The following is a 101,109-nucleotide window of genomic DNA, read 5'->3' as shown; positions in this document are numbered from 1 at the left end:
CATACCATCGAAGCTAGTAGAGATATAGAGTGGGTTAATATTCGAGAAATAATGCATCTAGCATAATAAATATGGAGAAAAATGATTGAATTAAGTTAAACTTAATTGTTAATGAAGAAAGAACAATTAAATATGCTCACCTGCATAAATCGCATTGATCTATAGTGTGATACGGAACAGAGGCCTTTCTTTCCAAATTATCGAGGAAGTTCCTCATTTTCAGATTCTCTAAAACAAGAGGACAAAATCCTAGTTCTTCTTCTTTTGTATACCTTACGATATTGATAATAGGTTCTACATTAACACAATTCTCTAACAAGGATGATTCTTGATTCCTTGGTAAGTCTTTCCGCTTATTTTTCATACATGTTTTATCATATTCTATTTCTAGCTCATCATGGCAACAATCATGAACGTCCTCGTGGTCCGATTGAATAACAGATGTCAGGTTAATATTATTACTTATGGTCAGTGATGGGCACAAGTTTTCAACCTCGTCGCTAATGTTTATAGTCTCAAAAATTGATTTACAACTTTGCTTGATATACATAAATTTCTCATTTTCTTCTTCCATTTTCGGATCTTCGAAGCTATTGTTGTTTATGTTGTTGAACTGGAAGAAAATAAGTTATAATTAAATACCAGGAACAACTGTATAAGAAAACAGCCTTTTTAAAACATTTACCTCGATTCCAGACAATTTAACTTCACGTGTCAATGGTTAAAGACTAATAAAATGATGATTTGAAATTTTACGAAATTACAGTTTTTGGAGACATACTGTATTTACAGACTTAAAGATAATTATTTATCTTTGACAGCAAAGATAAGACAGAAGAGCTTCACAGGAAGAAAGGACCTTTAAACAATGGATCCGGTTTAGCAATTTTTAGACGCCACTTAAGAGAATGTCAAAGAACACTGAAAGTACGTGTATATCCACAAAAATTCCAGAACTTAGAGTTAGCGACTAGTGTTCGGTAGGAATGGTTTCTGCCTAATCTCACAGGGCTGCGCAGTTTGTTTCGCACGAAAATAATTGTCACTGAGTGAGATTAAATACGGAATGTGAAGTCTTCACAACGTTGTAATTCGCCCCTCCTTTCCCACCCTCAATCAAAATGGTTTGCTTTCTGGCGCGTCAACAACGCGATATATCGTTTCCCCCGCTGTTTGAAGCTAGACCAGCTGGGGGGACAGTTCAGTGCCTAGAATAGATTAACCAATCACGTCACGATGTTAGTGATAAATAAATAAATAAATAAAATAAGTAAATACATAACTAACTAACTAACTCGATGATCTTTGGAACCCGGGGATTCAATGCCGCGTTCACATAAGCTCTCCACTGAATTCTATCCTTAGCCAACTGGATCCAGTTTCTACTTTGTATTCCTGCTTCTGAGAGATCTATCTTATTATTCTCTTCCTATCTACGCCTAGATCTTCCTAATGGTCGTTTTCCGGTTGGTCTTCCAGTCAAGACTCTGAAAGCGTTCCTACTTTCTTCCATTCTAGCTACATGACCTGCCCACTTGAGCTTCCTAGACTTGATGACCCAATGTTTGGTAAATCATATAAATTATGAGTTCCTCGTTATGAAGTTTCCGCCATTCCCCATTCCCGTTCCTCTTCGGTCCGAATATTAGTCTCAGGATCTTGTTCTCAAATACTTTCAGTCTATGTTATTCGCTCAGAGTAAGCGACCATGTTTCGCAACCATACAGAATAACAGGCATGATTATCGTTTTATATATTTAATACATAAAATATATTTTTAAATAGATATTTACATGAGATACCGTTATCACTGAAATCGATAACTGATATTTCAGTGCAGAGAGAGAGCGTTATACAAACGTGAAGTCTTAAGGTAAAATACTTTTTAACATGTACAGGGTTTTCATAAAGTCTGGACGGATTTAATTTGCTTATAATTTTCATAAAAATGCTCATAATGAAATCAAATAAAGTGCAAACGGTAGCGGAAGGATTAAATTTTTAGTTGGCAACACTGTTAGATAAGCGGCAACTCTGAACACATTGAGAGAGGGAGGGCAAGGGTCAGATTCTTTTTTGAAGAGGAGACCGTGAATGGAGATTCGTACCTGGATATGTTGCAGAAATACCTCATTCCGGAACTGGAGGCACGTGGAATCCAGAACGACATTGTGTTCCAACAGGACGGGGCACCCCCTCACTATGCAATCAAGGTGAGACAGTTCCTTGACGAGAAATTCCCTAACCGATGGATTGGCAGCGGTGGCCCGACCGCTTGGCCGCCAAGATCACCCGACCTTACCCCCTGCGACTTCTGGCTATGGGGTCATGTGAAAACGGAAGTTTATGCAAAGAAGCCAAGTGGTTTGGAGAACTTAAAGGACAAAATCAGGGCGTCTATGGCTGGCATTTCGGATCAAACACGGCGGAACGCTGTGAGTGGATTCCAGCGCCGCCTACGCGAATGTGTGGACGTAAATGGCGCCCAGTTGGAGGTGTGGCGGTGAATGAACTGAGCTGGTGCAGATCACAGGTAAAAATTTAATCCTTCCGCTACCGTTTGCACTTTATTTGATTTCAATATGAGCATTTTTATGTAAATTATAAGCGAATTAAATCCGTCCATACTTCATGAAAACCCTGTATATGAATTGTCCAATTCAAAATTGATTATCATGAATCTAATTGTCTGGTTTTGAAATTTTATGCCCTGATGTAATCTCTTTCTTTGTCAAACCTAAGGCAGTAGGGAAGCAAGGGGGGGGGTATCATAATTTGTACGTGAGAGATACAGGCGACCATCATATTTGGATTGACGAGTGCGTCTGACTTTAGTTTTGCGCCCTGCAACTAGCATTCATCCATGAACCATACATTAAAAGCTAACACAGAAACTGATAATATTAATGAACTAGCAAAACAAACAGCACATGAATGAATATGTATTTAGTTTTATGTAAATATATGTTTATTTTTTTTACATTCACCATATTGGAAAATTGACTACCGCCTAGTGACTTAACCATAAATGAATTTCGGTTCGTGGCACATCCAACAGGAACGTTACTGAAACTGTTATACCACTAATTTTACAATCATATAACACAACAATGGTACCGGTAGCTCTGGAAATTTTATTAACAGGTTTTTGTTATGTCAGTGCATTAACTTTAAATTTATATACATTATATGATACATGGTTCAGAAACATTTATATCTATCGGGATAAGTAGACAAATACTACCGTAGTATCGTAAAAAAATATGTTATCCATTGCACAAAATACATTTTATCATTGTTCAAATAAAACGAAAAATGTAAAGACCGTACATAAAAGAGAGAAAGGAAAAAAAGATTAAGTCTTACGACTCTGACGAAAAGTGCCCGAGCAAAGCACTTGAAATAACGGAAAGAAGCACATTAGAAAGAAACATTATTTGGGTGAAAAGTCTGTTATTACAATTTGTTCTATACGCTCAATAAGTAATTACATGTTACCAGCCTAGGAGCGCAATAAATTACTTGGAAAGAGTTGCCATACGGCTGAACTATTTGAAACAAAAAGCACACTACAATGAACGTACCTCACATAGAGGTAACAATAGATTTATTCGTTAAATAGGAGATCCAAATCATGGATTTTGTAATGTTATCAACGAACAGACTTGCGGTTGGATTTTTTATTCGACGTTGCCCCCCCCCCCCTTCACACACACACGCGCGCGCCAAAAAAAAATAAATAAATAAACATGAGAAATGAACTATGAATTCTACTAGATTAGAATATAGCGTCTCGACGCTACATGAAACGTTGATCTACATCTTAATGTAGGATCCGAATCACATGAAGACCCGCCGGGAATTGAACCCGAGTGTTTCAAATGAGGAATTAGAATTTTTATTTAAGATAAATTCTTTATGTTTTAATTAGCAAAAAATAATATGCCTTTATTTCTTGCTACGGTTAGTATTTTTTAATTAATCGTTAAGGATTAATTCTAATTGCGGGGGGCCAAAGTACATAAGAAACAAAAATTTTACAGGAGAAATGAGTTGTTGGTGGTAAAATAATTATTGTTTGAGTAATTCGTGAAGTAAATGGAATAGAGATGCAATGTGTGCAATGAAGAAATAACAGTGAAACAAAATAATACGGTGCATAACTTTTTGAAAGCCACTGCCGATCTATACAAACCATGAAGGTAAGTAGAACGAAATGTAACCTAATCTAACCAAAAATTAAGCTATATTTATAAGAAAGAAAAAAAAAGTGTGAAATTTTATGAAAAAAATGCCACCCCCCCTCCCCCTTCCGTAATTAGAATTTAACCATGGTGTGTTTAGGTTGATTATAATATAGGTCCAGTCTTATCACATCATAGCTAGAATGATTTTCGAAAGATTAGGTTTCAACATTCAAGTTATGAGAACTTGATATTTGATAAACTAAGGAAATGACCGAGTTTATATCAATTTAAATCTCCTATAGGCGTTCATTTAATGGTGCACGCAGATGTGAAAAAAATGCACGACTGGACAAAATTTGAAACGAGACACCCAGATCAAATCTTGGTCCAGTCATGCATATTTTCATTCTGCATATCATCGGGTCTGTTTATTGTTGCTTTCCATCTAAGTTATTCCAAAAAATAGATCTACATTCTGGAGATGTGTTAACAGTTAAATGTCTATTGGATTATTCTCATTGCCTATTCAGATACCGTAATTTATATATATAATTGGTTAGATAATCAGATCGCTTGTAATCGGGGAAGTGAATCACAACACTGAATTATGTTTGCCATATAAGTCCTGCATTCGTTTTAATACAAATCATATCATTATTTCTGTGTCACTGGATCACAGAAAAGGGAAAAAAAAGTTAACAATTTTGACTCTCGCCCAAAATACTAGGTTGTCAACCTGGCTCATTCGGTAGTGATTATTATTATTCGAAATACAGTGTGGACGTATGGCATAAAACACGAACCAACTTGTGCTAGGCGGCCACTAAAAAAAGCACGAATGCTATCTAACAGAGTCAGGCCAGGAGCGCAGCATGGGCCCCGAGCTGCAGTGAGGGAGTGCATTCGTAAGGAGCAGGCACGTTAGCGGCGGTGGATATACGCATAAACTAGGATAGTGGAAAAACACTTCATATGTCATAAAATGCATGGCTTATGTGTGGCATAGCTTTGGGGGGATACTAAATGCCACCCAAAAATATAATTAGATTAAGTTTGGTTAGACGTTCCCCTTCTTTTCTGTAGTTTCAATCCGTTTCTACACTTACAACAAACTGTTCGCCTGTTTAGGCCCTGTCTTTCATAAAATTTCTACAATTGATACTCCTATTTTTTTTTCTACAACGCGATAAAACTCAAACACCCCATACGTGACAATCTCATCACTTTCACACTGCCTTCCCCATAAATCATAAGTGTACCTAGAACACAGTGTACAGCTCACAGATGACGAGAACCCTTGCAGAAGTCGTGTATGGGCTCGCCCACTTTTCGCATGGAGGTTTCAAATATCACCACGGAACACCACAGATAACTACCCGGAGTAGCAGACGACATCTAAGTATAGACCACACCTCAAAAACCGAAAATGGACTTGACCGTCTCGTTGACCTTTCCCCGCTTCCCCTGTTTTAGGGTTTTTCTCGTCATCTGTGAGCTGTACCTCTTCGCCAAGCAATCCCTTCTGCTTTCACATACAGTGCCGCTTACAACACAAACATTAACATGTATTTTTTTTTAACTTCAACTACTTCCCTCACCTGACTTCCACTTACTCTTCCTCACATATCAAAATTAATTCTCCAATTCATCTAGCAAATTTTCTAAAATTGGTCCAGCGATACAGCAGTTAACCCCAGGGGTAAAGGTGGATCTGAAAAGGTAGGGGGACGCATGACGTAACGGCGTCCTCCGTGCCTATCTTTGCCCATTGTATTTTATATATATAAAGTGGGGGGACGCCAAAGATATTTTCAGGAAATAAGGAGATTGGCGTCCCTCCCACTTTTACCCCTGGTTAACCATAAATCATAGTTGTTCCTTAAATTGCAACGCACTTACATTATATTTAAAACCTACTGTTTCTGTAAAATATCAATATCCAACATAATCCGTCCAAAATTCCCTCCACGAAACATTTCAATGAAATTTTGTGCTGCGGAAGTTAAGTCCAGCTTCTCAACTATTGTACCATCGTAAGTTCTAATTTTTCTAGTCTTCTTTAATTTTATTGCTAATTTTATCAGCACTTCACGTATATCATCATTGGGTTCCTCTAAACCAACGTATTCCATGTAACTGAAGCATTCATTTTTATTTAGCCAGTATAAAAGATAATCCGCTATGATTTCTTCTCCTATTAAATGATCCTGAGAACACGCACATAATGCTAACTTAAGTCCAACCTCAATATTTTGTACTTTGGGGGTAAGAATACCCGGAGTATCCATCAAATATATAAGCGGATCATCACACACTTTGATTTTGTTTTGAACACTTCGCGTCACACCAGCCACGGCACCTACTCGGGCAGCTTTAGGTTTCGCTAAGTTTTTATTTCTAAGTGCATTTATTAGCGATGATTTTCCAACATTTGGGACTCCTATTACCATCATACAGAACTCTCTCACTTCACTTCTATTGTATCTTTCTGACTCAATAATAAGTTTTGAAGCAAGGGGTACCACTTGTTTAACACCTGGACACTTCTGATTTCTGCAATTTGTATACAACACATGCGCAATACCTTCACTTTTCAATTTACTTGTAATGTCAGCTTTATGCTTAGTATCAGCTAGATCTTTTTTGTTAAAAATTACAATATGAGGTTTCAATCCTGTGACAGTATATCGAAATTCAGGATTTCTACCTGATAGAGGAACCCTTGCATCATGAACTTCCAGAACACAATCTACATTCTTCAGCTGCTTCTGCATTTCTTTCAGTCCTTTGCCCATATGACCTGGAAACCACCGTAACACATTTTTATCAACAAGTTCAAATTTCTTTCGAAATTTTGGAATACCTTTAACAATGTTCGATGCCATTCTCGTTAATAATCAACATCAGCTGTTCTTACACATCTACACCATGAGCTTCATTGATCCTTGCACTTCATGCAGAGATCCGTAGAGTGAGTATCTATCTATCTATCTATCTATGCATCTCCCTTGCGGGAGATTTTAAAATTAAAGTCACAGCACTAAGGCCAAGTTGACTGTTTCACTAAAATTGTCTTAAATCTTCTTGTTGTGATTATAATTGTAAAAAGATGGCCCGTTCCAAAATGGACGAATTGGCCTGTTTCAGATAGTTCAGTTTCCACACTAGTTTGTTATTGAAAAAGGAAGGCAGAAGCGTAGAACATACAAAAAATTATATAAAACACTATAAAAATTGTAATGCACTATATTATGTCCAGAATGGAAATTGTTGTTAATAATTAAATTGAAATAGTTAAAGAGCATGACGCTCTATGATGTAAAACATTCTACGCCATCTTGCCAACCGTGTAGAGTGAGTATTATACAATAATCACTCTACGCAGAGATCAATGGAAGTTTTCATCTTACTTTCCAGAGGATTTAAGAACTTGGATAATTTCACTACGCATAAGCATACACAATTCAGAATGGCGATTTCCACTACTTTTTATATCAATTTCAAAGAACAGGGCGTGGAATAAATAAATAAACAAATATATCATTATATTTTATATAAGTAATATTAACAAAATAAATTAACTTCACAAGTGAAGGTTTGAGTCCTTTAAATTTCGGCCACTGAAAAGGACCCCGCCGCATATTTCTGTGGAAATGATTTAATCGGTACCCAAGAGTATATCGAAATTATAAGAGGTAATCTGGATATATAGCAAATGGTGAGTGTTTTATATTTTCTTTTAATTTGGGGATATCTTGTAAATCTCCAAGTATAATAATTTGCTTTCTATCTCCTACATTAAAGCAAACTTACTCTTGTCTTAAAAATTTTAATAATAGCACACATGACTGACTTCCGTGAGTTTAATGGGGTCCTAATTTTACGATTACAAAGACAGGATTAAATTGCATTACTATACTAGTTATTGAACCTTGTCATTGTATGAAATATTTAATTATTACAAATAAAAACTGTAAAGATGATCAAATTTATTACGAACGATTTGTTCACAAATTAGTTTGCACTTCCACAGTTAATTTATGTTCCAGTTTAAGCTTTTATATCATGAAATGTAATTTATATCGTAAATACTACAATTAATACTAAAAATATAGATTTATTAGTTTATGCTACACACATGTTTCAAGTTTGAAATATATTACGAATTTTATAATGTAAATTCTCGTGAAATCAACCCAATTCACGAATGAACAGAAATGGATTTGTCCTTACTTATTACTATATTGGAGATTTGAAAAAAATAATCAGATGAAATCTTTCAGTTTTACCTCCCACGTTTATGCCGTGCAATCTAAAAGAGTTAGTGATGATGAGAATGAATAGAATGGTGGAATAAAGGAAGTAGAATGAAAAGGGGAAACCTCAAGAAAAAACTTACAAACATTGTGTTTGTCCACCATAAAGTTCACTTGGCGGAGCTGTAATCAAGTGAGGGACTCCCTTGTACCAGATTCGAAATCTTTATTACTAAGCCACTGCAGAGATTCGATAATAAGATCGATAATCAATTAATAACTAATAACATGTATTCCAGGATGTACTTGAACAAATTCTACCCATACGTAGCTAGTTCACTTACCTCTTCGTAGCAAAAAAAATAATTAATTTAACGTCTCACGTTAATGTCCTTTAATCTAAAGGAGACGGATCACTGAAACTGGATAATGATGAAATTAAATGTTTGTGCTCTCTCATAGGGAATCGAACCCTGGAACACATGCACCAAAGGTACACGCATAAGACACTAGACCTAGGGGAAAGATTTACCTCTTTGCCTTGAGTTCAGTTCATTACCTCTCATTATGAGAGCTTGGTTTGGGTGACGAACCTAATAAACCTAATGGGCCTTATGCAGAGTCTGAGTAAAGCCATACTACGGGTTTGACTAACGGATGGTTATCAAAATTGTATTCAGAGACTCTGATTAGGTCGTAGTATTTGACGAAGCTAATCACATGTGACTAATTAATCTAGAGCATAGACTAATCTTTTACCCACGGAGTAGTAATCGCGTCACTTTGCCGAACTTTTTGGCCCCTGGGTCCCTGCCTCAGGACCCATGGTCCCCGACCCGGGGTCAATGACCTAGGGGTACCTAGGACCACCCCCTAAAATTTGGCAGGGGTACATAGGACCACCACCAGGATCCATGGTCCCTGGCCTGTGTCAATGACCTAGGGGTACTTAGGACCACCCCTCTAGATTTTGGCAGGGGTACATAGGACCACCCCTTAAATTTTGGAAATTGCTAAATCTAAAAATTGGATGTGGTAGCCTAGGACCACAGTATGTACCTCGATCAGTATTGGGTGTCTATGTCGTTCCCTTTTATGAGTAAAAAATTGCCAAAAATTCAAATTTCGGGGTTTTTTGACCTAATTTATCCCCCTTGATGAGGTATTATTACCCTATATGCTTATATGTGCATATACAGGGGTTCATTACCTTTCATAAGACATGGGTATATTGCTGCACCCCTTTAAAATTTTGGGAGGTGTACCTTGGCCCACCCCATCAATTTTGGAAATTGTCCAATTTAAACATTTTGGTACAATAGTATAGAACCCTAGTATGTATTACTGTAAATTTGGGTGGACCACTTCGTTCCCTTTTAGGGGTACAAAATTGGCAAAATTTTAGTACAACCACATGTTTTTTTTTTTTTTGCTTATTTTATTCCCTTGGATGAGGTCCTATTACCTTATATAGTTATATGGGTGTACCTTTACTAATAATAACAGGGCCATTCAATATCAAATCACCCAGGAAGGCGTTAAAATGCTGAGTGGAGTCAGAAAATCAGTTTTATCACCAAAAGTTACGCCCGAAAATTCTGTGAAATAAAAATACTGGGTTTTCGAATGCCTAGAACCCTATAATTAGTTGCGTTGTTAACGGTCTGCTCTAAAATAATTAAAGGCAAAATTTGAACACACAATTAGAGAATTGTCTGAGAAATTGAAATCGAATTGTAAGTATGGATAGGAGAGGTGAAGTGCTAAGTGACAGGGGTGTGTGAATATCATGGCGGCCATCTCGAAATCCGCCATCTTGAGGGTTAAGTCGGAAGGGGGCCTGTGATGTATGATTTTAGGCTGGCTGGTTTCTCCAAAATCCAAATGTGAAATTAGTTTTTACCTGCGATTACTTATTTATGAAAAAAAAAAATACGGCAAACTCAGTACAGCAGAATCAAGATCGCCGCCATTATGGCTACGGCCGTCAGATCTATATTACCCACGTGTGATATTTGATGCCAATCTCTCAAACAGTCAGCAAACCAAAAGAAAGTTTTTATTTATTTATTTATTTTTATATTTAATTTTATTTTTTATTTAATTTTATTTATTTATTTATTTTGCCATATCTGGTATCATGTGAAATGCATATTTACTATGTGAATGTGTTTTATTGTTGTCATACTATAAATTCACTCTTAGATGTATTCATTAATCTAGGTGCGCATCTATCCATCACATATAATGCACACATGTCCGCGAAGTAGGGCCGTTGCGAATCTCCGGTGATACACATGGCAATCAACGAGTCAATCACTCAGCATAGCATATCTCCATTCTTTGTAATTTCCGACATCACACTCATTAGATTCTGGAACAATAATCATACCATCGAAGCTAGTAGAGATATAGAGTGGGTTAATATTCGAGAAATAATGCATCTAGCATAATAAATATGGAGAAAAATGATTGAATTAAGTTAAACTTAATTGTTAATGAAGAAAGAACAATTAAATATGCTCACCTGCATAAATCGCATTGATCTATAGTGTGATACGGAACAGAGGCCTTTCTTTCCAAATTATCGAGGAAGTTCCTCATTTTCAGATTCTCTAAAACAAGAGGACAAAATCCTAGTTCTTCTTCTTTTGTATACCTTACGATATTGATAATAGGTTCTACATTAACACAATTCTCTAACAAGGATGATTCTTGATTCCTTGGTAAGTCTTTCCGCTTATTTTTCATACATGTTTTATCATATTCTATTTCTAGCTCATCATGGCAACAATCATGAACGTCCTCGTGGTCCGATTGAATAACAGATGTCAGGTTAATATTATTACTTATGGTCAGTGATGGGCACAAGTTTTCAACCTCGTCGCTAATGTTTATAGTCTCAAAAATTGATTTACAACTTTGCTTGATATACATAAATTTCTCATTTTCTTCTTCCATTTTCGGATCTTCGAAGCTATTGTTGTTTATGTTGTTGAACTGGAAGAAAATAAGTTATAATTAAATACCAGGAACAACTGTATAAGAAAACAGCCTTTTTAAAACATTTACCTCGATTCCAGACAATTTAACTTCACGTGTCAATGGTTAAAGACTAATAAAATGATGATTTGAAATTTTACGAAATTACAGTTTTTGGAGACATACTGTATTTTATGAATTTTATAATGTAAATTCTCGTGAAATCAACCCAATTCACGAATGAACAGAAATGGATTTGTCCTTACTTATTACTATATTGGAGATTTGAAAAAAATAATCAGATGAAATCTTTCAGTTTTACCTCCCACGTTTATGCCGTGCAATCTAAAAGAGTTAGTGATGATGAGAATGAATAGAATGGTGGAATAAAGGAAGTAGAATGAAAAGGGGAAACCTCAAGAAAAAACTTACAAACATTGTGTTTGTCCACCATAAAGTTCACTTGGCGGAGCTGTAATCAAGTGAGGGACTCCCTTGTACCAGATTCGAAATCTTTATTACTAAGCCACTGCAGAGATTCGATAATAAGATCGATAATCAATTAATAACTAATAACATGTATTCCAGGATGTACTTGTGGCCCCGCGTAGCGTAGTCGCTAACGCTCTCGCCTTCGGTGCGAGCGGTCCCGGGTTCGATTCCCGGTGGGGGCGCTCGGTCGAAAAAGTGTAACAGCTTTTTCAGGCCAGCCACCCTGAATGAGGTTTTCCTGGGTTTTCCTCATTCACACCAGGCAAATGCCGGGGTGGTACCTACCTTATAGGTCCCAGGCCGCTTCCTTCCTACCCCAATCCTTTATTCCTTCCCTTTCCCCGGATTGTGTGCTCGCCGAGGGACGTCATCCCTCAAATCGTGAAGGGCTAAATGGCCTTAGATGCTGAAAGCCCAGAAATCCAAATCCTAAATCCTAAATCCAGGATGTACTTGAACAAATTCTACCCATACGTAGCTAGTTCACTTACCTCTTCGTAGCAAAAAAAATAATTAATTTAACGTCTCACGTTAATGTCCTTTAATCTAAAGGAGACGGATCACTGAAACTGGATAATGATGAAATTAAATGTTTGTGCTCTCTCATAGGGAATCGAACCCTGGAACACATGCACCAAAGGTACACGCATAAGACACTAGACCTAGGGGAAAGATTTACCTCTTTGCCTTGAGTTCAGTTCATTACCTCTCATTATGAGAGCTTGGTTTGGGTGACGAACCTAATAAACCTAATGGGCCTTATGCAGAGTCTGAGTAAAGCCATACTACGGGTTTGACTAACGGATGGTTATCAAAATTGTATTCAGAGACTCTGATTAGGTCGTAGTATTTGACGAAGCTAATCACATGTGACTAATTAATCTAGAGCATAGACTAATCTTTTACCCACGGAGTAGTAATCGCGTCACTTTGCCGAACTTTTTGGCCCCTGGGTCCCTGCCTCAGGACCCATGGTCCCTGGCCCGGGGTCAATGACCTAGGGGTACCTAGGACCACCCCCTAAAATTTGGCAGGGGTACATAGGACCACCCCCAGGACCCATGGTCCCTGGCCTGTGTCAATGACCTAGGGGTACTTAGGACCACCCCTCTAGATTTTGGCAGGGGTACATAGGACCACCCCTTAAATTTTGGAAATTGCCAAATCTAAAAATTGGATGTGGTAGCCTAGGACCACAGTATGTACCTCGATCAGTATTGGGTGTCTATGTCGTTCCCTTTTATGAGTAAAAAATTGCCAAAAATTCAAATTTCGGGGTTTTTTGACCTAATTTATCCCCTTTGATGAGGTATTATTACCCTATATGCTTATATGTGCATATACAGGGGTTCATTACCTTTCATAAGACATGGGTATATTGCTGCACCCCTTTAAAATTTTGGGAGGTGTACCTTGGCCCACCCCATCAATTTTGGAAATTGTCCAATTTAAACATTTTGGTACAATAGTATAGAACCCTAGTATGTATTACTGTAAATTTGGGTGGACCACTTCGTTCCCTTTTAGGGGTACAAAATTGCCAAAATTTTAGTACAACCACATGTTTGTTTTTTTTTGCTTATTTTATTCCCTTGGATGAGGTCCTATTACCTTATATAGTTATATGGGTGTACCTTTACTAATAATAACAGGGCCATTCAATATCAAATCACCCAGGAAGGCGTTAAAATGCTGAGTGGAGTCAGAAAATCAGTTTTATCACCAAAAGTTACGCCCGAAAATTCTGTGAAATAAAAATACTGGTTTTTCGAATGCCTAGAACCCTATAATTAGTTGCGTTGTTAACGGTCTGCTCTAAAATAATTGAAGGCAAAATTTGAACACACAATTAGAGAATTGTCTGAGAAATTGAAATCGAATTGTAAGTATGGATAGGAGAGGTGAAGTGCTAAGTGACAGGGGTGTGTGAATATCATGGCGGCCATCTCGAAATCCGCCATCTTGAGGGTTAAGTCGGAAGGGGGCCTGTGATGTATGATTTTAGGCTGGCTGGTTTCTCCAAAATCCAAATGTGAAATTAGTTTTTACCTGCGATTACTTATTTATGAAAAAAAAATACGGCAAACTCAGTACAGCAGAATCAAGATCGCCGCCATTATGGCTACGGCCGTCAGATCTATATTACCCACGTGTGATATTTGATGCCAATCTCTCAAACAGTCAGCAAACCAAAAGAAAGTTTTTATTTATTTATTTATTTTTATATTTAATTTTATTTTTTATTTAATTTTATTTATTTATTTATTTTGCCATATCTGGTATCATGTGAAATGCATATTTACTATGTGAATGTGTTTTATTGTTGTCATACTATAAATTCACTCTTAGATGTATTCATTAATCTAGGTGCGCATCTATCCATCACATATAATGCACACATGTCCGCGAAGTAGGGCCGTTGCGAATCTCCGGTGATACACATGGCAATCAACGAGTCAATCACTCAGCATAGCATATCTCCATTCTTTGTAATTTCCGACATCACACTCATTAGATTCTGGAACAATAATCATACCATCGAAGCTAGTAGAGATATAGAGTGGGTTAATATTCGAGAAATAATGCATCTAGCATAATAAATATGGAGAAAAATGATTGAATTAAGTTAAACTTAATTGTTAATGAAGAAAGAACAATTAAATATGCTCACCTGCATAAATCGCATTGATCTATAGTGTGATACGGAACAGAGGCCTTTCTTTCCAAATTATCGAGGAAGTTCCTCATTTTCAGATTCTCTAAAACAAGAGGACAAAATCCTAGTTCTTCTTCTTTTGTATACCTTACGATATTGATAATAGGTTCTACATTAACACAATTCTCTAACAAGGATGATTCTTGATTCCTTGGTAAGTCTTTCCGCTTATTTTTCATACATGTTTTATCATATTCTATTTCTAGCTCATCATGGCAACAATCATGAACGTCCTCGTGGTCCGATTGAATAACAGATGTCAGGTTAATATTATTACTTATGGTCAGTGATGGGCACAAGTTTTCAACCTCGTCGCTAATGTTTATAGTCTCAAAAATTGATTTACAACTTTGCTTGATATACATAAATTTCTCATTTTCTTCTTCCATTTTCGGATCTTCGAAGCTATTGTTGTTTATGTTGTTGAACTGGAAGAAAATAAGTTATAATTAAATACCAGGAACAACTGTATAAGAAAACAGCCTTTTTAAAACATTTACCTCGATTCCAGACAATTTAACTTCACGTGTCAATGGTTAAAGACTAATAAAATGATGATTTGAAATTTTACGAAATTACAGTTTTTGGAGACATACTGTATTTTATGAATTTTATAATGTAAATTCTCGTGAAATCAACCCAATTCACGAATGAACAGAAATGGATTTGTCCTTACTTATTACTATATTGGAGATTTGAAAAAAATAATCAGATGAAATCTTTCAGTTTTACCTCCCACGTTTATGCCGTGCAATCTAAAAGAGTTAGTGATGATGAGAATGAATAGAAGGGTGGAATAAAGGAAGTAGAATGAAAAGGGGAAACCTCAAGAAAAAACTTACAAACATTGTGTTTGTCCACCATAAAGTTCACTTGGCGGAGCTGTAATCAAGTGAGGGACTCCCTTGTACCAGATTCGAAATCTTTATTACTAAGCCACTGCAGAGATTCGATAATAAGATCGATAATCAATTAATAACTAATAACATGTATTCCAGGATGTACTTGAACAAATTCTACCCATACGTAGCTAGTTCACTTACCTCTTCGTAGCAAAAAAAATAATTAATTTAACGTCTCACGTTAATGTCCTTTAATCTAAAGGAGACGGATCACTGAAACTGGATAATGATGAAATTAAATGTTTGTGCTCTCTCATAGGGAATCGAACCCTGGAACACATGCACCAAAGGTACACGCATAAGACACTAGACCTAGGGGAAAGATTTACCTCTTTGCCTTGAGTTCAGTTCATTACCTCTCATTATGAGAGCTTGGTTTGGGTGACGAACCTAATAAACCTAATGGGCCTTATGCAGAGTCTGAGTAAAGCCATACTACGGGTTTGACTAACGGATGGTTATCAAAATTGTATTCAGAGACTCTGATTAGGTCGTAGTATTTGACGAAGCTAATCACATGTGACTAATTAATCTAGAGCATAGACTAATCTTTTACCCACGGAGTAGTAATCGCGTCACTTTGCCGAACTTTTTGGCCCCTGGGTCCCTGCCTCAGGACCCATGGTCCCTGGCCCGGGGTCAATGACCTAGGGGTACCTAGGACCACCCCCTAAAATTTGGCAGGGGTACATAGGACCACCCCCAGGACCCATGGTCCCTGGCCTGTGTCAATGACCTAGGGGTACTTAGGACCACCCCTCTAGATTTTGGCAGGGGTACATAGGACCACCCCTTAAATTTTGGAAATTGCCAAATCTAAAAATTGGATGTGGTAGCCTAGGACCACAGTATGTACCTCGATCAGTATTGGGTGTCTATGTCGTTCCCTTTTATGAGTAAAAAATTGCCAAAAATTCAAATTTCGGGGTTTTTTGACCTAATTTATCCCCTTTGATGAGGTATTATTACCCTATATGCTTATATGTGCATATACAGGGGTTCATTACCTTTCATAAGACATGGGTATATTGCTGCACCCCTTTAAAATTTTGGGAGGTGTACCTTGGCCCACCCCATCAATTTTGGAAATTGTCCAATTTAAACATTTTGGTACAATAGTATAGAACCCTAGTATGTATTACTGTAAATTTGGGTGGACCACTTCGTTCCCTTTTAGGGGTACAAAATTGCCAAAATTTTAGTACAACCACATGTTTGTTTTTTTTTTGCTTATTTTATTCCCTTGGATGAGGTCCTATTACCTTATATAGTTATATGGGTGTACCTTTACTAATAATAACAGGGCCATTCAATATCAAATCACCCAGGAAGGCGTTAAAATGCTGAGTGGAGTCAGAAAATCAGTTTTATCACCAAAAGTTACGCCCGAAAATTCTGTGAAATAAAAATACTGGTTTTTCGAATGCCTAGAACCCTATAATTAGTTGCGTTGTTAACGGTCTGCTCTAAAATAATTGAAGGCAAAATTTGAACACACAATTAGAGAATTGTCTGAGAAATTGAAATCGAATTGTAAGTATGGATAGGAGAGGTGAAGTGCTAAGTGACAGGGGTGTGTGAATATCATGGCGGCCATCTCGAAATCCGCCATCTTGAGGGTTAAGTCGGAAGGGGGCCTGTGATGTATGATTTTAGGCTGGCTGGTTTCTCCAAAATCCAAATGTGAAATTAGTTTTTACCTGCGATTACTTATTTATGAAAAAAAAATACGGCAAACTCAGTACAGCAGAATCAAGATCGCCGCCATTATGGCTACGGCCGTCAGATCTATATTACCCACGTGTGATATTTGATGCCAATCTCTCAAACAGTCAGCAAACCAAAAGAAAGTTTTTATTTATTTATTTATTTTTATATTTAATTTTATTTTTTATTTAATTTTATTTATTTATTTATTTTGCCATATCTGGTATCATGTGAAATGCATATTTACTATGTGAATGTGTTTTATTGTTGTCATACTATAAATTCACTCTTAGATGTATTCATTAATCTAGGTGCGCATCTATCCATCACATATAATGCACACATGTCCGCGAAGTAGGGCCGTTGCGAATCTCCGGTGATACACATGGCAATCAACGAGTCAATCACTCAGCATAGCATATCTCCATTCTTTGTAATTTCCGACATCACACTCATTAGATTCTGGAACAATAATCATACCACCGAAGCTAGTAGAGATATAGAGTGGGTTAATATTCGAGAAATAATGCATCTAGCATAATAAATATGGAGAAAAATGATTGAATTAAGTTAAACTTAATTGTTAATGAAGAAAGAACAATTAAATATGCTCACCTGCATAAATCGCATTGATCTATAGTGTGATACGGAACAGAGGCCTTTCTTTCCAAATTATCGAGGAAGTTCCTCATTTTCAGATTCTCTAAAACAAGAGGACAAAATCCTAGTTCTTCTTCTTTTGTATACCTTACGATATTGATAATAGGTTCTACATTAACACAATTCTCTAACAAGGATGATTCTTGATTCCTTGGTAAGTCTTTCCGCTTATTTTTCATACATGTTTTATCATATTCTATTTCTAGCTCATCATGGCAACAATCATGAACGTCCTCGTGGTCCGATTGAATAACAGATGTCAGGTTAATATTATTACTTATGGTCAGTGATGGGCACAAGTTTTCAACCTCGTCGCTAATGTTTATAGTCTCAAAAATTGATTTACAACTTTGCTTGATATACATAAATTTCTCATTTTCTTCTTCCATTTTCGGATCTTCGAAGCTATTGTTGTTTATGTTGTTGAACTGGAAGAAAATAAGTTATAATTAAATACCAGGAACAACTGTATAAGAAAACAGCCTTTTTAAAACATTTACCTCGATTCCAGACAATTTAACTTCACGTGTCAATGGTTAAAGACTAATAAAATGATGATTTGAAATTTTACGAAATTACAGTTTTTGGAGACATACTGTATTTTATGAATTTTATAATGTAAATTCTCGTGAAATCAACCCAATTCACGAATGAACAGAAATGGATTTGTCCTTACTTATTACTATATTGGAGATTTGAAAAAAATAATCAGATGAAATCTTTCAGTTTTACCTCCCACGTTTATGCCGTGCAATCTAAAAGAGTTAGTGATGATGAGAATGAATAGAATGGTGGAATAAAGGAAGTAGAATGAAAAGGGGAAACCTCAAGAAAAAACTTACAAACATTGTGTTTGTCCACCATAAAGTTCACTTGGCGGAGCTGTAATCAAGTGAGGGACTCCCTTGTACCAGATTCGAAATCTTTATTACTAAGCCACTGCAGAGATTCGATAATAAGATCGATAATCAATTAATAACTAATAACATGTATTCCAGGATGTACTTGAACAAATTCTACCCATACGTAGCTAGTTCACTTACCTCTTCGTAGCAAAAAAAATAATTAATTTAACGTCTCACGTTAATGTCCTTTAATCTAAAGGAGACGGATCACTGAAACTGGATAATGATGAAATTAAATGTTTGTGCTCTCTCATAGGGAATCGAACCCTGGAACACATGCACCAAAGGTACACGCATAAGACACTAGACCTAGGGGAAAGATTTACCTCTTTGCCTTGAGTTCAGTTCATTACCTCTCATTATGAGAGCTTGGTTTGGGTGACGAACCTAATAAACCTAATGGGCCTTATGCAGAGTCTGAGTAAAGCCATACTACGGGTTTGACTAACGGATGGTTATCAAAATTGTATTCAGAGACTCTGATTAGGTCGTAGTATTTGACGAAGCTAATCACATGTGACTAATTAATCTAGAGCATAGACTAATCTTTTACCCACGGAGTAGTAATCGCGTCACTTTGCCGAACTTTTTGGCCCCTGGGTCCCTGCCTCAGGACCCATGGTCCCTGGCCCGGGGTCAATGACCTAGGGGTACCTAGGACCACCCCCTAAAATTTGGCAGGGGTACATAGGACCACCCCCAGGACCCATGGTCCCTGGCCTGTGTCAATGACCTAGGGGTACTTAGGACCACCCCTCTAGATTTTGGCAGGGGTACATAGGACCACCCCTTAAATTTTGGAAATTGCCAAATCTAAAAATTGGATGTGGTAGCCTAGGACCACAGTATGTACCTCGATCAGTATTGGGTGTCTATGTCGTTCCCTTTTATGAGTAAAAAATTGCCAAAAATTCAAATTTCGGGGTTTTTTGACCTAATTTATCCCCTTTGATGAGGTATTATTACCCTATATGCTTATATGTGCATATACAGGGGTTCATTACCTTTCATAAGACATGGGTATATTGCTGCACCCCTTTAAAATTTTGGGAGGTGTACCTTGGCCCACCCCATCAATTTTGGAAATTGTCCAATTTAAACATTTTGGTACAATAGTATAGAACCCTAGTATGTATTACTGTAAATTTGGGTGGACCACTTCGTTCCCTTTTAGGGGTACAAAATTGCCAAAATTTTAGTACAACCACATGTTTGTTTTTTTTTTTTTTTTTGCTTATTTTATTCCCTTGGATGAGGTCCTATTACCTTATATAGTTATATGGGTGTACCTTTACTAATAATAACAGGGCCATTCAATATCAAATCACCCAGGAAGGCGTTAAAATGCTGAGTGGAGTCAGAAAATCAGTTTTATCACCAAAAGTTACGCCCGAAAATTCTGTGAAATAAAAATACTGGGTTTTTGAATGCCTAGAACCCTATAATTAGTTGCGTTGTTAACGGTCTGCTCTAAAATAATTGAAGGCAAAATTTGAACACACAATTAGAGAATTGTCTGAGAAATTGAAATCGAATTGTAAGTATGGATAGGAGAGGTGAAGTGCTAAGTGACAGGGGTGTGTGAATATCATGGCGGCCATCTCGAAATCCGCCATCTTGAGGGTTAAGTCGGAAGGGGGCCTGTGATGTATGATTTTAGGCTGGCTGGTTTCTCCAAAATCCAAATGTGAAATTAGTTTTTACCTGCGATTACTTATTTATGAAAAAAAAAAATACGGCAAACTCAGTACAGCAGAATCAAGATCGCCGCCATTATGGCTACGGCCGTCAGATCTATATTATCCACGTGTGATATTTGATGCCAATCTCTCAAACAGTCAGCAAACCAAAAGAAAGTTTTTATTTATTTATTTATTTTTATATTTAATTTTATTTTTTATTTAATTTTATTTATTTATTTATTTTGCCATATCTGGTATCATGTGAAATGCATATTTACTATTTGAATGTGTTTTATTGTTGTCATACTATAAATTCACTCTTAGATGTATTCATTAATCTAGGTGCGCATCTATCCATCACATATAATGCACACATGTCCGCGAAGTAGGGCCGTTGCGAATCTCCGGTGATACACATGGCAATCAACGAGTCAATCACTCAGCATAGCATATCTCCATTCTTTGTAATTTCCGACATCACACTCATTAGATTCTGGAACAATAATCATACCATCGAAGCTAGTAGAGATATAGAGTGGGTTAATATTCGAGAAATAATGCATCTAGCATAATAAATATGGAGAAAAATGATTGAATTAAGTTAAACTTAATTGTTAATGAAGAAAGAACAATTAAATATGCTCACCTGCATAAATCGCATTGATCTATAGTGTGATACGGAACAGAGGCCTTTCTTTCCAAATTATCGAGGAAGTTCCTCATTTTCAGATTCTCTAAAACAAGAGGACAAAATCCTAGTTCTTCTTCTTTTGTATACCTTACGATATTGATAATAGGTTCTACATTAACACAATTCTCTAACAAGGATGATTCTTGATTCCTTGGTAAGTCTTTCCGCTTATTTTTCATACATGTTTTATCATATTCTATTTCTAGCTCATCATGGCAACAATCATGAACGTCCTCGTGGTCCGATTGAATAACAGATGTCAGGTTAATATTATTACTTATGGTCAGTGATGGGCACAAGTTTTCAACCTCGTCGCTAATGTTTATAGTCTCAAAAATTGATTTACAACTTTGCTTGATATACATAAATTTCTCATTTTCTTCTTCCATTTTCGGATCTTCGAAGCTATTGTTGTTTATGTTGTTGAACTGGAAGAAAATAAGTTATAATTAAATACCAGGAACAACTGTATAAGAAAACAGCCTTTTTAAAACATTTACCTCGATTCCAGACAATTTAACTTCACGTGTCAATGGTTAAAGACTAATAAAATGATGATTTGAAATTTTACGAAATTACAGTTTTTGGAGACATACTGTATTTTATGAATTTTATAATGTAAATTCTCGTGAAATCAACCCAATTCACGAATGAACAGAAATGGATTTGTCCTTACTTATTACTATATTGGAGATTTGAAAAAAATAATCAGATGAAATCTTTCAGTTTTACCTCCCACGTTTATGCCGTGCAATCTAAAAGAGTTAGTGATGATGAGAATGAATAGAATGGTGGAATAAAGGAAGTAGAATGAAAAGGGGAAACCTCAAGAAAAAACTTACAAACATTGTGTTTGTCCACCATAAAGTTCACTTGGCGGAGCTGTAATCAAGTGAGGGACTCCCTTGTACCAGATTCGAAATCTTTATTACTAAGCCACTGCAGAGATTCGATAATAAGATCATAATCAATTAATAACTAATAACATGTATTCCAGGATGTACTTGAACAAATTCTACCCATACGTAGCTAGTTCACTTATCTCTTCGTAGCAAAAAAAAAATAATTAATTTAACGTCTCACGTTAATGTCCTTTAATCTAAAGGAGACGGATCACTGAAACTGGATAATGATGAAATTAAATGTTTGTGCTCTCTCATAGGGAATCGAACCCTGGAACACATGCACCAAAGGTACACGCATAAGACACTAGACCTAGGGGAAAGATTTACCTCTTTGCCTTGAGTTCAGTTCATTACCTCTCATTATGAGAGCTTGGTTTGGGTGACGAACCTAATAAACCTAATGGGCCTTATGCAGAGTCTGAGTAAAGCCATACTACGGGTTTGACTAACGGATGGTTATCAAAATTGTATTCAGAGACTCTGATTAGGTCGTAGTATTTGACGAAGCTAATCACATGTGACTAATTAATCTAGAGCATAGACTAATCTTTTACCCACGGAGTAGTAATCGCGTCACTTTGCCGAACTTTTTGGCCCCTGGGTCCCTGCCTCAGGACCCATGGTCCCTGGCCCGGGGTCAATGACCTAGGGGTACCTAGGACCACCCCCTAAAATTTGGCAGGGGTACATAGGACCACCCCCAGGACCCATGGTCCCTGGCCTGTGTCAATGACCTAGGGGTACTTAGGACCACCCCTCTAGATTTTGGCAGGGGTACATAGGACCACCCCTTAAATTTTGGAAATTGCCAAATCTAAAAATTGGATGTGGTAGCCTAGGACCACAGTATGTACCTCGATCAGTATTGGGTGTCTATGTCGTTCCCTTTTATGAGTAAAAAATTGCCAAAAATTCAAATTTCGGGGTTTTTTGACCTAATTTATCCCCTTTGATGAGGTATTATTACCCTATATGCTTATATGTGCATATACAGGGGTTCATTACCTTTCATAAGACATGGGTATATTGCTGCACCCCTTTAAAATTTTGGGAGGTGTACCTTGGCCCACCCCATCAATTTTGGAAATTGTCCAATTTAAACATTTTGGTACAATAGTATAGAACCCTAGTATGTATTACTGTAAATTTGGGTGGACCACTTCGTTCCCTTTTAGGGGTACAAAATTGCCAAAATTTTAGTACAACCACATGTTTGTTTTTTATTTTGCTTATTTTATTCCCTTGGATGAGGTCCTATTACCTTATATAGTTATATGGGTGTATACAGGTGTTTATTTCCTATTGTAAGACATAGGTACATTTGTGCACCCCTTTAAAAATTTGGCAGGAGTGCCTTGGCCCACCCCTTAAATTTTGGAAATTGCCCAATTTAAACATTTGGTATAATAGTATAGAACCCTAATATGGATCACTATAAATTTCGGTGGTCTATCTCGTTCCCTTTTAGGGGTATAAAATTGCCAAAATATACGTCAGCAATACGTTGTACCACGTGTTTGGTTTTGACCTAATTTATTTCCTTGGATGAGGTCCTATTACCTTATATGGTTATATGGCCATGTATAGGAGTCCATTCCCTATTATGAAACATGAGTACATTTGTGCACACCCCGGAAATGGTACCTTGGCCCGCCCCTTAAGTTTTAGAAATTGCCAAATTTAAACATTTGGTATCATAGTACTGGACCCTAATATATATTACTACAAATTTGGGTGGTCCACCTCGTTCCCTTTTAGGGGCCATTTTGTTCAGCTTTAGGGGTGAACATGGATACAGTGGTCCACCTCGTTCCCTTTTAGGGGGCATTTTGTTCCGCTTTGGGAGTGAACATGGATACCTTGGAAGCGTCCCGAGTTTGATTCTTGGAAATGTTGAATTTAACGTCCCCGCGAAAACGGTGAGAAATGATAGGACGAAACATGAACTTACTTGACTGAGGATTGAAGCAGGGACCTCATACAGTAGAGACAAACGCTGAGCCATCGTACACGTGTGTTGATTACTATGCAATGGTCCCGAGTTTGATTCTTGGTGCTAACGTTAGAAAAATTAACGTCCCACTTGAAACGATGATGAGAGATGAGAAAACATCATAAACTTACTTGCTTGCGGATTGAAGCAGAGACCTCACACATCAGAAAAAAAAACGCTGAGCCACCATGCCAACTTCTGTGCGAGCAGTTTTGCGTATGAAAAAGAACATGATCAGATTATGTTACATTACTACACATTTCTGCTCGTTGTTAAGCATAGGAGTTTGTTATTGTGAAATTGCAGAATCTGCTTATACTACATCAGCATTTTTCTCAGCTGACGGACTTTTTAAAGCGCAACTTTAGATTCATGTCAAAGACAGTTTCGTAACATATCGATGAGTGTTACATTTTTCAATCAAGTTTAAGGAAAATGAATCACATTTTAGATGTGGTAATTTGAATGTCGTAAGAAACTAACGAGTCAACGGTATGATGTCATGATCAAAATTGCTATACTAGATGTCGTAACAATTGATGTGTAAGGAGAAAAACGTGAATAATGTCACAACCAATCAGATTGTTTCTTACATCACGTTTCGGCTCATGATACATGATGAAAGCTGTGTTTTCATTGGTTCTCCGTGATGTCATTGATTCATTTCCTCGTTTCTGATTGGCTGATAGTGTTGTCACTTTATAGTTGAACCGTTTCAGACCTAAATAAAATTCTTAATTTCATTTTTAAAGTTCTACTTCCACGAAGATCTTGAATGAACGTAGGTGTACCTCTTGTGTCAGCGTGACTTTACTCCGTTCCTTGAATTTGAGGTAAGTATCAACCGCGTTTTCTTAATATCAATGGAGTGCTTTTGCATAAGGATAACATTGTTATCACTGTTTTTATTTTAACATGAAATATTTAGCAAATGGAAGAATAACTTGACCGGGGATCGAATTAGGAATCCCGCACATTAGAAGTAGGCGCGAGAAAATTGTTGATTTTGGTTTAGCGTCCCTTCAGTAGTGGGGTGCTAGGAATACAGCTTAATGTTGAATTTGAGCGCATACTGGGTGTTGAACCCGGGCCAGAGTTGCGTAACGCTAACCACTTAGCTCAGTTTCTGAAAGTAAACAAAGAAACTACGCACGAATTTGTTCCCTACAACGTGAGACGTGGACTTGCAGTTTAATGTGGGATCTGATCTCCCGCCGAGAAACGAATTCGAGTCTTTCTTGCCTTAGCTCGAGAAAAGCAAGCGCATGAGATTTTGTTTTCGTTTCATGTTCGTCATATGTTTTAAAGTTCAGTGTCAGAGGAAAAATGCTTACTACAATGATTCTTTCAGCACAGTTAGAAAAACAATTTCATTCATTCTTTTTTATCACTACAGAAACTTAGATCATTTACATGTTGATGTTGGTCCGGGTTTGATTTCCAGTATGACGACAATAAAAATTTTAACAGTAAAACTATTTGAGATATGATAATTCTTTTAGGATTAATCGTGTAGTCATTTTGATAATGTAGTGATCTCTGAATTCAATTTTAATTCGTGCTTTTTTTTCTCTCGTTTTAGATATTTGTTTTCTTTGCCTATTCCTTTTTTGCTTACCTTACCTTTTTCCCTATTTGAATATGGCTACTTCTGGCTTTACTGTCTTGCGAGAAATCAATAGACATTATCGGCGTTTTAATCTCGAAGGACGAATGCCGGAAATTCAAATTAATGCTCCGGCCAGTGGCACCGATATTGTGGAGTGGGTTCAGGCCTCCTTTCAACAGATGTTGGATTATTTATTGGAAAACGTCGACGAATCATCGATGGTTGGATTATCGATTTTATCCCACGATGAGAAGAACAAGCCATTTTATTTATCTTTCCGGCATGCAAGTAATTTGACACTGGAGACTTTATGGGCTTCCTTTGATCGCATCCTTCAAAGTAACGATAGTTTTCTCATGAACGAACCGTTCATTGTCCATTTTCATCATGTGGATGTGCCCCGTGGATTTGGAAGAATGCGTCGAGGTCTTTTATCAAACGACGAATTATTAAAACGCAAGAAAGGCATTTTACGTGTAAAAAACACCGACAAGAAATGTTTAGCGTATGCAATTGTGATTGCTATTGGCCTAAAGAAATATAAGGATACGAACAAGAAACTGTACAGACAATACCAGGACCAGAGCAAGTGTGTTGTTCTCCCTGACGTACATGAACTTTTATCCAGATCATCAGTGAATTTAGATCATGGAGGATCCGTGGAAGAATTGCGACAATTGCAACGCTACTTAACCGATTATAAACTTACCGTATACACCAGCTTTTCCGGAGAAGATATTCTGTATGAAGGGCCGGGTGGCGAAGACAAGATTCCAATCAATTTAATGTGCATCAATTCTCATTATGACATCATCACGTCATTAACGGCCGTTTTTTCAACTGTGTATTATTGTGCTGCATGTCACAAAAAATATGATCATCGTATTGCACACGTCAAGAACTGTTCGGCCATGTGTGAGAAATGTTTGCAGAAACCACCATGCAGTAAGACCAATACGGAGAAGCAATGTCCAGAATGCAATCGTGAATTTTATGGTGAAACATGCTATACAAATCATCTAACTGTACCATATCATAAGGGCCAGCCAATATGCAAGATGGTGAAACAGTGTTTCAAATGTTTACGCATTTATTCGTTTGTCCATACAGGGGAAAGAAAACATGATTGTACAGATTATTTTTGTAATGTGTGCCATAAACACGTTACGTCTACCCACCAATGCTACATGAAGCCTGATACGACTCAATTAAAACCTGGAGTTCCATCAGTGTTACATGCCAAGAAGGCTATGATTGTCTTCTATGATATCGAAGCCACACAGGATACTTTCTTCGATGAAGACACGTTCATTCATAAGCCCAATTTACTGGTGGCCCAACAAGTATGTTACAACTGTGTTCAAGATGAGGATATACATCATCCGTGTGAAGTTTGTGGACAGCGGGAACATATTTTTCAAGATGATCCGATCAATGCCTTTCTTGCGTATTTACGTCAACCACGACCCAACATCAAACTTATTGTATCTTTGGCACATAACTGTAAGGGCTATGATGGTCATTTTATTCTTAAATCTTTAGTGGAAGAACATGAATTGAAACCTACTTTGATCTTGAACGGAGCAAAAATTTTAAGCATGAAAGTGAATCACTTATCGTTTATTGACTCCTTAAATTTCATGCCAATGGCTTTAAGTAAATTATCCAAGGCATTTCATTTACTCGCGACCAAAGGATATTTTCCACACTTTTTTAATACTGCTGCAAATCAAACGTATGTGGGAAAATTACCGGACATCCATTATTATGGTGCAGATGAAATGAAAGTGGATGAACGAGAGAAATTCATGACATGGTACAACGAACACCAGAACGATACGTTTATTTTCCAAGAAGAATTGGTAAACTATTGTGTCCAGGACGTCAACGTACTTCGAATGGCTTGTATATCTTTCATGACCACTTTTGAACAAGAAACTCACGTCAATCCTTTCCTGGAGGCTATCACTTTGGCGAGTGCGTGCAATTTAGTATTTCGACGAAATTTCTTAAAACCCAATACTATTAGCATTCTTCCTGCACGAGGATACCGTCACAGAAACAATCAGTCACGGATTGCTTTGCAGTGACTTGCCTACATGGAAGAAAAAGAGGGTCATTCAATTCAACATGCTGCGAGAGGAAAAGAAGTTTATGTTGCTGGTTTTCATCTGGACGGCTACTACCAAGATCCCGACACTAAAGAGGAACACGTGTATGAATTTGAAGGGTGCAGATTCCATGGATGTCCTTTATGTGTCCCTACAGGCCGTGATCAACCCATTTATGAGAACTCCGAAGAAACAATGAACTATCGCTACGAGAGAACACAGCGTAAAATGAAGTTATTACGATCCATGGGATATAAAGTACATGAAATGTGGGAATGTGAATTTCGTCAAGTGTTAAAATCCAATCCAGCATTGGCCTCTTCTTTAAGCACACATCCTTATACTAATAAGACACCATTAAATCCAAGAGACAGCTTCTATGGTGGCCGTGTTAATGCCATTAAATTGTATCACGTCGCAAATGAAAATGAAGGCGAAGAAATAAAATTTTTGGATATCGTTTCCCTGTATCCTTATGTGAATAAATGTGGACGGTATCCAATAGGGCATCCACGAATATATCTACAGGGAGATCCAGAAATGCCCGACATTCAAGATGTCAACGGATTGGTCAAGTTGAAGATTTTGCCTAGCAGAAATGTGTTTCATCCAGTGCTGCCATTTCGCTCAAATAAGAAGTTGCTGTTTCCACTTTGTGCTGCCTGTGCCACAGCATTAAATCAAGATTCTGAATGTACACATTCGGACAGTGAACGAAGTCTAACGGGAACATGGGTGTCCTATGAAATTCAAAAAGCCATTGAACTTGGGTATCAAGTCATTGAAATTTACGAAATTTGGGATTACGACATCACCGTATATGATCCAGAAACCAAGACTGGCGGATTATTCAGCGAATACATTAACACATTTTTGAAATCGAAGCTGGAAGCTTCTGGTTGGCCTGCCAATTGCGTCACCGAAGAAGAAAAGCAGCAGTATATCCAAGTGGTACAACAACGGGAAGGCATAACTTTGAATGCAGCAAATATAATGACAAATTCAGCACGTCGTAGTCTTGCAAAGCTCTGTTTGAATGCCTTCTGGGGACGACTCGCTATAAGAGACAATTTCAGCCAAACGACCATCATTAACGACCCCAAAGAACTGTATCAAAAATTAACTGCTCCAGACATAAAAGTCAACCAAATTTTACCTGTTAACGATTCGATGTTATACCTTTATTGGCAGTATGAAGATGATGTTCCAGTACAAAATCACAATGCTAATGTTGTCCTTGGAGCATTTACAACGTGTCAAGCTCGTCTGGAACTCTACAAATATTTAGAACTGCTGCAAGAAAGAGTATTATATTTCGATACAGATTCCGTGATATTCACGCAGCGACCATCAGAGCCCACAATAGAACCAGAAGTATTTCTTGGTTCAATGTCAAATGAACTTGAATCAATTGGACCAAAAGCATACATTAAAAAATTCGTGTCTGGTGGCCCAAAACAGTACGCCTTGGAAATCTACAACCCCGACACGAAATCAACCAGTTATGTATGCAAAATTCGTGGATTCACACTCAATTATACTGCAAGTCAAAAGTTAAATTTTAATAGTCTGGAGCAAATGATCATAAATCAATCGAGTGAAAAAATCTCCATTAGCACGCCGCACAAAATTTACAGAACCCACGATCATCATCTTGTCACAAAACCTGAAGAAAAGAAGTACAGTTTCAACTATAAAAAACGCCGATTAATACCAGACACATACGAGACATTGCCCTATGGGTATAAAAAAGCCAGAACAGAATAACAGCCATATTTTTCCCTAATCCCACCAACATCACCTCCCAAAGACGGGGCAAAGAATCAACGCAACACGGGACATGCTTCAACGATGCACGAGCGGAAACAAAACTCAGATGACATCACCTTGCAGAAACCAGTGGAGAAAAAAAAAAGGAATTCAGGTACGTCACATTTGCGTTTCTTTTCTCACCTCACTCTCTCTTGATCAGTTAGTTCGATGTTAATAATCTGTTTTTCTTCTTTCACAGGAAACAAAATAAATATTACCATGTATATTCATATGTTTTATTTTCTCTTTACAGAATTTGTACCCGTCACGGACACGTCTTCCTTTGAAGAAAAAAAATTCTGTATTAATTTTCACATGCTAAAAATAAATGTACAAAAACATGATTCTGTGTTTTTATTTCACATCCTAAAATCAAATTCTTTTTCCTGTACTGCGATTTCAATTTCTTTTTTCTGAATCAGTTTACCGGTAAAATAAATCAATGTTTTGCGGGAAAAAAATCAAACTAAATTTTTGTTTCAGAAAATTTTTTGTGTACGAAAAAAAAACTGATTCAGAAAATTTTTGTGTACGAAAAAAAATGTTTTCAGAAAAATTTTTTGTGTACGAAAACAAAATTCTGTTTCAGAAATTTTTTGTGTGTACAAAACAAAAACTGTTTCAGAAAAATTTTTATGTACAAACAAAATTCTGTTTCAGAAAAAATTTTTGTGTGCAAAACAAAAATCAGTTTTCGTCACGAAACTGCTCCGACTAAATGAATCGATTCATTCTGATAGTGTTGGCAACACTGGAAAAATTTCGGTAAGTATCGCTCAGGCACTGAGTTACAGCGAACACAACTAGATTCGAACCAACAACCTTAAATGTCTGATTCATCTCTAAATACAGCCAACTAAACAATAAGATTGTGTGTATACGTCAATGCTTTGCACTGAGTCAGCAATGTTTTCTTCAAGGTCAAAGTTGCACACGAAGTAAAAAAGATGACAACACAGATCTTCTATCTTTCTATATGAAACATAAACCTAGTATAAACTGCTCGCACTGAAATGTGTAATGTAACATAATCTGCTCGTCTTCTTTTCATACGCGAAACTGTTCGCACTGAATGGAGTACGGCGGCTCAGCGCTTGTCTCTAACGAGTGAGGTTCCTGCTTCAATCCACAACGAAGTAAGTTCATGTTTCCTCCTATCATTTTTTCATCATCGTTTCAAGGGGACGTTAAACTCAACATTTCTTAAACTAACACACAAAAAAAAAAATCGAACTCGGGACCATGACATAGTAATCAACAAACTGAACTTCTCAATGGGCCATGGTGACTCAGCTCTTATTTCTGATGTGTGAGATCTCTGCTTCAATCCGCAAGCAAGTAAGTTTATGATGTTTTCTCATTTCTCATCATCGTTTCAAGTGGGACGTTAATTTTTCTAACGTTAGCACCAAGAATCAAACTCGGGACCATTGCATAGTAATCAACACACGTGTACGATGGCTCAGCGATTGTCTCTACTGTATGAGGTCACTGCTTCAATCCTCAGTCAAGTAAGTTCATGTTTCGTCCTATCATCTCTCACCGTTTTCGCGGGGACGTTAAATTCAACATTTCTAAGAATCAAACTCGGGACGATTCCAAGGTATCCATGTTCACTCCTAAAGCGGAACAAAATGCCCCCTAAAAGGGAACGAGGTGGACCACCCAAATTTTGTAGTAATATATATTAGGGTCCAGTACTATGATACCAAATGTTTAAATTTGGCAATTTCTAAAACTTAAGGGGCGGGCCAAGGTGTGCACAAATGTACTCATGTTTCATAATAGGGAATGGACTCCTATACATGGCCATATAACCATATAAGGTAATAGGATCTCATCCAAGGAAATAAATTAGGTCAAAACCAAACACGTGGTACAACGTATTGCTTACGTTTATATTTTGGCAATTTTATACCCCTAAAAGGGAACGAGATAGACCACCGAAATTTATAGTGATCTATATTAGGGTTCTATACTATTATACCAAATGTTTAAATTGGGCAATTTCCAAAATTTAAGGGGTGGGCCAAGGCACTCCTGCCAAATTTTTAAAGGGGTGCACAAATGTACCTATGTCTTACAATAGGAAATAAACACCTGTATACACCCATATAACTATATAAGGTAATAGGACCTCATCCAAGGGAATAAAATAAGCAAAAAAAAAAAAAAACATGTGGTTGTACTAAAATTTTGGCAATTTTGTACCCCTAAAAGGGAACGAAGTGGTCCACCCAAATTTACAGTAATACATACTAGGGTTCTATACTATTGTACCAAAATGTTTAAATTGGACAATTTCCAAAATTGATGGGGTGGGCCAAGGTACACCTCCCAAAATTTTAAAGGGGTGCAGCAATATACCCATGTCTTATGAAAGGTAATGAACCCCTGTATATGCACATATAAGCATATAGGGTAATAATACCTCATCAAAGGGGATAAATTAGGTCAAAAAACCCCGAAATTTGAATTTTTGGCAATTTTTTACTCATAAAAGGGAACGACATAGACACCCAATACTGATCGAGGTACATACTGTGGTCCTAGGCTACCACATCCAATTTTTAGATTTGGCAATTTCCAAAATTTAAGGGGTGGTCCTATGTACCCCTGCCAAAATCTAGAGGGGTGGTCCTAAGTACCCCTAGGTCATTGACACAGGCCAGGGACCATGGGTCCTGGGGGTGGTCCTATGTACCCCTGCCAAATTTTAGGGGGTGGTCCTAGGTACCCCTAGGTCATTGACCCCGGGCCAGGGACCATGGGTCCCGAGGCAGGGACCCAGGGGCCAAAAAGTTCGGCAAAGTGACGCGATTACTACTCACGGTTTAGCGTGCAACACAACATTTCGTATTTCATATATTTTCATCTTTACAGACTACGCATGCGGTGATCTACTTTTCCGTAGTTGCCACATTTATTTTTCTCACCCGATGCATTAGAGTTGTATAAGTTAATCTATCCAAATTATCATTTTAATTGTACTCAAAGTTGACTCTGAATACCAAAAAGTGGATTTTCTTTAGTATAGACTTAGTACGCTACTAACTAGTCAGCGACTAAATCTCGATTAACGAATTCTCTCTGAATACTACCCAATGCATCTGCCTTAGAACCCTTCGTATTTTCTCCTTAATCACTACAGCAATCTCTATCGCACACTAAATATAACTGGGCAAGAGCAGACTAGTCAATTTTACTCGTCTACACTCAATGTTATTGGCACGCGTCACACGTCCCGCAGTCGACGTCTTCCTTGAGTGTACGACAAAATCCAAGCGGACAAAATCCAAGAGGACAAAATCCAAGCTAAATTCTGGTAAGTCGGAGAAAATCCAAGCAACAGTATCACGTGCGTAGCTGTGGTATGTGCCTGTGAACACCCTAATTAAATTGTGTGTTTGTTTCTTTCTTCAATTGTTAATTGCATTTTAAAGTTTTATCTGTAATAACATTTCATTTACTTTTAAAGAACTGAAATTCCAACAAAATATGAAAGATTGTCACAGTAAGAGTGCAGATGAGCTTTAATTACTCATAAAATATTCTGGCTACTGCTAGGACATGCCCAGGTGGATCCAATTTAGGGTAATCAGAAATGTTTTGACTAAAAAGAGTATATTCACATAAATAACCAGAAAATGAAAGCACTGACTTGCTAAATCAGAGATAACAAATATCAGCAAAGCAGCCCAGTCTTAAAAAGAGTACACTTACGTAATTCTATTCTATTCATTGAGAATTAAAGTAGAAATAAAATTAAAAAGATATAATTTAGATTTTAAAAAATGTACTTCTCTATTACTAATTTAGATTTAAGTATTTACATGAGTTACACTTTTGAAAATAACCAATAATATATATATATATATATATATATATATATATATATATATATTTCATTTAGTTTGGCTAGACACATTTTCACATTTCGATTTTCTAGATAACACTTTTACATGATTTAATTCACACACATTATTACATTATTAAAAATACACACTTCAATAGCATTCAAACATAATAAATGGTGGATAGCAACGAGTAAATAAACAGGCAGCATTCTACCATTACCATATTCACATTTTGATCTTAATAGATAGATCTATATTTCACTTATTTAAAGTATAAGCGAAACACGAGAATACAATAAATAAATAAATAAAATAAAACAGCATTCTACAACTACCGTACATATTTCACATTTTGCTCATTTCTGACGAAAATTTGATCAGTATATCAGAATTATTTGTTTCAAAATACTGTGTATAATAAAATTGAGATGAAAATACATACTTTTACAATGTATTTGTACATACATAATACTTTTACATTCTTTCATATGGATGTGATAAGTAATTAAAGCTCATCTGCACTCTTATGGGGCGTTTACACTTGGTCGATTTAGTCGCACGGCTAAATCGACTCGTTGCATTTGCGACTAAATCGAAGCAACTAGGCCGAATCAGATCGATGGATGTGTTCAATTGTTTCAACCGAAATTGAATGCTCCTTGTCGACTCGCTCTCCTTTGGTCGATTCGAAGTTGACTGGCAATTTTAAAGATGTCCAAGCAAGCAGTAATTGGTACAATTTGCGGTGTTATAGCAGAAGAAAATAGAACGTCTTTCAATTCAGTTGCCAGTCGATAATTCGCCTTCGATCAACAAGCGATTAAGTTGAAGTTCCGTTTACACGGTCGATTAAGTTGAAAGTGACGTCAATTCAACTGAATCGAACGCAAATCGACTAAGTGTAAACGCCCCATTACTGTGACAATCTTACATGTTCTATTGGATTTTCAGTTCTTTAAAAGTAAATGAGATGTTATTTCAATAAATTGAAGAATTACAGATAAAACTTTAGAATGCGTGACAATTGAAGAAAGAAACAAACACACAATTTAATTAGGGTGTTCACAGGCACATACCACAGCTACGCACATGATACTATTCCTTGGATTTTGTCCGCCTTGCAAGAATTTAGCTTGGATTTTGTCCGTTTGGATTTTGTCCTCTTGGATTTTGTCCGCGCCCCAATAAAATTGCGGGTTTTTTTTGAGAGAATTTGGATTGTATCTCTTTCCTTCATATCGCCAAATATTCAAAAGTGTTTCACGAAATATTTTAAGATACATTTTGTATCAATGTATTTAATTTATTTTCAAATTTGAATATTTAATACTAATTTGGTGGAAATCCCAATTGCTTCTAGGAAGAAATTAATGGAGACTAGTGCATTGGTTTAAAACAAAGTGCAGTTGGTTGGTTTACAAATAGTTCAGGGGTGCCCACAAAGGGGGGCTGTGACGCAAACTGCGTCATTGAAATATTTGGGGGGGTTAAAAATCTATATAAATATATTTGAGAGGGTGTAAAAGTTAATCGAAAAGATTTTTTTTTTCATGGAAGAACACCTACGGATAGACAATTGAAGGGGGTGCGTCATGGACATGAGGGGGGTGGCACCACTGAATAGTTGGTCTAAATGAAAAATATTTTGCTCACTTTCCTTGCTTTAAATGATTCTCTAAGATATTCTAGACTTATTTCCCAGGCGCATGCCCAACTAATTGAACACATATTTATAATGTGCGTGCGAACTGATATGTCATGACAATGATTTTTCATACAAGAAGAAAAAACACCCACCAACGTGTGATAGGGTACAGTAGAAAAGTGACGTAAGGTCGAACGTTTGTTAGGCTAGAGTAGAACAGCGAAAAGTAAGGTTTCGTAGGTATGGTTAATGATAGTACGTTAGTTAGCAAAGTAGGTAATGTTAGGATTGGTTTAGTAGAGTAGTTTATGTTAAGTTACTAGAGTAGTGTAAGTGGAGTAGAGTAAGTAACATTATTAGAGTAAGTTGTTTGTTGGAGCTTGTATGTGCATTTACAAGTACTTTCATGTGGTTTCTCCGTAATGGATTCGTATATGGTATATTTGTATACATAAAGTACAGATTTAGAACACTACAGGAATACTCCATCGGCGGAAAATAACCTCCAGCACACTCATCTTCCATATGCACTCACTTATATTAACCCTCGTATAGGATTTTTCAAGGTTTCACACTAGTGGTCCTACACTTGTAAGCATAATATACAACTATATTATTGTGTGCAGAAATACTTCAGCTTCGAAAATTAATATTTAATATACGCAGTCCTTTATATATATATATATGTATTCACTCATTTTAACCGTACAGTTATAATGTTTATGATGAACTATTGCCCACCTTAACTCAGGAGTCTTTTGAGATAACTCCGCCCGCTAAAAATAAACCCAGTTGATTTTAGGTAGGGACTTTTGTAGGAAATCCTAGGAATCTGTAAACAAAGTATATACTAGTAGGCTAAGAAAAAGCATCAATATGAAACTTGAGTTACAAGTTGCCTATAGGCAACATGCACTCAGCGGACAACTGACAAAGATATGAAAAAGAATCATTGAAAATTGACTAACAGGGTATCCGAAGGTAATTATAATATTGGCACATAAAATTTTTACCAAAAATATGCTGGGTCCTAGGAGGATAAAACTTTCAAAGTTTGTTCCAGCTTTTGCATTTTGATGCGGTCCGTAAGATGTTGCGAATACCAGATCACCAAAATACGATCATTGTGTTTCGTTCACGCAAACCGCTGCAGAATGTAATATACTTGTTTTCTCACAGGTCTGCGATGAAACAGAAAAAAAATTAACAAAGAAGAGGCCAGTGATCAGTTGTAGCTAATGTAGGCGTATTCGTAAAAAAATATCAACAAACATGGCGAATGGCAAAGGAGATAGTGACAAATGTTCAGATAAAAGTTTGATTGACGATTTGTGTGTAAGTAATTTGCAAAATTAGCATTACTGGATTGATACACAAGTGTAAAAAGGATGTTTAGTTAATATCTGATCATATGTAGACATTTAGAATCATAATTTAGTAGTAACCATGGCGCCAAGTAGTGTGTTGAATGATGCGATGCAATTTGGCAATGTGAATTTCTCTAGATTCTAGTTCAATAAAAATTAGGCAATTGAGGAAAATTTATATGCACATTAAGAATAGTGTATCAAATTAAGTAAACCTGTTTCTTTCGCTTTTCTTGCTTTAAATGGATCTGTTTAGAGGTACTGCACATTTAATACTATGGTGCATGCCCAAATAATTGCGTACATATTTATAATATGCACGCAAACTGCTCTGTCCTCGATATGATTATATTCTGTCCAATTTCCTGTCATCCTATTATATGCAATCATTTCTTTACGAAATTCACTCTTAAGAGCCTTCATCCCGGCGAAATCAAAATACCGCTAATTTTACAGTAATTATGTGATATCTTCAAATAGATAAAAGACAATCGAAATGTGGAACAAGAGCGCCCTAGACAATATTATTTTACATGAGAAACCGTTGTCACGACTCACTTATCGCTTTGGATTTCGAGCAATTTTGAAAATCGGCATTTATTTTCGCGTTTCTAAACAGCTGAAAACGGAAAGCCGCTAGGTGACTTGTGATAACGGTACCTCACGCAAAATAATATTGTCTAGGGCGCTCTTGTTCCATATTTCAATTATCTTTTATCTATTTGAAGATATTACATAATTACTGTAAAATTAGCGGTATTTTAATTTCGCCGGGAGGAAGACTCTTAATGCCTTTCTTAGAACTTCGTGGGTACAGATTCACTTTACAAGGACTTCCCGTTACGGGAATAAATAAACATCCAGATGCATACCATAAAAATTAGTGTAAAGAACAAACCAACTTGTGCTAGGTGGCCACTAAATCAAAAATGTCTAACAATATGGGCAGAAGTGCAGCAGGGGATTTCTCCGCAGGGAGCAGGCACGTCAGCAGTGGAGGGTATGTACATAAAAGACGATGATGCAAAAGAAAATCACCCAATTGTTTTCAAATTAAAGTATGTACGTTAGAGAACCTGTACTGGTTCCACACTTGTAACCCTATACTTGTAGGGGCCGCGGTGGCTCGCTGGTAGAGTTTTCAGCTTTCTTGCATGGGGTTCTTGGTTCGATCCCAGCTCGCGCCAGGTGAGCTTTGTGGTAGACAAACATCGTGTGCGTGGGTTTTCTCGGAGTTTTCACACTTTTTTCATTCCACCATTTTCTTCCTCATCATCAGTGTCTACTTTAGCCCAGCTGACATAGACGTGGGACGTAAAACTTAAGATTTCATTTCATTCTCTATACTTGTAAATATAAAATACAAGTTTCCTACATCTCTCCATTGGTGGAAATTAGTTCGTTACACGGTCATCTTTCGTGCGCATTTATTTTAACCTTAGTATAGCATTTGTAATGGTTTTACAGTTGTAAACATGAAATAATGTACTGGTTTCCTAGATCGTGCAAAATTACTCTGACAGCGGAACTTAATTAACTATATAGACCTCTTATATTTGGTCTAGGAATTAATTCGTGCGGTTGGTACGCACACATTGAAGCTGTAGTACAAACACAAAATACATAAATACCTTAAGAAAAATATTGTCCATCGCTAGCCACCACTTTCGCCCATCTGTCAGGCAATGTACGGATTCCGTGGCGAAAGAAGTCCTCATCCTTGGAAGCGATCCAGTCAGAGACCCATGTTTCGATATCTTCTGAAGAAGTAAACCGCTGTCCAATCAAATCGTTGTTCATGCAATCGAACAAGTAGTAGTCCGAAGGAGCAACGTCTGGTGAATACGGCGGGTGGGGTAAAACTTCCCATCCGACATTTTCTAAATAGGTTTTGACCGGTTTTGCGACATGTGGGCGAGCGTTATCATGTTGAACAATAAGTTTATCATGTCTGTTCTCCCATTCTGGTCGTGTTCTTGCCAGAGCTTGCTTCAAACGCATTAATTGTCGTCAATAACGTTCTCCATTCATAGTTTCACCCGGTTGCAGCAGCTCATAGTACACCACACCTTTCATATCCCACCATATGCACAGCATAACCTTTGCACAGTGAATATCTCGTTTTGGTTGTGATGGACCTGGTTCACCTGGTTTCACCCAGGCCTTTTTTCGTTTAGGGATCTCGTAATGGATCCACTTCTCATCACCCGTAATAATTCGATGCAGAAACCCCTTTCTGCTCTGTCGTTGAAGCAGCAATTCGCAAATGGTTTTTCGTCTTTCAACGTCTCTTGTCTTTCAATTCATGTGGAACCCAATGTGACATCTTTTGAATCATTCCCATGGCTTTCAAGCGTTTGGAGACTGTTGTTTGATCAACGCCTAATGCTGCTGCAAGTTGTTCCTGCGTTTGACACGAATCCTGCTCGAGCAATGCTGTCAATTCTTCGTCTTGAATTTTTTTTTGGCTGTCCAGCTCGCTCTTGGTCTGCCAAGCCGAAATCACCACTTCTAAACCGTGCAAACCACTTCTGACACGTTCGCTCAGCTAGAGCATGGTCACCATACACTTCCACCAAAATACGATGACTTTCAGTCGCACTTTTCTGCATGTTAAAGTAATGCAGAAGGACACCCCGCAAAAACACTTTATCAGGCACAAATTGCGCCATGTTCACTTAACTACAAACTGGTGTTGTTGACGCTTTAATCCACTGCCCTATACTACGAACGATACGCGATGACAGGGGTTTGCAACACATGTGTGGATACACGGAACTGTGGGACGCTCCGTTCGTTGCGCCATCTGTTGTCCACCCGCACGAATTAATTCCTAGACCAAATACTTGCAGTAGCTAACTCATTTTAACCGTAAAATTAGCATTTTTATGAATAACTATTCTTAATCAGTACCAAAGTTTACCACCAATGCCACCCAAAATATTCTTTCACAAATTCGAATATTAGAAGTGTCAGCTGTGTAGATCCCAATTTAAAATGAGAATCTTTCCTAAATATGATTTAAACTACTATTTGTACTAAAAATAAAGCTTGAACAATGCGAAAGATTTTCTTTGTTAAAATTACTACATCATCCAAGAAAAATACTATGTCTACGGCTCGTAATGCTAATTTACGGAAAGCGTTCCATTTATATTTTTGGGTTAGGAAGGCTTAACCGTTATGACTCAAATACATTGTTTTCGTTATAAAACTAGGTGCGCGAACTCCCGAAGACATTTATTTCACAGTTACAAGGATTCTGCCCACCAGATGCGTACAAATTAGCAATATGCGTGCAACATGCGATAAATGTGACAGAGGGTTATTTGCCGGAGAGTAGGTCCAAAAATATGAAAAATACGTAAAATATATAGAAAAGATATGGTGAATCTGTCATCTTCCGTGGAATTCATACAATAAACAAGTGCAATATGTTATTTTGACATGTTGAAAGCTGCGTCTTGTTTATACTATTTTAAGTAAACGCATGCTAACGTCAGACATTGGAGAGTGTAATGAGACAATTAATTCTCTATCTTGAAAGATGCCCGGAGGCACAGTTGCTCAGTTTAGAACGCTTTGTGGCGGACAATATTGTGTCCGTCTGTTTTCTTGAGGCACTCTCATCTCCCCATCATATTCATTGCACCACTTCTACAACCATCATTCCTTGCCTAAATCATACATCTCCTTTAGCCTAAAGACCATAATCGTGGGACGTTAAACTGAAAGATTTCATTTTTGAAAGATGGCTGTTCAATGTGACACTTCGATTTTTAGTTTTATAACAATGTATGAAGGTGAGGAATAGGAGTGATTACGTTTTCTGAGAGGCTTGGATTGTTGAAATTGAACAGATAGTGTGGTAAATGTAGGAAGGACTTAAAAATAAAGAAATGGTTACACATTTAAGTGTGATCGTTGTAGTGATTGTGTGAATGTAATTGGAGTGATACGAAAGGAACTAACCGAACCGAAGCTAGCTGTTGCTATTTAGCGACTTTCTCATTTACACGTAATGACTGTCGCTTACGCGTCTGCTCTGTATGGACGCGCTACTACGCAGGCTCACCATCTTTGCTCTTCCCTGACTTAGTAAGATAGCATTCTTGTTTTATAGTAACCACTTATCACTGTTTGGTTTTTGTTTTTCACATTTTAGTTTTTATGGCATGTGTCCGGACGCAGTATTTATTGGCAATGGCAACCTTAAAGTACTTCTATAGTGAATCTACACCAAAGAGTGCAACTCTTTTACTGCGAAACACTTTCTAAAAATAATGACAATTGACATTTTAAAGCTTGCTGCAACGAATACGTAAAGCACACATAGCCTTTTCCGCTGATGTAGCTAGTACGTGTACTCCTGATGCTCGTGGTCCTGGATTTGATTTCAAAAAATGAATTTCATCACTTACTTTCAATATTTATCCGCCGTCTCTTTTAGCTTCAAGACATAACGTGGATATTAAACTAAAAACAAACATTTTATGTATTCCGGTTCAAAGAGTGACGAAGTTAGTGAGCATGAGACTGGGTATGTTCTTAGGGAGCAAGCGCAGAGCAACATTTAATATGCGTGCAAACGAATACACGCACAGAAACGTAACAGCTTTCATTCTTCTTCCTCTAGTGTGGTCGCGGTTGCTCAATGGTAGACGCTACCTCTGGTGCATGAGATTCCAGCCATTCCATTTGATCCCAGTTTATCAAAGTAATATTAGGCCCTATATTTCTGCAATAAATTCTACAAATAATGGCCCTGTTGTAAATCAGTATCAGGTTAAACCTATGTAGGTTGTGTTCATATAACAAAGATTAAGATAGCAGTAGCATAAAATGATATAAGCATTAGTGATAAGGCAAGTTATAGTTTTAATAATTGTATATTCATTAGACTTTATCTGCATCTGATCTATTTACTGTTAAAGTATGGCTATGTAATTCTATATAATTCTAAATATACTATGCAATTCTCAGCAAGGATATGAACTGAATTTTCCGTTTTAAGACTCTATGCGCAGTATAACTCCATGTTTGTAAATAAAACATCACACAGAGAAAGCAGGTTTAGGCTTCCAAGCGCTTGCAATCGGCGCCGACAGCTTTATCGGAATGATTTGATTCTTGCTCGCTGGTTGTCGGTGCTAGTTGATCCATATGATTCCTTGGTGTACGTACCCTGAGAGAGGTACTGAACGCTATACACATTTTATATGAATTTCTCCAAGTTACTTGAAGCCCCATTACCTTCAAATAGTGCCTACTCTTGCTTTTCATGACAATAAAAATCAGCAATACATACGGAGTCCGTTCAAATTATCTTTCTCTCTGTGCGTTTAATATTAGATGAGGGTTGGGGTTTTAATTGAAGCTACTTTTAATATGCTGAAGTGTGGAGCAAAAGAAACAAACACTATTACAGCAGACATGTGATTGACAAATGCCGGAGAGAGATAAATACGGAGCTGAAGAGAGAATATTCATTAAAATTTATTGTATTACAGAATTAGTATATTTATTACTCTCGTTATAGTTTTCCTTCTGCTTCAGGCCCGCTATTCATTAATGCAGAAGGTTGTTTCAAAAGTATGTTACATACAGTAAATATATCTTTTTAAAAATCTCTGCATTGCAGTGCATAAATATGGATATAGATACTAGTTTCTGTTTTTCAGAATTTTAATGAACACTATCAAGAAGGAAAAACTCATCCTACTTAAGTAGTCATCTTTCATGTAAGTAGAAGGTTTTTGCCTGCCCTACGCACACGTTCTCTATGTTTAGCAGACGGCACAGTTAGTCGGCTCCGATAATCGAAAGCAGGATCCCTGCTTCTTTTGTGTACGTACCCTAAGAGAGTGGGCCGTGGTGGCTTAGTGGTAGAACGTTCAACTCTGATATGTGGGGTCGATCCAAGCTTGCGCCAAGTTAACTTCGTGGTGGACAAACATTATGTACATGGGTTTTCTCGGAGTTCTTCCGTTTCCTCCCATTTTCTTCAATCCACCATTTCATTCATTTCTCATCATCGCCGTCTTCTTTGCACTAGCCGGCGTAAACGTGGGGCGTGAAACTCAAAAGATTTCATTTTTTAAATTTTCGTTTGTACCCTGCGAGAGGAACTAAACACTATACACCTTTTAATAATGAATTTCCTCAAGGTACTTGTAGTGCCTACCGTTGCTTTTTCGACGTCCCAATACAGTTCTTTTCTCTTTCTCAGTCTGTACACTTAACTTGAGTGTTACAAAATATATTCACTCATGCAAGCGTACCTAGTAAAAATAGAAAGCCACTAGTAGAATTAAAGCATCGTAAGATATTAGAAGACAAGTTCTTTATTTAAAAGAGGTTCGAATATTTTCCATCTGCATATTCTTAGCACAATCAGCTCTTCTTAGCACAATACGTAGCAATAACTTCCTACAGAGTGTAAAATATAGTTAACACTGGCAATTTTCTTTTCTTTCAAAGAAGGTCTTTAAATCACAAAATCCGTCCTATTTATAAGAAAATATTAGAGTAGGTTTAGGGTTTGACCTTTGATCGTCGCTTAAGGTGAGCACCATATATTCGGAATCTTAAGTATCATGTCTTTGAGCTATGAATTTGCTTCGAGTGCTCTCCCTCTGTCTTTGGGATAGTATTGTTGTATTGCGATTATATCGTAGTATAATTCTGTACTGTAAGACAGTATTGCTTATTCATTTGGTCCTTTGCCTCTGTTAAAAAAATTGACATTGTTCTCCACCTGGACATTCGGCTAACTGCTTGCCTGTAGAGCAACACATTGCTCCATACGTGCTTTCCTGTTGTTTGTCTTTATACAAAACAAGATAGCAGTGGCATAAATAATATAAACGTTAGTGATATTAAAATATGTTGTAGTTTTGATATTTTGTCATCTTCATTAGAGATTATTTGCATCGGATCTATTTACTATAAAGTAAGATTAATTAACCAAACGTTTACACCACCTTCCCAGTCGCAAGGTAAGGCAGGAGAGCACACAGTACAAACTGTTAAGAAGTGCCTCAAAAAAAAAATGTTTAAAACGGAAGGAGTGTTACGAAAGCTAAGTTCAAACAATGGTTGACAGAGATGAACTACATGTTACTTCATACTCCTCATCCAAAAGGAGAATTTCATCAGCTACTAAAGTCTTTAGTTGGTTATCTACAGTAATTTTAAGTTCCTCAACATGTTTCATTAGGTATTCTGCCATTACTGGAAGATCACTTGCTGCAACTGAGAAGCTTCCATGCTCCACTGTCTTCATGTACACTTTCTCTGTTTTGATATCGTCCATTGATTGTAGTCTCCTTCGCCCTATCCCTCTCTTTCTTGCTACTACCCCCTCCCTCATGATACAGTTCCCTCTTACCCAATGTCCCAGTCAGTTTCTCTTCCTCTTCTTAATGATATCTAAAATTGTTCTTTTCGCCCCCAAGATTTCTAACACCCTCTCATTCGTTTTCCACCCGACCCAGCTAATTCTTTCGATTCTTCTTCACATCCACATTTCAAATGTTTCCAATCGTTTTCGTCATTTTTGCGTGATGTCGATATTTCTGACCCATACAGCACTATGCTCCACATGAATCATTTTAAGTATTTTTCTCAATTCTTTATTCAAGGCCCTACAAAATGGTCTTTCTCCTAAAGGCTCCTTTCGCCATTCCTGTGCTTGCTTTTATTTCACCATCACACTTCATATCATCACTAATAATACTACTCAGGTATCGAAAACTAGTCAGCTGTCGTATTTCCTACCTTTCTATATTTGGCACCGATCCCTTCGTTCCATTCACCGTGACTTTTGTCTTTCTAACATTTATTTTCATCCCATATTCTTCACAACTCTTCCTTACGTTTTCTATCATCGTATTGATTTTCTCCTCAGATTCTGCAACAAGCGCCATATCATCTGCACCTAATCATTCTACCTCATATTGAAATGCTGTCTTCATTTTGTAGACTCTTTTTCACTATCTCTTGTAAATAGATATTAAATAATGTAGGCGAGAGATCAGCATCCCTGTCGAACTCCCCTTCCAGTTGCACTTCCGTCTGTCATTTCCTCCCCTATTCTAACACTTACTTGTTAGTTCATGAATTAGGAACTGTTGTTGTAAGTTTTTTATGAGTTTTCGATCTTTCCATTCCACCACAACTTTCTTTAAAACTTCCAACAACAATTTCTAATTCATGTGGTCAAAAGCCTTTTCTAAATCAATAAATACAACATACACCTCTTTCCCTTTTTTCTATAAACTTTTCTCCGATGGCCTTTAATAATCTAATTGCGTCTCTTGTGCCCTTATTTCTCCTGAACCCGAAATGTTCCCCCTCAACTTCATTTGTTCTTCCATACAACCTTCTGTTCAAAATTCGAAGCTTTTTTTTTTCTGCATGCGATAGGAAACTAATAGTTCTATAATTCTCGCATCTCTTTGGGTTCGATTTCTTAACCATCGGTATCATGATCGTTTTCAGGAAATCTTTTGACCACTCTCCTGTTCGATATATTTCATTTCAAAGTCGGAACAATTTCTTGCTCTTTTCCCCCATATTCTTAATGAATTCGATTGATATATTATTATCTACCCTGGTTTTCTTTCCATTCCTAATCTCGAATATCGCTTTTTCGAAAATACAACCCGAAGAATACTAAACCCTTTATCATCCTCGCCTACTTTATTTTCTACTTCAAGATCTAGGCCACATGGTCTATTCCTACTGTCATGTAAGTCCTCAATATATTATTTCCATCTTCTTAAGACTTTATTTCTCTCGCTGACTATCTTCCCATTCTTATTTTCTACTGCCATCTTAATACTCAGTTCCATATTTTACTTTCTTGTACATTTACTCATATTTCCCAACTCTTTCTTGTTCGCAGACGAATAAAAGCACTCACGAAAGTGAGAATAAAATTTCTACAAATTCGTTTCAGGTGGGTCAAAAAATATGAGTGCTAGACAGTTCTTCGGGACATACTAAATTTTAAAAGAACCTAGTTGTTCAAGGAACTGGAAACCACATTTATCAAGTTAATGTTAATAGTGTAATTAACCCTGTTCACAAACAATGAATCAGAGTTCTCATTGTACGACTGGAAAAATATAAAGATATGAATCCCTCTAGAAGGTTACTTACAGAAGAAAAGTGTAATCAAGTGGAGGGGGAAAAGAACGATAAATATAGAGAACGAACAGACAAAAACGAACAGTAAGGAGTGTCTAGAACGTTTAAAAACTCAAGTAGACAATGACAGACACCTGTGTGGTGGAACAGTACATGTAGGAAGGATTTTGCCCTGACAGATTCAAAGAAAAGACAGTCATATTTAAAATGATGGATACAGTTTTCAGTTATATTTTAAATGATGGATATTACGTTAAAGAAATATATAATAGGTATCTTACTGTGAATACAATGGTTTGTAAGACTGTTGACATTGGTGTTTTGAATTTAACACGAAAGTAATCGAGGGGTCTCGGGTTCGAGTCCATGTAAAGGACAGTATCTCTCGGATGCAAAACGAGTAGTGGTTCGGATTCCACTTAAAGCTGTAGGTCCTGTGCATCACAACTCCCGCTATTGCATAAGAGCTACACAAACGTTAAGGCCAAACAAACTTATTTATATCCACATGTAATCTAAATAATTAGTGTAAATCTACTTTTAAAAAATAAATAAAAATGGTTTACACAAACCTTGTCTCGCAGTGTAAGCCATACCCCTAAAATATATCGAAGTAGTTGCAGGACTCCAAAGGGATTACTTTACACGTAATAAGTATACACACAGATATTTGTATTTTTGTAAATAGGCTATATAAACTCTAATGTGCCTTAATTTCAATGAAATATTGTAGCAGATGATTATTTACAAACATATGTTTTCAGTCAACATTGAAAATTAGTGTTAAATATATAAATTATTAAGTATATTCCTATACTGTATACCTTTGTTACTCTGATTTTTCTCCTGATACAAACTTCGTTGTAAATACACATAATAGGAAGGTTCACAGTATAGTAACTATTTATGATATTACGAATTTCATTTTTATACCGCAGTTTCTTTATTGAAATTCAATCCATTTATGAGATATCATTAAATCGCTATTCGTTTGAAAATATGATTTGGAAACTATGAACTTCGCACAGGCTCCGTACTGCTTGTGTGAAGGAGGCTGAAGACCACATCAAGAACAGTGCCAGTGCCAAGTAAGGAGATTTAGTACTTGCATGCACCTGAAAAATACAAATAAATAAAATAATTTGGAATAGGTAATCGTTGTGTAAGTGCACTTTACAATAGCATAATTTTATTGCGGTAAAAATAGTTGTATTAAACTTCTACATATAAGTTAACAAAAAAAAAAAAAGTCGCGTCGTTAAAATACGTTATTTCGTATGGAAATTTGGAAATTGAAAATGTCCACCGATACTGGAGTTGCGAGTTGAAACTTTTGCATATGTTGTGTTAAACCTATATAGGGTGGTACGGAAGTAGGCAACCCCCCCCCCCCCTTTAGTTTCAACAGTATAATGTTAGTTATGGTAGAATGTCTGTACACAGTTACCTTGAAGATTTAAGAGTCTTCAGAGGCATAAACATTGATATGATCACCATCCATGTCGTAACGCAGCTGAATTCTTCACCAAGTTCTCGCAGATGTTTTGCGGAGATACTCCGGAGTCACGAGTAGAAAACAAATGAACATGGATAGCAATGTCTGCCATTACCCATTTTGTTACCAAACAAATCTGGGTAAAACCTAAAACCATGAGAAAACACCAATTAGGGGTACGCCCACTTCCGGACCATGCTGTATAATTCTCGGAAAAGGATACTCGGTTACGTATTCAAACTATCGGTTTTTTTTCATCTACTAGGAATACAGTTATACTAAACGCAATGTTAACTTGAGAGCCGAATCACAAGCGCATTAATACATCTTGCTGCGCGAACCTTTTCGCAGGAAAGCCTTTGTATGTGTGTGTGTGTGTGTGTGTTTTGGTTGGGTTCTCATTCGCCAGGGTTTCAACTGGCGCTACTCTGGGTCTCAGCTGATATGCGCGGAGCGGTGATTTCTCGTTCTTTTCCTGCCGCTACGAAAAATGTTTCTTGGTTTATTTGTTTTTAATAATTCATGAAGACACGACAATAGTAATAAATGTATTGGAAATTTGAGTTGATTTTGAGTTTAACGTCCCGTTCAGCAGCGAGGCTATATGAGACGTGGACCTACTGATTAACGTGGAATCCGAACCACATGAGCTCCCGTATTGGAAATTTGCACGTGATGTATTTGCAATCCTCACAATTAAAACTCGAGAGCATGAAAACTATTTTGATTATTCATTTCAATTGATTAAGGTAAGAAAGGATAAGAAATGAAGTTACTCTCATATATCTACCTGGAAAAGGTCAATCATAAACAGAACACACAAGCAGCCACCCTCCCATATAGTAAATTAAAAATACGATTTTTTTTTTTCTCAAAGCACAGCAACTCTACGTTAGCAATGAGTAAACCAGCTGCGAACCGGCAACAATCATATCAACAATTTCTTCAACAGTTTTGTCTGCATATTTTTCTCTTAGTCGAGAGTACACATTGTTGAGAATTTACTTTGCTTACTTTAAAGAGGTTTACCTTCCTCATGTTTGCGATAATACTGAGAAGATAATTCGGATTCATTCATGATTTCAATTTCGCGCTTAACACTCTCCATGGTTTCACTTTCACTACACCCACGTACCCACACTAATGCAAGCGCGAAGACGATATTTGGCAGAGCAGTGTTACTCTCTGCACAAAAATTGCAGAAGTTACATGTGAGACCCGTTCTTTCTTTTGTTTCATTTATCAGCAGGCATAGAAGTTTCTTATGGGCTAGCAACTCTATTTAATTTATGTATCTTATAAAAATATTAAGCCATTTCCTATCCATTGTGGACGATTTCTAACATTGATCAATTAACTAATTTTACTGGTCTTCTGTTTTTGATAAAATATTTTTCCAGTTTATAATCTTGCAACACTTGCAAGGGTCTCGCATCTTAGCTACCGGCTTTTCACTCTTTTCTTTCCTTCTCTCTTTCCGATTCTGAGTCGTGACGTCATTTTCATAACCCGTTACTAATAAATCTAGTACCTTTTATTTTAAATATTGTTTCTATATTAACATTTTTATATACTTGAACTCAATTAGCTCTTTGAATTTATCTCCTAAGTAATGTTTTACGTGTGTAACGTGAAGAACTATGTAACATGCGCGGAGTCGCCCGAATTGAAGTTGCGTATCTCGGCTATCAGGATAAGGTCGCGGCGAGTATAGGTGAGTACTGTTTTTATCATATATGAATATTCTTTAAGTAACTTAAATCTATGTCCAATAAATGCTCTCAAAGAAAATTAGCTTGTAGTTATTAAAGGTTAATTTAAATACGTATAATGATAGATTTTTCTTTTTTTTTCCGAAAGGAGAAAGTAAACCAGCTTTATCAGTTTAGGGATCATTACTTCGAAACCCATTCCTTAGACAATGCATCATGTAGAACAACAGATGTTCAAGAGGAGTTGAAGAAGGTTCTACAAAATTTCAACGAAACAAAAGGTATTTTTCATTCCTTGTAAATTATATTTTACATTTCAGTTCATCATTATCTTCTTTCTAACAATATGCGTAGTTCCTTTTCCATAATATATTTTTCAGAATATTGAATATTCAAGCGAAAATTTGTGTAGCTTTACAGGTGTATGAGTGGAAGAAATAACATTTTAATGTTCACTGCATATTTAGTGTATTTAATGGTAGTTATTTATGTAACCTGAGACATCGAAAAATCTTGAGAAATATATATCGTACGAAACAATGTTTCAAATAAAAATATATTTGGCTTGAGGTTTGGCTGTATTACGTTTGCTGACTTAATTCTGTGTCTTTCTCCTTTATTTGCTTGAACAGAACGTTCTTGGACTTAATGTTAACGTTTAAGATTAACTGTTGTCTGGAACATTCGAGTACCGCATAACGTTTATCTAGAGGTCTGTAGATAGAATGTGTATTTGCCTTGTCTGGAACTATCTAGAATGTTCTTCCTACCACTGGACAAATAGATGTTGCACACTGCATGCTCTTGTGTGTTCTTATTTCAAAGAAGATGGCGGTCTGCAATACAGAAATTTTCGTATTTTAAGTGACGAACTAGATCACGATATCCCAATGGTATATGCAACACAGCAACTTTTGAGAAGTTTCCACATCCCACAAGTGACAGAAATTGAGTATTTTACTGACGGTTGTGCATCACAGTATAAGAACTATAAATCCTTGAATTTCTGTCATTATGAAGCCGATTTTCAATTAAAAGCCTGGTGGTTATTTTTTTGGAACGAGCCATGGCAAGTCACCCTGTGATGGTATTGGTGGTACCATAAAGCGAACTGTAACTAAACCAAACCCTCAAAGAACTGTCAGTGAACACATCATAAGTGGACAAGCAATGTACAGCTACTGCAGAGACTTCGTTGGTAGCATTCGGTTTTATTTTGTAGCAAAAGAAGAGATGCAAACTATTCGAGAACAATTAGCTGCAGGGTTGGAAAAAATAATTAAAAAAAACGTGTTTAAAACACACAAAAACATGTTTTAAACATTTTGAACAGTTTAAAACATTTCAAAATCGTGTAATAACGTATTATTAAGACTTATTTGCTTTTGCAACCGATCTTTTCATTTATTTTATTCTCGTTAAGACTATACTGTGTTGGGTACAGAATATTTCAGTATAGACTAATAATTCTCTACTTATTTCATATCACGACCTCTTTTTATTACACCCTCTTGCCAGTGACTCTCGTAAGTACCTTCTTGGTTGTAATAAGCTCTTTAGGTATATTTTAAAATCTACCTACTATAGAAAGTTCACACAATCTATCAATATACATGGCAAAACAAAAGTTCTCACCATCCTTGTGTATTGAGAACGGGTTGAGGGAGAATGATGAAACTTGGAAGTGGTCTGACACATCAGATGGAGCTATCAAGCATCGTGGCGGACATCTTTGATTGGTATTCGAAATTTCAAATGCAAAGGGAGTCATGTTACATGTTTTAAGGCTAGAATTTTACCAGAAATACGGTTATTTTAGTCCTAAAGCAAGTCATTTCGGAGTTACTGCTTCTGAAAGTTTTCTAGTTATGCCTTTAGGGACTAAGCTAGCGTTTCGTGGAGGCGGGTGAGATTTTTGTTGCCAAATTTGATTACTACTTCAGAACACTGATGCTAATAAAATTATTTTAAAATAATAAATTTTCAAAAAGTAATGTTTGAAGCACACGTCGTGTTGTGCTAACTTTAGAATATTTTCTGTAAGCCTATGTAATTGGTTGTTTTTTGAGTCAATAATTTACTGAAGAAAAATAATATTTGGGGCATTCAGAGCACAATGGATCCAAATCCATTTTCACTAAAGTTCAGTTTTGGTCAGCAAATGAATTCTATTTCAAAACGTAATATCTTCACAGTCAAGAGTCCAGAACACATGTAACTAAAACCATGCGAAAGGGCGTGCGATAGTTTCATATGACAGCCGCTAGACAGGGGCGTCAGTAAAACAGGAGGGCAACCGCCCCCATTCCCACTCTGGATTTCAGATTTTGGGGGCATTAAGGCAGTTTTAAAAACCTTTTGATAGGCAAAGTTCAACAAAACAAGCTTGAGGTCCTTACACCGAATAAATACGGAAAACATACAGATTATTAAAACTGGAAAGTTGCTTAGGTCTGATTTCCAGAATTTTAAGCAGGCCCGAAACTCGAAAGTAGAGCCATCTTTGGAATACTTGGTCCAAAAAATATACAAGAGAGCAATATTTCCTTACGGCCAATGGAAATCGATTATAACTGATCAAAATCCTATTTATTCGGAGTAAGGACTTCAAATTTTTATGTTAGACTTTGCTCAGCAAAAGGTTTCTAAATCTGCATTACTGCCCCCAAAATCTGAAATTCGGGGTAAGGGGCGGACGACGTCCTCTAAACGAATGCCCTTCTCTAGCGGCAATTATAGGCCTATAAAATTATAGATTGCATTTGTCATGTAGTTTTTTCCTTTCTTTCATCTCGGATTCGTGATTGTGAAAATATGACGTTTTCCGTCGGTGTATTCTTTTGGACACACTTTGCATTTATTTAACGTAATTATGAATCATCGACTATGGCATTCGTTAATCGTTCCCATACTGAGCGTAAACAATATAATGTTAATTTTTTAAAGTTATGAGCACGGAGGGGGAAAATAGCCTTTCTCCCCCATTCCATCAACGCCCTTTTATAGCGGTTGTCCTATGAAACTCTAGTCCACACCTTTTCACGTGGTTTTTGTTTAATTTATTTGGTACCCTTGGCTACAAAGATACTACGTTTGCTGAGCAAAAGTAAGCCTTTCTGAAAATGGTGCTCTGAACGTCCCATATCTAAAAATATTTTATGAAAACTGAGTTGGATCCAAATTTATCCTGCAATCCAAGTTTGTTCGAAACGCATAAAATTAGTTTGTTTAGTTCGATTACAGTCTTGAATCAGTAGTAAGGCTATATGAGACAGGACTTTTTGTTTAAAGTAGGATCCGAACCACTAACTTTGAAATTTTACGTCGGATCGCAATCAAAATCTATACAGCAAATTCCGACGTCTCGTACCTCTACCCTCAAAATTTAATGTTAAAAGACCGAAAATTGCGCCCTGTAGCGTGGTGCATACATGCAGACAAACGAACAAATTGAGATCAAATTGTCCCAGACACTGATGTTCGGCACTAATGTTACAGTAAGTATCACGCTTTAATGCTTAGTTACGCGGGCGATTGCTATACTTTGCGCTTTCTCGCCTGGTTCCTTCATACAAGCTATGTCAAAGTGTAAAGTTTTTAAGAAAATTTAGAACAGGTGGGGAAGAGAGACGAAATAAAAGTTTCATAATATAATGAAAAACATATTGTTGATACAAAATTAATTCTTACTAACGTTAGGATCATCAGAAGCAATTTTCGGATCAACACTTTTACCCTTTGTTTGGGTTTCCAGTTTTTTCACAGCATTGCATTTTTCACAATGATTCTTCATTCTTTGAACTAAACCAACCATTTCTTTCTTACATGTTTTTCAACGAGCTCGTATGGTCGTTTTCTTGTCTGCTGGAGTTTGAGTTATTTTAATAAATTTGTTCCAAAGAATGTCCTTTTTTCCTCTCGTAAAACTCATGTTAAAGGATTCCAACTTTACGGAGACTGAGAACCAACATGTAGTGTATCAACGAATGCCTGCGATATTTTAATTTCAGAAATGCAATTTAGAAAATAACCTTTTGTTTAATTTCCGAATACAACACAAAAATTTGTTTCCATGATAATTATTTTCAGTTCTACAAGTAGTTCAACCTTCGACTACGACACTTTCTCGCAAGTTAACTGAGAAGCATTTAAACAATACAATATACCTTGAAAATAAGGGGAAAAAAGAAACCAATAATAATAATAATAAATTGTAGATCACCACATTGACCTGCTGTAGCCACGAGAAATCAAAACATTCACATGGGAATAAAATAGTCTTCTGAATGTGGAGCACTTTTGACAATTTTCTTTCTCTGGAAGATTTCTCAGAATATATATAACTATGTAGTGTGCAATACAACAAGTGGTATATTGAGCTGGTACCCGAAGTGTTCTCAGAAGAAGGAGATGCTGCTATTATTTTCATGCACCCTCGTGGCCCTTCTGCATCATTTTACTGGCCACAGAACACAGACACTTGGTTGCTGCCTTTCACGAATGTTATCTGACAAGTAGATGTAACCACGGCCACAGGGCGAACATCTCAGATATTTCAAGCAATTTAGTGACAGAACAGTGGAGAGTACATATGCAAAAGTAGATTTTCAACTGTACATACTGGAAGAGTGTTTTTATTTCTTTATTTTACGCCAATATTATTTTCGTACCTGGGTGCTTCATATGTCAGAAGCTCTGAAATGAAACGTTCAACTCATCACATTTTTTAAAATGGTTCTTACGCATTGCCCATCACCATTTTTTTTTTTACTATTGAATGGGTATGTTGCTACGGTTCTTCACACAAAATTTCTTGCAAATTGCGATGGGAGCTTATGTGTTTTTACAATTACAATGTTATTTTTTTTTTACCTGCAGTTTTTTTTTTTCTTTCAAGTTGTTGATTTTCTCTTTCCCTTTTACCGTTGCGAGAATAACTGTATTTGTAAAGTATCTGTAAAGTAGAGGAAATAAACAAAAAGAAGTTCATGTTTCTACGTTAACTTTAAAGACAGTTACGTCCTCTTTTCAGTGTGCCCTTCGCTCTCGCGACTACTATTTCTCACGTTACAGGCTTCAGTTTCAAAGGTCCATAAGTCCAGAACCAATAAATCGATCTTCAAACGATTTGCAGTAGCATCAAAAACTACATAAGCACATTGATTTTTATTCCATTCTGAGATAGATGGGTGTCAGCCTCTGGCTTAACTGACGTGGAATGACCATTTTTCTAGTTCTTTCACGGTTCTAGTCACAGTGAAAATATGTAAACACAAGTTCCTATTCTACAGGACTACTATAAGATAAGATCAGACATGCTTACAATAGATGGTAATATAGCAGGAAAACGTCACACTTCACATTAAGTTCGTAACAGAAGTTATCATAACAGTTATGTGATCTACTTAATTATACGCATTAGATATTAGATGAGATATTAAATCTTTCTTTTCAGTAAACAGTGTTGTTAAGTTCCCTAAAACAAATATTGCAACAGTGATAAATGATACCTAAACTAATTGTATTATATGAGGAAGTGCAATGAATCAATTGACTTTTCGTACACCATGTAAATTCAAGGAAAGTTCAGGGTTAAATAATTCCAAGAGTGAGTCAGAAATTGTCTCCGGTTGGTTGTTGGTTGGTTATATTGGCATGGGCGTCTCTGGCGGGGGACGCGTCCCCCCTCCCAATATTTTGAAGTACAAAATATTCAATATTTTATTCTAATTTACTTTATTTACTAACGACAGAATATCATTTAAATAATAATAATTATATTTATTTGGAATATAATATTCAGGCTGTGAAACGATTGTAATCGAAAAATGAAATGAAATGAAATCTTTGAGTCTTACGTCTCACTATTATGCCGATGAGGCTAAAGGAGACGGTCATGATGAGTAATGCACGAAATGGTGGAATGAAGAAAGTGGGAAGAAACGGGAGAGCCCCGAGGAAACCCACGCACACGGTGTTTGTCCACCACAAAGTTCACTTGGCGGGGGCTGGGATCGAACCCGGGACCCCAAACACCAGAGGTGAACGCTCTACGTCTAAGCCACCGCGGCCCCTACGATTGTAATCGAGTTCTTGATATACCGTAGGGGGTCCGTGAAAGTAAGCAGAAAGGTAACAAATAGAATCGATTGGGCTAGGTAGTACAATTTAAATCACTTTCTTTGATGTCCCCCCAAATTTTACATGCCAGAGGCGCCAGTGAATTGGAGTTTAGCACCGAGACTATATGAGACGTAGACCTACAATTTAAGGTAGAATCCGAATCACCGTAATAGTTCAAATTTTAATGCTCTTCCATCTAGAATGGAAACCAGGGCCCCGTTGACCAAAGACGCCCGCTAGCCTCTGAGTCTTAGGTACACTCCGTATGTTCTGAAAGCAAAAGCATCGTCTTCAAGAGTGGAAGGTGTGTAACTTACTGTTTAGAGACCAGATTGGGTAGAACACCGGTATCGTAATCCAGACCCAGACCTACACTTTCCTACTGTTTGAATTTTAATTGTATGTATGCTTTGTAACAGAGGAATTAACCAATATTACCAGGTTATCATAAAATAAGTATTGCTGCTCAGAGAATTCTGGAGATGTAACCACTTGACGAAATGCAACCAAACTTGATAGAAGTATATTTGGGAACATGCAGAAGCGATTGGTGTAGAAAAAAATAGTTCCACTTTTCGCCACCAGAGGTAATTGTAGCGCTGTACAATAAGTAAGTGCAGCGTGGAAGAAAAATGGCACTAGTGATGCTAAATGATAAGAAAGGCTGTATTTACCTCTCCTGTGGGTCTCGTGGCATTGATTATCAATGCTATTAATACCCCGTGGTCAGTGGTGGATTTACGGGAGGAGGGGGCTTTTGAGCTCAATCATCCCTTTAAAATTTTTGGATATCTTACAAAAAACGAAGTTAAATGTTAGTCTTTCCTGTGCTCATGAAATGTAAGCTCCCTCCAAAATTCCAGGAAAAGATTAGTGTCAAATCTCGCCTCCAAAGGTTATTGTGTTTCTGTTCAGTGTTAAATACGGTAAATGTGGTATGGAAGACAAATTATATTGTTGTTATTCAATGAAAGAAAAGCCGTAATTATGCCCCTGTGGGACGCATGGCATTGATTTATACTCTTATTAATAATTCCGTGGTGTACTGATGTGCTACGGGCGATGATGGTGATGTGGGGTTCTGTCCAAAGGCAGGTCTTTGACGTGAAGGTCCCTGGCAAGGGAAACCCATGGTACTAGTCACCATGACATGAGATGATGATGACGTTCTAAGGACGAGACAGACAGGTTAACATGGAATCCGACTCACGTGTGTCTTCGCCAGAAAGGAACCCGGCACCCCTTGATCACAAGGCAAAGAATGTGGGAAGAAAAAAGAAACAAACACCGAATCACCAACAATTCACTTCTGGCACACAGTGGTGCTCAGACCCGTATCACTGAAATACATGCAGGCGTGAGTAAGCACTTGGAAAGATAATTACAGATCATTCAGCATCACTAGTGTCGATTTTCTTCCACGTTGCACTTACCTGGCGTTGTAAAGCGCAACAATTACCTCTGGTGGCGAAAATTGGAATTAATTTTGTTTTCTACACCAATCGCTTCTGCACGTTCCCAAATATACTCCTACCAAGTTTGATTGCATTTTGTCGAGTGTTTACGTCTCCAGAGGTCTCTGAACAGCGATACTTATTTTATGATAACCTGATATTTTACCACATCTACCTGTATATAAGAAAATCTGCGACTAGGTCGGAGATTGAACCCGGGCCTTTGAGTTACTGTGCGAATTGCTAGCCACCACAACGTTCTACGATCAGTCAATTCAGACCACATGGAATTTATCATAACTGTGTCGGTATATTTACAAATATATATTGTACATGAAAACTCGATAACCTTCTTCTAGTCATTGAGTTGTTTAAGCACAACAGATGTAAGCTACAATAAATTCCATGTTTTACATTTACTGATCATTGGTGATCTCAAGAGTAAAAATGTATGATTCCACCTGCACTTTAAGTCAGGGACCCGGCTTTGATCCCCAACTGAGTCGAACCTTTTTCAGTCTTAAATTTCAAAATAATTGTTTGATAAAATTGGAGTATTAATTGTCTCTTAACGATTTTGTAATTTCAGAATCAGGTGAAAGGGAGAATAAAGCAATGTATTATTACCTAAAAGGTCGAGCGTTAAATGTAGGACCACAGTATGACCGAACAGCGGAAGAAGCTCTCTCGAAAGCAGTTAAACTAGATCCTAAGTTAGTGGAAGCTTGGAACGAATTAGGGGAATGTTACTGGAAAAAGGATGATATCCAGGGAGCGAAGAACTGTTTTTTAGGTGCCTTACAACATGTAAGTGGTGTAATCATTTTCGTTTATTTAGTATTCGTAAAACTCATATCGATTTTCAATTCTGTTGATGCTCACAGCTTGTTTTTAATAATAACGAAAGTTCAACACTCACCTAAGCATCCAAGTAACAATCCAATCGTAGACGTTTCAGTTATAAGTTTCCGCGATCATCAGTGTATATTTTGTAATATTTTTTGATAAATCGTCATCTTCGTTGCAAAAATTGTAAGTTAGTAAAGGATTGCTCTTGGGTTTCCTTGCTTTATAATCTGTGTTGTCTTTCGATAGCGTGTTTATAAATAACTGGTGCAGTTTTAAAAATCAATAATAAATCTATTTATTACCTTATATGGGCAATCCTTACAGCATAAGCAGCGGTAACCGTCGAAGTTTCTGATACAGTAATTATAATCTTTCAATAAGTGCACCCTTGGTCACTCGACACACATCCACTCGATAATCAAATTCTTTCCATACTCGGTGTAGATCGTCGGCCGTGATGGTCTGCAGTGCATGCGTTATCCGATTACAAACTTCTTCAAGGGACATAGGCATTGGTAGTACATAAACTCTGTCTTTAATAAATCCCTAAAGAAAGAAATCGCATGGTGTTAAATCCGACGAATGGGGAGGCCAGGGGAGAAGGTTGTTGTCTTCTGTTGCAGTACGTCCAATCCAGCAGGGGGGGGGGGGAGAACAAGATTAAGAAGCTCTCGTACATCCTGTGAAATGGGGCGAAGCATGAAAAAATAACCAGCATGACGAGCAAACATCAGGTAACTCATGAGAAAGTTGGACAGTTGCCACTGCGTACGGTATAGTTTTTACCCGTGTAAGGTAATAAATAGATTTATTTATTATTAATTTTTAAAACCGCACCATTCATTGATAAACACGCTGCATAGAACAATTGATCGACTTGGTCGAGTAAAGGTGAAAACTGATTTCCAGTGTACAGTATGGGTAATTTATGAATTACTCAACACACGATTGCTTTCGATTCATCAATTAAACAGTTAAATATACGTCATTCAGGACAAAAATAATGAGAATCGATTTTTTTTCACAGATGTGTAAATAGGTCGACATCTATCCACTTCATGTATGAATAAAGGTATGGGTTTCTTTAGGATTTTGTTTTCACCACCCCAAGACTAAAAATACCGTACTGAAATCAAGAGTAAAAACGATCAAAAGCTTCAAAAAAGATACTAACAAAAACCTGTAGAAAAAGAATTGCTCGAGTTATTATTTTGAAATTAGAAAAAAAATGTCGATGAAAATATTGGCATAGGTATTCTTGGTAGTTATCAAAATACCCTTGTACGCGTACTCTTACAAGTGAACTTACCGATACTAGTAAATGTGACATTCTGTGAACAATGTATGTGGATACTTTCTATCTACTACTGCTATTTCTACCACCTATTTATTTATTTATTTTCCGCTAAATGTGGGAAATTTACTAATACGGTTTTCTTTAAATACGGATTACGCATTATGTATATAGCGTTATTGCATTCTTTGGGCTCGGATGTATTTTGACTTTTCGCTCTTTGATGATGCAGGGGGCTGAAAATTCTGGCGGAGCAACTAGAGTGAATTAATGCATTGTTGTATCCGTATTGCGCATTTTATGTTGTTTACATGTCAGTAAAAAGTGAAATAAAACATTTACTTTTTTAAAAATATATTTTTCAGAGGAGAAATAAAGTATCATTACGGAATCTTTCTATGGCATTAAGACAGGAGAAGACGAAGTCTCTGGAAGATCGAATCAAAAATATTGAGGAAGGCGTAGCGAATGCGAAGGAGGCTGTACAATTAGACACAAATGATGGAGTTTCATGGTCTATCCTTGGCAATGCTTACCTCTCACAATATTTCACAGTAGCTCAAAACCCTAAAACTATTAAATTATGTATGTCAGCGTATGTTCAAGCAGTAAGTAACCGATAGAGCGTTTTGTTCTTTCCTCAAAATGCACTAGCTATTTTCCTTTTCTTTTTTTCTTTCTTTCTTTTTTTCTTTCTTTCTTGTGTGTTTGTGTAAGTGTGTGTGAACTTGAAACATGCTTGAAGTGTGAAGTTTGATGTACCATAAAGCTTGTTTCAGAAAAATTATGTATTCTTTATTATTACTTGCTGAAATGCCCGTTTCTCGCATGGGATGAATATGTTAAAAGGAAAATATTTGATCGCTCTTCACAACAGTCCTTCGAATCAGCTTTTTACTCAAGGTGACGTGTTAAAAGCCTACTTTGAGATAGATACTGTGTTCTAAAATTCATTTCAGACTTTTCAGCCATTTTCCCGTGATGCGATAAGAATAGATGTCGTTGATTTCGAAAATAATAATAATAATAATAATAATAATAATAATAATAATAATAATAATAATAATAATAATAATAATAAAAACAATAATAATAAAAACAATAATAATAATAATAATAAAAAGCGCTCTTCTCTGCTTGAAACGGTAATTTTCAAAAACGCCGGAACATGTCAAATGAAATGAAATATTTCAGTTTAACGTCCCACGATTATACCCTTTTAGGCTAAAGGAGACGATGATTTAGCCAAATGAATGATGAGGGAAGAATTGATGAAACGAAAAAGTGAAATGAAACGGGAGTACTCTGAGAAATCCCACGGACATGAAGTTAGCCACCACAAACTTCTTTAGCCGGGTATCGAAATAGGGACCCCACGCATCAGAGGTAAGTGCTCTACCACTGAGCCACCGGGAAATGGTAGAGGGAAGTGCTGGTTTCTAATTGGCTGAGGGATGCTGGTTCCTGATTGACCGTTGTTGTTGCTACGAGAAATGGCTTTTCTTTCTGGAAAGAGCCTTTCAGATATTGCTGAGTTGAAACACATTGTCTGAGGGTTTCCCGTTCTCGTGAGATAGCTATGGCTTCTTTTATTGTTCTGTCACAAAAATATGCTGCACTTGGCTGCAATGGTGGTATTTGTAAAATCAATTCTGTATCCAAGCTCTAGGCTATGCTCTGCTAGTGCTGACTTTTCGGGACTCTGCTGAAGTCTTATGTAGTTGTTGTGTTCTTTGCATCGTTGAAACCTGAAAAGTTGAATCCCTGAAGATGAATGCAATGTCTGCATTCGAAACGTCGGATGTCAATGTTTTTACCCAGTTGATAACCCGAGAATTACTAAAATCACATCGCCAGGAAAAATTCAATTCTTCTTCATTATTATTATTATTATTATTATTATTATTATTATTATTATTATTATTATTATTATTATTATTATTATTATTATTAACAACTATAATGGTCAGAATACATTAGTTGTTTCACAATTCCATTCAAGCAGGCATCGTAGATATTTTAAGGTGTTCTCTGATTTTCAAACTTAGATTTAAATAAAACATAGTATTTTAAGTATTGCACATCATTGTGTGCATATCAATACCAATTAATCATAAGGAGCAAATAATGTTACCTGTGTGGTGCGTCTAAATTACGAATCTTTCTTAATCAGGACCGAGGACCCTAAATTAAACCTGGATAAAGGTAGCCTAATCAAGCAATGGTCTACTTTATTAATTACAGCAAAAAAATAAGATCTTACATCTATTCATACTGCGCCGAAATTTTTACAGCATTTGAGTCAGTACACTTCACAAAACATCCATCTAGTTCTGTATTAATGGATATAGAAAATTTGTCGTCTTAAAGAAGGAAGTTCACATTATATGCTCATCTTCAATTGTTCTGTGTACACTTTTCTAGTTCTCAGGAGAGTTAAAAAGACATACTAATCTACTTAATTTCGACCTTAAATGCTGAAGTTATCCTTTCTTCCGAACACAAGAAGAAAAAGATTGATTAAGGAACAATTAAAGAAGTAATCCGGTGAGTAGGACTACATGATTAAGTAAACAGTGGGATTTGCGTTTGCGAGATATTGTAGGATAATAATACCTCATGACGCACCACACAGGTAACATTGTTCGTTCTACATATTTTAAGTATACTTTAATAATGGGCTATTATAATGATCTTATGTTAGAAACTACGAAGTGGGAATGGGAATCCTCCCTAAACTCTCTCTAGCTTGCCATGATTGTTAACAGATATTTAAAAAAAATCAACAAATGTAATTAATTCAGACTTTGAGATATTTGTTACGTGGTAATGGGCCATAACACTACACAGAATTCGTAGACAAGCGCTTCCATTTTACTTTCGGGTATATTTATTTTTTAGATTTCAGTTCATTACTGTGTTGAAGCTGATATATATATATATATATATATATATATATATATATATATATCTGGCTCAAACCTCTTGACGTTTGAGACGTGTCCCCTTCCGTTGCACTAGCCAGTAGGTATTATGCTGCGTTGCCGCATACGAACTTCATAAACCCTCACTTGTAGAACTTACGCTAATACGCTCGATAAGATTAATGTTCTTGGAGGCTCATTTCTCACTCCAAATGAAGGACCTTGTTGTTCTGAACATGTACGAAAAAGAATTCACATTCATAGGTCAAGTGGTTCAGCTTTTATTATACTTCTTTTGTTTACATGTTAAGTCACATATACCCCAGACATCATCACGCAGCTGTATATGTATAAACAAACATCGAAACAAGGGCTCACGTTGAAGATAAAACCCACACAACCAGACTGCCTTTCAATAACTGGAGAAACAAATAACCATGATATCACTCTTAGTTTGAATGTTTACTTTGGAGTGTGCGGTGGAGGAAAATTTCGTTGTAGTTTTTAGGTAGATTCGTTGTAGCGAAGATCAGATTACACTGTATTATTTTTTGCGTTTCACTATGTCCCTTAGTAAACCCAGTACAAGTAAGACTGATCGTTCTAGTGGTTACGGTAGTAAAGTTCGGAAAGTAGTGTTCAGAGGACTCAAATTACCCATAGGTAAAGGTAGTACACTCATTATTTGTCAGGTGGGGTTAGAAAAAAACAGGTTTATTTAATGAAACCAAATTGGTGTTTTGGTCAAAATCGACTGGAAATTATCACCAGGAAATGACCTCAGATTCATTTCGAGACTGGTGTTTAAACAGATTTTAAAATTATTTAGAGGAAGGCAGCATAAGTATTTATTTATTTATTTATTTATTTTGACTTATTTTACATGTCGAGGTTAAGGCTATATGTAGCCTTATCTACCACCTAAACATGACACAAAATTGAAAAATCAAAGTATATAGCTAACAATAGCAAAAGAAAAAAAAGTTAGAAAGTAAGTAAAAAAAAAAAAAAAACAAGAAACAGACTGTCACTTGAACACACACACACACACACACACAAATATAATATAGTGCTACACGAAAGTACATACATGTTATAATATGTAATAAGTGTTGAGTTTCATGTCTTTATGACAGGCTTCTCTATTGGCTCTTCTGTCTCTGTGTCCATTCAACCCTGCTTCGATAACAATAAATTATAAACTGCCCTTTTAAAAGATGCTAAAGATTTTGACTCACGTACCGAGGTTGGCAAAGTATTCCAATCACGACACGTTGAAATTATATATGATTTGGATGAATAAATTGATCTATGAATAGGAATTGCAAGTTGGCTATTAAAACGTGATCTTGTGTCCCTCTCATGGAAATCGCTTAAAAAATTAAGATGTTTTAGAAGATAGGAAGGTTCTGTAAAAGTAAGTGTTTTATACAGCAGTACCAACGAGCGCAATTTTCGCCGTTGCTGCATCTTCAGCCATTGCAGCTTTTTAAAGAATGGCGTAACATGATTTGAGAATTTTAAGTTAAAAATAAAACGTATACAAGCATTTTGTACTCGCTGCAAACGCTTTTGTAAATGTATATCAGCGTCAGTTAAGGCGGTGTCACAGTACTCCAAATGTGGTACCACTAGGGTTTGAACAAGAGTTTTTTTCAACTGTGTTGGTAAAAAGTTTTTTAATTTGCTGAGAGAATGAAGAATTCCAAAAGCCTTCTTGCATGATGCGTTAATTTGATCGGACCAAGTTAAATATTTGTTAAGTATGACGCCAAGATTTTTCACAGAGGAAGAGAAGGGAATATTTACGCCTTCTAAAGTTATATTGGGAACAAGTGAAGCATCTATTAACGTCGTTGCACGTTTGGAAGTAATTAAAATTGACTTTGATTTGACTGGATTTATAATCAAACAATTATTTGCTGACCATTTAGCCAAATTACTCAAGTCTTCGTTCATCTTTGTTATACAAGTATCTATTTGCTTTGGTGAAGAAGATAGATACAATTGAACATCGTCCGCATACATGTGATACTTACAGTGTTTTAGAGATTGTGCTAAGTCATTAATATAAAGGCAGAAAAGAAGAGGCCCTAAAACACTACCTTGAGGAACCCCACAAGGAAGGTTATGGGCAATGCTCCGAATTAATCGGTCTGTATAAATAAATTTCCTAGCTCGTCTACAGAAAGCAAGATATTATGCACTGGTTGGAACAGAACGGCATTCCCTTCTCCCCTTCAGAAACGAAAACAGAACTTCTGGAAAAAGTTATACCTTTTAAGAACAGGCAGAAGATATATGAATTGGATCAACTTGCGATCGAAAGAGGACACGACATTATCCGACTTCCCCCATACCACTGCCAGTATAACGCAGTTGAACTTATTTGGGCTCAAGTGAAACGTGAAGTGGCGCAGAAAAACACTGCCTTTAAAATTTGGGACGTAGAAAAACTAGTTACCGTAGAACTCGATAAAGTGACTCGCGAACACTGGGCTGCTTGTGTGAAACATGCAGAGAAATTGCAAGCAGATGATTTCGTAAAAGAAATAGGACGCGAAGAAATTTTAGAACCAATAATACTTAGCATGACCGAAAGTAGTGATAGTGACGATAGTGAGAATGAGGACGAACCATTCGCCTCTGGATTGGCAGGGAACATGTTCAAGGTATGTTTTATTTTACTACTGTTTTTTATTGTTGTCAATTATTATATACTTGTATATTCTGCAATTATTATATACAGTTATTTACTAATATATAAGTTATTCGCGACCGTTTAATATAATTTCCACGCGTGAGGGGAAGTGGCAATCTGACAACGTCGGCTTCGCAGTTCACTGGCTCTCACCAAACGTCAAGAGGTTTGAGCTAGAACGTAAGTTAATCATTCATTTTAAAGGCAACAAACTAAAGTAGGAAAAATGATGCAAACATATCGAATATTGTAAAATAATTTCTCAGTTAAGGAAGAAATTAGAATATTAGGCGTGTAGGGCTTAATTAACACTTTTTTCTTTCAACTTTATCAACGCCTCGCCAAAATCGCCAACATTATTATTAATACTGAAATGTATATTCTGCAATCGAAAACAAATTATTGAATTATAAAAGTGTCTTGGTGCCCTCAGCTGACTTTCGACAGAAAAAAAAAAATGGATATCAGGTGTGTCAGAAAGCTTTAAAAGCGATTTTGTCCAAACACGGATGTTTTACAGGATGATTTGTTTCAAGCCTGCGTTTTATTGTATTATATGTTATAATTCTCAAACATTGTAAATGAAATTCTTGTGCTTACATTATTATCTAACATTTTATTTATGTTTTTTTCTTAGGAAAAGGATATAGTTGCTAGCAGTGATGCTGGTTTGTATTACAATAAGGGCGTTGTAAGTATCATCGTTAAATTAATCAGTCAATTAATAAAAACTATATTACATAGCATTAGCATTATTCTGTGAATCCATTAAGCAGTTACATTGATTGCTAAACTAATAAGTAAAGCTAGTGTCAATCTATATCAACTTTAACTGCTATCTGAAAAAAAAATTATGTAACTATTTGATGGATTGGTAGAGCTACTCTATGGATCTTTATCTGCAACGTTGCCACATAGTGGAATTCGCGTCTCCAGACAAGGATCCGAAAGCCATGCAAATATATATATATATATATATATATATATATTTGCTCTACTTTGACTTGTATTGTAGAATGGTGCTCTGTGGTCCAAGGGCGCCATTTTTAGAACACCCCTGAACTTAAAATTTTTGGTATTCTTAATTAGTTAATTTAGAAACTGCATAGATACGATTCTGTTTTTCTTCAGTGGTCGTTAGAAAGAAATTTTATTCAATCGTTAATATTTTACGAAATATTAGTAACGATTATGTTGTCACAGGATTATTTTTTCATAAATTCATTTTAAATTTATATTTTTATAAGAATGAAGATAACAAGTGAAATACAATATAAATATCTCCTTTTTTTCTATGACAGCTGTCGCTGAAATACCTGTATCTATTTTCCTCAGGCATTGAAATACGAAGAGGAGTTCAAACAAGCTCTAGAATCGTTTGCTCAGTCTCAGAAACTTGATCCTACGTGGGAAGATCCAAAGTGTCAGGAAGCACAGTTACTCAAATATTTAGACAATGTACAAGACCTGATACGAACAAAAGGACGATTAAAAGGCAAGAAGTTACATAATATGTTACAGGTATAGTTAATTGCGAATTATTATTCTAATGTACTGTACTTGGTTTGGTTTAAAATTATGAAGATTTGAAATGGATGTTAAGTGTTGGCCAGTGCCATAAAGAAAAACCAAAGATAGACATGATGTTTTGTTCCTATGTTTATTTCCGTAGACAGCAGTACACATCCATTCATGCCTTTAGTGAACTGCTAAATTGATAAACGGCAATTATATCTTGTTTACTTCAAGGTTTGCCCATGTTCATCCTGCTTATTGAGTAACAGGAAATGTTTTCAGAGTCGAGAGTATTTCCTAAGGTAAGCAGGAAGTCGTATAAGACACTTCATTTCAGAAGTATTGACATTTGAAACGTTTAAAACCCTAAGTTTGGAGGAAAATAACTTGAGTACTATGTTAAAGCGATGTGATACAAATAAATCCATATCTGCTTTACCCAAAACTGCTTATATCACGATATATTTGAAACTGTGAAAGATATTTGCTATCTTAAATTGAATCCTAAGGGTAATAATGATTCTTCAACTGATTGGTGATACATGCATGCAGTTGTGTATTAAAATCAAAGGTGATCACTTAATTGAACGAAATACAAACACTTGGGGTACTCCAGTTTTCTCCTACATTCTCATTCTACCAATTCTTCCATCATCGTTCGCTTGCCCTAATCATCCGTCCCCTTTAGCGTAAAGGCCATAATCGTGGAGCGTTAACCTCAAAGATTGTACTAAATAAAGACACACACATCTTCCAAGCCGTGAATACCTCGTCAACGGACTGTAGAAAGAAATCAAGTGTGAGAGACTCGAGAAAACCCTCGAAAGAGCAACAAAATGCAGGAGAAAAAACATGCTGAATATAGACGTATATATAATAAGAGAAGAAGGAAAAATTCCTTCAAGCTTCACTAGAAGATTTAGTTGCGAGTTATTAGAATCAGGTCCTACACAAAAGATCTCAACTTCCTTAAGGAATCCAGTTCTGATTGCCTGTCTACGAACCAAAGATTTGTCATGTCGGAGGTGAAGAATTTTTCCGTCTGACAAGGTTACTTGTACTCTAATTTCAGTTATACGACCACATACTGATTATAATCCTTTCGGATTGAAGTATTCAAAAAGAGAGACGGTGGACTCAAATCGATTAGGAGAACTGTGCGATCTTATAGTGAAATTAATTAGTGAAGTGAACTGTTCGTGACTGTAGACAGATAGAGGAAACGAAATTTTTCCTTTCTACATTTAATATTTTTTATTAATTTTCTTTTATTTTCAGGTCAATTTATGTCTGTGAATTATTTGTGAATAGTAAGTGTGTAGATATAAATGAAATATTTATCTAAATATAAACTAATCCAGCCTTTACACTTGCAAAGAATATATAAAGAAAGTATTTTTTTCTTTTGTTTGTGTGTGTGTGTCTAAAGTGAATTGTGAAAATTGTAATCAATCGCGGTATTAGTGGTGAGGTCTTTATATATATGTAGTGGGTTCTTTTTTCCCTGAAGTAGTCTTATTTAAGAGACTGTGGATAATTTGGTTATTTTCTGAATCTACTTCCTACGTAAAGGAAAATTGGTTTGTTTTTCCGTCTCGCATTTGATCTAATGATGATCTTTGCTAAATAAGACGAGACATGTTACCTAACCAAATCTATCCTATGTAAAACTTTTAGATTTCCTTTTAAGAGTGCTCCTTCACCGTAAGGGTAACACTGAGTACGATAAGACCAGGATTTCAGTTTAATGTGCTAAAATTCTTTAGTAAAAGGAGGAAAGAAGGCATCCCTAATGACAGCATATCCATTTCTCTTTCACAGGCCCGAAAATTCGAAGGAGTTTAGTTACTCTATGGAAAGCAAAAAAACTAGAGAATTGTTTAGAACTTTAAAGATAAGAGTAGCCCAGTTTGTTATATCTTAATCTATTAATATAGAGAATCATTTTCAGTCTAGAGACACCTTTTTTTTCTTATTGAATAAAATTGCTATTAAGAGGGAGTACTATTATGACTTTATATTACAGATATGAATCCCTAGATTAAGAAAGAACTTTAGAATTAGGTGATATGTATGTATTTATATATGAATCTTTAAAATTACCCTAGACATAATGGGCCTTATGCAGAGTCGTTTTGACGTATGATTAGCGTTATACTAAAGGCCTGACTACTGCAGGAAACATATGTTAGTCGAACTCTTTAGTATGGTATTAATAGGGCGTCAGAACGACTCTGCATAAGGCCTAATCTTTCTAAAACAAGTGAATAATTGAATTATCATTACAAGCCTAATTATAATTTTAATTAAATGTAAGTCTCTTTTTACATTTTTTGCGGCTTGAAGATATTTATCTGAAGTATTATAAGCGTGGACCAAGAGATTTCTATATTCCGGCGGACGAGCTTGCAGTAGCTGTGTTCTACTTTCAAGTTGGAAAGATAGTTGACACGAATCGTGATTCTACGTGTGCCTTGATAAAACACCAACAAGGGAAACCTATGGGTTTAGCAACTTCAATGAAAAATATCCTGAATTAGTAGTGAAAAATATATTTAACTTTACGCCAGAATGTACGGAAGCATCTTGATGGAGTGTTCAAAGATCACGCAAAGGAAAACGTGAGAAGTATTTAATGAACTGGGGAAGAAAAGGAAACGTGCTAGACTCGTGTTAGATAAATCTGACGATTTTGTGACAAATGCGATTCGTGTTAGCGAAAATTCTTGAAGCGATAAACAGTGACTTAGATCTCCCTAATTTGAAATGAGCGAGTTTGTGCAGAATTTTAATAGATTAAATGTTGATGAGGGTAGACTTTAGTATCAATTTCATAATATATGGCGTAGTTATTGTACACTACAATTTGTAGGTTTACAATAAAGAGAAATGTTTATCTCGATTTTCTCGAAAACTTTGCATGAAGGTTTATACTCAACCATATAATTTTGTTCAGCTCAATTAGATCTATCTGCTGGTATATGTTTTATCTTGGTCAATGTTTTTCCCGTTAAGTACTAATAGTATAGGAATATGTTGTATTCACTCTTTCATAAATTCATACGTATCCATTCTGTATAGCATCTTATTTGTTTAATAGGCTTTAAATGAGAGCCATTTGGGACCATATAAAGGTGGCTCGTATACCTCTTCTCACGGGCAGACTGTCAAACTGGACCACGTTCAATTCAAAGATCTCCAAGAAGGAATGAACATTGAAAAAGTTATTTTAGGAAAGGTTGTGTGTAGTGTATATGCGGAGGATACAGTTCCTTTGTAAGTACGAACCTTCTGTTTTTTTAAGTTCGTGTATAAGTAGAGATTATTTCTATACATAATCTATTTGTATGTGATTAAACTAGATTATTTACAGATACATGTAATGTTCTGTTCTTGTTAGGTCTCTCAGATAGGGTATCCACCACAGAGAGGGAAACGACGCATTCTGCGTCATTGAAATTTTAGTGGGTTAAGAAAAAATAGTTTAATATTAAGACCAATCAGCTAACAATTTGTTTAAAAACCATAATTTATAGAAAAAAGTACTGAATTCATAAGTTCTGGTATATACCCCGTAACTCCCTGGTATGGTAGTTACCTCTGAAGTAGTGTGGCCCCGCGTAGTGTAGTTGCTAACTCTCTCACCTTTGATACGAGTGGTTGTGAGTTCGATTCCCAGTGGGAACACTGAGTCGAAAATGTGTAACAGCTTTTTCAGACCATCTATCCTGAATGAGGTTTTTCCTCATTCACAACAGGCAAATGCCGGGATGATGTTTAACACAGGTCCCAGTTTCGCGAAGTCAGGTCAAAGCTTCAATGTAGTAGTGCTGATTGACTGTCCCCAGCCAACCACAGTAGGAACCCACTAAATTATTACAATTTCATGAACGTCATAAACAGAAGCAGCACAGAAGTTTTGAACGTGACACATAAGGGACGGAGGAAACCGGGCACTTCCACTACATGGATTACAGCGTGGTTTTCGCGACTTAGATAAAAATCCATGTTTCGTCAAAGGTGATTACAGATTCCAACAAATCTAGTTTATTTTCAATTTCTTATAACATGTCTGGACAAAATTCTTGGTGTTCTTTTTGTCCCTCTGAGAGATATTTCGGTACAAACCGGCACAGATTTTCCTCGTTTTAATTTTTCTTTAATAAACCACCGAATAATTTTTCTTTGATAATTCCCTGTCCAAGTTCAGTAGTTTGAGCCAATGCACACACAATCTTCTGTCACTTCTGATCATCTCGCGTTCGTTGTTGATGTTCATATCAGTAAGTAAAGACAGTGAGGGATCATTCAGATCTGGGAAGGATCATTGTCTTCAACACTTTCCCTCCTTTAAAAAAAATCGCCACTGAAAGACTAATACTGTAGACTACAAGCATCACCGTATTCCTCGGTCAGCATTTGGTATATTTCAGTTGGCGACATTTTAAGTTTCGCAAGAAACTTGATGTTGATTCTTTGATCCAGTTTGAAACTAGCCGTTTTCCGTTACAGCATGGTTACATGTGTTTAAAAGTAACACTTTACTCAGAAGTGCAAAAGTCGGTTGAGTTCGAACTTCATGTAGACGGAGGGGGAAGGGTGAACACAACACAATATTAACCAATTTATGCAATTGCGTCCGATTATGAAATATTGATCGAGTACAGTAGAGCTCCGATTATCCAAACCTAAACGATTGAAGTGCTGTAGCAATTAATATAGGCTTTTTAGTTATTATACTGTATCTCACTCCTTTACTACTGTACATACAGTAGCACCCTTCAGTTTGCAGAAAGTTTGCATTATTTGAGGTTAGTCAAGTGCACATTAGCTCGGAAAATTGGTGCTGTACTTTCTTTACCTCTCACATCTCTTACTTTATTCACTAGGGCTGTTTCGAGGGAAATGTTAAGAGATCAGCACTATATAACAATATAGTAATGCTATATTTCTCGGGGGTTCTCTCGTTTCCTCCCAGTTTCTTCATTCCACAATTTCATTCCTTTCTCATCACCACTGTATCCTTTAGCCTAGCCGGCATAAACGTGGAACGTAAAACCTTTTTTTTAATTTTCTTACTTGAACGTTTACTTAAGAGAACACCGTCCCCTCATATCCAACCTTGCTGTTCAGTGTCACAATAACACAACCCCAAAATTTCCAAACATACTTCGCCCCCATAGCAGAACATGCCGCGATCTGTGATGTGATCACGTCTTTGCAGAAAAATTGCCAGAGGAAAAAAAAAAAAAGCCAACAGAAAAGTATAAAAACATGACTTGGTAACCAGCTCAAGAAATGGGGAAAAGGTTTTTGAATTGAAAACGCTCTTTAAAGTTACAGTAACAGATTTTCGAGACAAATACTCTGTTGCAGTGAAGCTAATGATGTCTTGTTTAAATATACCGTTGTCGAAGGCCATATGAGAAAGCTGGAATTCAGTGGTTACTAGTGTGATAAAGAAAAGGTCAGCAGCAAAGGATGGATGACTTAGTGATGATATTGGAACAACAGACCAGATTACATACATTATCCTAAATGGACCCCCATCAGGATATATAAAAAAAAAGAAAATTCCTTAAAGCTGATTTCATTACAAATTACGATGTATCGTATCATAAATATTTTAAATCTGCTTCTTTTATCAAAACTCTTTCAAAAAACGTGACTTCACAGGTTGTAACTCGAACTAGGGATACCACTAAAAACTGTTTACCTTGCTTCATGTAACGCTGTAATAAAATCATGCTAGTATATCTTGATTTTTTAGTTTAGAATTCCTGCAGAAAATTTGTGACTTACAAAAGCTCATCGCAGAAAGACAAAGAATGTTCTACCATCGGGTACTGCGCTTTATGTCGGTCGGTAGATCTCCATTCAGTGCTGAAACTATCAGATATGAATGTACGGAGTAGAACGTGGAATCCAAACCAGTTAAATTCTTACCTGGAATCGAATTCGAGTCTCCTATCAAATCCAGAAATTGTGGGTGTATACCTATTTTTGGGCCACCCTAGTTGCGAGAAAGCTCGCCAAAACCTATGGATACTTCTGTAATCCATTTCTTTCGGAGATGAGATAGTGTGATGAATGGCGGCCTGCATTATGATGTATGAGCTGCCAACTACACTAGAGTGAAGATCCAGTATAATTAATAGATCATATCCTTCATGACCTCGGTAGTATAAGAACTTAAAGCAAAATCAGTCAGCGAGGGAGGTCAAGGTTATGGTATTAATAAAATTGAAAACACTGTACTAAATCTTTGTATATGTTTCTAGCAAGAGTGTTGTGGCTTAACTTTTTTTAAGTCACTTATTTTGTCTTGCTTTCTAAGGAGAATTTCTTCTGTTTCAGTACATTCTGCCTTATTGACAAGGATGAAACATGTGTTGCAGTCACAGTATATAATCTTGCTCAGGGAAAAGGAGTGATAATCGGAGATTCAGTAGCTATTCCAGAGCCTTATTTTACACATGTGAGAATAGAATATAAAGATCATGTACGTACAATACGTTTACTATTTTCTTTTCTTAATTTTAGTCTTTTAATTGTAATAGGAGATGATCTGGTTTACTTCTTTCTAATATTAGTAGTAATTGTTTTCCCATGTGTTGAATGGTTATGTGCTTAATTTTCGGTTTGTAACCGTACTGACAATATTAACATGAGGTTGTATTTTAAAAATTGCAAACGTTATTTGGTGTGTATATATATATATATACATGTATATATATATCCATCTCTCATCTTTCTTAACAAGAAAGAAGAGCCAGGGATCCCTCCTAGAGGCAGTAAGAGCATTATCCCTCCCTATATACAGTATGTATGAATATGTTCGGTCCGAGGTCCCGCCAAGTGACCTATGTGGTGGACTACCTTTGTGGTAGATGAAATCCGTTTGCATAGGTTTTTCTCGAGATCCTGCCGTTTCCTCGTACTTTCTTCATTCCACCATTATCATCTATCTCATTACCACCACCGTTCCCCATAGTCTTGGTGCATAATCTTGGAGCGTTAAACTCCAAATATATATATATATATATTGACTATAAGCTGCTGGACGAGGAATTTAATTACTACAGCCAATACGAAGAAAAACGGAAAAGTTTTACCCTGATTATAATCAGTTGTACTAGGGATCGGAAATTTCGTCCACTAACTTGCTTAATCCATATAACCCCCCTTAACACACTTCTCACATTTGTGATTCATTCCTTTAGTACGAAAATACATACTCCAAGCTGGGAGGCACACCACACACTGCAAATATATAGAGAGCGTTCATCCAGCAATCTTCAAAATGTTCAACACTTAAACAGATCGGCCAAGCGTTTTTTTTTTTTTTTTTTTTTTTTTTTTTTTTTTTTTTTTTTTTTTTTTTTAATGCAGAACCTGTTGCTTCAAACTTTGATACCCAGATTTGAATAGTTTTTCTATTCGGAACAGAATCATGTCGGCTAAGTCCGAACCGAATGCGAAATGCCCTGTAAGTAATAATCACAGAACCACCATTACGAATATACTCCTCCACAACAAATGCACGATATTCACTGCCTACGCCATTGCGACTACAGAAAATGTCACGTATATCGCTATCGATCGAAACCCCCTCTGCCTTCGTATCCCCGGCACAACTCACACAGCGCCCTCTCCAAATACGGGAGGTCTTTTTATCGTACCCTGTATAATGTGGTAGATTACGTTTAACATGCTTAGGATAGAAGGGAGGAGGTATCCAGTGTATTAGACACCGTAATACTTTGTCCATTAAGATAGTGATATTACAGAAATAAAATTCACATGTTATCTATGTGTTCTATGAATATAATTTAACAAATAATAATAATAACACTGTGTGATTACAACTAAATTGCAGAATATATATATATATTTGCATCTTCTTCCGACGTGTTAACCAATATTTTTGTCACAGCATGTGACCAATAAAGTTTTCTTGGGTTCTAACATTATGTTTGAAATAAATAGACAAAATAATTTTCCCCTGAAATAACCTGTCATTTCGCAGCGTCTAATTTACTGGATGCTATGCGCTAATGGGTTAAATATACAAATATATACCTATATAAAAATGTATAACGTGCGCTTCAGTTAGATTTTGCATTATTAAAGTATTAATTTGTGTTTTCCAGAGCTACAGCTTTGATACAATACGAGTGGAGAGTCCTCTTATCATGGTAGTAAATGGAAAGAAACTAGGAAGGGATCAATTAGCTGGTGCTCAGTTGTCAACATACAAGAAGAAAGACTAAATACTATGTATAAACGTGTGGAAGCAGTGAAAGAACCGTCTGGATGTGTGTTTCAAAAGAAAATCGTTCCAGAATTTCAAGGTAGAGTGAAACTGATTTGAAGTTTTTGTGCAATGTGAAAAGACACATCAGCATCCCTTCATTGCTAGATATGATGCTTTTCTGGAAAGTAAAGGTACAAACAACAAATTATATATATATATATATACAGTGGCGGATCCAGGATATGTTCAAGGGAGGGGCTAAACCATATGTTGCTGTTTTATCCAGTGTAAAGCAGGATTGAAGCCCATTTTATCCAGTGTAAAGCAGGATTGAAGCCCATTTTATCCAGTGTATACCTGAGCGTCAAGGGGGGGGGGCTATAGCCCCTATAGCTCTCCCCTTGGATCCGCCACTGTATATATATATAACACCACATAGGTGCTATCATTTTCCAAAATTTGTTCAAACGCTAAACAAGTTTTTGTGTCTCAGACTCGTAAAAATCTGCGCTTGCATCTGGAACCATGTTGTCGCTTCTTCCCTGACCTATCATCGTCAGTGTTTTCCACCAAAATGTTTCCTTAGGTAAAGGCAACAGATGATAGTTCGCTGAGTGCCATTTAAGGCTGTATGACGAATATTCAAAAACGTACCACTCCAGTTGTTTTGAGTTGCACGGCGAAGATGATTCAAAATCTGATAGTATGTTTCAGCATTAATCATTCATCCAGAAAGCATAAAATCTACCAGTATGACATTGATTGCCGACAGCTTGCGGGGTCAAAATGAGGTTTTAAACTTTTTTGACTTTAGGAAAGGATGGCGCCACTGCTGTTACTCTGCTTGATTTAGGTGTATGGCGAACACCAAGTCTCATCACCTGTCACAGTAAAGTCCAGGAATGCATTTCCGTCTTCTACGTAGCGCGTAAGAAAGTTCCATTGCATTTACCATTCGTATGGTTTCGTCAGTCAACCCAGCGTGCACACTACTTTTTGTACCCTAATCCAATCACAATTTCATGAATATTCTTGAAACGTTAGGAAACATAACTCATTTCTCTAATTTTCACCGGCTTCGCACGCATCTCTGCTTCAATGCAATTGCGAAGGTCGTCAGTGATCCCGCTTCCCTCTTCATCATGAATATCACATCGATCTTCTGTGAAGGCTTGGAACCACTTCGCCATATTTTGCCGATGGACATTTTCCGTGTTTTTACAAAAACCTGATCACGCTAGGCACCTCATACCTGGTAGGATTCGGTATTGCTGTAGTCATTTCCCAGTGCGTGCTCCTCATACAAGACTCAGCGCAGCACTGGCGAATCACTCCCAATCCTCGTCGAGTGGATCAAGGTTACTGCCAGTTATGCCAACTTCGGTACACATTTCCCCCTAACGTGTAAATATGTTTGTATCTTTATTTTCTTGATGAGCTTCGTAATTAGTGGGCAAGAAATATTGATTCGAATCTTGATGAAAATACGCGTTATTTGAATTCCACGTTATTCTCTAAAAGAGGACATTAAACTACAAACAGAAAACTCAAATGTCGTCCGTACATCAATAGTAGAGGATCCATAAATAGCCAGATGATTAACATACATGGTCATGGATTTGATTCCCGGTGGGGACAAATACGATTCAAATCCTAAGTTAAATTTTAGGTCCATGTCTTATATAGTTTTGGTGCTGAAAAATAAAACTCCAGACAGCAGTACTGCAGAAGGTGTTTGTATCGAGGTATCGGTACATGTAATGCCACAGTATTGTTTCTGTATTGATTTTCTGTATCAAATACCACAGTATTGTTGAATTATGCCTAGAATTACCAGAGACGATCTTAAAATATTCAAATCAGGTTTGATATACAGTGAGATTACACAGCATTGCAGGGAATAAACATAACTTTCATGGTCATTTTTTTTTTAATCCACTGTTTGCTACGAATGCTCGCCTTACTTTTTCCTGCATACTGAGGATAGTTAATTGGTATTATTCTGTCCAATTTGCCTCCCGCTTCCATTCTGTTTACTAGATCATAATTAATTGTAGTTGTTTTCTATATTTTCATATACCAGTAGCTCACCTGTTGATTACACTTGAAACATATGTTAATAACTTATGAATTATCATAATTAATGTGTACACACTTTTGATAATAGTATCATTTTGTTTACTCCCCATTAATTTACTAGTGAAGGAAATTTTATTCCAAAAATTTAAGTGGGAGGAATTCGCCCCTCAGTCTCCCGGGATTTCGCACCTCACACGTATAAAAAATACGTTGACAGACAGGACAGCATTTCGACCGTTACTGCATAATGTATACAATGAAATAAATATACAGCTTTTTAAATTCCTTGCAAGTAATAGCGTAAAGCATTAGGAAATCGCCTAGTAAGTAGTGTTTAAGATTGAACCCATATCGTCGTCGTTTTAAATGTAATTTTCATTCTTAGATTCTCTACAAGAGCTGTTAGTCTCATCATGTCAAACAGCCGTTTGTCCTGGCCATTCGTGCAACTCGTATATACTTGCTTTGCCCTTTCATATTGTGAAAATCCTGCAGAAGTTTCTATTATTAACAACTGATACTGTTTGAAATAACGACTGTACTTAAAATTTGGAAATATGTTGAGAACACACGTATGAGAAGATTGTTTATAGAATTATGATATAGTTGAAATGTATCTTGTAAACCACCTCAATTTGCTTTGAAGCAATCGAAGTGTACATGACATCAGAGCACTACTTACTGCTCAGAGGAGAGCCCAGAGAAGTACTAAGAACCAAGAACGAAAGAGGACAGGAATCAGTACATGTTGAGACGGTTGGCAGTGCACAAGCAATCATGAATTAGGAGAGGTATATCTGCAAATATCGATGTTCTTTTACTTAAATGTCGCTATAGGGTACATATTCAGTTTAGAAATAAAGAAACCTTACCTTATATCTGGGTAGTAGAAATTCTTCACACACTTCTGATGATCTGTAGCACCTTGTCTTCGGCCGTGCTATCTACACCTCGAAAATGTAATCGCGTTCCTTCTGTGGGAACCCTTTTCTTAAGAGAAATAAATTCAATCCACACTTTCAAAAAATTAAACTTGGCCTCTTAAAAAGTACGTTATAAGATAAATAGGCATTTTATTTTCTTGAAAGACGTGTAATTTTCCACGTATTCGTAATAAAGTTTTTGCATTTATCTTCCTGTTAAGACAGGCAAAGGGGCCGCGGTGGCTCAGTGGTAGAGCGTTCACCTCTGGTGCTTGGGGTTCGATCCCAGCTCGCGCCAAGTGAACTTTGTGGTGGACAAACACCGTGTGCGTGGGTTTCCTCGGGGTTATCCCGTTTCCTCTCACTTTCTTCATTCCACCATTTCACTCATTTCTCATCATCACCGTCTCCTTTAGCCTAACCGGCATAACCGTGGTACGTAAAACTTAAAGATTTCATTTCATTTTTCAAGACAGGCGAAATAATAATACACTGAAAATATTATGTAATAAAAAATACCAGTTTAAAGCTTTTGTAGAAGATTTAAATTCCAGTCTTTATTAATGCATCTTCTTTTTCTGGTGGTTATCACTCCCAGTCTTCACTATCATCATCTCCTTTTCCTGTCACACTCACACACAGTAGTTTTTTTTTTAATAATAATAATAATAATGTAAAGGGCTAGGCTCCAGTTATAACACGAATATAATTTTTACGAAACTTCTTTTATACTGAAAATATCGTGCAGTTACTTTTCATAAAATGTATTTTATACATCATGTAATTAAAATATCGACAGTCTTCGGGTTAATTGTGCCTTTGTTACAAATGAATAAATCGTGCGTAATTTAAGAAGTGTGTAACCACCAAAGTTTAACAACGTACATTATAAGTAACGTTGAACGTAGATTTGAGATTATAACAGCATCTTCTTAAAGTGTATGTTAGACGTGAGCAAAATAGCACAAAATTACATATTACAGGATGTCTTCCTTTTTTTTTTTTTTCTTTCTTCTTTTTTTACGTTAAGTTTCGTACAACAGTAACTCTTTCAAAAGAAAATAATTTTAGTGTAAGAGAATATTCTGAGAATAGGTTGCGCATGAGTTGCCCAAAGGAAGGGAAAGAAACGCTCACAAATTAAATCTTCCGCACTTATACAATTTGTTCTAATCTCAGTACCGGCTTGTGAATTCGTGCCTCTCGGCTTCCCTCTGAAATCGTAGACACGATTAATACAACTAAGATGAAACATAAGACCATCATGAAGGTTAGAAAGAAAAGAAACACCGAAATAAGCAAATACGGCAATAACATTTTGCTATTCCTGATATGAGTTGTCAGATGTGTATCGCATCTAATTATGGAACTATCTACTGAAGTTCAGTTTTATTTTTTATACTCGCTTTATTAAGCACAACAGCCTAAACCAGATAAGAGCCGGAAGGTGTACTTTCTTAAGCGTTTATAGGAATTCGGACCAGTTGTAAGTGTAATTATTAGTAACACTCTTGATCATTCCTTAGTCAAATGTAATCTGCAGCTTAGTAAGGTCCCGTCTTGAAGCTTCTAACCTTTGTTCTTTTTTTCTGTTTCAGCAGGTAACATACAGCCACCACTTTCGACTGAAAAGCGTTTATATTTTTGCCTTGAGTGAGAAGTGTGCGTGTAAATATATGGATAGTAAGTGTGTGATGTAATATGCAGAGAAGAGATCATTGGTTTCAGTGGTTTCTATTTAAACAAAGAAAAACGGACTAAAGGTGAAGGAATAACATTCCCTTAAAGTGAAACGAAGGTGCTGAAATACTACCAGTTGAGATTAATTATTTTTTCCTATTGTACTTTTTATTATTTGTGTAACACAAGATTGGAAAACACACTAAACGAAATAATACTGCGAAATAACAAAACATATATTTTATCGTATTCTAGTTCATTTCCGTTTGTACTATGTACAAATCTCGTGGTGTCAAACATAATACTGAGCGTTTGGACAGTGTTTGGTTGCTATTATAATTTAATCGCTAGCTTTAAACTATGTGTATAAGTATGTCAAGTCATCTGATAATTTATATAATTCCCATAAGTGTAACTACTTTGTAAGTTCATTTCGCTTTGCTAAAGCGATTTTCTCTTTTGTATTGTGATTTTGTTAATAAAAGATTTTTATAAATAGATTTCTTTCTTCGATCAACAAACACAGAGTGGGAATTCGGAAGCGAGACTGAGTTTGTAGAAAATAAGTAACAAATGGAATCAACGTATCTCAGTTTATTCAAATTTTGTCCATAGAGTTGCACTATACAGTAAGTCATGGAATGATTTCTGGAAGACTTGAACTGTAATGAAGTTCAAGGTTGTCAGCGTTGTCTGGGTGGCGGAAACATCGTCAAAGATGCCGCCGCTTGCTTTGCGGATCGTATTGGAAAACTCATATTTCGTACTCTGCAATTCTCTTTCCAGTTTCTGCTCCATTGTTAAGGAATGAGCCACAAGACGTGTACACAGTTTCTGTTTCTTTAAATCCTACATTATTATCTAGCAAACAGTCTCCTTTGTTCCCTTTGAGTTCGATATTACCATGAGATTTGCATTTCGATCATTCGTAATGATATCCCGAACTTTGCCAATCATTTTAGTTGCTCCAACAAACCTGCTTAGACCTGATCATTAGTTACCTTCCACAAACTTCCTGCTAGCAGTGAACCTCTTTAGCCATTCAAAACCACGACAAGGAGAAACTCGGTTGTTACCATAAGCCTTTGTCAACATCTCAAATGTGTTCGTGTTAAATTCACTTAAGCGCATACAGAACTTAAAGTTAACTCTGTTCCATTGCTGAAAAGGTAACGACGTATTACAATATCAGTATATACTTAGCCGCGTCAACCGGCCGAACTGGCCAAAAACTCAATGTACACTTGTGCCAAAGAGCTTGTCTTATTAAGCTGGACTTGTATCTCGGTGGCATTCGTCTCTCATTTGTTGCCACAGTCCGATTGTTAGGTTTAACTTTTGATCGCCGCTTAATAAGCTGGACTTGTATCTCGGTGGCATTCGTCTCTCATTTGTGGCCACAGTCCGATTGTTAGGTTTAACTTTTGATCGCCGCTTAATAAGCTGGACTTGTATCTCGGTGGCATTCGTCTCTCATTTGTGGCCACAGTCCGATTGTTAGGTTTAACTTTTGATCGCCGCTTAATAAGCTGGACTTGTATCTCGGTGGCATTCGTCTCTCATTTGTGGCCACAGTCCGATTGTTAGGTTTAACTTTTGATCGCCGCTTAATAAGCTGGACTTGTATCTCGGTGGCATTCGTCTCTCATTTGTTGCCACAGTCCGATTGTTAGGTTTAACTTTTGATCGCCGCTTAATAAGCTGGACTTGTATCTCGGTGGCATTCGTCTCTCATTTGTTGCCACAGTCCGATTGTTAGGTTTAACTTTTGATCGCCGCTTAATAAGCTGGACTTGTATCTCGGTGGCATTCGTCTCTCATTTGTGGCCACAGTCCGATTGTTAGGTTTAACTTTTGATCGCCGCTTAATGTGGGCACTACCCATTTGGAATGTTAAGTAATCTTGTCTCAGCTCTGAAGTTTCGCCTTGTATATTTTCCGTTTTATATTCCGATTGTATCTGGTCCAATCCCACTACAGGGGTGACCTTATTCGATTCAAGTTAGATTGCAGTTGTATTACTTATTGATTTGCTCACTCCTCTCTCTGACACTTTTCATCACCTGAGCATTCGACTAGCTTCTGGGGCATTCCGTGCTAGTCCTTTATGCAGAAGCCCAGATTTTGCGATCGGTATGCAGCCTGTGGTACGTTTGTGCTTACGAAAGTCTCATTGAAAACGAATTTATATGACGATCTCTTTGCTGGTTTTGTACCCTTCCACCATGCTATTGACTCCCACCAAGGGTTAACCTTCGGGTGTTAGCGCACAGGTTCTCAGGAATTGCTGGAACAGTGCCCTAATTTATGTACTTTATACAGACAGTTCAGAAAGTGAAAATTCTGTTGGGCACACATGAAGACAGTTCGAAATTTAGTCTCCATGGCCTGTGTTCGATATTCACTGCTGAAATAACAGCAGTTACGCTTGCTTTCGATCACACACAGCCACCCCTTATGAGATAGCTTTCGCTGCGTTACATTGCACTAACTTACAACAATGGTGGCTCCAGAAGAGGGCGCGCACCCCTTCCTCAAGAGAAAATATAACTCGTTGTGTATTATTTTAATAGGACAAGCTTACAAGATTTTTAAATCAATATATTAGACCAATTATCTGCTCTTATTACTACAAATTAGCCAATATCCCCAAGTATTAAAGCACCCCTCCGGCCATTGCTTTCTTTTACTCAAGAATGAAGATATATAAACCTGCAGAGACTGAAGGTGTAAATTGTGCAAAAATGTATAAGAATTTTTTTGAGGTGTTTTTACGTAATGATATGTTCTTTATCCCTAGCACTAAAAGTGAATGAACATTAACCTTCCTCTACTGGCGTTAAGTACACGGTCAAACTGGGTCAGGAGGTATTTTAGCAAGTGGACTACACAGTCACTTTTTAGTGGCAGTGATGATGAATGCTCAGCAACGTCGGATAGTGAACCGATAGTCGACTTCGAACTAGGACATAACGCTCCGGCAGCAACTCAGAATATTTGTCATGCGAAAGGGAAGGTACAGTGAACCGCCATAGCAACTCGTTGGTTCCAGGAATTTCTACAGGTTATAAAAATGTCGAAGACCAGCCAAGGTCCGGGCGTCGCAGGGTTGCGAATTCTGAGGTCATACGACACGCTATTGAGTAAAATCCAACCAGTAGCACACAACGATTGTCAAACCGTGAGGAGCTGCCGCATTGTGCCTCATGAGTTGACCCTTGCTCAGGCCCAGAGGAGAGTGAATGTTGCCAACAATTGTTGCAATATCCGCAACAGTCGAGTATGAAATGCTGTATGTGTGTGGTGGAACTATGAAAGGGTAATTCGTAACAATCGTACCATCAATACCGACCCGTATTCTGAACAGTTGAAACGGATATATGCTGCACTATGCCATAAACATCCTGTATTGGAAACCCGAAAGTGCATCCTGCTGCAACAGGCTAACGCAAAACCACATTCGGCTCAAAAGACGCAACAAAAAATTCAGGAACTTCATGGCATCGAACTGATACCACACCCAGCGTATAGTCCTGACCTTGCCTCATCAGATTAGTATCGGCTTTGGCCCATAGCACAGTTCCTGAAATCACGATGCTTCACCAGCCAGCAGGAGGTGGAAACAGCAGTAACTGACGTCTGCATTTCGGACACACTCGTCTCACTCATTCCTATTTAATCATTCGTATTCTAATGATTGTATTGTCCCATTAACTATTCAGCACTTTCTTGTAAAGTGTCCAGAATACCCAGACCTCAGAGAACACTTAGACCTATCTAAAGATCTTAATCAGCTTACATAAGTATCAGATGTACAAAATATACTATGGACTATGTGTAACTATGGATAGTGCGATCTCTAGTGACCGTATTCACATTTTTGTTCATGAGATTAGAATAGGTAACGTACTCTGAGGTTTACTTTGTTATGTGCTACTATTATTGCTATTTTTTATTTATTTTTATATTTGGTTATTCATTCTTTTAACCTTTTCATGTTCCCTGGTTGAATTTAAAATCCTTTGTCTTGTACTGTATTAATGTCTTTATTTTGACAAATTTGTACTTGACAGGGGCGGATCCAGGACGGACTTCTGGGGGGGGCGGTCGGCGGTAATACTGCTACTTTTAAGAGCTCCAAACTTGTTATGGATGGGTTTATTTATATATAAAATAAGAAAGTTTCCTCTTGTGGGGGGGGGGCGATCGCCCCGATCGCCCCCCTCTGGATCCGCCCCTGGTACTTGAACTTCAATTTCATGAGTTTTATTTAAGATTTATAATGTACAGAATGTGTCGGGCGTTGATCTTATCATGACGGAGAAAAGTAACTTTGCTGCTGACGTCCCCATTAAACCAGTAATCAGTACTGTAGTCCTAAATTGTACGAGGTGTGTGTGTTTTTTTTAAGTAAGTACCGTCTTGAAATTCGGCCGCTACAGCGCTGCGGTTGGCATCCCGTGCATGTGCGGTGTGTGCCTAAATATGTTGGCAAGTCACAAACGGCATTACGGGAATATTCGACCATGTTTATGTATGTTTGTGATTAGTTAAAATAGCTCCTCCGATTGAGGATCTCACCGACTGTGAAATAAGCGGTGTGATTCATTTTCTTGGTGCTAAAGGCGTGAAAGCGACTGAAATTCATCGCCAGATTAGTGAAGTGTATGGAGGAAACATTATGAGCGATGGAATGGTAGAAAAAGCTGGGTTAGAGCTTTTAAAGATGGCCGTACGAATGTTCATGATGAGAGCCATCTTCTCTCATTACTGAAGACTTGGTGTAAAAAGTTGACGAAAATGTGAAAGAGAACAGATACTTTATACTATGTTGTCGTTTCGTTATCTGATAAATTTCCTCAAGTTTCAATTTTTTTTTTTTTTTTTTTTTTTTTTTTTTTTTTTTTTTTTTTTTAAATGACTATGTGACTCAACGCCACGACTACGACGATGTCAAAACGGCTGTGTTTTTGTGATTGTCAAATCAGGCGTCAGATTTCTATGAGGATAGTATTCAAAAGCTTGTTGTACGATACGATAAGTGTCTTAATATTGGTGGAAACTATGTAGAAATGGAGATTAAGGCACGGACTTTCATGATACAATAAAATTATTACGAGAAATATATTTGTTTATTATTATTATTATTTCAAAACGGTACTTACTTTAAAAAAACAAGGCTCGTATGATTGGCATAAAGTGTATGCCTATAGAAAAAGACTTTTTTTTTTTATTAATAATTTAAAACTTATGTATTAATAATTGCACTCAAATATAAAGACTTCGACACTGTTTTATACTCGAAAGCATTTTATGCTATTTTCTTTGATACTCTTTAGATAAATTATTCCATTAATAACATCAATGAGTGTAGTAGGCACGTAGAAGAAACCAAAAATGAAATCTTTGAGTTTTACGTCCCACGATTATGCCGGTAAGGTTAAAGGAGACGGTGATGATGAGAAATGAATGAAATGGTGGAATCAAGAAAGTGGGAGGAAACGGGAGAACCCGGAGAAAACCTACGAGCACGGTGTTTGTTCACCACAAAGTCCACACGGCGTGAACTGGGATCAAACCAGGGACCTCAAGCACCGGAAGTGAACGCTCTACCACTGAGCCACCGCGCCTTAGAAGAAACCAACTCACTGCAAGAAGGAACAAGGAAAATGGCGCATTATATAATTTTATATTAACCTACATTACAATACAATATGTCTGAGTTAGGCAAGTAGCTACGGAGGGCAGCTTCCCACAAAAAAAAAAAAAAAAAAAAGACCAACACAAATATTTTGGTATGTTTTATATCAGGTTTATTAGTGTAGAACTGTCGTTCATCGATCGGTGCTAGTTTTCGTCGTTTCTAGGTTGAAATAGGACGAAGGTTGAATTACCGTGGGGAGTGGGAGCACAAAAGAATCAAAATCTAAATAAAAAGGACTTTTAACACGATCTCTAACATTATTCTCTGATATTTACATTAGGCATAGTTTGACTGACGAAAGCTTTCAGAATAAATTTTATGAGCACTACATCGAAGAGTGTACATTCCGAATTAAATTATTGTACAGGGTATCTATCGGTCACGAAAGTCGCGAAAAAGTTACGAAATCAGAAAACGGTCATGAAAGTCAAGAAATTTACCTTGTGGGTCACGATTTTTTTTTTTTTTTTTTTGGTACAAATAAAAGTATAGACTGGAAAATTTTGTTCTATAAAACGTCAAAATTCACCACCAAAAATGTCTATGGTCGGCTTTAGACGCTACCAAATCGGAAGCAAAGCACGCTTCTATTGTATGCATGAAAATTCGCCTAATTAGCACCCAAATTCGCTCTTATGGTTTGGTAAAGAAAAGGTCACGAAATTTCATTTTGGAATTTTAGTAGACACCCTGTTGTATATGAGTATTTTGTTCTGCTGTCCTTTCAAATCTCACTAGGTTACACTGAACAAAATTATAAAACATAATTTTGGTTCGAGGATCATACTAATAAACAAAATATGGTGTTTCACAGCTACTCTACTCTAATTTCGACTAGAATAGTGACATTTTTTTCTTTCAATTTTAAATCGATACTCACATTTGTTTCTACATAAAGTAGTGTGATTAACATTATATTATAAATAGCTCCTGTTAAATAGTTTTGTTGGAGAGTTTTAGATGGCACAAACACTTTAAACTTTAGATTCAAATTTACGGGTATTAACTGTAAAAATTAATATTTTCGAATCAAGAAATATTACTTACAATCAGCTAGTGAATCAATGCAGAAGGTTCTTAATTTGGAACAAACTAACTTTACCTAAAGAATAATTCTTTCAAGTCAAAGATGATGATACAGGGGACCTTAGCTTCTTCTTTACTGAAATACTACTTCTTCTTCGTAGAGACAACATCCCGAAAGCACTGGAAAAATTGAAAAGGGGAATCCCGCGCCTCAAGTCAGTTTCCGATTCAGTGACGAAGTTAATAGTTCTCATGGAAATGGTTGTCTCCTTTGACGAAAGCCAAAAATAAATTCAGTAATATAAGTTCAGCAGTGGGTGGACCAAAAAAAAAAAAAAAAACACTTACTTTAGAAGATCCACTACAGTAATTACTCCTTCCTTTACAACAGTCATGACAAAGAAAAAAGATATCAGTCCTCTTGCGACAGTTGCGGGGACATTCAATTACATACAAAAATATTAATCAACGTAAACCAAAAAGCAATAAATAGGAAGCAAGGGAATCGTAAGAATCCCGGTATTCGCAAGCTCATCAAGACAAACCCGAACCCTAAGTGTCATTACGAGAAAAGAAAATATTGTGAGTTTAAAATCGTAGTGTTTCTTGTAGGTGTAAAAGCTACAACCTCTTATTTCATTGCACAAGTGAAAGATCTTGGGGACGAAAGACCTGCTCACTCCAATCTACGTAAGTACATCAAAACAAAGTTCGGTGAAAAAAATTTAGTCTCCAAAGTTACACAAAGCTTTGGTTAGAATATTAAGTTTTAAGGGACTAAGTATTCTGCTAGTCTTGTAGGAACTTTTTAAGGAACAGTGTACGGGATCAAGACTTTTACAGTGACAGAATTTGTAATTGGAAGTCGGTATTGGATCGGGGAAATGAATTGATAACCACACTTCCTCTAAAAGCACATAGAAGCAATTCAAATTTGGGACTGTATAGAGAGAAATATGTTAATATAATTATAGGTACAGAACAAATAGCAAGAAATAGGTACCATGCTAAGTGTGTAGCTGAGGTAGTGTAGTTTCGTACAGTAAATGAGCTACCATATCTTAGAGATTGAGGATGTAAACTCAAAGATCTGCAAGAATTAAATCCTCATAAATTAAGTTCTACTAGACTTTTTACAACTGTTCAAGTACACAATGGAAAAAAGAATCGAAACTCTAACCAAAGTCTATAGTTACACATATTCCTCAGAACACTCAATATACGGATGTCACCTGAAGTTCAGAACCAAATAATAGATATTTTGGCAGAGACGGTGCTGGATAAAATAAGAACAGAATATGATGAAAGTGAATTATAATATCTTTGCTTGAAAGCATATGAAACACAAGACATTCTGGTGTGGAAAATTTTGTCAGTAGTTGTAAAATTTATGAAAGAAGGAAAGATACTCGATGTTTATTTAGTTATTTTCAATTATCGGATTTATCATCTAAAGACATGCTAGAAAAATCGTTGAAGAACTTCCCAACACAGGGTTTTTTTTTTAAAAAAAAAAGAAGAAATAATTTGTCAGTACTATGAAGGTGGTAATGTTATGGCTGGATGTAAGGGAGGTATTCAAAAACTATTACAAGAAGAACATCAAAAACTAGTCTTTCATATTCGTTAATCATCAACTTCACATTATAGTAATTTATGCTTGTTCAGTGATATTAATGCAAAAGAATATTTTGAATGAGCCAATTACCCTACAAGTTTTTCAGAAAACATCGAGTGTTACAGATGTGCAAAGACTAGAAGCTGAAGAAGTTAATGTATCAATTAATGTAAGAATTAAGGACTGGACACTTGGAAAAAGAGAAAACTATTCAAGTGAATATTGATGGTATAATATCTGGTCTGTAGTTTTTTCTCAAGGGGAATTGAGTCATGTAGATACAGAGTTATCTATTGAAGTTACGGGACTTTTAAGAAAGTGTTGCATATTAGAATTCTGTTTCATTGCCGCTCTAATGTTACAAATTCTATCAACATTTGAACCACCTAACAATGTATTACAAGACAGAGAAATGCATCTTGTAAAGAAGATTAAGTTGTGAGGTCTTGTCTGTCAGTTTTGGAGCAGAAAAGACAGTCTAAAATTGACAACATTCTTAGAAGATTTGCATTAAAATATCAGATCCTGAGTTCCCTGCGTTGAAGCGAATTCGTGTCCCGTCTTTAAAAGATTTTGTTGAAGAATCTCTAAATATGGACTCAAGATGAAACAATACACTTAAAGCAATTTTTTTCAAGGGGCATTCGACCGTACAATATTAGCAACTAAATAGTAATGAACAGTATTTAAAATTCCTCGATTATTTGTTGCAACAGAAACATTTTGAAGAGTTCCAAAGTATTGCCATTGTTGAATCTTCTAGGGTGCAATAAAGAAGTTTTCGAATTAGAAGCTGAATTTATTGGAAGTAAATATTTTATCCAACAACAAGAGCGACAGTAATATTTTAAAAGATCTTGGATATGTTGTATCCGTATAAAATGATTTTCTCAATGTGTGTAAAATTGCTTTTCCCAATGTGTATAAATTATATGCAAGAGTTGTAACAATTGGTGCTTCAACAACTTGTGAGAACACATTTTCTTGTCTTAAAAGGGTTCTTACACCACCAAGAGAATGAATGTTTCATGTAGAAAATGCAACCTTGTTCTATTGGCATTCGAAAAACAACACTGGCTAAGCGGTTAGCATATGCGCCTTTGGGAGACTTAGGTTCAATTCTCGGCGAGAGCTCATGTGGTTTGGATTCCACGTTAATTAGTAGGTTCACGTCTCATATAACCTCGCTGCTGAACGAGACGTTAAACTCAAAATCAACTCAGCTTAAAAAACAACATTCAAACACTTTAGAAATGAAACTTTTTGTCTACAAATTGCAAAAAACATTCTCAACGATTACAGCTATAGAAGGTTTATGGGAAGTGAAATAAAATTTAGAAGCATTTTAAGTATTTTCTAAAATAAATACTGTACATAGAAGTCTATCAATTAGCATGGCTTGCGTTACTTCTTGTGCTATAAAGGCTTAAAAAGAAATACTTTTTTTTTCAAAGCAGCGTGTTAGATAAATGATATTTTTAATTGTTTAATTTGAAATAAATTAGCCTAATCCTACTTCATTAGTTATTCACAACACAAAAGATAGACGTTCTCAACTTTGCTAAGCATGTATGCATCTTGTTTTGAAGTTTATGGTATACAGTTTCATAGTTCTTAAAGTGTGTCCACGTTACATTGTGATCAACCGAGAACTGCTTTTTCAGGTGTTCAAATAATACATGATTAAACGGAACAGAAGTGTAAATTATAAAAAGTGTTTCTTGACTGAAACGTTTTATATGTGATATATCGGCATATGTATTGTACTTTACAAACTTACAGAATTGCGATGGAAACGAAAAATTGCATCGTAACATGCGATGCATCTATTATCATAATTTAATAACGAAGTTAGGTATTTTACAACGAAGACATACCATAGCCTTTCCTCCGTAAGAAAAGGGTTGTATTTTTATATCACATAGAGTATAGTTGTGGTAATTCTCCCCTCGAAAAGTGGGAGACCCGGGTTCGATTCCCGGCGGGAGCTCATGTGGTTCGGATTCCACGTTAATCAGTAGGTCCACGTATCATATAGTAATGCTACGTAATGCCAACTCTTCGTTTCTTGACGATATTACAAATTGAGCATTAAAAAGAAAAAAGCATATTCTAAGCCATCCCGTCTTACAAAGAGAAGGCAGAGTTTGTTAAGTGAACTTCGGGTCCGGATCTGAGTTTGATTCCTGCTCGTCATACATATTTGTTTTGCTTCAACCATTAACTATAAGTAAAATATTAATTCACTATATGTTTATAATCAATAAACCAATAGAAATTTTCAAATCACTTGTAAAATTTTTCAATGTTCCATGTTAACTGGCAAACAAAATTTAATCTATTCCGTAAATATACTGATATCACGAGTTATATTATGGTTACAATCAGTGGCGTATTTACGATTTTATTTCGGGGGGGGGGGGCTTTGCCAACTTTAATCCTGGAAAGGTGAAAATTCTCCAAGATATTTCATTTACTTTAATATAGTAAATAACATTTCGGGGGGGATTAAGCCCGAAAGTGCCCCCCTTAAATACACCATTGGTTACGACAGTCGTTGTGTAACAAATGTTCTTGACGCTCCGTGTCTACATCTGTTGAAGTTTGCGAATTACAAAGGAGTTGAGGGGGAAATCTCCTTTGCTAATACTGGATGTTGCTATAACCAAAGGAGATTTCTTTCTCATTCCCCTTGTAATTCGCACACTGTCTACAGATGTAGATACGAAGCGTCAAGAACATTTTTTACACAACGACTGCGGTAACAATAATATTTACGGAATAGATTAAATTTTGTTCCTACCGTAGTTAACATTTAACATTGAAAGATTTTACAAGTGATTTGAAAATTTCTATTGGTTTATTGATTATAAACATATAGTGAATTAATATTTTACTTATAGTTAATGGTTGAAGCAAAAAAAAAATATGTATGACGAGCAGGAATCGAACTCAGAACCTTTTACTCATGAGTCAAAGATTTTCCTCATTTTCCCACGCCGACACTTGGTAAATTTGTGCGTCATACAATATATGCAGCGAGTAGAAAACTTTAAGACGGTTTTTCTCCGTTATTTTTGGCCATTGCGCTCTCCCAGTTTGATTCTTAATTCTTTAAATGTGCACTATCAACTCACAAAAAGTGGCCCCGAAATTCACTTACCAAAGTCTGCCTACCTTGTTAGACAGTCTGTAGAATGGCAATATATCCGTTTTTTTACATATACAAAAATTGTTTATGTTTGTTATTTCGTGTCTACGTAAAACAGTAAAATATATACATAAGAATTTCCTTCGGTTCCGAAAAGTGATACAAAGATTATAAATTGCGATGCAAATTTAAATTGGATTATTGGATTAGCAAATTGTTAAGTAATTTTCATAAACCCCCAACGAGAAGTGATCCCAACGAAGTAATCCTGGCTACTTGGGCAGTCAGGCGGTGGATGATGTTATTTGAAACGTCCACCCCCTTGTCCCCCTCTAGTGTTGTCTCTACTACGATTTCCTGCTGGGACACCCTGGATATATATATATATACACTACGAACTAACAAAACCTTTATATCTGTTAAGCTATGGCTATAATAAAATCTTATTACATTGAGGTTACAAACTTCAAAAGCAGTTACGTTGCTTAAAACCACAAAACAATAGTTGATAACTACTAAGACAATTATTTGTAATTAAGTATTTTGTAGCTGAGTTAAACTAGAACAAAGTATGAAATATTTCTCAGATCATAAATTTTCTCCCCATAATTTTAGATTATTATCCAACACTTCATCGAACCATTGTTGTATTTGTGGGTCATGAATTGCACGTCCTATTGATTTCAAATCAATTTGCAATATAATTTCATTACGAAGGAGTTCGTTTAGTTGTTTGAGAGACTTAGCATCGCTCTGTAGCTGTAACAATGTTGGGAAACTAAATGGAAAGTAGTGACTGTCTCTTCGGAGGTGCATGTTGGCCCATTTCCGTAAGGTGACATTTCCGCTAGAATCTTGAATTTGCCCCACTTCTTCCGCATAGAATGGAGAGAAAAAACCATAAAATTCGTCGTTCATGGAACCTATCACACTAATTTTTCTTATCATTGCTTTGATCACTTTGTAGTTGTATGGATTGTACACAAACACTTGGAACAAGGAATTACCAGTTGTATAAGAATCAATATAATGCGATCCAACTTTTTGAATAAACTTATTAACACTTGCTACACTACCAACGACTATTTGCTTTACTTCTTCTTGCGTGCAAAAAACTAACTGTGGGTTACCAAATAAAACACTACGTTCGTGCATTTTCGAAATGCGCACCAAAATGTAACTATTGTTTTTCTTCATATGGGTAGAGTTAACACCTAACATTTGTCCTATTTCTGATTTTTCCCACATTCCAACAAAACTTTTCCACGATTTGTGCACTTTTTCGACGAAAAAATGTCTAAAATATGCTTGTAAGAGTTCTTCAAAATCGTCACATAATTCCATCTGAAAATGACCGTCAAAACTGATTGTATCATTAAGTGTCTCTGTCCTTATGCTGTGAAAGATTATATTTTCGAATAACTTGATCTTTTCATGAACGTTCCACATTTTGTATAATTTATAAGAGTCACCGTGAGGCATGACTGAAATGCTTCTGCTGAGATTTCCGTAGTTGGCAAGCACGTCGACAGTATCTCCAACGGAAATCCCTCGTCCATGGATGGGTAACAACTTAAAGGCAATCATCAAGAAGACCGGCCACATATTTTTCTGCAAACGGTGTTGAACACACACACTGCTCTGTTCTGTTCTATTCTACTTGTGACTATCTACAGAAAAGCAAATGCATTGAATGTACAAAATAACCTTGGATCGTTGTTTCAAGTGCATTTTCATTGGGTTTCGAACTAGAGTAATTTAACACAAAACAGCTGAGTATAAGCTATTGACAGTGTCAATTAGATCAATTCGTCTTCCATAGGCACCACTGTTTGCTCTGTAGTTAAAATTCCGCTTTAATATTTCGTGTCTGGCTTTCAAACTTCCTTAGTAAGAAATCTATAACGCAAGAGCTTTAGCTCTTTAATTTAGAATTGAATCATTTTATCCAAAATAAAATTTTGGATTCAAAAAGATTAATAATACACAGTATGAGATTATTAAATCATTTTACTCCATTTAGACTTAAGTTCTAAAGTAACTCTTCGTTAAAAGAAAGAAAGAAAGAAAAAAGTATTTAATACTTTAAATTGCTTGTTAAAAAGTGCTGTTGTGTATATAGTAGTCTTAGTTTGTGGATGAATATATAGAACGGGAATACTCCGAGAAAACCGACAAACATGATGTTCTTCACCAGAAACTCACTTGAGCTGGGTTCAAACCAGAAACCCCTTGTACCAGGTACGAGTTCTCTACTACTGAGCCACTGTGCGCCCCAAAACAAATAATAAGAAATTGCTATAAGGATATATATAAAAAATTCATGGAAACTTCACTTGTTTAAATTGAATTTGTGATTTGCTAAGATTAATTATTTTGGTTGCATATGCAATGAATACATTTCCTATATATACAGTATATCAGGAGTGAAAATAAAAAATAAAAAAAAAGTCATATATCTAGATCAAAAAGCCGAGTATACAAAAAATTAAGCATGATTGTAAAGACTCCTTCACATTTCAATTCAGTTAGGCAGAGAGAAAATCAATGTACTTTGGAAATTATTTGCGAACCACTTGTCACTGCTCAAAATGTCCAATAATTGATATAATATAAATAACTAATGTGCGATATTCGGATCAGCTTCAATGTTGGTCGGTAATAATTTGAGCAGCAATACAGCGGCACTTTCGATGTTCACAGATTATTATAAGCACAGCAAGAGTATTGGTCAATTCTGAAGAATCAGTAGGCCTAATACTTAATGAGGTAAATCGGTGTCTCTCAAACTATGATCCACGGATCACAAGTGGTCCCCGTAGTCGGCCCTTGTGGTACCCTTAGTTTTAACGTTAGTCCAAAAAAAGACAGGAAAAAATCAAATTCAACTGAATTCTGGATCACACACTATGCGACTTTTAAAACGACTACTACCGACCATTGAATAAAAGAGTGGATCGGATTTGCAATGGACATACGGAAACTCTTCTGAAATTGAATTTATGAAAAGCAAGGAGAGAATAGTATTGCATAACTTCTTCGAAATTATAGGGGGCGCGGTGGCTCAGTGGTAGAGCGTTCACCTCCGGTGCTTGGGGTCCCTGGTTCGATCCCAGCTCGCGCCACGTGGACTTTGTAATGGACAAACACCGTGCTCGTGGGTTTTCTCGGGGTTCTCCCGTTTCCTGCCATTTTCTTCATTCCACCATTTCACTCATCTCTCATCATCGCCGTCTCCTTTAGCCTGACCGGCATAACCGTGGGACGTAAAACTCAAAGATTTCATTTCATTTCTTCGAAATTATGATTCTTACAGTTAGTCATATGAACATTCTCAATTTCAGTGCAGTAGCACTTTTTTTCTTTGCAAACTGACAAATTTCTTCCAAAATTTCGTAAATTTCGAGCTCATGTTCGATAGTAGCACCGATTAAATCTGAAACCCAATTATGCTCATTTCCCTAGCGTTTATCAATTAAAAAAAAAAAAAAAAACTAACGGTGTTTTGGAAAAATATATCTTCCCTGTCTTCTCATTGAGTTGTCGATTTCATTCTTTCATGCTAGCTTCTAGATGTCTACTCAGACATACAGGAACATCCCAACTTCAGCCAGGTTTTGAAACTTGTCCCACATCCCTTATAGCTAGTTATCTTGGACCTTTGCTAAATCCATATGTTTCGCACCACTCAGCTTAATACAATTGCCGTCATTCCACTCGCTATATTTTATTTACGAACTAATCGAAAAATTACTAAGAAATTTGTATAAAACATTTGCAGAAAAGACGTGTATTCCCTATCATTCGTTCCTAGCTGTTTACATTTCTTCATCTTGTATTTTCTTAAGAAATTAAAATAAATTTAAAATGAACCATCAAATACAATTTACGTATATCTAAATTGTATTTTTGTATACAACATAATGAGGCATTCTGATCTGGAGGACAACGAACATTTAAGGGATCTGCCCCCTTTTGATTCCCCTGGTTGCAGGCTGATGTACAGTTCAGTACTCCATCTACGTAAATTTTAACAGTTTGAGTCCATTTTTAAAATGTAAACTCAATTTTCAGAACGCACTTTTAAGTAACACCGCTAGATGGCATAGGTATTGCCTTCTAAACAAACTATAATAATCTTCCGTAAGCTTCTGCAAAAAGCAGGACTAGTCGCTTTCATTTCAAAGGCTAGAGATCTGCGCAGATATATATATATATATATATATATATATATATATATATATATATATATATATATATATATATATATATATATATATATATATATATATATATATATATATATATATAATGGTTCACATTCGTACCGCATCCGCAATATCTCTATCCGCATCTGCAGATGAGATAACAAGTACACAAAGTACGGTACATCTAAACCTTGTTTCTTCTTTGACAATCGTAAGTTCAAAAAAAGTCCCTACTACATTATATAAATTATACATAAATTAAACATAACTTTCTTACAAGGCTGTCTGTATTCTTTATTATAAATTAACGAGAAATGTAACAGTTTCGGAAGTATATCACTTCCTTCTTCAGACTACTATTTCAACTGAAATCATAGATAACATAACATAATATGTTATAATAACATAATTGAAATATTTATATATAAATTATGTAGACCCCTAATATTTAAATATTTCTTGTATAGGTTCGTGAATCCTTATACACCTGTATATTTCAATATAATTCAAGCTAAATATTCAATACTAATATCGTATGTCAAGTACGCTAAATAAAATTCATGCAAACAGAAATACGGTAGGGTTGCCAACTGGCCGGTTTTTCACTGGCCTGGCCGGAAATAATGCTGTTATTTTGATTAAACCCGTTGACCGGTATATCCTACACACTTCTTATCAGCCGGTGACTGGAACTTTATTACTTTAAAAAAATACCTAGTTCGAAGTATAGATTCAAGAAGCAACTTTCATTCTGTTACGTTTCACCATGTATCAACGATTAATATATTTTTCATCTGTTTCGATAATTTTAAAGAGATGACAGGGACTGCATCAGAGAACATTTGAAAGTTACTTGTAAGAAATTTTATACATTTATTGAGAGTGAAAAAAACTCTTAAAGCAATTTCCTGTAGTTGAAGTATAAGTTTAAAGAATTAAATTCATTTTGCAAATCCAAAATTGTCACGTAAAGATTAATATACTTTTGTTCATTTGTTTCGATAATTTTAAAGTGGCAGTTACTGGTAAATACAATAAAATGATCAATGTTGATTTCAGTTTCTTACACAGGGTGTCCCAGAAGGAACTGGCAATACTTCGGAAAATGGTAGTATGGATGATTCTAAGCAAAAAAAAAAAAAAAAAAAGTTCGTATTTTTTAACATTAGTCTCTATCTCAACGGTTTGAGAGCTAGGTTATTGCTCACTCTGTAGTGATTCTAAAGAGATGAGACATTTATTACAAAGAACTGGAGTACAATCCCCACATGTGATGATCTAGGCTGCAACATCAAGGCAACACTTGATCAGGGCCGGTCCTAGGCAATTTGCTGGCCCCTTTCTCGAGAAAGAACAAATCTTAAAAACCTCAATTTTAAGTATGCAATCCCATCATGAACAATTAAGGGGAGAAAAAGGCACTCGCACTCAGAAAGGCCTAAACACTACAAATACAATTTCGTTGTGTCTGTTTTTGTTTCTTTAAATAACAATCTATTAGACCTTATGTAGTTGAAAGACAAAGCAAATACACATGCAGAGGAAAGATAGCAATCCTTTTTATATAATTCAATATCGAGGTTCAATCTCAATATACAGTTTGCAATTCCAGTGCAACTAGCTCTTTCATCTTTAATTCTTGATTTTTCTTTTACATCTGTTATTTTTTTAATGATTATTTTGTTTCCACCTTCAATGATAAGGAACTTGTTTGTGACAAAGACAAGACTAGTGTTCATATCAAACCTGAGATAACTAAATGGAACAAGTGTTCGCTACTGTTCGATAATTGAGTTCTCGTATTTGATAACAATTAAGCAATTCATGCTGGAATTTGTTTGATTATTTGTTTTAACACTGTTCATGTGACCTTAAACTAATGCGACCTAAACATGATTTATAAATGTAGTATTCCAATAGAAGATCAGCTTAGTGTTTCCGACAAGGAATATTTATTTTAAATAATATAGTTATGACAGATTTTGTCGTCTCTCGAAACTTGCCATCCCGTGCAAATGCACGTGTTGCACATATAGTAGAGCCGGTCCCACTGTTGCCACACTTGGTACAATTGTACCAAATTCAGCCCTTTTTGTCATTCGTCGGCCCGTTGGTACCACGCTGGCATTTTCAGCCCCTTTTGTAAAAAATTTGGTACATTTCTATCGAATTCAGCACCATTTAAAAATACTTATCACATATTCAAAAGTGTCAGTAAGACTTTCTCTATATCTCTTCCTTTTGATGTCTTTCAGGGAAGCTTCTAGGACCCTCGACCGGTTGTACATCTTTTTACAAATGTCAGTTTACTTACCTTATATTCTTCTTACAGTCTATTATCCTCCTTCGGTCGTGAAACAGGCGAGAATAAAGTGCAATAATTTATATTTTAATATTTCATTATTTACAATGTACACTCGAACTCGGAGATAATTGATTTGTTTTAGTTTTATATTTTTTCATATATGGCTATACCGTTTTGATTTATTGGTCACTTTGAAATAGAGGCGCGTTTGGTTTCGTTACAATACATACCGAAGATGATAATTGTTTTCCCTTTTAATTTGCAGCCTCTGTTATACTTCTTATGCGCAACAAAAGTTTCTTCTACTTCCAAGGTTGTTCGGGTTCCTCTTATTTAGATGTTTTTAAAAAGTATTTTTTTTTTAAAGAGTACTTTCTCGACTTGCACTCTTGGGAGAGGGGGTGGGAGTGTTCTAGAACTTCACCTCTTTTAGTCTCGTGTTATTATAGAGCCATGTATTACAGTGGTATAAAATAATGAATTCAGCCCTTTTTGCTTCAATTTGGTACTATTTTTCAGCCCACTCCAGAGATTGGATTGTGGCAACACTGGCCGGTCCTGCACTTGATAAGACTATTTCTGCAACGGTCCTCAACCAGCACTTGTACCTCACCATGTTTAAAGAGTAGTTTATTCTGCAGCTCCAGAGGTTGAATGTCGATCTCAGTAATTGTTGGTTTCAACAAGCTGCGACACTTGGGATTTTTTCCCCCTTAGTTTGTAGCAATAAAATTTAAAATTTAATTACTGTATGTGTTTTCCGTCAATGGTCGCCACTGGCCATTCTTGAGTATCTTGAGTTACGTTACAGTACTTACCACAAGTTATTTCCTCCAAATTGTTTCGTTTTGTTTTACAATCATCTTGAAAAACATAAATCGTGCCAAGTTTACTTGGAATCTTAAATAAAAATGTAGGTATAATAACGTCTATCGTGTTTTCAAGGGAAAACATAAAACTAACAAAAAGTTGTGTTAATTATGCAATCCTTTGTGTAAAAATGGAAAGAAATATATGTATAATAGATGTTTCAAATGAAGGCCTATCTGGTAGACCTTGGCTCTTAGATGCTAGATTTCGAAGGAGAATAATTTGGTTTACGACTAACAAAATTATGTGAAGGATATTTCGAACAGGTTCTTCTCATCAGTTAAGGATCACAGCATTTAATCAGTATTCAGCGTAGCTAGTATGAATAATGGAATTTTCCTATTCTAGCAATTTTGGATAGAGAATATATAACTTGTATAATTTACACCTCGCAAAACTGCAATGATATCCAAGTATTTTATGTGATTCTTTTCTTTTATCTGTATTTTTTAAGATAAAAAACTGTTTTAGATAGCAGTAATTCTGAAACGGAGCTTGTGGCGTAGCTAAAGCGAGGCTAAAGGGGCCAGAGCTCCTTACGAATAATTTTTACCAGTTTAGTGTTTTCCTCCAGACAGTGGTGCTATTCAGCCGGTTCAGTAGAACCAGTTGTTAAAATATTTCCAGTTCGCAGAATCGTTTGTTATACTCAGACATAACAGTAAATTTTACCCAGTTATACCCAAGAATAGTAAATTTTAGTTTAACTATCTTTGTTTTTAGAAATTTCTTTAGCTGCAGGGTTAAACGTATGATTTCTCACTGTCAGAACAAGATACGAGTATTTATTTCTTATTCTCAAATGCTCAAATATCAAGAATAAGAACTGGGATCACATGAGTGTAGTAATAAGGGTTATTTACATTTGAAACGCATACATATCATTATCAACAATTGTCGATTCATTGCTGTATTAAGGTCTTTCCAATAATTTTATATATTGTCTGTCTTGGATAATTCGGATGCTGTGTATGTCTTTACTTTGTCATTTGTGGCACCCAGTAAAAAATTGCTTTGTCTACCTTGTATAGTTTGTTTCCTAAGAGAATTATATCCATCCATCCTTATATATATATATATATATATATATATATATATATATATATATATATATATATATATATATATATATATATATACAGAACGGTTGTTAAAAATTAGAATACCACTGTCTCCAGAGTAAGTTATATAGATGTAACAAAAGCTTTGGAAATTTTCTTCATTGAGGTATGTTTTCTATTACAGTAAAACCTCTGAATAATGACACCGATGGGACACGAATATTTATTCGTAAATGAAAGGTCTCGGTTACAGAGAGGGTTACACAAATTTATAGAATACTCACACCTCTAAAGGTAATTGTATGTAGCATACGCTTGTACATTAATTGAATATAAACATAGGATAATATGGGAACATTGTACTCAGTGTTCGAATTAATGGGGAGGAGATGGAGATATTTATCTGTGAAAAAAAAAAATGTATTGCTGAGAATATCTTTACATAGGCTGTATGATACTGTATGTTGCATGTGTGATAATGTTCTTCTCAAGTACATCATTATTATTATTATTATTATTATTAGTATTATTATTATTAGTATTATTATTATTATTATATACTTAAAATATATTATGGAAAGGTAAAGAATTTCAATTCAGCGTGTAACCATTCTGTATAGTGGTTCACCAGGTTATTATCTTATGACAGACATTTTATGGAGAAGCGATTTTCTGTTTACTGTGCTGCTTCACCAACTTATTTTCAAATGGTGGAGAGTATATAATGTGCTAAGCACGATGAACGAAGAATAATTCCTGCCTGTTATGAAGAAGTTACTAACACGTTCTAGGGAAAACTTTCCGTGTTCGTAAAACAGACGGTTCTGTCCGGTAATAATGCATGTATTTTTGCCTGGTCAGAAAAAAAAACTTTGTCCGTATTATGCAGGTGTCCGTTAAGTGATGCTTTACTGTATTTGTATATTTTACAAATAGTACTTACAATTCTGAAAACATTATTTGAAAAACATTTAAAATTAAAGTTTAAGAGTTAGTGATTATTTTAGGTTTTGAAATCTCTCAAATCATAGTATTCTCCTCTTTCAAGCATCATAATGAAAGGCTTGATAACAGTTTCGTAACTTGTGTGGGGAGATGGGTGGCATCTGCCCTCCCATTTAAGCTCCCTGCTGTTCGAAGGGGGCCCACTTGAAGATAAGAAATTTTTTCATTCCATATTTAATATGAACTTTTGAATATATAAATAAATGAAACATGGATGAAATAGGTTCACTATATACGAGGAGTGATCAGAAAGTAAGGTTACAAAGCCTGCAGTGAAATGTGTATATATTATTTCATACAAACAGTACAGCCAAAAGATAATACATACCTTAGGTTATTTTTGGACATGTCTCCATTTCGGTTGAAGCACTTGTCGCATCTTCGGATAGTTTGAAAATTCCCTACTGGTATATATTCTGTTCTTGAGTGTTCAGCCACGTTGTCATGAAGTGCTTCACCTCCTCGTCTGAAGCGAGGGTCTCCTATGTGCTCCTTCAAGTGCGGGAACAGGTGAAAGTCGCTTGGAGCGAGGTCTGGCCTGTAGGGAGGTTGGTCGATGATGTCCCAGCGAAACTGCTCCAACAGCGTAGTGGTCTTTCGGGCTACATGCGGGCGCGCGTTGACTTTTGACACCATTCTGCAACGTGCTAACGAGACGTTACAGTCTCTCCGTAAACCTCTACCATTTGCCAGTGAATTTCAGCCGGTTAAATGTTCCGCCCTCAGAAATCGAATAACTCGGCGGAGTTCTTTGCAAGACCAGTTTTCCAAACGAGGCACTATTCGTATTTATACAACTAGAGCCGTAGGTGGCGGGTGGCTGAAAGTGCATAGTTGCCAACTCCATGTATTAAAATTACCGCACATGACTCATTCATCTACAACAGACAGAACTGCAGAAATATCGGCCTTGTAACCTTAGTTTCTGATCTTTCCTCTTATTAAAATAAAAATAGAAGAATCTACTAGAAAGTGTGATTTGTACCTCTTTCAATAAAATGTCTACTATTAAGGCCCTCAGAAATAATATATAGAAGTAATAATAAGAATATTTTTATTACTTCTAGGGGTCGCAATTAGTGTTTTACTGAAGTAGCGGTCAGATGGCATTGAAGTTTCATCTTAGATAAAGAAGTTTGTTCAGTCGTGACGAAGATAAATCGCCATGCTGCCGACGTCCCTATTCTGCCCTTCAATCAATTAATATTTTATTTACACGACGAGGCAGCAGCTGAATCTTAAATTATGCTAAGTTCTTTTGGAAATAATATGGTGGGACCATTCCATGCTTCACTAGTGAAATTGAGGGAACAATATCTAACACTACTTAAAATCTTAAGAAGTAGTGTTAGATATTGTTCCCTCAATTTCACTAGTGAAGCATGGAATGGTCCCACCATATTATTTCCAAAAGAACTTAGCATAATTTAAGATTCAGCTGCTGCCTCGTCGTGTAAATAAAATATTAATTGATTGAAGGGCAGAATAGGGACGTCGGCAGCATGGCGATTTATCTTCGTCAC

At 36.3% G+C, this 101,109-nt stretch overlaps 4 protein-coding genes and 1 non-coding gene across 9 annotated transcripts; 2 read left to right on the top strand and 3 right to left on the bottom strand.

The window, feature by feature from the left end:
- Positions 1–463: 463 nt before the first annotated feature.
- On the bottom strand, positions 464–7,551 carry LOC145670355 (mitochondrial GTPase 1). 2 transcript variants are annotated; one of them, XM_081738928.1, is made up of 2 exons: positions 6,105–7,551; positions 464–613 (listed from the first exon to the last, which is right to left on the bottom strand). In XM_081738928.1, exons 1-2 carry the CDS (start codon positions 7,070–7,072, stop codon positions 601–603), a joined length of 981 nt encoding a protein of 326 aa, XP_081595054.1. In that variant the 5' UTR covers positions 7,073–7,551; the 3' UTR covers positions 464–600. The 2 variants fall into 2 exon arrangements, with proteins under 2 accessions (XP_081595054.1, XP_081595055.1); XM_081738929.1 differs by having other exon boundaries at positions 478–613; positions 6,087–7,551.
- Positions 7,552–12,025: 4,474 nt separating this feature from the next.
- TRNAR-UCG (transfer RNA arginine (anticodon UCG)) lies at positions 12,026–12,099 on the top strand. The gene has a single exon. It is a non-coding gene; the product is annotated as a tRNA-Arg (tRNA).
- A 24,193-nt stretch (positions 12,100–36,292) lies between these two features.
- Positions 36,293–79,136, top strand: LOC145670352 (tetratricopeptide repeat protein 5-like). 4 transcript variants are annotated; one of them, XM_081738921.1, is made up of 10 exons: positions 36,293–36,447; positions 48,988–49,120; positions 57,006–57,223; positions 58,925–59,167; positions 64,822–64,875; positions 65,520–65,705; positions 68,800–68,975; positions 72,057–72,201; positions 73,853–74,147; positions 78,560–79,136. In XM_081738921.1, the coding sequence occupies exons 1-9, from the start codon at positions 36,385–36,387 to the stop codon at positions 73,970–73,972; spliced, it is 1,338 nt and encodes a 445-aa protein (XP_081595047.1). In that variant the 5' UTR covers positions 36,293–36,384; the 3' UTR covers positions 73,973–74,147; positions 78,560–79,136. The 4 variants fall into 4 exon arrangements, with proteins under 4 accessions (XP_081595047.1, XP_081595046.1, XP_081595045.1 ...); XM_081738920.1 differs by having other exon boundaries at positions 78,557–79,136; XM_081738919.1 differs by having other exon boundaries at positions 36,294–36,447; positions 73,853–74,053.
- On the bottom strand, positions 43,591–100,761 carry LOC145670354 (histone-lysine N-methyltransferase SETMAR-like). The gene is made up of 2 exons (XM_081738927.1): positions 99,915–100,761; positions 43,591–46,747 (listed from the first exon to the last, which is right to left on the bottom strand). The coding sequence occupies exons 1-2, from the start codon at positions 100,220–100,222 to the stop codon at positions 46,699–46,701; spliced, it is 357 nt and encodes a 118-aa protein (XP_081595053.1). The 5' UTR covers positions 100,223–100,761; the 3' UTR covers positions 43,591–46,698.
- On the bottom strand, positions 90,325–91,804 carry LOC145670727 (torso-like protein). The gene has a single exon (XM_081739505.1). The coding sequence runs from the start codon at positions 91,740–91,742 to the stop codon at positions 90,726–90,728; it is 1,017 nt and encodes a 338-aa protein (XP_081595631.1). The 5' UTR covers positions 91,743–91,804; the 3' UTR covers positions 90,325–90,725.
- Positions 100,762–101,109: the final 348 nt, after the last annotated feature.

The sequence above is a fragment of the Thermobia domestica genome, chromosome 14 (assembly GCF_964235325.1).
Source record: "Thermobia domestica chromosome 14, izTheDome1.hap1.1, whole genome shotgun sequence".
Taxonomy (NCBI): Eukaryota; Metazoa; Arthropoda; class Insecta; order Zygentoma; family Lepismatidae; genus Thermobia; species Thermobia domestica.
This window is presented reverse-complemented; position numbering and strand designations above follow the sequence as displayed.

Coding starts and splice junctions, on each gene's coding strand:
- LOC145670352 (XM_081738921.1), top strand. CDS start 36,385: ATGGCGAATGGCAAAGGAGATAGTGACAAATGTTCAGATAAAAGTTTG. Junction 36,448..48,987: donor GTTTGATTGACGATTTGTGT/GTAAGTAATTTG, acceptor TTTTTCCGAAAG/GAGAAAGTAAACCAGCTTTA. Junction 68,976..72,056: donor GCGGAGGATACAGTTCCTTT/GTAAGTACGAAC, acceptor CTTCTGTTTCAG/TACATTCTGCCTTATTGACA.
- LOC145670727 (XM_081739505.1), bottom strand. CDS start 91,742: ATGTGGCCGGTCTTCTTGATGATTGCCTTTAAGTTGTTACCCATCCAT.
- LOC145670354 (XM_081738927.1), bottom strand. CDS start 100,222: ATGGTGTCAAAAGTCAACGCGCGCCCGCATGTAGCCCGAAAGACCACT. Junction 46,748..99,914: donor ATGTCCAAAAATAACCTAAG/GTATGTATTATC, acceptor TGTATTTTTCAG/GTGCATGCAAGTACTAAATC.
- LOC145670355 (XM_081738928.1), bottom strand. CDS start 7,072: ATGGCATCGAACATTGTTAAAGGTATTCCAAAATTTCGAAAGAAATTT.